The sequence below is a fragment of the Crocodylus siamensis genome, chromosome 4 (genome assembly GCF_052110815.1).
Source record: "Crocodylus siamensis isolate JL-2025a chromosome 4, ASM5211081v1, whole genome shotgun sequence".
NCBI classification, from domain to species: domain Eukaryota; kingdom Metazoa; phylum Chordata; order Crocodylia; family Crocodylidae; genus Crocodylus; species Crocodylus siamensis.
In genome coordinates this window covers 162,397,551-162,541,729 of record NC_143398.1, presented here as the reverse complement: position 1 = coordinate 162,541,729, position 144,179 = coordinate 162,397,551, and the positions used below count along the sequence as shown (strand labels likewise).

Below are 144,179 nucleotides of genomic sequence, written 5' to 3'. Positions count from 1 at the left end.
AGGATGCCGTGGTTTTGATGGAGAAGCAGCAGGACTTCAGGAGAGCCTGGTTATGGTGGTAGAAGGAGGGAGCTTGAAGAGAATGAGGGAGTTCTCAGCAGTGATGGAGAAGGGGAGCTCTATGTATGAAACTGGATGGCAAGGAGGGGGCAAGGCCTGATAAGAGAGTTTATGCTGGACGGTAGATTGTGAAGTCACTAGCACATAAGGGGTAGATAATGATCTGAAAGCATCAGAGGGTGAGAGCTGTGGGTAGACTGAAAGAGACAAGAAATGCAAAGATCTGCAGATATAGTTGGAGATTCAGACCAAGATGAGAGAGGGAGCTTCCAGGAGGACATAGCCTGCTGCTGGAGGGCTGAGCAAAGGTATTTCCAGCGTAAATCATCAAAAGAGACAGACTGAAGCTGACCATAGGATGAACCCTAATTTCATAGATTTCATAGACATTAGGGCTGGAAGGGACCTTGGAAGATCATCGAGTCCAGCCCCCTGCCCAAAGGGCAGGAAGTCAGCTGGTGTCATAAGATCCCAGCAAGATAAGCATCCAATTTACTCTTGAAGGTGTTCAATGTAGATGCTTGAACCACCTCTGATGGCAGGCTGTTCCAGACCTTAGGGGCTCGGACAGTAAAGAAATTCTTCCTTATGTCTAGCCTGAAATGGTCTTGCAATAGTTTATAACTGTTCAACCTTGTCATCCCTTGGGGCGCTCAGGTCAACAAACGTTCCCCCAGAAATTGGTGGTCACCCCTGATAAACTTATAGGTGGCCATCAGTTCACCCCTGAGCCTGAGCTTTTCCAAGCTAAAGAGCCCCATGGCTCTCAGCCTGTCGTTGTAAGGTATGTTTTCCTGACCTCTGATCATGTGCGTGGCTCTCCTCTGCACTCTCAAGCTTCTCCACATCCTTTTTGAATTGTGGAGCCCAAAACTGGACGCAGTACTCCAGCTGCGGTCTCACCAAGGCCGAGTACAAGGGGAGAATGACGTCCCGGGATTTGCTCGAGAAGCATCTATGGATGCAAGCCAGTGTTTCGGTCGCTTTACTAGCTGCAGCATCGCAACTAGCTTCAAGCATCAAGGACAATAAAAAGTCCTTTTTCAGATATGTGGGGAGCTGGAGGAAAAGCAAGGGCAACATTGGACCCCTGCTGAACCAGATGGGACAACTGACACCTGATGCCCAGGAAAAAGCCAACCTATTAAATGGGTACTTTGCATCAGTCTTTCATCAGTCCCGTGGGACGGCCATGCCCACTACGGAACAGGGAGGTCCAAGTGAGGGAGATCCCCTACCCTCCATTAATGCTGACCTCGTGAAAGAACATCTTGAGAGGCTGGATACCTTCAAGTCAGCCGGCTCTGACAATCTACACCTCAGGGTATTCAAGGAGGTGGCGAGCATCATAGCCCAGCCCCTGGCACGGATCTTTGAGAACTCCTGGCACTCTGGTGTAGTGCCTGATGCTCTGATGTGGTGCCCGAAGACTGGAAGAAGGCCAATGTGGTGCCTATCTTCAAAAAAGGGAGGAAAGTGGATCTGACAAACTATAGGCCCATCAGCCTGACTTCTATCCCGGGGAAGATCTTAGAAAAGTTTATTAAATAGGCTATCCTTAATGGACTGGATGACGCCAACATCCTGAGGGATAGCCAGCATGGGTGTGTTACAGGTAGGTCTTGCTTGACCAATCTCATTTCCTTCTATGACCAGGTAACCTATCACCTGGACAAGAGAGAAGAAATTGATGTCATATATCTTGACTTCAAAAAAGCCTTCAATCTGGTATCCCATGATCACCTCTTGGCAAAACTGGCCAATTGTGGCCTTGGGTCCACCATGATCTGCTGGCTGGGAAATTGGCTCTGTGGTGGGACCCAGAGAGTAGTAATTGATGGAAGTCACTCACCATGGTGTCCTGTGACCAGTGGGGTCCCCCAAGGCTCTGTCCTTGGGCCCATATTGTTCAACATCTTCATTAATGATGTAGACATTGGAGTCAGAAACGGACTGGCCAGGTTCGCCGATGACACCAAACTTTGGGGCAAAGCATCCACACCAGAAGACAGGAGGGTGATCCAAGCTGACCTGGACAGGCTCAGCAAATGGACAGATGAGAACCTGATGGTGTTTAACACCAAACAATCCAAGGTTCTCTACCTTGGGAGGAAAAACCTGCAGCATCCTTATAGGCTTGGCAGTGCTACGCTGGCTAGCACTATGGAAGAAAGAGACTTGGGGGTCATCATTGACCACAAGATGAACATGAGCCTGCAATGCGATAATTATCATTGTAGGCAGACTGCCTCAATGTGAAAGTATGATGCAGATGGAGTGAATGGAGAAGAGGAGCAGCAAGTGGTAGCACAGAGGCACTGGGGAAGCAAGAGGAGCCAGACTGAGCATCCTGGAATTTCATTGGGTAATTCACATGGAGTTTCCCTGGGTAATTCAGTCACAGGTTTCTCCCCAGGCCTATAAGTGTAGCCCATAGGTCAGCACAGGGGCTGGATCAAGCCCACAAAGCCAGGACTTTGGTGGTAATTCAACAGCAGGGGATGAGCAATATACTGCATTTTACTTTTGCCTACCACTGCTAAAGGCTTCCCGGCCCCTGATGTAGCTCATCTGGTCTCTGCAACCCTGCTGTCCTTACAGTCTCCTTGTGACCTTCTCTTGTTCTGTTGCCCTTGGTTAAAGCTGGTTGAAAATATTTTGTCAAAGCGTTTTCTGAAAGTAAATTGGGGTCTGGATATGTACCTTTGCAGACAAGCATCTGCTTTCCTTGGTTGTTGTTTTGTTTTTTGGCTTTTTGGTTGGAAAAAGTGAGAATTTGCAGCTGAAAAGAAATTAACTGAAAGGGGGGATATGCTGTTTGCTGAGGACTGGGGAGAAAATCATTGGTTTTCAACAAAAGGTGGAAGCTTCTGCCACAGAGAAAGAACAGCAGTTTGCAACCAGCTTATACCTTGCCATGGCCCTTCCTTTATTGGTGTCTGTGAGCTGGTCTGCACTGGGCACAGGGGTTTTTATGTTGATAACAAAAACTGACAGCAGCCTAGAGTGAGGTGGGCATAATCACTGAGCCCACCGTACGCTTCCTACCTAATGACTTGTTTTCTTTGTGACAAAAGCTAGATTTTTGTTGTAGTGCCGCTGTTGTAGGTAGCTGTGATGGTTCATAATACCTGAGGAAGGGCATTTTGTGCCTGAAAGCTTGCCTAATTAGGACGTTGGTCCATTAAAAAATATAATCTCACCTCACAAATCATGCTGCTTGCATGTTTTTGTTTTTACCTCGGGATAACTGTGTGCCAGGCTGTTGCATTTCTATTAGCTGTGTTCACTGTGTTTGCACCTTGGGAGAGCTGACATGTTACTCTGAGGTTAAAATGCTAGTCCTGAAGGCAAGCCTTGTGTGTAAGGGTTTTAACCTTGCTGGTTTTCAAACATAGCTTCACTTGTTTCAGGCTGAAATACCTGAGCCCTAGCTAGCTTTGCTTCTGGGAAAGTATCTTGGGGCATGCCCTTTGCTGTCCCTGCTTCAGAAGGAAGCTTTGGCAGGAGGCTTTGGGTTGGGATAACCCGACTGCAGGGCAGTGAAGTGGATCTTGTGCAGTGGAAAACAGCTACCAGTGCTCAATAAATACTAGCATCTCTGGGTCACAGGCAGTTGGTTTGCATCTTATAGGGGACAGAATCAGTGCATTATAAAGGTCCCTTCAAAGCTATAGATGGCTTTACTATTTAGGACCTTGCCCTGTGAGTCTGGAGGCTATAGTTGACTGGCCATTTGCTTTCATGCCTGGTCCTAGGCAAATGACTTAACCCCTCTGTGCTCCAACCCTTAGGGATGGGGCTATAACAGTATCACTCTACTTTACAGGGGTTGGCTAAGGATAAATACATTAAGGGATACTAGGAACACAAGTATTATATGAGTGGTAACAGTCAGAGGGGACAACAGCACCCAGGATTAAAAGGGACTTTTTGGGTTTTTTTGTTCTACGGTATAATAGGCCCTACTTGGGGCTCTCATGTGCTACTGCCATAAAAATACTACTGATTGGACTGGGGATGCTATGTCTGTATTCCCACCCTGTTTTCACATCACCTGCATCTGCTCAGGGGTGCTGAGAGATCCACAGTCCTCTGGGACTAGTTCCTGCTCTCCCTTTCCAGCATTGGCTGGTTGGAGAAAACCAGGTGTAGCTACAGCTTTAATTTGTTTTAAATTAATTTGCAGAGAGGGAGCCTGTTTGAGGGTGAAAGGGAGTTTTTTCTGGAACTTTGCCAGCCGAGAAATACCCTTCTCAATTTCATTATGAAAGCTCTTGTGGCTTGCAGGGGGTGGGGGTGGAAAACCCCTGTGTTCTATTCAATTACGGGTAATACAACCATGTTTTCCTGTCTGCTGATTCCTGGCAAAGCGGGGAATTTACATGGGTAATCGGGTTAACCCGCTACTTGATCAGTTAAGCCTTCTCCCCACTCCACCACCAGCCCCTTTGATGCCAGGTTTTATTTTCCTAGGCCAGGACACACAGAAGCAGGGGATTTAGAATGAAAGGCAAGTCCCTGCATTTCACCTTGGCTGTAGCTGTAAATTACACAGGTGAGGCTTTACACTGAAGCTGTCATAGCTGGGAAGAAAATTGGAACCCCCTCACAACTCAGCCAAGCAGCTTGGACGGGATTGTGAGTGATCCAGTTATATATCACTGATCATAAATCTGGACCCTCCTTCCAGTGGGAACCCTTGGCAAAATAAGCTCCAGCACAGGCTCAGGGCATCAGCTTACTCTAGCCTCTGTGCCTGAACACAGGTTAACAGCAGAGAGTCCTTGGATTCTGATTTTGTCTCTGTTTCCAGAGTCTTGTTACCTCCCTGTGCCTCAATTTCTTCCATTTGGAAAATGACCAGGGTGGTGTGAAACAGAACCCTTTTCATTTTGACTTCCATTTCGAAGGGACAGTGTTTTGTTTCACTGTTTCGAAGCACTGTCTGTCTCGTTTAGTCAAAACTGTTTCACTGTTTTGCTGTTTTGCACAGAGGCTATAATGGAGGATCATGAAAATGCCTAACTGTTATTTTTTGCTGGATTCAGATGAAAATTGCAGGGATGGTAGCACCTTCTATGAGCATGAAGCCTGCCACGTTTCAAGGAGATAGGTGCAGAGGTTTCTGGGAAACTGCACCTCAAATGCTTCAAAGCAAAATTCGTATCTCTCGCCAGCAGTGACAGCCTGCTGTCATCCCTCACGCAGATCCGGGGGCCCATGCACCTCAGGAGGGGGCTGTGCCAGACTCCTCCCAGGGCGGGGGGGCTGGATCTGCGCACGGGATGACAGTAGGCTGATGCCGCTGGCTGGGACTGGCGCTCAACACAGCTCGCACTGAGCACAGGGAAGAATGGTGCTGCCACTGGCTCCAGCTGGCAGCAGCGGCGTGCTGCCATCTCACGTGCAGATCCAGGGGCCTGCACCCCCCTAGGAGGAGTCTGGCACAGCTGTGCAGCCCTCCTGGGGGGCACAAGCCCCCGGATCTACATGCAGGATGACAGCAGGCTGCTGCTGCCTGGTGTAGCCTGTACCAAGTGCTGGGCAGACTCGGGTGCTGGCGCTGGCCCCAGCCGACAGTGGCAGCGTGCTATCATCCCATACACAGATCTGGGGGCCCACACCCACTGGAAGGGATCTGACACAGCCCTGCGGCCTTTCTGGGAGGCGTGGGCCCCTGGATCCGTGAGCAGGGTTTCAACAGGCTGCTGCTGCCAGCTGCAGAAATAGCCCAGAGCTGCCACCATTACTAGCTGGGAGTGGCAGTCTGCTGTCATCCTGCATCATCCAGCAGCCCGTGCCCCCCCGGGAAGAGCTGGGGGAAGCAATTGGAGAGCTGAGGTAATGATCGGGGAGCTGGGGAATCCAACTGGGACCTGGGGGAACATTTCCCCAGCCCAGCCCCCTGTTCGATTCCCCCAGCTCTGATCATTTCCTCAGCAATTCCCAGGGGCACAGGCCCCGGGATCTGTGCACCAGTTTTTGGCAGGCTGCCACTGCAGGCTGGGCCAGTGGCAGCACCACAGTGTTCCTGGTGCTTGGCAGGGGTTGTGCCAAGCGGCTGCCGCTGGCCCTAGCCTGCAGTGGCAGCCTGCTGAAACCCCTGCACAGATCGGGGGCCTGCACCCCCTGGGAAGAGCTGGGGAAATGATCAGAGAGCTGGGAGAAGCAATCAGAGAGCTGGGGTATCAAACCAGGAGCTAGCTGTCAGTGTCAGAGCAGTCCTTTCCCCTCCCTCTCCATAGTTTCTGTTTAGCTGCAAGCAAGCCTGGCTTCAGAACTTGAAATGTTTCCAGTGCCCTCGTTTCATTTCAAAGCTGTTTCAAAGCCTTTCATTTCATTTCAATTTCGCTGTTTCAAGCCTGAAACACGTCGAAACAGCTTGGAAATGAAACACCTGTCAAAATATTGCACAGGACTAATGACTATTATCCTACTTTCTCCCCTAATCTGTTAGCTAGTTTGCACATCACCTAGGAAATAGGAAAGTATCTTGTAAATGCTAAGGGTTATTCCATCACAAATCTATGGTTACCTCATACTTTGTAGTTGTCAGTATCCTGCATGTGTAGAACCTGCATCCTCCTGCTCTAAGAAGCACAAGCTTCCTTTCCCACTTGTCCTTAAAGATAAATCTTTGCTAGTTGAGAGCAGTAGAGGGTCTGTGACACAGTGGAGCAGTCATGATCCTGTTCAGTACAGGACAGCAGTGACCCATGATGCCTATAGCCAAATAATTGCAATGCAGACAGAAGGTATGCTGACTCATGTTTAATTTCCCCACAAGCATCGGTAATGCCTTTCTGTTCACCACCTGTGGGAGCTGGCCATGCCCCACCCCAGCCTCTGGGGGCACATTGTGTTCATGCCCACAAGCATGGGACATGGGACAGACTGGGAGGACTAACTGGGCTGTGGTGCATGGACGATGCCAGGCTTTGCTTGTGTGCAGGACCTAGAGAGTCTTTCAGTTGCAGCACAAGTCATTGCATTGGCAAAACATGGCTGTAGATAAGGGCAAAGCAGTGGTGAGTCACTGCAATGTGTTGACTGACTTTTTTTGAGCATTTCAGAGGTGAGCACACCAAGGGTTTTGGAAAGGACTCTCAGGCACCTAGTTCCTTGGAGCACTGGTGTCTTATTAGGATAAGATCATCCTGTGGTTCAAAGGTATATCCAGGAAAGTGTATTCCTCCAGTGCATTCAAAATGGACTATAAGTGCTGAGATTTCTCTGCCCTTATACACGAATCAAATGCTGCTTTGCTTAAAAGCAAAACAAATACGGAAGTGAAAGAAAACATGGAAATTTTGAGGGTGATGGGTAGGAGTAAGTTGTTTTGTTGGTTTTTTTTGCACTTGGAGAAGTAAGAATTAGAAGGGAAGCAGTTTTTCTCATCTTCAAGGGCCTCCCTGGGGAAAAAAATCATTTGGGATGATCTGTTGTTTGACAAGCACGGGAAGCTTGTCAGAAAGTGCGAGCGGGGTGTTGTGTGATGGATGCTGAGAGGCCCATCTGCCAGGGCCAACAGCTTGACTGGCGAAGCGTTGAGGCAGTTGGGAGACCTAGACTCACTTCCTGGCTGCTTTCGTCTCATGGGTAATAAATAAAGGAGTCTCTGTAGGCTCAGATCACAGCTGCTTGATCCCTGGACAGTCACCTCAGGGCTTGGGTTCAGCAACTCCTGTCTGCTTTATCTCAGGGACAGTAGAAACAGAAAGAAGCAGGGGGCAGGGTCAGTTGCTAGGTTCAGCCTAGCCCTGAGGCAGAAAATGAAGGCTCCCCGATTCAGCCATGCAAAGCTCCCCTAGCCCCTCACAATTTGTACTGGGGGGGGTCAGTTCCCTCCTATTTCTCACTGCCATTAGGCTTCACAGACGTCTTGCTGCTGTTATCAGTCAATAGAATAGAGGTTGCCATCTGCTCCATCTCGGCCTTTTGTCTATTCTCAGCCCATGCCTCCATCATGACAGACTTTGCTTTCTCACCTCCCCACCTCTGTCATTGTTTTGCTAGAGTTTATCCCTCTCCAGTCTCTCCATCGTCCTATTGTGGTTAATTAAAACAAGACAGATTTCCAGCCTTCCTCAAACTTTCTCTGCTACTACCATCCTGAGCCTACCTTTATCTATAGTGGAGACTAGGCTGTGTGAATAGGCAGCTATTAAATTCTGCTTCAGATCCAGCCGCTTCAGATGCCAGTGATCCGATCTGGAGCTCCAGATTGGTTTCCCACTTCAATTCGGCCAAAGCGGCTCTGAAGCTTCAGAGCCGCTTCGGTGATCTGGCCATAGGGTATAATGGGGAATCAAAGAAATATCTATAACTTTGTTGGTTTTTGTCTGATTTGGATGAAACTTTCAGAGATAGTAGCCTCTGCTGAGAGCATGAAGCCTGCCACATTTCAAAAGATATGTGTAGGGGTTTGGGGGGAACTGCACCCCAAATTCTTGAAAGCAAAACTCATGTCACGTGTATGTGTTACACAACGTGGGGGGAGGAGGGGAATGAAAACTAAAGGGGTGGTGGCCCCTGCTGAGGCTATGAGCCTGCCAAGTTTCAAGGAGATAAGTGCAGAGGTTTGTAGGGAATTGCACCTCAAGCCGCTGATAGGCAAAACTCATGACATAGATGACCCTGTGTGTGGTAAGGTGCAGTGGACTGAAAACTGCAGGGGTGGTGGTCCCTTCTGGGGCCACGAAGCATGCCAGCAGTCAAGGAGATAGGTGCAGGGAGGAGTCTGGCTTCTGGGGCCCTGCATGTCTGGCTGCTAACAGGCAAAACTCATGATGTGGGTGGGTGACACTGTGTGTGAGTTAAGGTGCACCCTTCCTGGAGCTGGGGCCTCTGCACAACACGACAGTGTGCCCCAGTGAGGTCTCTTCCTCCCCTGCAGCCTCAGGCCCGGTCCACCACTTTACATGACAACAGGTAAAATAACTTAGCTGGCTTAACACCAGTAGCATCAGCAGCAGCAACAAAGGTACCCAAACTGAACTGTCACAGAGCCTTTCCTTTTATAAAGGAATTGACAACAAGAAGTAAAGATGTTGTGTTGTGTTGGACATATGATGTTACTCGTGGTGTGTGATGGCTTATCTTGTGTTTCTATGTCTATATGTTTGTTATGAAAAAAAAGGAGTGCTTAAAAAAATATATCTTAGGAAGCTTTAGGGTTGAAAACCCCTTCGTAAGGCTGAGGAAGCACCTGCAGTTGATCCTGGTTGGAAGGAATAGTAAAGAAGCCAGACGCTGGCCTGGCCCGCAATGCAGGCAAGAAAGCCAGTCAGTGAAAATAGAAATGGAGGCATCAGGGGGTGAGGGACAGGCTGGGGTGGAGGGTAGGGGGGAAATGGGGTTGTAGCAGCGCAGGTGAAAGTGCAGGGGTGCCTGGGGTGTCAGATGTTCGGTAGGTCGCAGTGTGCCAGAACTCCACTGTGTATATTGAGTCCATGAATTTCTGTACCTACTACCTAGGAGGCTGATGAAGTGCAGTTCATAGGTCCAGCTCTGAAAAGTGGTTGTGTGCCCCAAGCCCGACGCAGTCGCACAAGCACCCACCCACATCAGGAGTTTTGCCTGTTAGCAGCCAGAGGTGTAGGGCCCCAGAAGCCAGACTCCCCCTGCACCTAACTTCTTGACAGCTGGCAGGTTTTGTGGCCTCAGCAGGGGCCACCCCAGCAGTTTTCAGCCCACTGCATCTTAACACACACACAGTCATCTATGTCATGATAATAAAACAGATAAAGAAATTAACCAAGAGTTTCCACTTGGTTAGTAACTTATCAGTAGTCCTTCAGTTAAAAGGTGCACATCAAGCTGATTCAGCGAAGCCAGACATTCTGAACGAGGCAGTCTGAAGGAAAATCGGTGGAAGCCCCTCAGTCAGGATCTGGTCTCCGCTCTCAAGGGGAGTAAGAGAGATCCGTGGGGGCATGGGACAGCAATGACCCCTCTGTTTTGTCCTTCCCAAGGGTTATTTTGATGTGCATGTTCTTTTATATCCTATTTATGCTAATTTTTTAGTTATATAGCCATTCATAGCGTTACTTTATAACTGTTATCTTATGGGGTTAAAAAGTGTTAGAAATCATTATAAGAAGTCACTGCCCAAGCTTGGGTTTACCCAATAAGCAAATTACACCACATCATTTTGGGGTCTGAGATTAACATGTCCCCATCTAAGTTCAGCCCACTATGTTAATTATATCTTGTGATTACATTCGTTAGGTTTTTTTACTGTTTCTAAGCAAAATTTATAAATCAGCTATGTCTGAGATTATAATTTTCAGTTTGCTTTTTAAAGTTCATGCTGTCTGGGGATTGATACAAAAAGCTGTATATAAATATTTTTTCAGTCAGACAGGGAACTGCTTCATCAGCCATTTTGCAGGTATCTCAGAAAGCAAAATTTTTCTGGTTAAAGCTGCCCATTTGACCTTTCTGGTTCTGGCCATCACAATACCCTGTTACAGTTTCATGCAGGTGCAGTGTAGAGCATGCATTGCACCAGTGCATCTGTGTCTGTCCTAGGCAAGCACCAGGTATTTTAATTAAACCATGTACAACATAATTAGATAATCATTCTAGCTCCTGAATTGAACTGATAGTGCATCGGGTTATAATTTAAGTGGTCATTAATGTGTTTTAATAACCATTCTCACTGTTGCCCTGCATGGCAGTCACTCCCATCAGTGCCAACTGATGCAAAGCACTATCACTTCAGCTTTTTGCACTTGTACAAAGGACAGGGGGTTTGACTTGGTCAGGGGTTTTCAACCTTTTTTAAGGAGAGTACCCCTTCTGGTGGCAGCAGCCAGACATGGGAGGGGGGGCATGGCAGTGGCTGGACACAGAGCAGGGGTGGCTCTTGCATGTGGCAGCGCAGGGCAGTGGGTGGCGGTAGCAGTCGCATGTTACACAGCTGGTTGTACATGCGGCTCTGTGGGCTGATGATGAGCCTTGTGCCCAGCCAATCATGTGCTGCCCATCAGCAGCCTGTGGAGCTGTATGTGCGACCGGCCATGACAAAGTGGCGTGCAGTGGCAGCCAGGTGGTGTCTGTGTGGCCTGCAGGGGGGAGCTGCTGTCCTTAGCCCCGTTCCTGGGAGGCGGGAGCATGGGGTGGTGGGTGGCGACGCTCTGTTCTTGCCTGCCTGCACATACCCCCTAGCACCTTCTCAAGTACCCTTGGGGATACGCATGCCCCCAATTGACACCCCCTGGACTAGTTGACCTCCAGAGGCTCCTTCCAGCCCTACTTCTCTATGATTCTATGACAGTGCAGAGTGCAGAATAAGGGAGAATTGAACCTTGTATGTCTACTGTTCTCATTGTCAACAATTTGTCTATTGCTTTCACCAGCACCCCTGCTTTGTGAGTTTTTTGCTGTTCCTATCTTCTACAATGCATAGGAGTGCTGCTGTCCAGTGGTTATTGAGTCCATGGGTTCAATTCCTACTCTGCTATTCAGCACACCATCTCCCTCCTCTTTTAAAGAGGGTCACACTTCCCAGGGAGGTCAGCGCTGAATAGTTATGGAGGTTTCAGAAGAGACTGTCAATTAGAAACAACCAAGATCCATTATTATTTCTAGTGATTAATAAACTCAAGATGGGCCTTTCTTTTGTCCCTTCAGCGGCCTTTGTGTGAAAGGCAGAGTGAGAAAATGGAAGAGTGAGATGAAGTGAGGGTATCCCTGGGGGACCCAGACTGCAATACTTCTTTCTGGAGCTGATCTTTAATAATTGGGTTTCTAGATGTACCACTCAGTGCACTTCCTCCTCCAGCCTCCCTGTGCCTAATTTCATGATGTGGCAGCTGATGGTGGGAGCAGAGGACAGAATAATATCATTCCAAGTAACTGAATCCCTTCCCATTTGATCAGCAAGAGAGGCGTATAATAGTCAGCATTAGGAAGGCAGAGATAAAGTTACTTCCACTTGATCTGCAGCTCTGGATGGGAAAATTTTACCTCTTAAAGCAGGAGATTTCTTATGCTTATATATAAAAACTAAATTTGGCCTTTAAATAGTCTCTGGCCCTTAACTGATTCATGGACAGAAGGGATCAGTTAGAGTGAGTGAAAGGGCTTCCTCTCTGTTCAGAAGAATTTGGATGCCATTTTTAAATCCCACATTTAATTTCTGTGTCTGGGTGTGTGGCTGCATAAACTATTTGCTGAGAAACTCAAAACCATGTGAAACTTGCCTAGGTTTGGAGTTTATTATACATGCTAAACTCAGACCAGATTCATACAGAGATTCAGCAAAGTTCATGAGTCTCTTTGAGCAAACCTTGGTCCAAAACTGGACCAGATTTCACAGATTTAGATGCTAGTCCACTCTGCTTTGTTAGTTCACTTGGCAGCTAGTCAATTAACAAACCTGATTTGGGAAAACTCCCCTCTATAAGAATGGATTTTTGCTTGGATTTGTAGGGATTGTATTGCCACTTGGCTTTCATGAAAATATTTGCTAATAGTGAATGCTATGCAGATGTTTATTCATTAGAGAATTCTTGCCAGAGATTGATTGTTTGTCCTTTTCTTGTTTTAAAATAGTGCTAAATAGTTAATGGTTTGTGTATTGTATAGTTTTATTCTGCTGTCCAGTTGAAGAGAGCCAGTTATCACCACAGGTTTATAATAACACTGGATTGTTTTCAGTGATTCAGGAGACGCCTTCTAGTACCATGTTCCTGCAAAGTTCAAAAGGAAATGGGATCTTCCTGTATGATCACTGTTTTAACATGTCAAGTCATGGGATAATCTGACTGATATGAAATATCTAAGTGTTCACTACTGCTACTGATAGCATAAAACAACAAACAGGTCATAAAAGTTATATATCAGTTCACAATTTTTATAAAAGCAAATTTGAACTTTTTTGTGAAATGAATCTTTCAAAGATGAATTCCCCCCTCCCCCCTTTACTTTCCATTTTCATAGAAAACTTTGTAAAAATATTGGTTTGGACCATAACCAAATTGTTAGGTGGTCCAGATTTCACACCAAATTTAGATTTTTAAGTTTTGATCTGATCTGCTCTCAGGCAGGTAGCAAAGGTCAGCTTGTCTCCCTATCCTTGTTAAGGTGGTGCAACAGGGTGAAAGTTGAGAAGATGTTTATCAGTGTTCCTTTGTCTCAGGGTGTATCTACGCTGCAGCACTGAGTACAAATAAGGAATGCAGCTGTTGTGACTGCAATGTGGTCTAGACCCAGCTGTGCTAGCTTTAGGTGTTCCAAAGGGGGTAGCTGTAGGATAATTGAGCTCACCATATGCTAACCACCTGACCATTTACTCTCCTGTTCAGATGGGTTTTGTAGCCTGTGCTGGGCTCCATGCTTCCAAGAGCTATGGTGCTTGCAGTATGCAAAATAGCTAGTTTCTGCTAGCTTGCCTGTCTATACATGCTGCAGTCTGCAGCAACTGGTAGTGCTGATGCCATAATGTTTATTTAACACAGCAGCCAAGAGCACAAGATTGGCACCAAAAGATGGTTTGAAAAATGGAAGGAATAGGTAAATGAGTCTTGGGATTGCAGCAATCAAATGCATACCACAACTATCAGGTAGTCAAATAAAAAAATTATTAGCAGCCCTCTGGTCAGCAAGTGATTCTGTGGATACTCACAAGTAATGAGCACAGTCAGAGAAAATCTAGAGCCTCGTATATCTGGGAAATACTCTTCTCCCCATTTTACATATGAAGAAACTGGAGGAGAGACAGATTCAAGGGCTGACTGAGCTGGCATTTCTTACTGAGTTTCAGTGAGAGTTGGGCACTTGATTCCTCCGAATGACTCAAGCTAAGGGTCTTTCAGCCTGATGCCATGCTGTGTGCAAAGAGATCTTAGTTAGCTCTGAGCCAGCAGGGGCTCTGGAAACAGCATAGCAGTGGTACAATGCCATGGCCAGGCTAAATTATACTGGCTTTTCAGTGGGGCTAATTAGCCCGGATGGAGCACCAGTCTAAAGCAGCTATACTGCTTCGAATAACTAAGCTAGCCTGAACAAGTTAGCTCTGGTATCTCTCCACAACACTGTGATGTACCATGTATATGGACCTTGTGTGACATGCTCAAGGCCACACAGGAGGCTAGTGGCAGAGCACTTGAACTTAGCTGTCCCGAAGGTGCAGACAGTAGTGACAGTTTTTGCCTGATCTGGCCCCTGGAAGTGCTCTACAGTCATGACCAAACAGAAATGCATGGCTGCAGAGCACTTTAAAAGACCCTGATTTTGTGAAAATCTGAACCTTGAGTATATGAGTGTTCAGATGAAGATGCTCCAAAGCAGAGTACCTTCATTACATTCCATGAGTTAGACCAGGGAGCTGCACCTTTGTCTGCACCTTGAGTCTCAACCCAGTGTCCTAAGTACAGGACTGCTCTGCGAATGGTTTGCCAACCAAAAATGGGATTGGAAGCCAGTTGAAGGCCCCACCATTCCAACAGGTCAGATAACATCTGAAATTCCTTGTACTGAATAGTTTCTATGCTGAAAATCTGAGCATTTGTCTGAGCTTTCCAATCAGCAGTTTTGAGAAGAAGGATTACCTAGTGGTTATCTCGCTAATCAAGGATGTGGGAGAGCTGAGCTTAGTTTTGTGCCACAGGCTTCTTATGTGACCTTGGGAAGTTACTTGACCTCTCTTGTTCCTCATTTCATTGTCTGGGCAATTGAGGTTAATCACCCACCCCTGCCGCACAGAAGCTTGCAGATAGGACTGTATTACAGATCCTGAGGTGCTGAGAGAGGACTGTGATGGAGACCAGAAAAGTGCTGTAGAGGGAATTTGTTTGATTTATCAATTCAACTCTGAAACGAGTTGTGGGGGGAGGCAGTTCCACCTTAATGAAAGCTGGAAATAAATAAATAAATGAAGTCCTCTTCACATGCCAAGTTTGATCAGCTCTCTGTGTTCCAAGGGCGTTTTAAAATCTCCTTTGTCTCTCTTTCTCTTAATCTCTCTATTTTAAATCCTCACAGCCAGAGCCAAGCCAGGAGGCAGGGACCAGCTGCATTTCCTCCCTCCCCAACCCCCTTTGGATTTTGATTTGTCTCTTAAGGCTTCCGGTCCCAATAAGAGGGGAAAACAAAGCTATTTTGGGGAGTGCCATGAATGAAAAGCCAGAGGCGAGCGAAACATTCAGTCAGTGGGTGAGGCAGCTGCACGATATGGCCAAACTAAATAGTTCCCCTGCCCACGTGTATTACATGGGCTCTGCTAACCACGTGCACTTCCTCCCCAGTTGCTGTTCAGTGCAGTTGAGGATCCAGTTGCTCTTTCCAGGAGGCCCTCCTTATTTGCAGGGATTTATAGGAATTCCTGAGGAGAGGAAGTGTTTGCTCTGGGATCAGTCTGTCATTAAGTCTATTCTTGGTCTTGTTGGAAGGTGACTCTCAGAATTGAGGGTCACAAGTGCCTTTTTCTATTGACTTCTGCCAACTGTAGATATTACATTTTCTTGACTCTTAAGAAGAAGTAATATGGCCTAGTGAGTAAGGTGCTGGGTTTGTAGTTCAGGGTACCTGAGTTCTAATTCTGTCTTTGCCACTGATCTGCTCAGACTTTGAATAAGTTACTTCCCTTCTCCATATCTGCTTTGTCTATTTAGGCTGCAAAGTATTTGGGGCAGGGACTATATTTGAATTTATGCAATACCTAGTATAGTTTGGGCCTGATCTCAGCTGCAGCCTCCAAGAACTACAATAATGTTTAAAAAAAAAAAAGATTTCCCCACCCCTAACTGTCTGCTTTACAGGCCCTGGCTTCAGGACATAAAGCTTGGGTTCTTTTGCAGGTGTCAACTAACATGCCTGCTGGGGTTTAGTTCAGATGCCAGTGAGGAAGTACTCTGGCATGTGCCTCAAGGTAAAGGTTCTGCAGATGGCCCTTGGTTAGCTGTGATGCTGGCGCTCCATCAGTCAGTGAGGAGATGAACCACACTTTGCTGCATCTGGGACAAAAAGCTCTATAAACTTCCATTTCATCCCTGAAGTCAGTCAATGATTTTCTGAATTCATAGAAGGAAGAGACCTGTTGAGTTGGAAGGAACCATGGCTGCACAGTCATTTTTTTCTGGCTTTAAACTGTACTGCAGCCCTATTATTATTGATGTTGTTGTTTCTGTTCTGCAGTAACACTTGGGAACCCTAGTCATGGGCTGGGCTAGGACCTCACAATGCTAGGTGCTGGACAGAGAAGGTCAAGAATTTTTTGCTATATTTTAAGACTGAAGTCAGTTTAACTTTTCTTTTCTTTGCAAATCTATCAGCCATTGTCACCATAGTCATCATTACCATTATGATAAAAGTCCCAGTCGCACCCAAGACTCTGTTGCTAGCACTGGGTGCATACACATGTATTAACCTGACAGTTAAGCCGACTAACTTTTTAAAGTTGACTTAGCTGTCAGAGTGTACACACATATGTGGAGCAGAGTCGACTCAAATGCAACGCAAGTTAATACACCTCTAAGATGTATTATATTGAGTCACATTATTTAAGTCAACTTAGCTCACAAGATGCCTGTCATCATGTCAAGGAGCTGTGCATGTGTATGCTCCAATGTGGCTTAACTTAAGTTGACTTAGTTAAGTTGCCTTCTTTTAAGTCAACTTAGTACATGTGTATACACCTGTTGTCTCTAGAGTACATGGGAAGAGATCACCCTTGCCTCAGAAAGCTTGTAATCTAATTAGAAAGGATGGAGGAGGGGAAGTGCTGCTATTTCCTATTTGCAGGTTGAGAACTGGGTCCCAAAGAGATGAAGTGACTTGCCAAAGGCCATACACAGAGAGTCTGTGGCAGAGCCTGGAATTCAGTCAGGATCCCCTAGTACATGCCCAGTGCCTGAGAACTGGGGCTTGGAGGAACTGTGAGAGAATTACTGGTTTCCTATTTTCTTTGTTTCAGACAGATACTGCCTCTCCCTCTGCATGAGAAATCTTGTGTTCCCAAGCAAGTCTGGCAGGCACTTGGTATGTAATAATAATCATTAGTAATGCTTAGATGGAAGATGAATCAATGCCTTTTCCAATCTCCTGCTTTGAGCTTAAGTTCATGGTACTGCAGCTGAGAAATAATCACAGAAGAAGCAGTTCAGTGTTCTTCCCACTAGATATTTTTCAAACTGTTAGAGCAAACCAAGTGGTTCTGCTTCACAGAGCATGGTGAAAAAATAAGCGGTAGAGGGGTTCATGCAAGCATCTGTTTAGCCTGGATGTGTCAACTTCTATACATTGCAGCATAATGACCTAAGCTATCTATATAACCTAGGCATTCCCAAAGTTTGAGGGGTTAGACACATTCTTCCCAGACTGTTAAGCACTGAACATTATCCCATGAATCACTCAAGAGTTCATTTTCTTTAGATCAGTAGTAAAGCTTGGATTTGAACCATAGGAACTTGCTACCCTTGCCATCAATTATTTTTTTGGAAGGGATAATTTTAGAACATTTTATCCTGTGGGTGGAAGAGGACAAAGAGGCCAAAGCTAAAAGAGCCTGAGAGGAACTGTTTAGAGTGCAAAATGGGATTAGTGAGTTCTTTCTCAGCACTTGATGAACTAAGCTGCTGTTTATGAGACATTATGCATCTCTGAATGAGTTAGTCTATACAATGCAAATCTCCCCTGCCTCTGCTGACTAATATGGCTAACTACCTCTCTCTGTTTATAACACTGTCATTTACGTTATAGATCCAGCTGAAATCATAGCTCCATTGTGCTATGCGTTGTCCATGTGATATAAGGGCCTGGCTATTTGGCACATTTGCACATTGGATCCAGCATGGACAGACAGTGATCTCTTCTGGGGTAGTTCTGATCCATCCTACAGACCAGCCCCATACCTCTCATCCAGCCCACAGGGTCAGACGTGTTCAACACCCCTGACCTAGACATTAAGTTTACCAGGGCAGGGACTCTCCCACTACATTCCTGTGCTGCGCCTGGCACAACTGGGGATCATATCTATGGAAACCAGTAGGTGCTACTTTAGTAAAAATAATTACATTGCAGAAATTACATCAGCTGAGTGGGGGGCACTCATTTTCAAGGGATTCCCCTAATCCTCCAGAGGATAGTCTTAAATCTAGAGGATAGATTTAAATCTTAAATCAGGTGACCAGGCTGATCACTATAAATTGGGCTATGCATTGTCACAGGCCAAGTAACAAGGTGGGTGGGGAAAAGGTGAAGAGTGAAAGGATGTCCTGATGCATCTTCCCTGCCCAAGGGAAAAAGGATACCTTGATGTGTCTCCCTTGGATTGAGTGGGAATGCAGAGCCCCTGCCACAGGCAACTGGGCCTCCTTCTACAGCACTAGACCAGCATTCTTTACTTTTTTTTTAATGCAAAAAAGAGCTCTCTTGATGATATAACAATAGCAAACCACACATCAAGGGTGATTGGAGGTACTTCAGCGTGGGAACAGGCTGAGCTCTGAGGGTCTGTGGGTTACCACGTGTTATTGGATCAGAGATGAGTTGTTCTTCCCCACAAAAACATCTGGCTGATTGCTGGCAACCCTACTAGACCAAAATGGGTTGGGTGGAGGATATGAAGCACTGATGATGCTTTCTAATTATTGGGTCTACTAAGACCTGCTACTGCTCCCAGCTAAGGGAATTCCCCACTAGTTTGAGAGATAGGGACATCAAGGATATCTCTCAGGATGATCTTTTCTGCCCCTGCAGTGTGAACCCAGGTCTTTCCTCTCCTGGGTTCTTGATCTTCCTCTCAACCAAAGCAGTCCAGTTCCATGGTGTTCCCTTGCCCCATGGATGGTGCCTACTCAATTTTTAAACAAGCTTGGCGGGTTTTACTTCCTGCTGTCAGCCAGCTCTGAGAGTGACATTGCCTTCTTGCTGTGCCTTCTGCGCTTGACATCACTGCCTTCTGCCCATCCTGCTCCAGCAGACACAAAGTCTCTTTTTGTCCTAAAGGGATGGGGGCCAGAAAAGTGTGTAGACCCCTCCTGGCCCTTTCTAGCAATGGGATCCAAGTTCCCTAGGAATTTGCCTTGAAATTGGCTGCTAGAATTCGGTGCGTTTTATCCAATGACTATGTACCCAGTGCCCTGTCTTGGAGCTGAAGTGCTAGGTTGTTAGCCCCAGCCTTAGGCATTTTCTTTAGTAATGGTAGCTGCTGCCTACGGCACATACATGCAGTATGTAGTCTGGATCCTGAGCCACTCTGAGCTCCATGCCCCTGTGCAATTGGAGCTAACCCTGGGCAGAAGGTGGAGTTGTGCTCCCTGGGAGGCAGCTGACTGCCTGTGCAGGAGAGGTAGGTCCCAAGAGCCCTTCTGGCTTCAGGTGTCTGGTCCAGCTTGAATCAAGCTGGTTAATGGAAGAGCTGGGCCCCATCTACCTGCTCCCCCGATCTTATCTCACTGACGCAGTCTGTCCTGGGACGGGAGTATCTCCCTGATTGGCAGCCGCAACCTCTCCCCAGCTTCACATGGAAGAGATCAAAGAGCAGCCCATGTTGACATGTCATCATTATGGAGAACCTGAGCCCCTTGCAGTTAGCTGGGCTCATTGTCCAAGGAGTAACCTTAGCCAGTGAAGGAGACAGCTGGAGAGAAAAGGGACCCAGGAAGGAGATGGCAAGATGGGTTTAATTGTGTAACCCAAGCTCTTTCCCTTTCTCTCCAGACAAAGCTGGAGAGAGCTTCAGTGATTACTGCCGCTTCTTTGTCAAGGTGCAGAAAGGCATCTTATGCCTGTGACCTGTTTCCATCCCCCACCCCAGCCAAATGGATACATTGTAACAGTGTGATTTCCTCTATCCTGCCTGGGTCTGAAATGCATTTGCTCTCACTCATTTGGGCTGTGAGACTAGTAAGATCCAGCTGTCACATCAGTAATGCAGCCCAGAATAAATGGACAGTGAAACAAGGCCCCAAGCCACTCACATTCCAGGCTTCTCTGGACTGGCTCTTCCATTAGGATGATCTCTCCTCCCCACGCAAGGTGAACCTGTCTCTTTCTCTCTTGGGTTCTTGATTTTCCTCTTTAAAAAAAGCAGCCCCGGTCCAAGGGGTTCCCCTACCCCATCTCTAGGATGGATGGTGCCTACCCAGTTTTGAAGCAGATGCTTGTTGGGTTTTACTCACTGCTGTCAGCTGATTCTGCGAGGCCTATTGCCTTGTCACTGTCCCCCTTTTCTGTCAGACAGCAGTGCCCTCTTCTGCCTATCACACTCAGCAGATACAAAACCTCCTCTAGATCCTAGAGGGGTAAGGACCAGAAAAGTACTCAAACCTACCTGGGCCCTTCCTGGCAATGAGGTCCCAGATCTCTAAGAATTCCCTGTGGCATCAGCTATGGCTGACCCTTCTCTGGATTCTGTGTCTTTATCCATTGATTACATATCCCAGTGCCCTATCTTTTTCTACAATTCTAGTCTTGTGCCTTGCATTCCCTCCTGCAAGTACCTAAGCACATTGGTGATTTCTCTTTCAGAGAAGATGAACACTCAAAAGACCAAGCCCTTATTTTCCACCAAGACTCTGGGCAGAGAAAGGGAAGTTGGGAATTGGGCGTTTGTGAGGAATGGTGCTGGGTGGGAGATCTTGGCAAATATCCACCTCCATTTGTCAGTAGGGTTCCTGGAAACTGACCCATTCTGAAACACTAATATACTGCAGCCAGGCTCTGCCATGTGACTTAATTTCTTATACTCCAGATCAGGGCAGAATCAGTAGGAAACCAGGACTTCACTGTGCATGTGTTTGGGTGGGAGAATATTCATTATCTCAGGGGTGGTATATATGTGGGGGAATATATCACTCAGCAGAAAAAGCTCGCGATGGCTTGCAAGCATCTGGATGAGGTCAGAAATGTGATTCTTCCTCATACTTTTCATCCATGGCATGCGTCCCACTGGGACAAGCAGTAGAGAAGAACTGGCACTAGCTCTATCCAGAACAGTTTGCAGACAGCCTGACCTGCATCCTCTTTCCTTGACAGAAGGGAGCTTTGCTGGTTCAGCCGAACCTGAATTGATAGACAGAGCAATTGGAAAGTGCCAGTGTCTGCAGGAGGCACTCCATGTCGGAGACAGAACCCAGCTGGCCCAGCTACCTATGCAGCTCAGGGCAAAACGAGGGAGTTGGGGAGGAGTTGTTCATAGGAAGTGAAGGGAAGTGGAAAACGATGAGGGGTGGAGGGAGGGGAAGGAGCTCTCTGCATGATATGTTTGGGGAGTATTTGCTGGTGGGGATTAAAGGATCAAGCTTGAGCCGGGAGAAGGAAATTAGAATCAAATCGGCTTCTAGCGTCTGCGGGAAATCAATGGGAGGATTTATGGTGGGTGAGGACAGCTGGGATAGAAATGCAGTGCAGTTTGTGGGAGGCAGGGAGTTCTTGTTGGGTCCTGCCTCACACACTTAGCACTCTGCCATGCAGATCTTCTCTCGTGGAGGTGGGTCCCATGATACACTGCTTTCCTTCAATTGCTGACCCCATCCTGGCTTCCTCTTCCTTCCTAGGGATGAGAGAGTCCAGTTCTTCCAGAACACTCTCGGGGTGGCAAGGCAGCTCCATGTGTTTGTTGTTTCAAGAAGAAAGATGATTATGCTGGAGATACTTTTCCCTAAACCTACCCCACTGCCACAGAGAGCATGAGGCAGCCAAGGGGAAGCACATGGGCTGGAGATAAATGCCCTCCAGTCAACTGGAGCCCCACAGGTAGAGGCAAGCAGAGCCTAGCACCCTCATTCTTTGTTTGTCTGCAGCTAAGGGGCAAGAATGTGAGTGGGAAGACTAAAACGATGGGTTACTTTTTCTGCACACTTGCCTGGGCAGAAGAGGGTGAAGGAACCTGCTTTAATAACATTACTGTAATTCCTTCCAGCAGTAGCCAAGCAGCAACATATTTGAGCCCTTCCAAGTCAGCTTCCTAGTGGAGAAGAGATCTGGTTCATTCTATGTGCTTTTTGTTCACACACCTCTGCACCAGTCCTGGCACACACATGGTCAAAACAGCATGCAAGGTAAATCTCTCCCTTCAGGAATGTTAGTCTTACCTACTTCCAGAGAGTGGTTCTGCCTTCAAGAATTGATTCTGACCAGAGCCCAAGCCAGAGTGCAGATTCTTTTGCCAGTTTCCCCCTCCATGGATTGTCCTGTAACTTAAAAAAGACATAATCTTGTTAAGACTCAAAAGTTGTTCAGGCACAAAGAAAAGAATGTGGACGCCTACAAGTGCCTCATGGTGAAGCCTGCCATCACAGTGCCTTGCCTTTTCAGAGCAACTTTTGTTCAGGGCTTGCAAAATATTTCTCAAACACTGGGGGCTTGTCACTCAGTATAGCTCCTTCAACTTAAGGGGATCTATCCCAATTTACAGCAGGCCCTTGGTCACTGCACAGTGTCAGTGGAAACTCTGTGGGCATTATTTATCCCAAGAGTGACCAACCTGTGGCACAGGTAGCCTCTGTGTGTGGCATGCATCAGATTAGGGAGGGGAAACAGCACAGTGATAAATGGGGCAGGAAGCAGAAAACATAGCAGTGGATCAGGTAGGGAATCCAGGACATGAAATAAAAAACACATGAGCAGATTGGGCAGGGTGTACAAGGCGGGAAGAAGAAAGCAGGGCAGCAGATCTGGCAGAGGAAAGGGATCAGAATGTCACTTGGGGAGAGTGCAGAGCTAATTTGTGGCACATCTGCCAAAAGCTTTGGCCCCCACTAATTTATCCCACTTAGAGCTAAGAAGCAGAGCAGTAAAGCAACTCCCCAAGTTTTATGCCAAGTTGCAGTGACCAAGGGTCTGCTGTAAATTGGGATAGATCCCTTTAAGTTGAAGGAGCTATACTGGTTGTCATGGGTGAATTCAATTACCCAGACATCTTGCGGAAGGATCACTCAGCAAAATCTGAGTGGTCACAAAGCTTCCTATCATGCGTGGATGACCTCTACCTGACTCAAGGAGTCTACGGGCCAACGAGAGGTAAAGCACTGCTTGACCTGGTACTGGCTACTGGGGATGACCTAACTGGCACCTAGTGATCAATGGGAATCTGGGTGACCGCGACCATGAGCTGATCACCTTCACCATCCACCATAAAGCTGGCAAGTCAGTCAGCAACACGGAAGTCCTTGACTTCAGGAAAGCCGACTTTGACAAGCTCAGGAGGCTTGTCAGTGAGACCCTAAGGGACCATGACCCCAGAGAGAGGGGAGTTCAGGAAGAGTGGTTGCTCCTCAACGGAGTGATCCTCAATGCACAAGCTAAGTCTATTCCATCTCGAAGGAAAGGCAGCAAGAGGGTACAGCAGCCCCCCTGGCTCCCCAGGGATCTAGCATCCTCCTGAGGCTAAAAAGAAAGGCCTACAAAGGGTGGAAGGTGGGATTCACCTCCAAGGAGGATTATTCTGCACTGGTCTGATCCTGCAGGTAGCAAACCAGGAAAGCCAAGGCTGCAACTGAACTCCAACTAGCTCTGAGCATCAAGGACAATAAAAAATCCTTTTTCAGATATGTGGGGAGCTGGAGGAAAAGCAAGGACAACATTGGACCCCTGCTGAACTAGATGGGGCAACTGACACCTGATGCCCAGGAAAAAGCCAACCTATTAAATGGGTACTTTGCATCGGTCTTTCATCAGTCCCATGGGATGCCCATGCCTGCTACAGGATGGGGAGGTCCAGGTGAGGGAGATCCCCCACCCTCCATTAATGCTGACCTCGTGAAAGAACACCTTGAGAAGCTGGATACCTTCAAGTCAGCCGGCCCTGACAATATACACCCCAGGGTACTCAAGGAGCTGGAAAGCATCATAGCCCAGCCCCTGGCATGGATCTTGGAAAACTCCTGGTGCTCTGATGTAGTGCCCAATGCTCTGATGTAGTGCCCGAAGACTGGAAGAAGGCCGAAGTGGTGCCGATCTTCAAGAAAGGGAGGAGAATGGATCCGGCTAACTATAGGCCCATCAGCCTGACTTCTATCCCAGGGAAGATCTTAGAAAAGTTTATTAAAGCCATCCTTAATGGACTGGCCAATGCCAACATCCTGAGGGATAGCCAGAATGGGTTTGTTGCGGGTAGGTCTTGCTTGACCAATCTCATTTCCTTCTATGACCAGGTAACCTATCACCTGGACAAGAGAGAAGAAATTGATGTCATATATCTTGACTTCAAAAAAGCCTTCAATCTGGTATCCCATGATCACCTCTTGGCGAAACTGGCCAATTGTGGCCTTGGGTCCACCATGATCCGCTAGCTGGGAAATTGGCTCTGTGGTGGGACCCAGAGAGTAGTAATTGATGGAAGTCACTCACCATGGTGTCCTGTGACCAGTGGGGTCCCCCAAGGCTCTGTCCTTGGGTCCATATTGTTCAACATCTTCATTAATGATGTAGACATTGGAGTCAGAAACGGACTGGCCAGGTTCGCCGATGACACCAAACTTTGGGGCAAAGCATCCACACCAGAAGACAGGAGGGTGATCCAGGCTGACCTGGACAAGCTCAGCAAATGGGCAGATGAGAACCTGATGGTGTTTAACACCAAACAATCCAAGGTTCTCCATCTTGGGAGGGAAAACCTGCAGCATCCTTATAGGCTCGGCAGTGCTACGCTGGCTAGCACTGTGCAAGAAAGAGACTTGGGGGGCATGGGGCTCTTTAGCCTGGAAAAGCGCAGGCTCAGGGGTGATCTGATGGCCACCTATAAGTTTATCAGAGGTGAATACCAATTTCTGGGGGAATGTTTGTTCACCAGAGTGCCCCGAGGGATGACAAGGTTGAACGGTCATAAACTACTGCAAGACCGTTTCAGGCTGGACATAGGGAAAAATTTCTTTACTGTCCGAGCCCCCAAGGTCTGGAACTGCCTGCCATCGGAGGTGGTTCAAGCACCCACATCTAACACCTTCAAGAGTAAATTGGGTGTTTGTCCTGCTGGGATTCTATGACCCCAGCTGACTTCCTGCCCGTTGGGCAGGGGGCTGGACTCAATGATCTTCCGAGGTCCCTTCCAGCCCTAATGTCTATGAAATCTATGAAATGACTCAGTGGCAGAGCCAAAAATAGAACCCAGCTTTTAAGTGTTATGTGGGCTGTTTTGTGCAACTCAGAAGGCCTTTTGAACCATCAACATTACCAAGATGCCCTAAATGTACCCTGGCATGAACTCCTAGAATGTAAAAGGACAGATTCTTTACTTCACTCTTCCCTGTCGAGTGTCTGAGACCATAAATAACTCACAAAGGAAGAGTTTTCCCATTGTAGACATTGTGTTAGGCAGCCATAGATGGCTGGCTACATCCTTCTGTTCTGCATAGGAGATGTAACAGGGTTTGGGTCCACAACACATCTTATTCCAGCCATTTTGGTGCATATTATAGCACTTAGGTGGCTGTTCTGGTTTAGCAAAGCCCCTTTGATTGCTCAGGTTGTGATCAGAGACACTGGGTACCTGCAGCAAACCAGAAGAACAGTGATAGACCTTCCCCATGGCACCACTTCTTGAAGGCAGAGCATAGCCCCTACCCCCATGTCTTTGCACCCATGTGGGCTGGGAATAGGGAACTCATGGCTAGTTGGAGTACTTTAATGTGGACTTGGTAGGTCTGAGAGGGACTGAAGAGACCGGGATTGGTCTGGTCAAGGGGGCTAAGGGGAAATGAATGACAGCCTGGAGATTCTTCTGAGGCTGCCTAGAATTCAGTGATGGTGCTAAGGTAGGATGGAGGGCGAGGGGGAGACAGCGAGGAGTGGTGGTGCCAACTTGCACAGAGCTATGCCAACAGCTTCAAGAGCAGCTGAGCTGAGCTTCCCCAGATGCTGTTTGTCTATAACCCACCATGTTCTGTGTTTCCCCACAAGCCACAGCATGAGCAAGAAGTGGGGTCCCTTGGGTGACCACACTCCGCTGAGAAGGGAAATGGCTCCTATGATTAGAGTCATCAGAAGCCTTGGGGCTGTGGTTTCACAGTCACAGGGAGTGTCAGGTTGGGAGTGGGGGGTTCAGCCACTAATGAAACCCAGAGCCAAGTTGCTGGGGGACTCTCTGAAGGGGAGGCAGCAAATCAAGACTAAATGATGGCAATTAAATAAAAGCAAACCACCTGTAACTCCCCCGCCCTTTATTTGCATCTCTCCTCCATTGCATCTCTTCTGCATTTCTCCTTGCCCATCCCTCTCTCCTCCCTCTCTCTCCCTGGCTACTTTTCTATGACGTGTTCTCTTTCTCCTGATTTTTCAGCCTCTTTTTAAAGGCTCAATCTTTTTAAAGGCCCATTAACTTCATTTGGAGGTGGCAGTGGGGTCCAGTGAACACTGTACTGGACAGGGACTCTGGAGACCTGAGTTCTTTTCCTCCCAGCAGGACTTGTTCAGAAGTGAGCTTTCTGGGCACTACTGCAAGACAAATATGGGAGTTTTAGCTTGCCTTTTCTTTTTGTTTTGCCTTTCCTCTGCCTGCTGTCTTTTGTTTTCCTGCTCTCCAACTCCCCTGTCACTGGTTCTTTTCTTGATTTTTATTCTCCTCTACACGTTCCTTTCTGCCTTCACTCTTTCCCTTCCTTTATCTGCTATAGTATTCGCTTTCTCCCATGCCCTTCAGTACTGTAACATGGTCACCCAAGCAGTTTGAACCCATGCACCAGCACCTTGCTAGTGGACAAAGATGAATCATATGGGACCTCCAGGATTATCTAGATAGAGCCTGTGGGATGGATCTGGCTCACAGAACCCCATAATCTGGTCCCTGCTGCTGCCTCTGGGTCCCGAGTTGACTCAGCACGCAGGGCACACACTGGAAACAGCATCATGAACAGGGCCCAGGATGCATGCCACACATGGTGCCTGCTTCAGCCAACCCAGGACCCACACTGCATGTAGTGTCCCCACCCTAGTCCTGTGCACTGGATTAAACATGGGGGTCAGGGGGTAGGTCTGTGAGCACAGTCTGGCCATGGGGCTGGCCAGGCACCATTCATCTGGTCAGTGGGCTGGTCCTGCACTATTCATCCATGCCTGCTCTAGTCCAACCCCCAAGGTTCTTTGAAAAAGAGGCACCTTCTGTCTGGCAGGAGCATCACTGTCAGATCCCACCTCCTCCGGGGTTTCTTTCAAGATAGGCTCACTCCAGGCTGTTAACCTCCTGCACTGCTCTGCTTCTTTCAATCTACAGTGGGGGGCTGGTGAAGAAATAGCAGGAACTGCCTGTAAAATGGAGAAAGTTAATCATGAAGATAATTGAAACCAGAATCCTCTGGCCATTCACAGACAGCGAGCGGCTTTTTCTGAACCAATTAGAGGGAGGGGAATTTTTTTTTAAAGCTGTGAAGCAGATCCATATGGGGGAAAAGCATTTCCCAGGAACTTTAGCCTGGCTCAATCATAAATGTCTCAACCTTTTCACTTCAAGTGTAAAGCAAGGGGGTTGGAAGGGGAAGCATTTGTTTGGCCTTTCCGAAGAGCATGCTTCCCTTTTGTCCAAGAGATGCCCACTGCTGGTGGGCATGGCATGGTGCTCTTCCTTTCCTGACCAGTGCCTATGTAGCGAGTAGAGTGTATGACATTGATAACTGTCTGAATGAGGAGGTCACAGGCCTTTGGTGTTGGGGCAGGACTTCTGGAAATAAGAGTTCACTTTCTGGCTCTGCTGTAGGTGTTCTTTGTCACCTTGGGCAAGTCACTTAGTTTCTTCTGTCTGAAAAGGCAGGACTGTCTTTGACACTCCTCCATCCCCCTTTGTCTTAGTACCAGGGCACCTCTCTATCTCACTGGGCTGAGGCAAGGCAGTGCCATCATCCTCACTATACAAATGAAGACTTATAGCACAGGCCTTGTAGCAAAGCAAGGACTTGAACCCACCTCTACATTCCAGACAGGCCACAGCCCCATGTTGATGCTGCCAGGATACACAGAAAAATAGCTGTGAGTTGCTCAGAGCCTTCAGTGACATGTCGGGTGCCTAGACAGACAGGTGTTTGAGTTCAGGCCAGGCTCCTGCTCCAAGATGTGGTTGCTAAAATGAACATTCCTAATGGCTTTGTGGAGCTAACACATGATGCTGGGCGCCATCCCTCTTGGTCTCTTGCTTGCTCTGTGCCCCATGGAAGCCAGGTGCTTGGCTGATCAAAGGGAGTAGACTTTGTTCAATAGAGTGAGTTCCTGCATTTTGATTATGCTGGCAAGGGTCCATCGCTTTCTTTAAGCCAGCTGGGGGAGGGGTACCTTCCCAGATGCACAGGAGGGAGAGTGAGTTCTCAGCATGCTGCTTTTTGCATGTGCTGGGGTCCCTTCATGGAACAATACCCCATGTGGGCAATTAAGTGCCCATTTCAATTGCTGGGAAAGGGAAAGCTTAGAGAAAGCTCTCCGCTGAACCAGGAGCTGCTTATAGATGCAAACTTGCCTGTAGCAGATGAGTGGGCAAAAGGGAGAATGTGTGCCCTTGTGTAGGTGTGCTCTCTGTGCTCCATACCATGGAGCACAGGTTTAATAGTTTTCATAGATGTTTAGCGTCAGAGGGGACCTTAGTAGATCATTGAGTCTGATGCCCTGCCCTGGTCAGGGAAGAGCGCTGGGGTCAGATGACCCCAGCCAGGTGCTTGTCCAGTCTCCTCTTAAAGACCTCCAAGGTAGGGGAGAGCGCCACCTCCCTTGGAAGCCCATTCCAGATTCCATAAGTTCTTCCTGATGTCTAACCTAAATCTGCTCTCTGTCAGTTTGTGGCCATTGTTTCTAATAACTCCAAGGGATGCCCTGGTAAACAGAGTATCTCCTATTCCTTGCTGTTCCCCCCTGATGAATTTGTAGATGGCCACAAGACCACCTCTCAGCCTTCTCTTGCAGAGGCTGAAGAGATCCATGCCCCTCAATCTCTCCTCATAGGACCTTGCTTCCAGGCCCCTAACCATCTGAGTGGCTCTTCTCTGGGCCCTCTTAAGGTTTTCCACATCCCTCTTGAAGTGCAGCGCCCAAAACTGAATACAGTACTCCAGCTGCAGCCTTACCAATGCTACATAGAGGGGAAGTATCACCTCCCTAGACCTGTTTGTGATGTACCTGCTAATGCATGATAGAGTGCGGTTAACTTTACTGATCACTTCATCACACTGATGACTTAGCTTCATCTTGGAGCCAACTATGACTCTGAGATCCCTTTCTGCAGCTGTGCTGCTTAGGAAGTCATCTCGCAATCTGTAGGTGTGTTGGGGATTCTTTCTTCCTAGGTGCAGTACTTTGCACTTACCTTTTGTTAAACTGCATCCTATTCTGTTCTGCCCACTTTTCCAACCTGTCAAAATTCGCCTGGATCCATTCCCAACCCACTAGTGCATTTACTTTACCCCGTAATTTGGTGTTGTTCGCAAATTTGGACAGTGCTCTCCACACCCTCATCCAGGTCACTGATGAAAATATTAAACAGTACTGGTTCTTTCTCTCCATGGCAGTCTATCAGTAGTAATGCCACATACTCAGCACCCTGTCCCAGCATGGGGGAGATGGTGAGATTTCTCATTTCATGGAAATCTGGAGTGCAGAGAGGGGAGAAGTTTGGTTCTCCAGGGTAGGGATTGTTTTGTTTGCTCCTAGCACCAGTGGACCTTGGTCTTTGGTTGAGGTTCTATATATCATTGTAGGAGAAGCAGAGTGATTTGAGAACTCACTGGGTTCACCAGGTCCAAGGATGAATTTCATCTGTAAAGTTTCCTCATGGCACCACTGCATACCCATCTCCTTTCTGTGCCCCATCCAGGAGATCAGCCCCACTCCATTGCATCCACCAAGTGCGCTTTGACCTTAATTTCTCTTTTAACAGCAGCTGTCATCTGGGAAACACCTCATGTGTGTAGCCTGCAGAGGTGGCCACTAAAGGTAAGTCAACATCTGGAGGGGCTCACTAGTTAATTTTGTTACCGCATAGTCAAGGATTTGATGGAAAGGAGACATTAAGTGATGCATCCTCAGAGCTCAGTCCTTTCCTCATCATAGGGACAAAGTAATTGGACCCTAGTATACCCTACATATACATGGTCACCCCAAATGTACACGGATCAACCTCTAATAGAAATGGGTTTGTACCTGGCAGTGAAATCACTGCTGATGCTTTCAGTGGGGTAATGTGACATGGTTAGAGTAGGCTGTCTCATGGACTGCTTGTGGACTTGTCTGGCACTTAGGTCCTGAGTTGACTCCTGTATCTACCACTGTCCTGTTTTGTAAGCCATTAATAGCCATGCACTTCGACTTCTTGCTGTGTACTGCAGTATCCAGTTTGAAGCTGTGTACTTTGATTTCTAAAGTGATCTTTCCCACGTTCTGACCTAATTGATCTTGTTTTTCCTATTTATTCCTTTTTGTGCAGTTTTGCTACAATGCAAGAGCCTTCTCAGAGGCTGCTGTCATCTTCTGGAATGGCTTTTCAGTGACCTGCCATTTATTCCCCAACACTCCTCTGACACCTCTCTTGCCTCCCTTTTGCCCATACTTTCCCATTTACTGCTCCCTCTGCTTTTGTTTATTCAGCATGCCTAGAACTTCTGTTTATATTAACCGTGACTGTTACTCCATTCTGCTTGATGGTGGCTGCCACCTGTGGGGACATGTAATGTTGTAAGCTCCCTGGGGCAAAGAACTGAGGACTGGAAGGCACAGATTCCAGGCCCTTGCTATCACAGGCAACAATGTCAGGTTATCCATTATCTTTCCACTATATGTATACAACACTGGGGACCATGTTGTCGTGATGGCTGGGCTGCCACTTCAGAACCAATAGTTTGGAAGATGGTCTCTGTCCAGATGGTAGTGGGCTGTTGAGGAACGAGCCCAGGCTGGAGAGGTAAGGGCTCCTGCATTCAGCTCCTGGCTCTGCTGTTGGCTCCTTGTGTGACCTTGGCCAAGTCAGTTCCTCCATCTATAAAATGGAGATAGTAACACATACCCCGGAGAGTTAACAGGGAATAAGCTGGTGTCTATCCAGTGTTTTGCACATGCAAAGTCTACAGAGGTAGTTAGGGGAACTGTACACCGCTTTTGGGACATTTACTGTAAGACCCTAGAGTGTCCTTTTGCTTACTTATTAAAGGTCTTGGATATATTTTATAGGGTGTTAAACATTTAATAGGTTTTACTAATTAGCTAATCCAGTGTTACAGAATCCAAGGAGTTGATAGATTGTTTATAGCCACCTATAACACTTTCTCCTGATGTGTTTCTAACCACCTATTTGTGCCTTCTTCTGATGTCCCCATGTGCATACCCCTTGTGTGTATAGCAGGTTCATAATGTCTGTCTGTCTTTTATTAACCCTTTATAAACCATTTGAAAATGTGCCATGTGTATGAAACCTTTTGTCTTTTTCACTGAGGACTGATTTATTAGGTGCCCAACTTCTCCTGCAGACACCTGTCCAGTCTTGCACGTTTCTTGCCTGGCATGCATCACTCAAGCCTCAGGCAGAGTGGCATCAGACAGGCCCCAAATGGTTTTTCTCCTCCTTTCAAGTCTTTCCCAGCTTCCTCCTCTGATAGCAATTAACAAGCATGATTAAAACAGGGAGTCAGGTGCTTGAGAGGTGTTTCCCATTCACATCACAGGCATGTCAATACAGGGCTGGTCAGGACATACTAGAGTTGAAAAGTGTCAAACACCCAGTTGGGGCAAGTGTGTCTGTGCATAGGAGTCTGGGGAATGAGTTTCACCAGCAAAGCTCAAACTGGCGCCATGAGAATAACTCCTCACTTACAGCTAAGAATCTGGAGCAGCCACTAATTTAATGAGTGTCTTTCTGTCCCTCTCCCTCTCCTGCTCCCTCTCTCATTTCTCTTCTCTGAAGCTTTCCCACAAACCTTCCCTCCCCCCACCACTGGCTGAGAGAACACACACACACACACACACACACACACACACACACAATGTTGTTCCCATTTGGCCAACAGTAACTCACTCAGATGAAAAAAAAAGGCAGCTTGTTAAGAGAGTTCAAATGATGCATTATTCAGGCCCTGATTGTTCCCTGAACATTTGGGAAGTAACCCCAAACTCCACACTTACACACTGGTGACTGTAAGCACCTTTAGGTAAATGTAGACTGGATACCTGGACAGGCATTGGGGTTGCCAAGGTGTGAGTCCAGGTCTCAGCTATAAACACAGTGTGTTATCTTGAGCCAATCTCTTCCTCTTTCTGTGCCTTGCTTCCTCATCCATTAAGTTAGGTTAATGTTTTTCTGTCTTGCAAAGGTGTTGAGACTGCTGTCTGGGTTATACCAGGGATGCAATGGCCAGATGATTTGTCCTTCCTAGTTTTAACATCTTTAGGTATCAAGCTTTGAAAGATGCAGTTGTATAGAATCATAGAAAGATAGGGCTAGAAGGGCTCTCAGGGGGCCATCCATTCCAATCCCAGGCTCAAGACAGGATCATCGCTAGCTAAACCAGCCAAATCAAGCGTCTGTCCAACTTGCACATAAAAGTGCCCTAGCATTGAGATTCCACAACCTCTTCCAATGCTGAATTACACTCATACTGAAAAAATTCTTCATAATATCCAAGGCAGTGTTGATAGAGAATCTAGGCTTAGGCTATACTTTATTCCCTGGTTTATTCCACTCTACCGTGCCCTCAACCTCTGACTGAAAACTCTTAGTATAGGTGGAATTATCTCAGAAAATGATTCCTTTTCCTCATATGGCTTAGTCCAGTCGTGCTTAATCTTTAGCCTGCAGGCCAGATCTGGCCTGTGACACTGTGCCATCCAGCCTGTGGATATCCCCATGAGTCCAAAAACGTGGTGGTAGGGGAATAGTGAATTGCTGCTCCTCTTCTGCCAAATTGCCTGGACCCATGGGGGAATCTTATGAGCCAGATAACACAGCTCCATTTTGCGGCTAGAAACGGTGTGCAAGATTGCGTCAGGTGTGGTGTTGGGCTGATGCATATGGCTTGATCTTGTGCATGATGCCAGAACAGCATGTCAGATAGCACCCATGGACCAAGTCCACATACAGGATCCAGCCCATGGACTTCCCCTACACTACTTATCTGGACCACAGGGCCAAAAGGTTGATTACCTCTGGCTTAATCCATTCAAGTCCTTTCAAGGCAGGCTGAACAGTTTGGTTGGTATAAGATGAATTCTCCACCAGAAAGGTTTGCAATTACAGTTCTCCCTTTTAAATGTACACTTTGGTTTGCACATGTTGAGGATTTATATATGTGCATTGGGATTTGCAGAGGAATGATGGACAGCTAATTCCCTCAGGCCTCTTTGCAAATCCCAACCTGGGTATGTGTGTTTGGTCAGCTTGTGTGTGCATGTTTGTGTTTATCTGCGTGCGAATCTGCAGCTGTTTTAAACTCTGGTTTTTGACCTTGCATTTTTGCTTTGGGTATTTTCCAGGACTGCACTGAAGAGTCTCTCTGGAGCCTGCTGACTATTTCATACTGAAAGGCAGGTTTAAAGCAATTAGAGATGGAACAAAGACCTTCTAGCTAAAAAGCTGTGCAAGAAAAACAAAGCGGGCAAGAAAACACAGTGTGGGAAGCATGCTCATATTTCCATGAACTTAACAATGGCCTGTACCTATTGGGAAAGAGCTTTTGTTTTCCTACCAAGGAGCATGGGTTGGATTTTAGCTACATATTTCACTTCCCAGTCATTTATTTTTTGGACTAAGGGTAAGCTAAAAACAGAGGGAGAAAATCTTGCCTTTAGGTGCAACTAATGTTAGTGACATATCCCATCTATGGCAGCACTGTACATACATGAAGACACATATATGTATGGAGATGGAAGTTTTGTGAATGATATTTATGTCAATCCAGATTGCCCTTGTGAGTGTGTTTAGGTTAGAAGTATGGTGTCCCACGATACATGGCTATAGGATCTATGTAGGTATGGGTTAAGTATCTATTCTGTGCATGGGAGACAGATTTTCAAGGGCTGAATGCCAAGATACAGGGTCAGATTTTTAGCAGAACTCAGCTCCTACTTGAGATTGAAATAAAGGCCAATGTTACAAAGTGCTCAGCACCTATCAGTGCCCATGGTGTGATCCTTATTACTCATTTCTTACAAGAGCTTGACACCCAACCTGCCCCCAGTGCACTTTAGTGCTCAGACTAAAAATCCAACCCTAGCATGTGTTTGTATAGCATATCTGGCTGGGCAGAGCCACGTGGGTTCAGCTGTTGCATAAGGCAAGCTTTGAGGAATGTTTTGAAAGCTGTTTTTTCTCTGGGTATAAAATTGAAGTTCTGCACAGCTCCAGTGAACCAGGTGACATTTCTTCTCTGAACCACACTACCAAAAGACACAGAGACACATGTAATCCTGTCAGTTCCAAATGGACAAATACACCATTGCCTGCTGACTCTCTGCTGTTAATCTGACCCTATCTCTTTGCCTTTAGAGATGGGAGGAGAAATACATTTTGAAAGAAATACTTTTACTCATTGATGCCTTAAATTGTACCATTTTTGCAAGAAAAATTCCTGTTGGCAGTTACTGGGATCTGCCCAAGTGAAGGCTAGAACTGTTCAAATAACTATTTTTTGATTCACTGGCAGTTCCAAACAATCAAAAAAAATTATTTTGGGTTGGAAAACATTTCAATTTGGAGCTTTGTTGAACTTTTCTAAATCTACTATATGGCATGGGGTTTCTAAAGCAAAAGCCAATTCAAATAGGGAAATGGGAAAACCTGTTTAAAAAAATGTCAAAATAAAATTATGTAGAAATTGTATTTGCTCTTTTTATTTTACAAGAAAAATAATTTGACAAATTTACAAAATGTTTCAGAATCACTACATCTGTATTTTATTTTACTTTATTTTATTGATTTGGAAAAATTTTTAAAAAGTATCAGCTGAGAGATTTCTCCCAGCTCAAGTAGAGACTGCAGCAACTCGCTCAAATAATTTGTTTGCTGAAGATGTTGTTTACTGCAATACAAAGGCTCCTGTATGAGACTCTGGTCTTGGCTGTCTTCCTGATAGTCCCACTGCCCGAGTGCTTTTGGTGTTCAGCTGTCCTCTTTGATATTAAATATCTCAGTAATTGCATATTTTCCCCTCTAAGAATTCTTAAGAACATTATAAGCCATGCCTACATCAGACCAATATAGTAGTGAGTAGGGGATACCTGAGGATATGAAAGCATTATGCTACCATTCATTGTTTGAGTCTGTACTTTGAAGACGCTCATAAGTTAAACCTCAAAAAAGCCATAGGAAGAACAGGGTTTATGTCAGTGCTATTTTAGATGAGGAAGCTGAGTCACAGCAATGGACAGCAGGGGCAGATCTGGGGAGGAGGGGGACGGGGACATGCAGTGGTGCAGTTGCACCCCTCTTTGATTGCTGCTCCATCCAAAGTTTAAGATCAATGGCCTGGCAGTTGAAACAGCATTTCTGTTCAGAAAGCAATGAAAGAGTCAATTGATATCATGGCTCATTACAATCTACCTGAATCCCTGCTAATCTCTCTTCGCTCCACAGGTATTAATGACTCTCTCTCCTTTTTAATAGTTTTGATGTTCCACTCACCAAGCTATCCTTTCTTCTGCAATTCAGCTGTCTGTTAGTGGCTCCTGGTAATGTAGCTCCTATTCCATAGACCCACCAACTGTTTTTAATTCTAACTAAAAACATTGTCAGGTATTCAAATAACTTTCAATGAAACACTGGATGCACTGTCAAGATGCTCAAGAAAGCTAGATTTTATTTTATGAATCTGAAAGAGAGATGTACAATAGATTTTGTTAACTACAGGACTAATGATAAAGCACCTTTTGATTATTTTTGCCTAGTTTTTGTGCTTTTATACATAATCTATGATATAGCAAATGCATGCATGTTATAGTTAAGGTATATTTGTTTTTACTGCCATCGTAAACTAAATAATATAGGCTTAGGTCCCTAGCATATTAGTGAAGCTTCCAGTTTCTTTTTAACTGGAGAACAATATGTGTTGTGTTATATGTGATGATACACTATACCATCTGCATGCCCTTTTCAGAATCCTTGATCTGCCCATGATGGATAGTGACCCATTAAGGTAGATTTAGCTCTGTACTCTCTTGGTGAAATTTTGAAAAGTGCCTGCGGGTATCAATAGTTTGACTTCCATCAACTCCCAGTGCAAATGGAGGTCCCCTTAAAACATCTTGCTCTCAGGAACTGCACTTCTTTTTGCTTGCACCTAGGTTGCACCAGGGGCAGTCAGTCCCTGACAGCCTCAGTTTTCAGTGCCCAGCCACCTACAACCTAGGCAGTATTTTCCAAAGACCACAGTTTTCCACTGAGGCACCTAAAAAAAAAAAAGCCAGGGTTGTTGAAGTGGACAGTACTTGGGAGCTATGGCTGTGATACAGAAATCCAACTTTTCAACAGGACTTAACTTGTTGGGTACTGAGCTCTATGGAAGATACAACCACTTATTTTTTGTGTGCCAAAAGGGAATCTGAGCCCTTTTTTTGAAAATCTGGCCCCAATTTCAAGTGCTAGTTTCTTTCAAGGTGGCTGATGGGGACCTATAAATATTTCTTTACAAAGGAGCAATATCCTGGCTGATCAGAGGCTTGTGGTGGGAGCCAAAGACCGGTTGCCTTTTTTTCAATTTCAAAACAATTCTTTAATTTCACTGGGAGTAAAACTCCCCAATCTGTGCCCACTTCGCTTTGAAGGGAGAGAAATAAATTCCTCCTTCAGTTTTTTGTCATTCACCGACTGTCAGTGAGTCTGTCCTTAGCCCTGCCTGGAAAGAAACCAACTCGGCCACTTTCTCCTGGACACCATAAATAATCTCTGCTTTTTCCCAAACCCAAATAAAGGAAATAATTAAAGTTCTGGAAAGAGAGCTGCTGCCAAACCTCCAGCAATATTGCTCCACAAGAAGGTATTTCTCAGGACTTCAGAGGGCTCCAGTAACCTGTAATGGAGTAGGCCAGACTTATGTAGAGCTGACATAATTCCCAGTCTTTCAGGAAGATTTGTGACAGGGCCTGTTCCACCTCCTGCCCCTTCAGTGAAGCCTCACACTCTGAGATGACAGTTTTCCCCGTTATCCTATAGAGCGTTACCCTTGATTAAAGTGCTGCTGAAAGGCTTGAGGACTCCATGGAGGTGACTTAATTTCACTTTCAAAGGCAGCCACTGTGTGTTAATTAGATGCTAAACTTTACCTGGTGTCAGTACAGTTGAAAGTCTGTAGCAGATTCTGGTAGTTTAGGGCTATTTGCTTGTCCTCAAATACTCCAGGGTAGGAACTGTGGTTTTTCCCCCTTGGGGGTGCCTTGATTTGGGGCTGTAGCAGCAGATGGGTGAGGGGCGACACTTCAAGTTTGGGGTTGGATTTTTGGCTTTGCCACCCATTATGTGCACCTAGAATGAATCCTTGTGTCTTTTCCATGCCTCAGTTTTCCCTGCCCCATTCTGCTTGCAGTGTTTATAGACAAGACGGCAGGGAGTGGGAGAGAGACCAAGGCAGGAAGAGACTGGAAGCTGGTGCTGCTGTTCCCTGAGGCTTAATTAGTGTCTACTGATAAAGCATTTTTTGAGATCCTCAGACAGAAAGGCAAAGTGGTAGCACAGGGGGTTATAGCACCACAGAGGAGCCCATTTATCTGACATCCAGAAATACCAATTGCGTGGTGAGCGTGTGCGTGTGGGGTTTTTTTTAAACCTTTCTCATCAGCACAGGGAAGGAGGTACAGAGCTGATGCCAGGAAACTGCTCAGCCACCTCTTCGATCTTGCTCTCTTTCACTGCTACTGACTTATTTTCTGCATTTTATCTAACCCTCTGGGCACTTGGCATGAGAATCTACAAGGAGTTGCTAGGCACTGGCATTTACAGGTCTGCCAGGCAGCTTCTGCTCAGGCGAAAGGCTGAGAGCAGCTCTCAGGAACTTGCAGGCCCAGAGGCAGGGGAGGTAGAGGGAAAGAAAAGTTGCTCAGCTCCTTTTAACTGACTCTCTAGGAGTTAATTTCATTCTGCTGCAGGCTGGATTTCAGGATGGAGCATCAGGGGAAGGTGGGTGGGAGACGTTGCAAGGGCAGTCCCAGTGGAGCACAGGGTAGTAAGGAAGGTAATGAGAATTCATGGGACTCAGGAAGGCAGAGGAGGTGACATGCAATAGTTATGAATGCAGCCAGCTTGTGGCTCAGCAAGGGCAACCGGGGAGGTGACAATAATCTTCCCTTGATCTAGTCAGATGGGAGCAGCCTGAGCAGCTTACAGCCATAATAGACAGTCACGCTGGTGGCTAAGGTAGAAGCAGGGAGAGGTTACCATTCCCAGATGTTAGGGGTAGGAGAAGAACAGCAGGGGAGAGGATGTGATATCTGATATGGAGTATTCTGGCTTTCAGCCAGCAGAGCACACTCCCAGCACCGAGGGGAAGCAATGCGTAGCTCTGTGCCGTGGAATCAGGGCTGCTCAGCTAGGACCAGCCCATTGCGGCTGTGGCACCTGGAAGCAGCAGTGGAGGAGACTGTGTGTGTGTTTTCCTAAATGGACTTAGGCCCAGATCTTCTGATGTTTAGAGTCAGAAAATAGGAAGGAAGAATCTGATAATGAGGAGAGAGCAGAGATATGTCAGTCTCACATGGTACTGGTTACCTGAGCAGGGTGAAGACAGTGCTGATAGCAGGGCCCTGAAAGTGATAGAGATCCAGAACCACACACTTAACTAGGCAGGGGCTTAAATGCTTGGAGAGATCCTCCCATCATACCTTGGGCTTTTAGCACTTTAGAACAGGGGCTGAGGGTTTCTGGTAGTCCCATTTTGTAGCAGGGGACATTGAGACATGAACAAAGTGATTTGCCCAGCATTTCTCTGAGTCGGGGACAGGGTCTGGCTGAGCTAGCTGTTAGTTCATGTCTCTAGTTGCCAGCCATTGTCAGCCCTAGATATTTCAGGTGAGAGCCAAACCCCATGGAAATCAATGGTAAGACTGCCATTAACATCAGCAAAGCCAAGATTTCACTCTTGGTTTCTCTTCTGAGCAGCACTCGTGTCTAGTTCGCATCTATCCCAGCATTCCTTGCCATTGTTGCACACAGCCTCCAGAAAGCTGACTGTAATGCAGAGGCAATTTTGTTATTAATGCTTGTAGAATAGGTAGCAAGACCATTAGGCTGCTTCACAGAATTAATCAAAGGGCAAGGTCCCTGCCACAAAGAGCTCCCAAGCCTAACACTCAAAGTGATGCAGCGTGACAAACTCACAACAGAAGAGTGGCATGACTAACTATCGTGTCCTTGCTTTTTACTTCTTTGTATGACAGTGCCTGAAATGCCTATCAGGGAAAAAGGCTTTGCCAAGGTCAGCACAGCTACCCATACAGCAAACTCTGCCCCAAGGAGTTCAGTCAAATGAGTGGTTCTTAACCTTTTAGGACTTGAGGTCCCTCTCCATAACTTCTGTGAATTGAGTGGCACACAATTTCAAAAACTACTTTATGTATTACATTGCTTACCTCCTTACACAGGGCTAGGCAGTCAGGGTGGGGAATGGTCCAGGCAGGGACAAGTCTATGCCCTGCTTATCTGCTCAGCTTATATTCTTATCTCCTCGCACCTCAGTTATCTCCTCATACCTGACGGGACCCTTCAAAGGATCTGGCGGCACTTTAGGGCACCCCATCTCCCTGCTTGAGAACCACTAGTCTACATTTTGAAGACAGTGTTTCCTAGTGGGTATGTTACAAGCCTGCAACTTAGAAGCACTAGGTCCTACACCAGCTCTGCCCTAGACTTCCTGTGTGACCTTGAGCAAATCACTTCTTGCCTCTGCTTCTCCTCTGCAGACCCCACAAGATCATTGTACATGGTCCATTAGTCACACTGGGTTTCCCCCCTTCGGAAGTTTGATGGTAGGGCCACATCAGAGTCTGCAAGAAATATTGGGAGCTGACTGTTGGTCCAAAAAGACTTTGGGTTCAGTGGGGCAGAGACGTTCTCTAGGTACACGTATTAGGACAGCACAGGAGGTGACAGGGTTCTTCCCTTGTTCTAATCAGATTAGAGCAGGCAGGGGTAGAGCCATACTGGTGGCTGACATTTAGGGCCAACTAGAGGTCATCCTCTACCAGCCCAAGCCATATAAGCCATACTCTCTCTGCCCATATCTTACTTTGCCTGCAGCAATGCCATCCACATTGTGCCTCCAGTTATTCAAGCAAAGGTCTTCTAGGAATTGCTTTGCCCAGTGCTTAGCTGTCTTTCTGCGCTTGGCTCTCATACAGGAGTTGGAGACAGGAATCAGGGTGCAGAAAGGATTGGAGGATTGCTGCTGAAGACCGTCTTGCTTCAGTAAGTTCTGAACATACTGCAGGAACAAGCAGGGGAGGAGTTAGCTTAACCTAACAGGCCCTGATACCCAGCAGAGCTCCTGGGCTTGGGCTTGCTCAGAGATTGAGCTCAGGGATTTTCAGGGTTGATAGTCTCTGAATTTGGGTCTGAAGGCAGCTGTAAGTTTGATCCTACCAGGCAGTGTAGACAGTAGACTCTCATTTTGCATTTATATTGCACTTAACACAGCGGTGTCCAGGTTCCAGTTGAAGTTTCTGCAAAATCCAAAATAACAACTTGCTTTTTTACATGCTCGTACTTGGTGCTTCTGTTTTGTTTTTCTCTTCCTTTATTCCTGATCATCAGCTCAATAGTGACAGTGGGGCCCAGTGAAGTCTTGCCACTATTTTTATGTTATTTCACTTCCATGACATTGTTTAGCTTTAAGCCTTTTTTATTCTGTATCAGCCCTGACTACATCTACACAATATTCTCTCTCTTCCTCTATTTCTCATTCTCTGCATTCTGGTATGTATTACCACATGTGGTACCCTCTCCAGCTACCTTGATGTGTGTCCAAACTAGTGTAGCCATGGAACTTGTGTAAGAGCATTATATCTTTCCCTTGGCATTTTCTTATCTCTTGCTGGGGAGGGATTGTTGTTATTAGTAGTATTATTTTCTGTAACCTAAAGACTGAGTGGGCATGTCTACATGTTCAGGTACACCTTAATTGCTGCACATTTAGTTTAGTAGTTGCTTAAAGTAGTACTAGCTAAATGTGCAGTAACTCTAGTTAGCACTGGCACATGGTTTTTTGCGATGCTTACTGTGCATTAGGCTAATAACATTGTGTTAGTAGGCTATTAGCACAGTTTTTAACCACTACGCTGCTGCACAGTGTTATTGGGCTAATGAGCAGTAAGCATCTCATGTAGATGTGGCCAGTGTTCTCCTCTAGCCAGTTTATTTCTGCAGTCAGTATCTTCTGTTTGCTGACTTTTCTTATTGTGCCAATCCATACAATAAGATCAACAGAGCAATTGTCTTGTAAACTACACTCTGATATTTGTTTTAATTGAGCTATATTTAGCCTGCCAGATCTTGCTGTTTCTATTTGTGTCCATGCATGTGTGTATGTGTGGGCATACAATATATACAAAAAATGTATTGGCAATTGTTATGGGAGTTTAACCCTTTTCTGCCTGCTTCATTGAACCTGGTCCTGCAGATGAGAATGTGTGGGCCAGTGAGAATGAAATCAAGGACAGATTTAACAACTCATAGGAAGAGTTAAGGGTGGGTAAAAAGATCCCCTTATCTCTCCTTATGGCTATTATTTCACCACATCTATTCTCCTGTCCTCAGGACGGTCCCTGCATTTATAAGACACCAAAGCAGCCTTTTGGGATGGAGTCAAACTCTAATTTGGCGTGCTGCCGACATGCTGCCGCTCCTGGTTTTGTGAGGAACCTGCTTTGCATTATTTGGGAATGTGTGTTCTCCTCCACATATGGCAGACAGATTGTGCCTGGGGGTAGGATGGAGGAGCAGTTTGTGCTACTCCAGCGTCTGACCCATGGTGCCCCATTTTCCTCTGGTGTAAACAGGTAATCGCATCAGGGTGGTTGTGGGTAGGGGGAGGGAATAAAAGAGCCATAGCTGAGGCCCTTCTTCCTTTGATCCCAGATCACTTCCTTGGGGTCCTTAACCTGGACGCTAGGACATAAGACATCCCAATGGGTTCCTAAAAAAAATGGGGTACATTTTAGCTGGTACCATTGCTCCCAAGGGTGTCCCACAGATGCTTGATTCCATTGGAGGTAGCTGGATTGGTACATTTGTCAGTGCTGCAGTACTGGAAGGGACTAACATGGATACTGCAGTGAGATCTGTGAGCTGGGGGTCATGACAGCAAGGAAGGAAAAAGTGGGTGAGTTTTTTGTTTTTGCAACCCCCCTCCTATAAGGGGCACTGCCAACTGTCACAGGTTTATTGCAACTCTTCTGGGATATAGGTTTCTTCTTAAAGTCCCAGCACCTGGAGTCCTCTTAGTTTGAAAACATCTCCGCTTTTATTTATAACATAAGGAAGTTTCTATCCCCTGTTCATGGAGAAAAGTTTGTGAACACATTCCACGTGCCCTTGAAAGGTGCAAAAACCAGAAGGCAGATAAAAAGACCTGTTAATGCATTCTTTTCTTAATGTGTTCCCTGCCCCCCCACCCCTACCCCTTTGACTCCTGGGTTTTGAATGCACAGAGGTATCGTAAAGCCCGGACAAGGGGGACTGTTTACTCAATATCCCACCTCATTCACTGTGTCCCCCGCCCCCCAATGTCTAGGTATGTACTTAGATGGCCCTTATCTGTGTACTACACAGTTATTTAATGTGTCATATCTCCCCATGCAGTAGACAAGTGTTACCTCCATTTTTACAGGAGGGAACTGAGTTCCATGGTGGATGAGGTGACTTGTCCAAGGTTACATAATCTAAAGCTGAGTCAGGACCGTGAGTCATATTTTGACTCATATTTTGCTGACCTCTGTACTATCCTCTATCCTGGGGCACATCCAGCTGTTGGCAGCTCCAGGCCCCTGAAGCTGCAGATGTCCCTTGTGAAGCTATGCTAGGGAGGGCTGCAGCGAGTCCTCTCAGAAGAGGGAGATTGAATAAGGCTGCTTTTTGGGGAGTCCTGAGGAAGAGCTTTTCTTATCCCCACAAAAAGCAGCAGGTGGTCCCTGCCTTTGAGGTCCTGCTCCCAGCCAGTGGGGACATCCAGGAGGACCAGGCCAGGACCAGGTGCTGGAAGGGAGGACCTGCCCACCGCCACTGTCCCTTGCTGAGCCTGGCATCCCACACAGCTGCTTGCAGCAGCTGTCAGTGGGAGCGGCTCTAGGGCTTCCCCCACCCTGGGTCAGCTGAGGACAGCTGCAGCGGCAGGTAGAGTCTCCCCTTTCTACAGAGATATGAGCTGAGCATGAGATGAGCTGAGATGAGCAGTTGGGTTTCTGGTTTGGGCTCATCTCTGTCACCAACACCACAAGCCTGAGCTAGCTAGGGTTCAGGATGAGTGGGGTTCTGGGCAAGGGTGCTGGGAGACTAGAGTAGAAGCAGGTATATATTGGGTGGTAACAGGAGTTCAGGCATGGCCATCTAAAGGGAACAGTGCAGGGAGTAGTATTGAGAGCTGTGGCGCAATCCTGACCTGACTGACATTAGCGGCAGTTTTTTGACATTGATTTGAATTGGGCTAAAGTTTCACCTGTGGTGTTTGCCCACTGGGGGGGGGGAAGTGGTTAGTGACAGAAGCAGGGCTTAGGGAAACTAGAGAAGGCCTCTGGGCTGGTAAAGAAGGGAGCAGCATGAATGAGACACAGTTAGAGGTCCACAAAGCAACATGAAAAAGCTAGGGCATAGGAGTGTGGCTGGGTAATGAGGTTGGGCTCACAAAGGCTGTGATTTAAAGCTGTGGACAAGAATGGAGCAAAATTGGGGAATTGCAGATGAAAGTGGGATGTTGGTTGGTGCCTGCGGTGGTAGCAGAGTGTGCTCTCACAGGGAGGATGGGACACAGATGGGGGCTTGATTTGAGGCCCAGTGCTAGGGGTTGCAATCTGTTTAGTAGTTGACATGGTGCTGTAAGCAAGTGGGACATGAATGCAGCTTCGGAGACATGGTTTCATGGTTGGGGGGCACTTTTTGATCCACCGTTGGTGAATTTTCTTCACTTCCCTCTCCTCAAGCGTGAACAAATACAGTCAGTTGCCTGATGGGAGACCCCAGTGGAGCTCATTACACCAGATGAGGGATTAAGCAAGGGGCCAATTCCTCACTCCTTGGGGAACTATAAACAGCAGGAGGGAAGTTTTCAAAGCCCTTTTTCTCCCAGCCCTCTCAGCACAGCAATGTTAATGTCAGGTTTCTTTCCAGACTGGATTGTTAATATTGTTTGCCTCCAGCAATAACCATAAATTGGTTTTGCTTCCCTTGGGACCACATTAGAGAGCTAATCCCACACATGAAGATGACCTTGCAAGCTCTCTTCTTACCCCGCCCCCCCCCTCCCAATAAGGCTTCGGCTCTGAACTAGGGCAAGGGCAGTGGGGCAAGTGGACACTTGGCCAGTTCTTGGAAACTTGCTGCCTTTAAAACCTCTTCAGCATGAGGCTAGGAGCAAAGGCAGTTCAGATCACAGCTCAGTCTTACCTTTTCACACAGCCTCCCTCTCAAAGGCTCCCAGCCCCCTTCCTGTGGGAGGCTGGGGATTAAGGGGAAGCAGGTCAACCTAATGAATTTAATGCAGTTATTTAGTGATGTTTGTTATTTGCAGTGGAAGGAGGAAGGTAGGGACTCAGAGGTGGGATGAAGCCATATATGGTCTTGGTCTTTATTAGAGCTCCCACTCAGGAGAGAAAACCAGGGCAGCCAATAACCAAATCAGCTACATTCAAGAGTCCTGTTGCATCCTTTTATGCAAGAAGGTGCAAAGGAAAACCACCCTAATTTTTAGGAGGTGTTATCCAGTGCCGATCCCAGTGCTGGCATTAAAGTTGGGCGTGGCCAGAGACCTCAGCTTCTATCCAGACATGGACATTCACTGGAGCTCCCTGAGCATTCATAATCTGATCTGTCTATAGATGCCTGCATGTGAGCAATGACCATCACTGAAATGTGGCCTCAGCTGTGGGTTCTCTAAGCCCTTTTGAAAATCTGGCCATGAAGTTTTGGGGAAATCTGGCCATGAAGTTTTGGGGAAATCTAGCCTTAAAATGAGTACGTCATAAGGCGTAAATATAAGTATAAATAATAATCTTTATAGGGCCTAATCCTTTGCTCGCTGAAATCAGTGACAAACACCCATTTGATGTCAGTGGTAAAGAATCAGATGCTTTAAGGTAAATGCATCAAAATAATAATTGGGTTTGTAACCTATGTTTTTTTGCTGATAGATAAATATAACTTGAAAGCAGATGTGGGGGGGTGGAAGGGAAAGTAGTTTGGTTTTGCTTTTAAAAAAAAATTAGGAAGTGAGGTTTTGACTACACAGGAAGATTATATGGTAACTGGAAAAATAATGAAATTGTTCTATCCCAAAGCTGAAAGCTGCAACACTACTGTGGGGGAAGCAGTCTTTGATGAAATCGTTTATGTCTCTGCTTCTGTTATTGCTTCTTTAAATGAGAGTCCAATGGACACTACAGAGACAGGAAGTCTCTGCTAAAATACTTGAACCCTGCTCCTTTCATTGAGATTGAATCTTCACCATCCACATCTGAGACTTCTGATAAATCCTCTCTAAAACCAATTAAGACCAGTCTCCTCACTCCTGTTATTTCTAAGATAAAAAGAAGCAAGGCAAAAAACCCTAAAACCCCTTTCCAGGTTTCATTTCTATTATAAAGAAACAAATGAAAAGCTAATTTAAAGCTATTAAACTATTTTAAAGCTAGCTTTCAAGCTGTATTTAACTAGTTTGTTTCATCATCCTCACTAGGGAAGCTGAGGTATGGATGGGTAAAATGATAGAGCAAGCTAACTGGAAGCTCTGTGATTTAGAATTCACAAGACCAAAACGCCTCTTGGTATAAACATATAATCCAAGCAATGCAAACACACAGCCCAGAAAGCACATAGACACAAACATCAATGAAACACACTACTCTGTACAAAGCACCAATATATTCCCATGTGCATGCAAATCATCACAAGGACAAAATCACATTTCAATGACAGCAAAAGCAATTGCAGACAAAATACATATAAGATGCACTAATGCTGGATGCTGTTTATTCATGACTGAACAATACACAGGGCTAATTACCCACACAGCTGTTGCAAGCTCATTCACAGACCTACAACACAAACCTCTTACATTGACCCTTGTCACCCGTCCATGCAAACACCACCACCCACCACTGGCAGCAATCACAGCAAAAGCCACGGACGAATCAAATGTTTCTATTACATGAATATTTATTTGGTGTAAGAATTTCTAATAAATTGGCATTGGTATTACAGAGGTACCCTGGGGACAGTACAATAACAGGTATTAACAAGAGAAACACACTTTCTTTGTACAATAAAAACATTATAAAAAAGGACACAAAAAAAATCTCAAAGAGCAGTAACTTTGGCTTATTTTTCCCATAGGTTTTTTTGTCTCTAGGCAGGAATTTGGTTATGGGATTTTATACCTATGGCAGTGGGAACCTGAGTCCATGGAAATGTTGTTCTGGAGATCAGGGAACAGATTTTGCTCTCAATTCTAGCTGTGGAAAGCCTACACAGAGTTGAATGTGACTTTCAACTTGATTTGAAGTGAGCAAAACCTACTTTGATCATTGTTAATTCTATTAAAGTCCAGTTTATGCTGGTTTTATTTTGCCAAGGCAAACCAAACCACAGTCAGCCAGTTTGATGCTAATTTAATAATATCCACAAAGACTTTTTGCTTTTTAAGATGATTTTGAATTAAGCCCAGGCAACATGTGCATGTAGAACAGGTCTGAACCTGGAGTCATCTCAAGTAAAGCCAAGTTGCAAATTCAGAATAGCTCCATTAGGCCTAATTGGGATTGTTTTGGATTTACACAAGGCAACTGAGATCAGAATTTAGGCCAAATTCTCTGGCTGGGGGTGGTATGAGAGAGAGGAGGTGTGTGTGTGTGGTCTCAGAAATAGTTTGCGCTTGAGATGCTTCTTTTCCCATTGTCTTGAAAGACAAAATGAGATTTGCATGAACACTGGGTTTTTGGTTCCTAAGAATCTGCAGCTGAGGCTCTGCCCCCTCCTTCTCCTGAAACCTCCATTGTATGCTTCTGGACACAGTCCCTTTCTTAGCATCTACCTGGGATATGGCAAGCAGTGAATTACAGGTTGCTTTGGAAGAGGCCTCTCCTGTTCAGACTAGTAGTTCATGCTGCTCACCCCTGCCAAGGTGCCTGCCTTGCCATACCCATCAAAGCTATCACTTGATACCAAACCAGTGCTTTCCCTTTTACACAGAAGCCATCTTCTCCCTTCCCTTCCATGTCTCCTTGGAGAAGAGGCTTTCTGAAACCACCTAGTTTCCAGTGAGGCATCCTTTTCACCCATAAGACTCCAATTCCTCTCCCAAGTTTTTCTGCATTTAGACTCACCATGCTCACCTTCTCTTGCTTCCTGACAGGCTGCTTAGCTGCCCCCTCCCGTCATGCTCTCATTGCAGCTCATAAGCAGGGATTCTGGTTTTCTCCAATTTAAAAAAACCCTCGACTTTTGGTTAAAAAAAGGTAACCCCAAATCCACATTTTTCCATGGTTTAAATTAAACACCACTAATTTATAGGTATGCATATAGTGGTATTTCATTTGAAACATGGAAAAATGTGGATTGTGAGTGACTTTTTTATACCCAAAATTGGCTGGCTTTCTGAAAAACATCAGAGAAAACCAGGATCCCTGCTCATAAAAGACTGCAAAGAACCCTTCAACTGAGGCGTAAAATGCTCCTCATATGTGTGTCTGAAGAATTTAAAGGGTTAACCATTTAGGATCTGTGTTTAATTAGAAATGGTTTGATCTGTTTTCTGCTTTTAGGAATCCTGGTTCAAATATGCAAATGCTGCTTTGTGGTACAGATTGAAGGCAGAATATATACATAATGCTTCAGAGAGAACAAGGGAGAGTTTGAGGGATGTGACCGGGAGCAAAAGTAGAAGAAGGCAATTCAGTAGTTAAAAGGTCTAACTAGAACTGGGAAGATCTGAATTCAATCAGTCTCCTCTTCCAGGAGCTGCCTCTCTAACCTGGGACAACTCATCCAGGGTCAGATCTTCAAAGTCAGTGCCAGAAATGTACCTGAATGACTCTGATATTCTATGTCTCATCCTTAACCTGAAGAAAACAGCATATTCCTGTCTTAGAGATGATGTAGGCCAGATGCATTAAGGAACCAGGAGCTGATCAAATATTGCAGCAATGGAGACGGACTTTCAGCATGTACTTTGAAAAGCCCAGCCAAAAAAATTAATTCCTGTTTTCATGCAAATGTCCTTGGTGATTAAAAATAAAAGATGGAGACAGTACATTGCTATTTAGAGCTGGTTGAAAACCTGTGAATCAAGTTTTGTTCAAAGATTTGGATCTCCCTGGAAATGTCAAACAAAGCAATAAAGCAAATGTATATTTCTCTCCAATTTTAATTTCAATGTCTGTTTCTAAGTTGTTTTCATTTTGCTTTTTTTTTGGAAATCAAACCTAACATGGCATTCCACAGTGAAACCAATGGACAATTTTGTTCTGAAATTTTCCATTTTAAAAATAGACAAACTCCCAAAATGATATTTCCCTGTGAAAAATGTCATGTGTGATTGAAAAAAACCCTGTTTCCTGGTGGGGGAAAAAAACTGGGGAACACAAAATTTTGATCCGCATTCCAAAAACAGAGTTGGGTCCAAAGTTGGTGGGTTTTTTTGTTTTTTTTGAAGCATTTTCTGTAGGTATCTTGTCTATATTAAAATATACGTAAGTTGAAACTAATACAGCCAGTCTCCAATATAAGGCAACTCAGAAGAAAAGCTGTTAACTTTGTGATGGGAAGGTATTGCACAGTTCAGAGAAGAATACAACCTCCCAGAATCTGCTGCTCTACAAACATAAGTAATAGTGTCAACATTAAAATTAGGAAAAAAAAATTCTTTCCTTGCTTTACAAACAACATTAGAGACTATTAAAGTAAATATTTCCGTTTCAAATATTTTTGGATTCATTGTTTCTGGTGTCTGATTTTTTTTTTTTTTTTGCACTGTCCATAGTTTGAACCTAAACTGGTAAATTTCAGTTTTGGAATCTTACGTCTTGGTGCAGTACTGTTGTCCAGAATATCTTCCTAGTATGGTTTTGGATTTAGGGAGGAGGAAGGAAGCATATTATAGGGGCCAGATTTTCAGAAATGCTGCATACCACCTCTGGAAATCAAGCACTTTAGGGTGCAGACAGAAGTGTAGCGCCACGCTGTGACTGAGAACACTTTGCAGGAAGCATTCTGAGCTACAATGATCCCCCGACCAGACAGAAGTTCGCTGTTGGTCCCAGGGGGACGGGGAATCTAGCTGCTGGCCCCTCCTCTCTCCCAGCCTGTTTCAGAATGGGAGGGGGGGAAGGGAGCTCATTCTAGGGGTTCCCCATCTAGTGCTGGAGGGTAGGGTGGGTGTATTGGAGCCCTCCCCCCACCTCAAGGGGGCTCCAGTATGCCTGCCCCATCTCCAGCAGGGGCTGAACAAACCTCAGACCAAATTCCCTCCACTCCCTTTCCCCCTTCCCATTCTGAAACCAGCTCAAGGCTGGGAGGCAGCGCAGACAGAAGTTACAGAAGGCACTATGTTTTGAAATGTTTTCATCTGACCCCTCACACAATGAGGGTTCAGATTTTTGCCTGATCAGCCATTTTTAAGCGATCTGCAGCTGTGCACTTGTGTTTGGTCATGGTTAAAGGCTTCCAGCTCAAGTGAAAATTGTCACTTCTGTCTGCACCCTAAAGATAGTGCCCAAACTAGTAATCAGCTCAGAAAAACTTTACAGCACTGATGGGAGAATGTTTTAGTCCATTTTTTTTCTGCTTCCACTATATGTTTCTTACTTTTTCTTGGCAGGGCAGGGCTGGGATGTTAAGTCAGTGAGGACATTTCTACTATGTTAATACATTTTCTGAAATTTATGAAACAACTGAACAAGCAAAAGTTTAAAAAAATGGAGACCTCAAAGTTTGGTTCCAAAACCAAAATTTAAGCACCTGGGGAAATCACCTGATTCTCTGAGGGGCTGAGGAACAAGCATTATCAGGCTATTTCACTGTTTGCCTAAATATGGTCTTGGGAGTAGGACTTCTTGAAAGCACTGAAATGACTTGGAATTATAACCCCTACAGCAAACTGATGGGATTGAATAGTGACGCCCAGGGAAGCTGTGGAATCTGGAGGTTTTCAAGAAGAGGCTGGATGGGCATTTGTCTGGGAAGTCATTCTGTAACGCTGCAGGGAATACACTAGATAACCATTGAGGTCCCCTTCAACCCCATGATTCTGTTCCACAGCTTATGCTCCTTACATAGGCCCAGATCCACACATGGAATTTAGGGCCAAATTCCCATAAAAGCCAAAAAGGCTTTAGGTATTTAAATACCTTTGGGGATCTGGGTGTTTGCCCTGGTTCAAAATCCCACACTGGAAGCCCAACTTTCAGCTGGCATTATTTTTTAAACTGCCATGGGTGAAATTTTCAAAAGTTCTTAGGGGAGTTAGGCACTCAACTTCCACTGACTTTTTAAATAAGATCTGGGCTTTTAACATCCTTGCGAACCTTTCCTGATTCCAACCGCTCCCTTGTAAAGACCTGATGATCTCGTCAGGTTCATATGGACTTTCAGCACTGCTGTTGTCGTTTTTTTGTTTTGTTTTGTTTTGTTGGTTTTTTAACAAAAAGTGTACATATATCAGATTTCCCTTTGTCTCTTTTATCCATAACAGCCAGAAACAAAGATGTAACAAACAGACACTCCATAAAATAAAATTCAACCTGCAAGGCAGAGATGTGAACAAACCAAACTTTGACATAACAGTATCTGTCAGAGAGACACCAAGAGGCCCTTCAGTTCATGGGCACCGACTGGTGCCACTTATATTACTATAGAATCTTTGTGGAAGAACGGGCAACAGATAGACCACATGCTAAGGCTGTGTTATGAGCAGAAGCCCTGATAGCAATCCCAAGGCCACCTGCTCTTTAGCACTATAATTCATTTCACACGTAAAAACATTTAGCAGTTAGTAAATCAACACAGTATTATTTACAATTCTTTGTTGTTTCATGTGGGTGGGGAGCATCTTCTTCCTCATTTAATGAGAGGGTTTCTGGCTGAGCTGGGAAGCAAACAGAAGGTCTGTAGGTGCAGGATAATTCAACAGCCTGTCATTCTTCATTTACCATCACTTGTGTAGCCCAAATTACACACCTCACAGGTTCTCAGACTTTCCTCTGGAAATTTATATTGTTTGTAACCTACGGAGGTCACAGGATTGGCACGGGGTAGATTTAATCCATAGAGTTCAATTCCTCTGTGGAATCACGGACTTCACCATGGACCCTACCACTGCAAGACCTGAACTAGCAGTCCTCTGACAGCACTCCCATCCCCTTCAAGATCGACACCATCTGAGGATTCCAAAAATCAGGCCCCTTTATGTGCTAGCAAGTCTACAGATGTTGAGCATGGACTTGTTGGCTTGAAGCCTGGAGGATGATGCCAGATTGGAGAGGAACAAGCACAGGGAATCTTTCCTTTTGTTTTGTTACAATTCTTCACTAGCACCAGAAATAGACGTTTGGATGTAGGGTGATAGGGGTGTTGCAGATTACTCCAATAAATCACATCTGGAGAACAAGGGACACTCAGGGCCAGATTCTTATTTACACTGTATTGCACCTTGGTCTATCAGTCTTCAGTGGGGTTCCTTGAAAGGTGCCACTCAGTGTGGATAAGAGGTGCAGGCAGGGGAATCCAAACACTGCCTTCAGTGAAGATCACAATGGTATGAAGTCATCTTGCAGGTCACCAAAATTTTTGCCAGCTAGTCCTGGTTACTCAGAAGGACCAGACCAACAACAAACGAACACCCAGCCAAGTTTCAGTTTTCTAACCCTTTCAGGCTTGATTTTAAGTTTATGCATTTGGTTAAACACCAGAATAGCTGCAGAATCTTGATCAAGCTTTTAGGTGCAGGTTAGACAAACATTTGTCTGGAATGATTTGGATAGGAATGATCCTGCTTTGAGCAGCAGTTGGACTAAATGACCTTCAAGGTCCGTTCCAGCCCCATCTTCCTGTGATTCTAATTTCCACCCCCTCGACTGGTGAAAGATCCATGTTCTACAGCCGTGCTCACATTCTGCGTCCTCCTCTCTCCAGTCAGTCGGCAACTTATGAATTCTTCCTCATCACAACTTCTTGAGTCATTGTCAGTGTTATTTCCTGAAACTCTAAAGGGTGGTCACAATGATGTACCCTGCAGATGTCTGGAGCGCTGCAGTTCAAAAGCCAGCATGTGCAGATCCCAAGATACGTAGAGTGAGGTATGTTCAGTACCATCCTGTATTTATCAGGACAGCTCACTTGAAGTCACTTCCCCCCTCCTATCTGCCATGCTAGCAACTCAGTGAAGGCAGGAGGTAGATCATCTGCAGAAACAGTATGAATACCATTTGATGCCACCTGCCCTGAGCTGCATTTCAATTTGTTTCTTAGGAACAAGAGCCAGAAACCGGTAGCTTCCTTCAACGGGTGGGAAATAACAGCTGATTCCTAGATGATTTTGTAGTTAGAAATTCCTTTCTTGAAGAAGAAATTACAAACTGAGAGTCTGGCCCAATGGGCTTGGAAAAGTAAGAAAGGTTCCCTCTCAACCCTACCACCAGCTTTTACTCAAGCCTATTCCAAAGTCGGGAAAAAGCTCTATCAATTTTATTCCCTTTTCCCTTCCATTAAAAATGTTGCTGCATCTGCTGCTTCCTGAGGCTGCCCTGGAAGTCCCAAAATAAACAAAGGACTCTGTTCTTGGGATATCTCCAATACCAAGAGCATCAGATAATTCAGAAAAAGCCACCTGAGCATCTGAAAGCTTTTCTGAACCAGGTCTACAACTCATTCTCACCAGCTCTGGTACTGTTGATGGGTGTGGTCTAAGGACCTGCATAGAACCAAACAGAATCCATCACTAACACTGTCATTAAGGACACTAGGAAGAAACCCTGAGTCCAGTAGCACAGGCTGTTATAAACTTGGGTAACACCAAGCTGACTAGTTCATCCCCCAAGGGTTAATCTGAGTTGCTGGTGATCCCCAGTGAGTTACCCAATGCATTTGTAGCCTGGTTCATCCATTCAATAAGGCCACCTGGAGGACCTTCTCCCCTCCGCAGCTCTCCATTTAATGGAGCAAATGTGATTATTTTGCAGCCCACAGTGGCTGGTTCACTAGTATCAGGAAGGACACAGTGCAAGGTGTAACAGCTCTGGGATGGCTTCTGGGTCAGTGGCTGTGCAAGTGCCCTCTTTGTTGGCAGTACAGTGATTACAGGTACACACGTTGAGTGAAGAATGGTGACCATTCTCTGCCCTCTGGTTTGCAATCTCCCCAGTGCAAGCAATTTCCCAGCCATTTCATATGTGGAGCACTTCCCCTCCAACATAGGTACTGTCTGGCTATGGGGGATCACTATCTAAACTAATTGGCTGGCTTTTGAAATCTGGGAACCTGAGCAGGAAACCATGACATTATTCTGTATGGAATGGGATTGTTTCCTAATGTGTCAGGCAGCCTGACTGCCAGCACTCAAGGCAAACTCTTCTCAACTTAAGGAATACACATTTCATGTATGCCCTTGTAGTACTGCTCTCCACAAAATAGCCTCCTGCTTCCCCACTGCCCTCTATACATGCCACAAGGCTCATGATTCACAGTGTAGCTCTGGACTGCTAGAAAAAAAAAAGGCCTACTCTTCTATGCCCCTAACTGGCCCCAGGGGAACAGATGTCTGGTTTTAGAAGTAGATCATTTGCTCCCCATGTCCTTCCCTGGGTAGCTCCTTCTAAGCTGCACCCTTTTGCTCCCCCACTCCTCATCTCACTTCCCACGAACAACCTCTTCAACCAGGTGTTAGTTGCAACACCCACCCAGTCCTCTTGGCCTTCAGCCAGGTCCATCTTCCTTAACTTGGGAGGTGCAATTCTGGGGAAAACAAGTGGGGACACAAGATGATGGGAAATGAGGGGGAGAGATGCAGAGTAGGTGGGAGAACGTTGGGATGGAAAAATGAAGGCAAGGGAAAAAGGGCAAGATGACAGGAATAGAAAGCAAGGAGAGATCTGGGAGATAGCAAACAAGAACAGTTGTGGCCACTCGGTATGTTGTTGGGGCACACAAGAGGGTGCTGTACACGTACAGAACTTTCTGAATCCACTGCCCCCCTGGGGCCAACACAACTGAAACAGGTATCCGTTCCCATTTCCCCTCAGCTGCTTCCCTCCTGCTTCAGCCTCGCACAGTCCATGAGAGGGAAGATGGGGGAGGGGAAGTAGGAAAAAAGGGGAGATCAATACTGAAAATAACAGGTCAGTGCATACAGGATTGTTTGTAAATAGCAGGGTCCCAAAGGAGCCCTGTTTCCTTCACATCTTCTTTCCTGGTGATATCTCTGTAGGGGTCACAGAGGAGCTGATTGGGAGCGCCTCTCCCTCCCTGACCCGGCTTTCACACTGGTGATGTGGCAGTTGACTCACTGTACAAGCTCTCCACAATGTCCCCCCTCTGGATTTTGCGCAGGGCAGAATAAAGGGCATCCACAGTGGCACTGTCCTTGCTGGCCCAGTCGGCAAGTAGGGCCCGGACAGGGCACTCCTCTTGAGTGAAGGAGTCTATGTGATCCTCCTTGTAGCCCAGCTCCCCAGCCAAGTGACGCCAGGTATCCTCTGTGGAGCTGTTCAGGAGCTTCTCCACCTCCTCTTGCTTGTTAGCTGGCAGGCTGGTATACAGGTTCCCATCTCCCTTCAGAGCTGTACATGGAAGTGGAGGAACACAGCCAGGTTATTAGGGGCCCATGAGTAAAACTGAAGTCAGGGCAGTAAGAGGGACCAGAGATCTGGGCTACAGTACAATTTCAGATCTGCACCTGAATGGGGAGATCTCCCAGTGGTGGATGGTCATGGCCTACACCATCCTGTATATTGACTCCCCAGCCTTCACTCTGCAGTCTCAGCTCTGGGTTCCCCACATACACAGCTCTATAAATGCCTCCGTCTTGACCACAGTTCCCCACACCACCCTCCATCCCATTTTAGACCCTTTCTTCTCTGCCAATGCTTCAAGGACCCTTTGTTAGCCCACTTCTGTGCTATTTCATACTCTCACTGATGCCTCTCTATTCTGTCCTGCAAATGAAGCAGCTGAAAACTACTTCTCCCCATTCCCACCTCCCAAACCATGGTATGGTGGATATACCTCACCCTGTCCCTGTGTGGTCTGCGTCTGTGGCTGCTGGTCATGAAGGCTTTGACTATCCACGGAGATCCCACTGTCACTGTGAAGCTTCTCTCCTTCTGGAGAAGGTGTCTGATTCACTGGCCGGTTATTGGCAGCCTGTTTGTTCTGTTTGCAGCTGTTCCACCTGGAGAAGAAAGTGGCAAAGGGGAATAAAATAACGGGTCTAGCCACAGGTCCTGAATCTTCCTGGTCTTCTCATCTGACTGCATATAAACTCAAGTCATGGAGCCTGGGTCTCCCTGCCTTGTCCCTGTTGTGATCTGGTAGCATTTTACACCAATTTACTGCTGGCATGAGTGACGACACCAGCAGCAAAGCAGCAGAGAGTTAGACCCATCATTATTAGAGATCCACATTGATTTGTCTTCTGACTGTCAGATGCATTGCTGTGCTCCATGTTGGATAGTGCCAGGTGCTATGCAGACACACCACAAAGGGGTACTCCCTGCAGCCAGGAGGGTTGCTTACACTGCATCAGCACTGGGTCTTGAGAAGATGGGACTGAGCATACACTGCACTCCAGAGCTGGAAGTTCATCCCTGAGGCTGTTCCAGATTTGTCTCCAGCTCCCTCTCTTAGATCTGTAGGAAAAGGAGGGCCCCCAAGCAGATGCTGGGCATTTAGAGCAGCTTCATGCAAGTGAACTTCCAGCTCTGGAGCACATCAGCACTCTTAGGTGGGTGAGGCATGGACAGGGCATGTTCAGGCTTACCCGCCTGAAGCTCCACCTTAGCACAGTACAGACAAGTACTAAGTCCCGGTGAAGCAGAAATAATAAGTAACATTTCCATTGAGACCAACAGCATTGTAAGGTGTGTGGGACCACAGAGTCAGGCAGCACAAATCCATTGTGGCCAGGATAGAGGCAGTGTCCTTTATTCAAAGACCTGACACTACAGGTAAATTCTAAAAGACTTGCCCCAAATTAATTTTGAAGGAGAAAAAAAAAAATCACTATAGCTTTCCAATGGTGTGCAATTCTACAGTTCTTTGGACATCAACATTAACATATACCAGCAAAGAATTGAGGCCCAGATCCTCAGTGGCACCTATGTGCCTAACTTCCCTCAATTTCAATGGAAATTGGTGCCTAAATGCCTTTTTTGGATCTAGGCCCAAGTTCTTTTCTTTTAAACATGGAAATCTTCCAGAAAAAGGAGTTGGAATACAGTTCCTGTATGCCTGCAAATATTTATCCCCATGAGTGTGTGCACACAGGACTGTGTATGTATTGATTTGTGCTCATAAATGCACACAATACCATGTGCACACATAGATCATTGCACATACACACTGCACACAGTGTACAGCTTTGGGATATGTTGTCTTTGAAAGGCTGTGGCTATGCTCATATGAATCAATGCACAGATGTAGTCATGCATGTACATAAGTGCACATTTGGTCTGCAGGTGTCCATCTATTGAGAGCACGTCTATAGGACAATACAGGGCCCAACTCTTTGCTGGGGAGTCCCTGGAGTCACACCAGCAGGCTTTTTCCCTGGAGTTGCAGTGTATATTCAGGATTATTTCCAGCATACAGATACCTGAGGAAACCACAACCCTCTGCACAAACACTGAACCAGCCACAACCTGCATGTGAGCCAGGTGCAAATCCTAGTTTAAAGGGGGTGAGCTTGTGCAAGATATTGAAAGTGACAGCTTTTCATAATGTGTCACAACTAAAAGCATCTGTGGGGAAAGGAGAATGAGCTGGCGAGAAAGCCAAAGGGATAGATAGGCACCAATGCTCCATTGCCCTGCATCACAGTCCACTGTCACTGATTTTCATTGAAGATCCAGCTCCCACTCCTGCCTTTGCGAGCCTCCTCTAAGGTGCTGTCATTTCTACCAGGGCAAACTGAGTGTAAAAGCTACTCTTTTGATTTTGCTCATCCTTCACTCTGCTGTAAATGATTGCCTGGGATGCAGGAACCTGGTAACTCAGACTCTCAGAGTAGTGTTCCCCAACCCATGCCTCCTAGGCATTACATTGCCACAAGACCTTCTAATACTGCTCTTGGCTACAGCAAATTTTGCTTTCCAAAGATCCACCTTTCTTCAGGTTGGCAGGGAGAGCACATAATGACACTGCTGACAAAACGCTGCTTGCTCATTAGTCCTCTACATGGGCCAGAGACAGTCAGGAACCATTGGCCTAAGGGAATATGTGCTTCCCTGGCTTTTTTGACATCTTCATCCTCCCACCTGCCAGTTTCCCCTTTTGACTTACTCTCCCATTCCTCTTTATGAACTCTACATCTAATCTATTATCAAATGTTTCAGACATTAGGTGCTGGCTGAAAAAGCTTTAAAATGTGGCTATGATTGCTCTGGGTCTCAACATAAGGATGACAACCTTCCCTAGACCTGGGTATAATCGTCCAGCCCTTGAAGCCTCAAGGCACTGTTCATACCTACCTTTTGAAAGCAATGTAGGCCACCAGACCCACCACCACAGCCGCCAGGATGGAGCAGTAGACAGGGATGAGGTTATCAGCAGTGCCACGGCTCACAACTGGCTGGGAGCTGCCCATGATGGTGGTGACGGTACCTGCTAGTGTGCTGACGATGCCTTCTGTATCATATGGGTCCTTGGTGAAAGACATAGGGCTCTCAGACCCCATCAGGGTAGGGGTCCGAGGTGACCAACGTGGATGAAGATCTGCCAAGGGGGTAAAAAATAAATAACAGGAGTCATCAATTTACCCCTCCTTTTCTCCTCTAGGACTCAGCAACAGCTGATATTGGAGCAGACAGGTACAGGGAAGAAGGGCATCTTCCCAGTAGTAATGTCCGTGCAGGGAAATATGCCTCCAGAGGTGCTGGGCAGTTGGACTTGCTGAGCTCTAGGAAGAGCATTTAAGTTCTGCTGGTACATAAGAAGGAAAAGCCAAACTACAGTCTAGATGCATCCTTCCAGGATCAATAGCTGCGATAGCCATCCCTCCCTGTTGTGCTGTGATGTTGGCTGTAGTACAGAAAAAGATGAACCACACAACCCCTTCTCTTGATTATCCCTGATGGAGATCAGGCTAGGAGAACCCTTTTACTCCCAGGTGCAACTCAAACTGCCAGAAGACTGAAGTGGTATCACTGGCAGAAGTAATTTCAAATACAAATCCCATGTTTTAAAATGCCCTACATTTTGGAGATCTAAATGCTGCAGCTTGGTTGCGCTTTTAGTTACTGGTGGCCAATTGGAAACATGTTTTACATATCAGAACCACAAGGCACCTCTGAAAGCATCTCCCACTATGCTTCATGTAACTAACAGCTATGCAGATCTACCAAGCCTCCTGTTCCTCTCTCTCATTAGCTATGCCTCAAGCCCTCCTAGTTTTAGCAGGTTCAAGTTGAATATCCCTTCTGCAGGTAGCAGCCTTTGTACATAAACATGAAATACTGTTCCAGAACAATACAAATCTTTCCTAAACCTATTCTCCACCCTGGAAGTGCAGAGGCTGCCCAGAGTGAGAAGATAGCTGCACTTTTGAGACCCCTGATTTGAAGTTGTTGTTTTTTTCCCCTCAGTGTCTGTTTGTTCAAGTCTTAAAATAAGGACTATGGGGGCTGGAGTGTTGTTCTCTCAAGAGCATGAAATCTGGATTGGAAGACAGTTCAACCAAATCCAAAAGGGCAAAAGTTTCTGCAATGTAGGGGCTACTGCCAAATACCAAGTCTGAGGTGGAAACAGGGAGTGACCAATGTCTGGAGACTAATCTGGAGCAATAGAGAAGGGTTTCTGGTTGGAAGTATGAAGGAGCAACACATTTGTTGTACTGTTATTGTCCATAAATGTTCCAGACCTCACTGCCAAATGCTGACATGGCCTGGCCCTGCTTTCCTCATAGAACTGGACTAGATCCAAGCCTGTTCCCCCTCCTCCCACCCCTGCATCACAGGGGATATTTGGACATCAGCTCTACCCACTCAAAAGGAAGCCCAGGGCTGCTGTGGTGCTGCACTGCACCTAGAGAGCATTTCATCCTGGAGAGGAAGGATAGTAGCAGGAAACCCACATTTCCAAAGTCTTGAAGTTCAACTCCTACCCATTCCTCAGTGTCTCCTATGTGAATGCCTGGGCAAGTCTTCTCGTGCCACCATTCTCCATCTATGCAGCAGGGATTACAATGCTGCTTCTCCCTGCTGTCCATCTGCCTTGTCTATTTAGACTGTAAGCTTACTACAGGTTTGTGCAACACCAAGCATGAAGGGACCCCCAACATTAGTTAGGGCTCACCATACTACTAGGAATGTGCACATTACCCAACCTATGGATACCTGTGTCTGCTGCTCTAGGTTATTATAAAACTCCCAGTCACCAGCCTGTGGTATCTAACACCAATATGCAAGTATCACACCATCTGACACACATACCTGTCTCTCATCAACCGCACATCTGCAGTGAGATCTATATAAAGAAATACCATCTGTCTCCATCACTTGCATGGAATCAGCATTGGTGCTAGGACTATCAGTTGCCAACATTTAGCTGCTTGCAAGACCCTGGATTCACCACCTTCAGGCCAAGAGCAATTGTTATTCAACCAATAACTTATATGCTCAGTAAGAGTCTGGTCTCTGCAGTCCCCTCTTGCCCTACCAGCCTTTTGGGGCAGCTCTGAATGGAAGACAAACATTTTTCTACCAGCTGTTCCCCAGTGTTCAGCCAGGAGCTGCACCTAGACATGCCCCATGAAGGAAATGTACCTCATCTTGCATTTGTGAAGTGCTGGAAGGGGGGCTTAACCCTTGGTTTCCAGGACGAAGAAAGAAAGCAGTGTCCATGGAGGTAAGGAAGGAGAAGGCAAGGCCTGTGCTTTTATAGCACCTGGCTCGAAACAATCCCTGCCGCTAACAACTTTCCATCTCAAAAGAGGGCAAGCCCAGACACTTCTATTGATGTATTAACTTTCCCTGGTGCCAATTTCCCCACAGCCAGATGACCCGAGGCCTTTCAATGCTGCCCTTACCATTTGCTATGCAAGCGTGAAGCACTCCACCTTTCAGCCTTAGCACCCATGTTTGGGAGTGTCCCATCACACTAACATGGGTATGAGGAATGCTTCACACTGAAGCCTGTGTAGCTGTAGCCCAGACAGCTGCAATGTTCCAAGCTGGGCTGCTGGGCTGTAGCACCAGTATGTAGCACATCAGACTGATGTATCAGATATACACTGTAGACACCTTTGCCTGCTCATATGCCTGCTCATATCCTGGAATAGAGCTGGCAAGCGCACCCCCTCTGTCAGCCCCTCCAGTTCATCAGGTGCACAGCTACTAATATGAACCCTGTTGAGGCTGTGACCATCACTGATTTGGAGCACTACAGAGTCCCAGTGCCTGGTTCCAGAGCAACAGAGAAAACCTAGCCCCAGTGGTGGTTTCTCAGGGGGCAGTTTTTGGTGGTGGCTGCTCACTGCAAAAAGAAAACTGCCCCTGAGCAGCTAACAGCTCTCCCCGCCATGCTGACATGCTTGGGCCAGGCTCAGACAGTCTTTCTGTCAAGTCCTACGCTGCCTGTTCAGAGCAAAGCTCTGCAAGCCCTTCGTGGCTATTTCCTGCCAAGCTGCAATCCCACCCCTCATGCCCCAGAGCATAAAATCCTGCTAACAAAGCCTGTCCTGTGTGCCTTGACCTATGGCTCCATTTATTCAACCCTTTAAAGGGATCAGCCAGAAAGAGCTGTCCGCTGCTCCCCCGCCCTGCAGCACTGAATCACAGATGCCCATGGCACAATGGCCTCTACTCAAGAGCTGTGCTCAGGGCAAGGATTGTAACTGGGTCTGAGCAAGTGAAGAAACTTTATGTCCTTGCTCCCTCCCCCCACCCCAACTCCTGCCACCAGTGGATTGTGCTGCACATCTGAAATAAAAGACTACCCCTCTTGGGAAATCCCATAGAGTTTGGGCCTCCGGGTGCAGTGTCATCAGACAGGCTGGGAATAGGACACTGATGGACTGGACAGCCGGGGCGAGGGGGTCAGCCCTATGGAACAGAGCTGCTCATACAGTTCTCTGCAGATGCAATGGCTGAATTCGATCCCCTAACAAAGGAAGCCTGGTTTCATACATTGTGCTTCATTCAATCTAGTACATCTCCCCCAGAGGCCACCCCAAATGCCATCACACAGACCTCCTGGAACACTAGAGGAAATGGGGATCTGGAAAGGAGGCCTCTAGATGTTTGTCACATGCAGTGCACTTGTGCAGTACAACACCAAGGTCAGGGCTTGTGGTCACATGGCAAAAACAGTCCACTCTCAAACATTGCTGGGTGGTGAGGTCATGTTAGGATTTTCTATCCCTTCATCATGACAGATACTAACAGCACAGCAATGTACAACAGCTCTGAAGGAGAGCCTCACCACACCATCAGTGTTGGCGTGATGCTGCAGCAGCTTAATGTTATGATGTTGAATCTCTAGAAGATTGCACTGTGCCTAATAATACCTTCAGGTCCTGCTTGTGCCCTGCAAATTAGGCATCAAGAAGTGGAGTGATCCCAGAGAAGCCAGCATGGGGGATGGTCCTACCACCCAAAGCAGTAGTTCCTCATCTTGTCCATACCACAGCTCAGGTAAGCAAAGGGGTCTCTGACCCACAAAGGAAGGGAAACATGAGGATGATTTCCTTTAATCTATTTGCAACCTGCAGACTGGGACTTAGGGGACTCTCAAGGGCACAAAACAAATCCTGAATAAGAAGTACATCAGCCAGCAGCACATTTCAAGTCCAAAGCACCCTAAAGAGGAACCCCCATCCTGTTCCACTGTTATCAGACACCCCTTCTTCAAAAAACAATTGAATTTTGGTCAGCCATTTCTTTATGGATGTTCATGGGGATGTTTTCAGCAGGACTGTAAGCACTTTGGAGCAGAGCCACTCTTTTTGTTATTTTGTCTGTATAGCTCTATGGGGGCCCTGGTGCATGACTGGGACTTTGAAGCACTACTCCTATGCATACAAATAGGTGCTGATAACAAACAATTCACCACCAGAACAGCAACACAGTTAAAATTGGATGTGTTCACTTTCTGAAAGAGCTGCCCTGCCCATCTTGTTATCCACCTGAGTGGCAAATGAACAGGGCAGTCAGGAAAGTACTGCTGTTGGTTTCACCAAGATCTTTATTGTCTCAAACCTTGTGAGTCAGCTGCACATCAGTGTGAAAGATGCTGTCTACATGCTGCTGCTAATTATTAGTAGGCCTTATTGCATAGAAAAGGTCGTGTGGCATTGCCAGCTGAGAGCTTTGCATTGGCGAGAGCTGCAATGGGCAAGAGGCAAACAGGCTGCATGTTGGGTGAGGAATTCAAAGGCTTCCTTGTGCCCTCTTTGAAGGCTGGGGACATGTGGAATACACAGCAGATGCCCCCCCCACCCTCAAACCCAGGCATGCTCTTGACTGGCAATCTTGCAAAGGGCCTTTACTCAGGCAGGTCTACTCTGGGGGGAAAGGGTGCCTTTATGTGCCAGGGTAACAGAATCATGGCAGGGACCACCCCCCAATTCATAGGCCTCATTCCTACCCAAGTTAAAAGGCCCAGTGGGCACTAATCTGCACTCCACTGCACCTCCCTGAAACAGAGTACAGAGCACTCAGAGAAGGAAAAGCAAGGTTCCCCCCATCACTGGCAGCCACAGGGAGCACAAAGACCCAGCAGGCTCTTCTTTGGCCTCTCCTGGAGGAGGAAAAATAACCCTGCTGCTACACGGAAGAGAAAGCAAGAGAGGCCTGTTTGACTGTGGGTGGGCCTGGGAAAAAGGTTCATTGGGGTGGAGCTCTCCTACCAGACTGGGACAAATCCCAGCTAGCCTGCAGGTAAATGGTGGGGATGCAAAGGGTGGCCAGGGGGTGGAGCAGATACAGAAGATATGCTGGAATGAAGATGCAGAAGGGGTGAAAGCACCTTACCTATGTCACAGGGCACGGGGAAGAAAGCCTCAGTCAAGTCTTCCCCTGCTTCCCACTCCCCATCCTACCCAGCTGGCATATTGCACCCAGCTCCATTAGATGTTAGCTACTTAATGAGTTAATCTGCATAGCATTTGGGTGGGCTGGCATGCTGGGGACTGGCCTGCCAGAACTAAAAAGCACAAGCTGTTGTAGCTTTCTCTGTAAGAGACTCATATCCTTTGTGCCTCCAATTCCTGGAACATGCACACATGCCAGTCAGTTGCATACTCCTCAGTGCCAGGCCTACCCCATCCCTAACCAGCAGACCTAGACATAAAGGCACAGACTGCCTCCCTCATGCACTCCAGCCAAACCCTGAGCAGCCTTGAGCCCTCATTCCCGACTCCTAAATGATGGATCACAATGACAGCAGCTGGGCATAAACAGGGGCAGTGGAGGAGGCCATTAAGAAGCTATTTGGATGAGCTGCAGGGCCTGAGGCCAGTTGGCGAGAGCTGAGTATTTCCTATGGGGTGGGAAGGGGGAACTTGTTTGGTCTTTCAGACCAAACTGGACCATTTCCAGTCCAGGAGATTATTTTATGGCCGTGGTTTTGGCCCAACTTCATTTACAACATCCCAGGGGACAGCCAGGCAGCTGCCCAGCCCTCCTCCCACTCTTTTGAGTTCCCTCATAAATTAATGCAGTTACTCAAGGAAACGCACCCCAACTTGGCACCAGGACATCCTTCAGGGAGGCAGAGCAGAACGTCTGGGAGCAAGAGACCCCTCATGAAGCAGGTTTATTGGTTCCACATGTCCCAGCTCATGAGGCTGAGTGCTCATGACCCTGCTTAGAGTCCACAGGCTGCCAGAGATGCACCATGGCAGGAAGAGATGCTGACAGTTTTTAGGGAGAGGCTGTGCCTGGGCCTTGGGCAGCACAGGGTGGGTGACAGGATGCAGGAGTCTCCCCCTCTTCTCTCATGCAGTTCCAGTCCCTGCATGTGTAAAACCCCTGTGAGCGAAATTCTCCTTTATGCATGAGGCTGTGGTCCAGCCATGAGGCTTAGGCACAGAGCCAGCTCTTTGTACAGGCAGGAGTTCCAACTTCTGGGCAGTTCCTCACTCCCCAAACAAGCAGGGCTACAGGCTATGTGACCCCACCCTATCCAGTTCAGACAGCATCAGCATCCCCCACTTCCCACCAGCAACGGACAAGGATTCTCCATGGGGCAGCACAGCCCCACCCTGCCCCACCCCTGCATAGCAGTGACTAAGCACGGCAGCTTAGCATTTACTGCCTTTTCAGGCAGCAGCAATTAATTCCCATTAGAGACACACCGGCTGCCAAATTCCATTTTGCAAAAGGCAAGGACTGCTGGACTCCAGCCCCAGGAAACAAAGCATCTCAAACTACCGAATGCCTTGCATTTGCTCTGTGTTCCTGTAACAAGGAAACTACCAGGCAGATTACCTTTAAATGCTTCAACAGTGGCCTCCAGGGACAGCCTCTGATGAACAATGCTTTACCATGGAGTTGAGACGCTACTTTTGCTGGGAAGTCACAGACCATCACCAGCCCCCTTGGAAATACACCAAACTAGCCAACAGTGCAGGCAGACCAGTGGGAACAGTCTCTGCAAATGGCAGTAGGGCTGGAGACAAGTCAAAGCCCTGAAATTCCTAAGGTTGCATCCTCATGCAATGACCCACTTCTCTTTCCCTGAGGCCACTGCTGTGTTCTCTATTGTCCTGCTCTACATGGAGTCATTACCCAGAAGCAGGACTGCAGATCTGACTCCTTATAGCCGCAGTCTAGAGTCAGCACTGCTTTCCCAGCTGTGTCCAGAAGATTTAACCATCAGTTTTAGCACTGAATTCAGTTGGCACAATGATCAGCTCCTGTGGCACAGGAAGTGCTGTGCAAAACACTTTCACAGGAGGTGGGAGGGTCCAATTTAATGCAAGAGGATAATCAAGGTACGGATAAATGGAAGGAGCTGCCTAACTCACACAGTAAGCCAGGAAAGGTATGCCTACACTGCATCCCTGCCACAGCCTAGGGCAATGGGGGCCAACCCACATCCTCCCCAAGTACCACTCTGATCCCCATCTGATGTGCTGCTCTGCTTTCTGCTCCCAGCCTAATCCATTGCTCTGCTGCTTCCTGTGCTCCTTTCCCAGTCTGCTGCTGTCCTCCCTGCTCTGCCCCAATCTGCCGTGCGCCACATACAGAGGACCTCCCATGCCACTTTTGGTATCGGTGCTGCAGGTTGGAAACCCCTGGCCTGGGGCATTCCCTCTTGAGCACACTGTCTGCCTACACATGCCACCAGTGCGGCCCCTCCATGGGGTCACCCCCATGGCCAGAGACGAGGTTTCAAGAGGCAGGTTCATTAGAGGCAGGTCCTGTCAGACCAACCTGGTGGCCTTCTAAGACCAGGTCACCAAATCCTTAGATGCAGGGGTAGAAGTGGACGTAGTCTTTCTCGACTTTCCGAAGGCCTTCGACACGGTCTCTCACCCTGTTCTCATTAAAAAACTGGGGGACTGTGGTGTCGACATCTACACAGACAAATGGGTTGCTAACTGGCTGGAGGGCTGCACCCAGAGAGTGGTAGCGGATGGGTGATTTTCACCCTGGAGGGATGTGGGCAGTGGGGTTCCCCAGGGCTCAGTCCTTGGGCCCACACTGTTCAACAACTTCATCAGTGACTTGGATGAGGGAGTAAAAAGCACCCTGTTCAAATTTGCTGATGACACCAAAATGTGGGGGGATGTGCACACGCTAGAAGGAAGGAATAGGCTGCAAATCGGACCTAGACAGGTTACAGGGGTGGGCAGATGAGAATAGGATGGGATTCAACACTGACAAGTGCAAGGTGATGCACCTGGGGAAGAAGAACCAGCACCGTACCTACAGGCTGGGGAGCTCCCTTCTCGTCAGTGCAGAGGCAGAAAAGGATCTTGGAGTCATCATTGATACCAAGATGAACATGGGCCGGCAGTGTGGGGATGCGGTCAGGAAGGCCAACCGCACCTTGTCATGCATCCACAGATGCATCACGAGCAGGTCCAAGCAGGTGATCCTCCCCCTCTATGCGGCACTGGTCAGGCCGCAGCTGGAGTACTGCATCCAGTTCTGGGCGCCTCACTTCAAGAGGGATGTCGACAGCATGGAGAGGGTCCAGAGGAGGGCCACTCGTATGATCAGGGGGCAGCAGGGCAGGCCCTACGAGGACAGGCTACGGGACCTGAACCTGTTCAGCCTCCAAAAGAGAAGGCTGAGGGGGGATCTAGTGGCCTGTTACAAACTAGTCAGAGGGGACCTGCAGGCATTGTGGGAGACCCTGTTCCCCCGAGCGCTACCAGGAGTGACCAGGAATAATGGTCACAAGCTGGCAGAGGGTAGATTCAGGCTAGATATCAGGAGGCGCTACTTCACGGTCAGGGTGGCTAGGGTCTGGAACCAACTTCCAAGAGAAGTGGTGCTGGCTTCTACCCTGGGGGTCTTTAAGAGGAGGCTGGATGAACACCTTGCCGGGGTCGTTTGACCCCAGTACTCTTTCCTGCCCTGGCAGGGAGTCGGACTTGATGATCTGCTCAGGTCCCTTCCGACTCTACTAACTATGAAACTACAAAGAGCAGCCATGAGGAATTCCACCAAAACAGTTATACCTAGAGTCCGGATTCCCACTTTCCTGATCTGATAGACCAACTCTGGTGCCTCACAGGTATAAACAATTACAAGTAAATAATTTCCAAGTGAAAAATCCTTTGTGAGGCCAGCGTTCTCCCACCCCCCCACAGAGATCTGCTCAGCCCTGGAGCCCTGGGGCATTAGTGGGGGAGAGCTCTCCCTCTCTCTGACTTGGAGGGATAACTGCAGAGGCCATCCCATGCTGCCTGGAGCCAGAAAACAATTTTGCCCATTTGCTTCTCTCATCTGGGAGCTATTTCTACATTCTCACAGTAACATTTGGCGAGGGGGGGGTAGGGGGACAGGACGACAAGGTATGTTTTGAATTAGGGGTGGAGCCAGAGGGAACAGTCAGGCCCTGCATGTTCTCCTTTACAACAGCATCCCTGAAAGGTGTGGAGGAGAGGGGGGAAGAGAGCAAGAGTTTCTTTGAATGTTCCCAGAGTTCTGGGAAGCCACATGTCCTGGGGGTGGGGTACGAGGCTGGGAGCCAGGACACCTGGGTTCTTTTCCAAGACCTAGGAGCCCATATGATCAAAGCAGGGGACTAGGAACCAGGATCCTTGGATTCTTTCCCAAACCCTGGGAGTTTGTATGGTGTAGTAGACAAAGCAGGGGACTGGGACCCAGGACACCTGGCTTCTCTTCCCAATTCTGACGCTGGCTTGCAGTTTGGTCCTAACAGACAGCATCATGCTCCCAACACTTCAGTTTCTTCTGCTGTGAGCCAAAGATAGTGATGCTGCCTTACCCTTGGTAAAGCACCAGGAGAAGTTGGAATGGGTCACTGCTATAATGATGTCACTTAAGGACCAAATCCTGTTCCTTTGAAGTTAAGAGCCAAACCCCGATTGCCTCCAATGGAGGCTCGGATGCGACTCTTGATGCCATGTACTCATGTTATTCTGAATGAGCGTGGCCCATGCTCCTCAGCACAGGGACATGGGGATGCCTCACCTCTGCATTCAGCGTCAAACACTGGCGTACACTCCTTGACCAGGACCTCATTCTCCTCGCAGATGGTGCAGGGCAGGCAGGGGTCCACATGATTGGCTTCATCTGAAAAAGTCCCCTCGGGGCACTCCTCACAGATGGTGTCCTGTGTGTCCCCACAGGGGAACATCAAGCCAAAGCCCACCTCACAGATCTTGCACTCCTTGCACTTGCCACTCTCCTCATCCTGGTAGTAGCCATAGGCACAGCGGCACACAGCATCATCCGACTCCACGCAAGGGGCCGACATGCTCTGGAGGCCCACACACTGTGTGCATGGCTTACAGGCTTCTGTGGCACTGACGACATCTGAATACGTCACACCTAGAACGTAATGGAGAGAAGGCAGTGAGAACCCATCATGGATCCCCCCTTTACATCCAAGCCCTGCTGAGGCCAGAGACATCCCAGCTGGGGGCCATCAACTCAGCTCCCGTTTGCTGGCTCTGGAGATCACTAGCATGTTGGTGGCGATTGCATGTGTGCTCCCCAACAGGAGGCTCTGTTGCTGAATAGCTATCGCAGGCTCCCCCCAACATCCCCCAAACCCAGGACACCAGTGCAAGCAGCCAACAGCTGCCCTGCAAACTGGCCAAAGGTCAAAGCAGGACAGCACTCTGTCATGTCCCAATTCATTACTTTAAATGGCTGTTACCCAACCAGAGCAAAGAGTGATCTTGCAGCTGCAGCACAAGCTTATAAAAGCCCAGGAAATTAAGGGCTTTATTATTATGGAGTGTGTTTAGTGCTGGTGAAAGGTGCCAGACTGACAACACTACAGAACTAGTCCCCTTTCCCCAAAGCGTGGCCCCCTCTGCCCCTCGCGGGGAGCTCAGTCCCCATGCTTCCTCCTCCCCCAGGCCTCATCCTGCCAGCAGTAAGGCTGGGGGTAAGCAGTGAGCACATAAGTCACATAAGTACTTGCTTCGGGCAGCGAGACCACAGCTTCTTTCCAGTCAATCCCTGCTGGCTGGACTTGAATCTGATGTAGAGGCGGAAGTCTCTGAACCCATTTACCACCCACCCACTCAGACTCTCTCCTTTCCAAGAAACAAAGCAAGAGAGAGAAGGAAATGCTTAAACTGCAGTAGACTTGACCCTCCACGCATTTCCTTCACTCTAGCAACATGGGAGCAAAAGCCGCCCTTCACCCTCTAACCAGAGTGCAGCAATTCGCCACGCAAACCCAGGGCAGGGCTCAGGCCACGGCCTACTAATTGAGGTGCTCTGATTTCCTGCTGCTGTCGCAGCCTCGCCATTGACAAGCCAGTCTCAGGTGCAACTGTGGCAGACTCTCTGAGCCATGTGATCAGCCTGCTTCTGAGGTGGAGGTGGTTGCCCTACACAGTCACAACGTGGCACTGTCAGGATGGGCCTGAGGGATAGTAGTGCTAGGGTGGCAGAAGAGTCAGAGATGTTCTTTCCTAAGAGCTAGATGATCCCACATTTTCTGCATGAGAAGGTTCATGACCCTTTCTCTGTAGCATCTGGCACTAGCTCCTGTCAGAGACACAGGTCAGGATGCACCCAGGGCCTCGTTCTATCTTTCCACTTTGAGCCCTTCTCCCTCCCTAGCTGCTAAGTCTTCCCCAGTGGCCCACCCTTCCCCACTAAGGCCTCACACAAGTAATCTTCTCTTCTCCCAATGCTGGCATCTCCATGCATCACCCAAATGCCCCTTGCCTCCAAATGCCTTCTGTTCATGGTGCTCCTAAGCACCTTGTACTGTATCCACCATGCACTCTCATCGTCAGGCCAGGATTACCAGAGCCTGCCTGTGGGCCTGTGCCCTGCCAGAGTCAAGCATGAAGGACAGTGCCTCATGAACAGCAGGGACTCTGCATGGTTACAATTGGACTACAACCGGACCTAGACAGGTTACAGGGGTAGGCAGATGAAAATAGGATGGGATTTAACACTGGCAAGTGCAAGGTGATGCACCTGGGGAGGAAGAACCAGCACCGTACCTACAGGTTGGGGAACTCCCTTCTCATCAGTGCAGAGGCAGAAAAGAATCTTGGAGTCATCGTTGACTCCAGGATGAACATGGGCCGGCAGTGTGGGGACGCAGACAGGAAGGCCAACCGTACCTTGTCATGCATCCACAGATGCATCTCAAGCAGGTCCAAGGAGGTGATACTCCCCCTCTATGCAGCACTGGTCAGGCTGCAGCTGGAGGACTGCATCCAGTTCTGGGCGCCACACTTCAGGAGGGATGTGGACAGCATGGAGAGGGTCCAGAGGAGGGCCACTCATATGATCAGGGGACAGCAGGGCAGGCCCTACGAGGACAGGCTACGGGACCTGAACCTATTCAGCCTCCACAAGAGAAAGCTGAGGGGAGATCTAGTGGCCTGTTACAAACTAGTCAGAGGGGACCTGCAGGCATTGTGGGAGACCCTGTTCCCCCGAGCGCTACCAGGAGTGACCAGGAATAATGGTCACAAGCTGGCAGAGGGTAGATTCAGGCTAGATATCAGGAGGCGCTACTTCACAGTCAGGGTGGCTAGGATCTGGAACCAACTTCCAAGCAAAGTGGTGCTGGCTCCTACCCTGGGGGTCTTTAAGAGGAGGCTGGATGAACACCTTGACGGGGTTATTTGACCCCAGTACTCTTTACTGCCGTGGCAGGGGGTTGGACTCGATCTGCTCAGGTCCCTTCCGACCCTACTAACTATGAAACTATGGTTGGCACCAGTGTATTAGTACAGGAGATAACTGCTCTGGCATGGCACTGAGAGCCAAATACTATGTCCTTGTTAAGCCTCATGTTAAGTTCCCTTCTTCTCTCAACCCAGCCTGGTAAAGGAAACCTAAAGGAAGAAAAAGTGCAACATGTTCTGCTTATTCCCATTACAGCAGTGCCTAAAAAGTCCTCATCTGAGTTCAAAGACCTATTCTGCTGGGTGCTGTAAAACCCACCAAGAGAATCAGCACTTGACATGAAAAATTTACAGGCTAATTAGACCAGAAATAGTGTCATCATCTTTATTTTAGAGAGCTAGAAAACTAAGGTAAAGAGACAGAAACCCAGATCCTCAAATTGGTGGGAGTTAGGCCCTCGAGTACCTTGGAAGTTCTGGGTCCCAATGACTACTAAAAAGTTAGGAGGGAGTTCATACCTAGCAGAGCCCCAATAATGACTGTGCCTGCTCTTTTATGCACTGCTGTAACAGTGAGGAAGCCCCATCTTGGACTACATCCCTAGCTGTGCTGGGTGCTGTACCAACACAGGAGAAAAGATGGAAACTCTTTGGGGACAGGATCCAATCTAACAATCTCTACAGCAGTAAATCGCAGTAAAATATGTGAGGTCCCACGACTTCATCATGCAGCCCTCCACCCACGCCTATGATTTTCTGCCTGGGCTGCTCTTTAGGGGCATTAGCTCCCTTCGTCACACCACAGAAGGGTCCTTTCCCTCCAAGCAAGGCCATATGCCCCATTTTGTTTGGCCACATCTGTTTTCCATCAATACCTGATGGGGAATGGGAAAGCAGCAAGATGCAGGAATCCAATATAAACACGAGGTTAGGATGCTAATTGCTGACTCTACCCTGACCCTGGGTTTCTTGTTCTCTGGTTTCAGCGGCACCCTGCAGGATTGATTCCTCTATGTAAATCAATCCCCCTCCCAACGCCTATCAAACCGTCTCTCCCCTCTCCCCCAGCATTGTCTCAAAGGCATTTGAAGTTATTTTTAGCCTAGAAAGAAGAGTTCAGTTTAAGTCCTGTAGAGTACAATCACTGTCTTTTTAAATTGGACTCTTCCAAATTCATTTCCTCTCATCCAGACTGCCAGGGCCCCACCTTGCACCTTCAAGATGCTTAAGGTCTTCGCCATGGCCAAAGAGGCTCAGAAATTTCCCCCTGCTTAAGCAGGGAAGGTGTCAGAGAGATTAAGCTTAATCCCGCTCTGATCCTCCTCCTTGTTTTCAAAGTGATCCATCTCTGTATTAATCTTTAATTATCTGCACAATCTCCCGAGGACATTCATGGGAGACAGCAATTATCTGCTGAATGACAGGACACAAAGGGCTTCACTAGGATTGAATGCTGCCATCAGAACAACCCTAGCTCCTGCTGCTCCCACAGCTTTGCTTAAGCCTGCCCTTTGCCATCCAGCGGTCTGTCTAGGGGACTTTCCTGGTCCTTATTACCATGGTTAGCTAAGCATTTTTAACATAGCATCTTAAGTGATAAGGCTGGCCCAAGCTCTCTTACGTTACAGATGGAGAATTGAGGCACAGAGAGACAAGAGCCCAAATCCTCAGGGGGTATGTGGGTAGTAGCTCCTACTGATGTTAAGGTCACATGACTATTTGAGGGGTACAACCCAGATCTCCTATATTAAAGCCCTAACCACCAAGTCATCCTTCCTCTTTAGAAACAAGCAGCACATCAGCTCATACTCCTAGCACCCATGAGTCCTTTAAGAATACACTAGCTACTTAAGAAGACCTGTATGTTCCCCCAGAGCAAGTCAAATATCCTAGCAACAATATGAACCCAAACTTGGCCCCTCCTAGACATATTCCTAAAGGATCCCTTGTCACTCTTAGCAGCGCTATCCAACACCCATCTTCTTGCCAGCCAGGAAAAGAGATGGGCTTGAAGACTGACAAACCCAGGTTGCTGTAGACCTAGAAAGAAGTAAGTTCCCACAGTCCAGAGCCCCAGTGTAGAATGTCTTGCCACCTAAACTACTTAACTACTGAGCTGCAAACACATTACCACTTCCCATCACAGCTGCATCACACACAGCTGACAAATCTAACAAGATCAGCACTTTCTCCATCCCCATGAGATCATCCACCAGAACTGTGCCATACCCAAGTGGGTAACAAGATTGGAAAGGGAGAAGATCTGTGGCCACTAGATAAAGAGTGCCCCTTTTTAAAGACTATAGAATACTGGCTATAGGACAGCAATTGTCAATACTACCAACATGAAGCAATGATCCTTTGATGGTTAGGGAGCTCCATGGTGAGGATACATAGCCATGAAGAGACGGTGGAGAGATCAAGGTCTAGGTGGCACAAGGCCTTTGTTCCAAAAAAAGAAAGAACGACGATAGCTACTTTTTCCATGGCGTGATGTGTGCTACATGGAGGGGGAAGAATATGGCAACCAGGAATGCCAAGTTTTCCTAGGTATGTGCATAACCCTCAGGTGTTATGTCTTAATCATGCTGCTGGACAGAATTTAAACAGCATGTCTGGGCCCTATGTTCAGGGTCTTGTCTGTCAACACAATAGCCAACAGCTGTATTCAGAAGCTGTTACATACCACAGCGCAAACTCATTCTGGGTATTTAGTACTGAGCTCCGAGAAGTCTAAACCATCTGCCCACGTCCCCAGAATGGACAGGCAGGACCCAGATGCTCCATCTCCCTGCAGCTGGAGACCTTTCCTTTCAGTGGGAAAGCAAGTGGCTTTGGATGTGTAGAAAGTGCACTATTTTAGCATGCATCATAAACAGTTCAACAGAACAAGGTCTTTGGTGTTGAGGGATCACAGAGAGGGTGTTAATAATGATGAAAGGCAGAAGGTCCCCTGTATCTGTATGTGGTAAGCAGCAGCAGTTCTGAGATGAACTAGCATCAGACAAAGTGGGTTACTCTTACCTTCAACCTCAGCCTCCCCTTCTGCTGTGCTGGGGAAGTTGGGCAAAAATCAGAGCACCCAGAAAGGTGGAGGGTACCCTCTCATGGCACTGGGGAGATGCTGCTATTCTCCCCACATGGTATAACACTATAACAGAGACCACCTGCTGGTGGCACTAGGGTGGTGCTTCCGATCTATTGTCCTGTGCCTCCTCTGCTCTTCAGGTGAGCCCCCTACACGGAGGACATCAAAGTCAGTCACCTTCTACACTCCTGCACTGACAAAACCTCTTGCTGTTGGTACCAGTTCACTTCAATCCCAGCCTAGCATCTGCATTTGGGAGACTTTCAACCCCTCAAGGTGTGAGCATAAGTTGAGTGTGTGTATGTGCCTTCTTCCTCCCTGGATCTGAGCTTTCCTGCCTCAGCCCAACTGAGGTAGCCTAGATAATAAGGGCATTTCAATCCTAGTAACAGCTTTCTCTTCTCTGAATGTGCATGCATTTCTCTTCCCCCTCCCCATCCCCATCACCTTTTCTTTCTCCTACTAGTGACACTGATTTCACGCTTGTAACTGAACACGGAGAGAAGATCAGACCTCCCAAATCCATTTGATTCCAGCCCTTACCCCTGTGACACAGCCCTCACCCCATCCCCCTCACTTTCTCAACCAAAGCTCTGCACCATTGCTTAACCTACCCCACCATGTCTTTCTGAACAAGAGGAGGCATCGCAGCACCAGGTTGGACTCCAGCGTGCACAACTCCCATTAACCTGGGTTAATTCCTTACATTATTCTGAATTATTGATGGACGCCATTAGAACAGGGCGGTGGACAGGAAAAGCATATGGCTGAGTGGGCACATTTTCAGTGGCAGCACAGTATCTGAGCTGAGTAATTACAGCTGAGAATCAAACGGGCCCCCCTGTAATGATGGAGACTGAGGAGTTGGATAAATAAATCATGAGCCAGCAATCGGGAGAGGTTGTTCAGGGGAGGGGTCTGGGGAAGGATGCAGCTGTTCGGACTAACACAGGAATGACAAGTTGAACTTCAATATGAAAATAGTCCGAGTCCCACCACTGCCTCCTCCATCCTCACCCCCACCACCTCTTGTTGGTGTCACCACATGGTTTGAGATATGACAAGGCTAGTCTTCTGTCATGCCAAATTAACTGCCATTAAATTAGGCTGCTCAAGGTGACACAACATGGATGATGGCAGGACAAATATTTCAGTTGGAGGATTTCATTTGAAAAGACAGCCCCCTTGTTTAGTGACCTGAAGCAACTGCTCGAGCATTACAAGGGCTGTGATACAAGGTGACCAGAGACCTTTATCCATGCAGTGCCTGGCAGGTGGTCCCAGCCCATGCCTAGGGTTTCTAAGCACTGTGGCAATACAAATAAGAGGGATGGAAGATGCTTCCCCATAGAAGCCCAGGTATGTCTCGCTTGTCCCCAGGCCTTGTCGCATTTTAATCACTGGCTGAGTCACTCTCATCCAGCTCTCTCAATTCTACCCCCCTCCAAACTGCTAAGGGATTAGCCACTGCCATGGGCAGAATAGTGAACTTGACACGCCAAGGGTCCAACCTCATGTGAGAAGAGATAGGGAGCCAGTGTCAGAGGCCAGTGCTATGATCCACTACAGCAAATCCTATGGATCTGGTGCTGCGACACCCTGGAACTCCCAGTGAAGTCAAGAGGAGTTTCACAGGCAGAACCAGAAGAACTTAGAACCAGAAGGGACCTCTCATGTCTTTAAGTCTAGTTTTCTCCTTCATTGGTGACCACATCCTCTAAAACTCTTGTATAAAAGAAACAAAGCTCCATCCTAAAACCAGTGAGGTGTTTTGCCTCCATCATGACTATCAGAGGCTGTTCCAGATCCTCAGTGGCCTCGTGGTCAGAAACTTTCCCCTGATTTCCAGCCTAAATGTACCTCTTCTTGGACCAATAGTATTATCCAGTTTGAATAACTTCTCTCCCTGGTGTTTATACCCTGCTGTATTTATAGGGAGCAATCAGATGCACTCAGCCTGCCTTCTGCCAGGCAAAAACAAGCTAAGCTCTTCTAGCTTCCTCTTGTATGATAAATTCTCTGTTCTCCTGATCACCCTACTAGCCTCTCTATATTTGTTCCAACTGTAGTTCATCTTTCTTGAATGTGGACAACCATACTTGTACAGTGTTCCAGATAAGGCCTCACCTGTGCATTACATGACACTAAGGCTTCCCTACCTCTATGCGAAATACCATAACTCATGCAATTCTAGGACTGCATTTGTTTCACACTGGTTACTACAAGTCATTCTTGATTCTGTAATTGCATAGTATGCCCAAGCTCTTCTCCATCTTGAAGTTCCCAGCCAAAGAGTTCCCAGCTTACAGAAGTTTTCATTAGTCCCCAAATGCATCATCTTGCACTTTGTACTACTAAGTTTCATCCCATTGTTAATGCTCCCTTATTTTAGAATAACAGAACCAGACTGCATATTTCCAAGCCTCAACACTGCTGATATTTCCTAAGGAAGAGGGGGAAAGAGCAGAAGAGGGGTGGGTGGCTGGGAAGAAATAAAATAGGCAGAATGCAGACAAAAGCATCCTTCTTGAAGCTTCAACCCAGGCCTGGCACAGCTGAGGGGACCTGAGCCTGCAGAGGGAACCTTCCACCAGGTTTGCACTACACACATTTTCCTTACAGCAGCATCAAGCATGAAAGCTACTTACAAGCAGAGATGAGGAAGGACAATTAGTAGCAGCAGAGCCAATCTGTCGCTCAGGGTTAACAATACAGGCTTGTCTCATTCTTTGGCTGTTTTCAAGCATTTTCTTCAGTCTAGCTGTAAAATGCCCTGAGGCAGTTATCCCATGGCTTGGCAGAGCTCATCATCGGGTGGCTTTTCCCCAGTCACTTTCTTTCACTCTTAGGCCTAGCCAGGAAGGAAAAATCTTTCCTTCCCTCCTTGCTATTCTATTCACCCATTGCATCCTTTTACTTCTCACCCTCCCAGTTGTTGCTTAGTCAAGCTCTCCCCTCCCTTCTCATTTTTTCAAGGATTATTTTTATTACGGTAGCCCTTCCAGGCCCCATATGTGCACATAGTAAGAGATGATCCCTACACTAAGGGCTTTACATCCTAAATAGACAAGACAAACAACAGGGGGAAAGGGAAACTGAGGCACAGAAAGGGAAAACGAGTTGCCCCAGACAACACAGCTGTCACTGCCAGAGACAGAACCCAGTGACTGCTGCAATGGAATCTCTCTGCCTCTCAGTCAGCTCAGTATTCTGCACCACGCAGGCTAAAGGAAAGGGGACATCCCTAGATCTGTCAATGACGGCTTTCTTTCCCTTCATCTTGCCTTCCCTGATGTGGCAAAGCATAGGCCAAACCCAAACTTTAATCCCGAATCCCAGCTGCACTGAAATACAGAACACGGCCTGAGGCTAAAGACACACAAAGATGTGTTGAGGGCAGCAGTACACGCAGGGATATCAAATGGAAACATGTGTATTTATACATACAGCCACCCACACAAATTAACAGATGGATGCTGCCACACCACAGTCTCACCAGTGCCTCACCCACATAGCAATCCAACCCTCTTAATAATCTCTCATCTGCCCCATGTCCCCACCGGGATTCACACATTGGAAACTGAAATGGTTCCATCCTGCAAGTCCCTGGAGTTCAGGGGAAGGGATCTGGGGAGAATGTGCCCTGACAGAAGGCTGCAGAAAATAGTCTGCACTGAGCAGCTCTGGGACTGAGGGAATAGAACTGACTTGAAGCTGAGTGGGACCCAGGTGAAGGAGCATGAGTCTTTGATGATTATAAGTGACATGTGAAAGAATCCATGACCTTGGTATGCAGTGTACCACATGCACATAGCCACTGCTGCACGCAAAAGCCAGCAGGATGCATGACATCAATATAGCTATGGTATATGAAGGCAGCATGCAAACTTTGCATACGTTTATTCCCCAGGAGTTATAGCACCACAGCACTGACTTCTGCTGGTGGTAGTATAGAGCAACTCTCTCAGGTTACAACTACTGTTGGGTCCTATCTGGACCATTTGGTACAGGGAGGCCCAATACAGAAGCATGTGTGCCTGCATATGCACAGCTGTGATACAAGATTTATGCATTCACTGCCCTGTCTGCAACCTCCTCCTGCCAACAGCTCCTATATTCACATAACCCTCTTATTCCTGGGATAGAAATTATTTGCTCTTCCTCTAAATTCTAGGTCTGCATTTCTGGGATCAGACTGACCTGTATTTGCCCTGTGACAACCTAAGCATACGGACTCGTTGCAACAGAGTCCCTATTACTAATAACAACAAGTGATGTTTCCTCAAGTCCATCTACTGGGGATAGCAGGGAACCTTCTTGAAAAGCAGCAGCCAGTCTCAGCGTCCTTAGAATAAAGTCTCTATTTGCAAGGAAATCAAATATGGATCCAGTTAACACCCTCTTGACCTGAATGAGCCAAAGGGACCAGACAGCTTCTACTGAAGAAAGGGGTGGACAAGCTGACAGAACTCATTTAATATGGGTGCACACACCTCCCAGTCACCAGGGAGAGATCTCCAGGAGCAGTCCAATACTGACAAACCACTTGCACTTCCAGTATCATGACACCCAGGAAAAAACAACCAGTTTGACCCATCCTCCTCCAATACCATTATTTATTTTTGTTATTTCCAAGAAGGGTTTGCCCTGGCTTTCCAAGTGTTGATTGTTCCAGCATTGGTGTATTTATCTAATCTCACTGATCCTCTCTGCCTGGGTTGGGCTTATTGCCCGTATCTCAGAACTGTTGTGGACTTTGGTGCCGTCACACGGTCTTAGCTCCCTTTTTGCAAGATCTTCTAGATCTCCGCAAGGTGAGCCTCCCATCCCCTCCATCATTAATAGCCCAGAGTTCCTAGATCAGTTGGAAAAGCAGGGGTACCGGCCAGTAAGGAATCTCTCTGGAAGGTCAGCACCATCTGTAGTTCTGGCTGGGCTCTCATAACTGTACCATAAATCATTGCCAGTAAAGGGATGTCCTTGAGACTGGCACAAGACTAGAAGAACCTAGTGTATCAGGTCTGAGACAGCCATATCATGCTCCCACTTGGGGTGGCATATTAGCAAGTGCAAATCCAGTGGTGTAATCAAGGCAAGGTAACTGAGGCAGCCACCCCAGGCATTGACTTGTGGGGGAGGAACCAGCTGTCACCACAGCTGTACAATTGCACCAACAATGTGGTGGCAGCCAAAAGTGGCCACTGTTCCAGGGCTGGATCCAGGATTTCCTAAAGGAGGGTGTAGGAACAGCAACTGCAGGGGTGGCTGCACCGTCCTTCTTCCACCCCGCAACCCACTCACACTGTTCCTGGCAGGAACACCTCTAGGAACTTCTTTAAGTCCCCAAATCCGGTGAAAACCCCTCCTTCCTTCTCCTTCATGCTCAAAGGCACATACCCTCCCCCACCTGCTGCTGCTTTCTCCACTGTCCTGGGGAAAATGGGGAGCTCCAGAACCACTTCTGCTCACTCCAGCCAGGCTGCAGGGGATGTGCGGGGGGGATGTACTCAGCTGAGGACAGAATTGAACAGTAGCAGCAGGAATGGGCAGGGGGAAACGCCACCCCCATGCCTGCTCCCAGAGGACCAGACAGGAAAGGGAAAAACTACTTTTTCACCATATATTGCCATTGCCCCTCCCACTCTTCAGCCTGGCTGGGGCAGGCAGAAACACCTCTGGAGCTTCCCCCACCCCCGGGACAACAGGGAAAGTAGGAGTGGCAGGTGGGTGGCGGGGAGGCTTTCATCTGCTTTGGGGACTTAAAGTCCCTGGAAGCTCCTGTAGTGCACTCCAATCCAAAGCACGGGGAATAGCTACGCTTCCTCTGGATCCACCCTTCCCCTGCATTGCACCCATGTGTGGCAGCTCCCTGGGCACCCAACCAAATCATTACACCTCTGTGCAAACCCCAGCTACAGCAGTCAGGATGTTATATTATCTCCCTGCTCTTGGGATTTGAGTGGCACACTTCATGCATTCCGATGGGCCTTAGAGATGATGGTGAGTTACACAGCCCTTCAGCTAGCCCTTATGAGCCTCAGCATCCAATGGCATAAATCCAGAAGACCCTGCCTGCACCCCATTGGTATATGTCCTCAGCTCCCAGCAGAATGAAGTAGATGCCACTTCACTAGGAAGGGGGCCCTGGGGACTCATGAGTGGTCTGTGCAGACCCAGGAAATCACATGCAAGAGGCTGTGTGCATCTAGTCAGCATGAATTTGAGACCCTGTGAGCCACTGGGGAAGAATGCCACAGATCAGTCTATATCAGGGGTGCTTGACCTCTAGTCCACAGGCCAAACGTGGCTCGCAGTACCATGTCATCTGGCCTGTCAGGCTCCCCAAGGGTCAGGAAATTTGGCAGTAGGGGAGCAGTGACATTTTATATTGCCATCATCCCCCACTGTGAAGTTCCCAAGCCCCCAGCAGCAGCTTAGAGTTAGGCTATGTCCCCTTCCCTGCAACACACATCTAGATTGGGGCCAGGTTACACACCTTCCCCATGCAAGGGGCAGGCCAAACTGAGCCATGCCCCCTTCCCCCCGCCCACTGGGCCAGGCTGGAGCCAGGCCAAGCCCTCTTCCCCTTGAGTGACTGGATTTGAACTGGGCTCCCGCATGGCCAGATGGGGCCCCATTGTACCCAATCTGGGCACTGGACTGGGGCCACCAGCCAGACGTAGCCTGCAGATGGACCAGGCACTGCCCATCTGGCTTACCAAGCAAACAGGTTTAGCATGTTCTACATGGCTTTGAAGTGGCAATTTTGGAGCATATGGTTGCCTGCAAAAAGCCAGCAACTGGACCTGAAGATTTAGGAGGCTCCATCCAGTCATATGTTTCGTACCCTCAGGATAGGGCCTTGCTGGCTTCGCTGACTTGTAGTGGCTACTCTGTACAGGGCTAGCACACATCTCCAAGGTCAGACAGTCGGCCTGGTATTCAATATCCAGAGTCCTTGCTGCCATTCACTCAGAGGTTAAGTAGCATTCATTGATTTTGCAGGAAGGTGGATATTTATAGCCAATGCTGTGTAGCACTACACTGGCATGGAGTTCTTCCCCCTGACAAGACAAGTCATCTGCTGCACCTTCTCCTTTGCCAATACTCCCTCTTTCGAACAGGGTGTTAAACAAAAAACAAAACAAACAAACAAAAAAAAGACAGCCTTACTTCTCATTGCATGCCCTTTCCTCCCTCAGGAAGTCTCCTTCCCACTACCTATGGGCTCTCTCTTCTCCCCACTGCATTTTCTATTGCACTCAGGGCCCAAAAACAAAACAAGTACAACAAATCCTCATATAAAGTACAACGGCCTTTCACCACAAGTGTTCTGCGTGCAAAGTTTACTGTAAGCAGTTGAAAACAGCAGCTTTTTGGCACCTTTAAATGGTCTGCTCTAACAAATATTTGGACAGCAAACTCCCCAGAACCAGCTACAGAACTACACAAATAACGATACTCTAACCCACTTGTTACTAAATTTTTTTATCAGGGTCACTAGCGTGTATACTCTCTGGGTGTTTTTGAAGCATTCAATAGAAAAAAAAACTTGTCTTAGATCATCCATCATAAAACAATATATGTTCCCTTGGTCTTGTTGAAGCTACATTACCCCAATCCCCATATTAAACTTTTGGTCTTACTCCATTTGAACAGATCAGAGTCCAACCCATACAACTGCACAGAAGAGGGAATATTTCCCAGTTCTTGAGACCAAATATTTGGCAATTGCCATTAAGTTCATAGGGGAAAGTTTAGAGTGTTTGCAGGGAGGATTGTGGGCCTTGAGAAAGTGAGATGTGAAAGCACAGCCAAGAAAAAATTCAAAGGATCAGAATTTCAAATGGGTAGGGGGGCAGGGCTGCATCCAAATAGAAATACTGCATTTGGATTCATAAATTAGTTGCATGTGCAGTTAGTTGCACATGCTGGAAGACCAGCCCCCTTGGCCTGCACAAGTAGCAGGTAAGTATCTTTAACCACTGTGCATCTACAAGGTTTGAGAAGTATTCAGTGATTTGGGGAAGAGGGGATCTTAGTGGAGTCTAAATGATATACAAGGCAAGCAGATACAACTGAACACATCAGAAGTCACAGCAGACAGCAATGGTCTGTATCAGGAGGAAGAGTGTAAGTCAGTGCTGGATTATGACATGCTGAGGCCCTAAACTATGTCCATCTTAAGAGGCCCCATACAAAATAAATAATCCACAAAATCCACAAAAATGAATTTTCATGAAATGTTAAGATGCATTATTGTCATTTCTACAGAAGTTTATGAACTTAATATGAATAATAACCATGGAGCCATATATATGTATATTCTTGTCATATTAGAACAAAAGTGTCCAGGGTTTTTTTTCTTATTTAGAGGCCTCTCATATGGTCAGGCCCTAAACTGCAGCTTAAGTCTAAATCCAGCACTGGTGTAAGCAACTCGGAACTTGGACCATTCATAATAAATCCCAGGTTTGGACAGTGCAAAAGGGACCCTCATGTTTTTCCTTCTGGATGCTTCTATTCGTCCAAAGACCTGTTATATCTCAATACTTTAATCCCCCTCCTTATCTTGAAAGAAGCAGCAGCGGATTTCTTCCCAGCCCCAGAGCTCTCAGCCCCAAGTACTTACTGTCCAGGCACGGCTCGCAGACAGTCTGGTTCACTCCACAGGGCTGCACGACCCCTTCTCCCAGGTTGCAGGCCTTGCAGCATTCCCCACTGAGGGTGTACATCTCAGTGGAACACTTTTCCTTCGCACCCCATGCTGGACCCTGCCATGCAAGAGGAAACAAAATGAGAAGACTAGTCCCTTCACTGGACCCCAACTCCAATCCTCTCCTGCCTTTCTGTGGGGAAATAAATAAATAAATCCAGTCCCAATGGCAGGTGAGGTGCCCAGTGTGATCAAGTACCCCAGCCTAATGCACACTATTGGAAACACCTGGGCTTATGATGAGCTCACCTACCAAATATTGCTAACATCAAAGCCTTTAGAGAAAAAGGAAACTGCAGGGAGTCTCCCCTTGCCCCCCACCTCCAACCCCATTCTTCATTAAAGTCCCCCCCTCCAAAGAATCAGTGGTAGAAGGAGGCCCCCTACTATAGACAGCAGGGGCCTGGATCCAAGCTTCAGCCAGCTCAGCGGGGGTGGGGGAATGGGTGCTGCTAAGTGATTGCAGCACTACTTATACTGCAATAGAGCCTTTCATCAAAGGATCTCAAAGCACATTGCAGTCATCCTAAATCTTCTAGCAGCCCAGTGAAGTCTGATGGTTATTGCCTTTTCCCGATAAACGGAGGCTGGAAGACTTGCCAAAGGTCAGGCAGCGAGAGCTGGAAACCCAGGAGTCTTGAATCCCAGGCTCCTGCTTTAAACACTGATCTGCAGAATATATTGCATAGTGGTTTATTATGCTCCAGGACCTTAACTCAGAGAATCAATGGTAGAAGTGCTGCACTGAAGCTCTTGGTAATTAGGTCACTAAAAGAATCAAATGTATCCTTGCCTAATGGAACCAACTATTTTTGCTTATAAATAAATCCTATCATTTCATATGGAAGCAATAACCCGCCGCTATTCTTGTGGTTAGAACAGAGCTGCACAGGCATCATGTGGGTTTGTGTAAACCCTGCAGAAGCGCAAGGCCAGCCCTCCTAAAAAAAAGGAGAAAAGGGGGTGCTTTAACTTAATTGGCTTTCATAAAACCCTTCTTGGCAAAAAAGCACCCTGTCCTGTTCTAACAATACTGCTAGGAGAGACAGCTGGAGGCAGACTCTGGAAGGGTGAAGGCAGAGACTGAGTTTTACAAAAACTATTATTTTCCCCCCAACTATGCTTGCAGGCAGGAAAATGCAATAGGTTACAGCAGTAACTCTGGGAAACTCCAGGAAAAGAGGGAAACAGATGCCTCAGAGCATAAGTTTAGCCTCTTTTTACTCTCTTCTCTCTGTATAAGTGATAGGAAGAACAAATTGCTAACAGAACACCAAACAGGCATTGTGAAGTAAGAAAATGAGCGTGGTCCCCTCACTCCTTTTAGAGGAGTTCACATAAAAAAGTAACTACTGCTGGAACTGACACCAGTTAGCTAATTAGTACTTCATGCACAGACTCAGAAAGGCAGAAGATTAAATGGGACCCATGAACTGTCTATGCTGTTATCCTGGGAAGAGCAGCTGTAGGACTGGATGAAGTGAGAAAGGCTTGAAAAGTCCAGTCGGTTAGTGCTGAGAGTAGTATTTCCCGGGCAGTACAAGTCTTCCATTTCTACCCACTTCAAAATGTTGTTGCTTTCAGTAGTATAGTTCCCAGGTCTTAAGAGTTTTGGGGAAGCCTCCCAAAGACACCGCCCCACCCCCCCGCAATCTTCCTGAGCCAGCAGACTTACAGCTTCAGAGACAACAGTGGTCAGTCTCAGAACTGCTTTTCAGAACTCTGAATGACAAGACTTGAGCTTATTTCATCCTACTGTTCTGGGGAATCTGCTCTGGGCAGCATTAGAGGAAGGTTTTGTAGTTCTTCATGGAGCTCAGAAAGCCTGAGTAGCAGGAGCCCCACCAGTCCAGCAACAGCAGGTATGGAGGGGAGGAATAGAAGAGGACAGGGTGAAGGAAAAGAAATAAAAGTTTTCTCCCTTCTTGGAATCCTAGGGTGTTCACATCTAGCGGTCAGCCATATCCAGAAGTGTACAGGGACAACATTCCTGGAAGGAAAACCAAAATCATCCCCCTTCCCAAGAACAAAGAGAGGGCAGGCTGGTCTCTTATCCCCTTTGGACTTTCACAGGGAGCCCCCAGCACCTTCTGTATCAGCATCTGATTAGGAAGTTCAGGGTTGTGCTGTACATTTGTAGATGTGTCCAAGCTAGCTGTGATCTCCCTTGACGACCAACAAAAGTGAAGACGCAGTGACACTTGCTTCAGAGCAAGCTGCCCAAGCTTGCCTAGGACCCTGAATGCATGTTCAGGAAGGTAGATTCCCCAAAGTCTATGCCACCATGACTTTACTGCAATTGGTATTCATGCTAGCTAGAGAGAGGTGGCTAGTTGTGTTAGTCTGGGATCAAGCAGAAGGCACCTTAGAGAGATGAACTGGTTCAGAGACGTGTGTTCTCACAGGTAACAGCCTACTTCACCAGATGGTAGCTAGATGACAGCTACCTCCAGTACAACCACACAATTGCATTCATGCCCTGGACTGCAGTGTATGCACTTAACTTTCTGGCTACTAGGTGTCCAGTACAATTTTCCTGTTATGAGGTAGTACCTCTGTCCTGCATCTTTCACGAATAACATTCATGCCAGAAATGCAAGGAGAACATTTAACAGACCCTCAGATTAAAAGAAATTTAAAAAAAAAAAAAAGAGAGAGAGAAAGAAAGGTTTTCTAGATATTTTTTCATTGCCCCAGTACACCTGCAGGGAGATAAGTCCAGTAATCAGCCCTATGGTTTGCAAGTATATCAGCTCCCTGCGCAGCTGGAAACTTCATCAGCCAATTAGCTGCCTCCTTTCACAATGTCTGCTTTATCCACTCTATCCTCTGTATATTATACATACTGGCATTAGACAATGAAGCGCCAATTACAGGCATTTGAATGACAAAGTGCTCCAATTACTCTGCGCTTGAAAGCATGTGCTCTCATCACTGGCACTGAATTGCAGCCGTAGCATCCTGCCGGATTCAGTGCTTCAGCTGCACAATAGCTAGTGGGTCCCTCTGGAAACTACGCATCACACTGGTGAGCATAAAAAGCAGTTTCATACTCCAACATGCTAAAATGGGTCTCTGGGTCTTCAAGCAGAAGCTGTAAACTCCTAATGGCTCCTGTATTAAGGTGATGGGGCATCCCCTGCTCCCAAAGGATGGGCCTGGAGTAGTTGGGAGCTCTGCCAAGCTGGTCCTCCCATATCACTCCTTATAGTGCCTTCTGCTGGAATAAAGCATTGGTTCTCAACCTCTTTAGACTAAAGGCAGCCCTCAGAAAATGCCAGCTCTTAGCTTCTGCTCCTTTTTCAACTTCCTGCCCAAGTGCAGATGGGCTGGACTTGATGATCTTGTAAAGTCCCTTCCAGCCCCTAACATCTATGAATCTATGAATAGAGAAAATTTTCTGATACAAAGAATCACCACCCTTACAAGGATCTTGCAGAACCCTGGTTGAGAAGTACTGATCTAGAGCGACTCCTGTTGCTAGAAGCTGGGAACACAGCAGCTGCCAGCTGCCCATGGCCAGCATGATGCATTTCTTACTATTAATAATTCCGGGAAAAAGAGAGGACCCAAGCAGCTGTGTTCTCTCTCTCAGCCAGCTCTCCCACACTATCCTTGCAGCAGCTTCTTCTCAGGGAGGCTGGGACTGAAGGACCTGTGAACTACTCACAAGCAATATGCCTCAGAGAGCCTGGGATGGAAGGGAGCAAGTTACCAAGATCCAGCGCTCTTCCTCCATCCTATTCTGCTGTTCCTAGCACCAGAGCATGGAATTGGAATCGCTATGAGCTGTGGACAACCAGGGGTCCCTACAGGGCTCTCTGTTGGAAGAGGAACAGTTGTGAGAGACGACCAGTCTTAAGGTAGCTACAATTCCTACCAAGAACACTTTTAGCTCTGACTTTTTGTACAGCTAGCAGCAGTCCCCTTCCCCTGTTGTAATTCTTGCTCAGAAAGGTAAGGAGAAGTGATCGGAGGCCTCTGACCCCTGACAATCCCTCCCCTCCATGCTACTAAATGGTGTGGAAAATGTAACTTCCATTCCCAGGTGCTAGAACCACCCTCCCTTTCTGCCTGCTTTTCCCTACCCATGCTGGGGTCTTGAGCTGAAACGCCCATAAAGATTAACACACTTATAAGCAGGCACATGGTCTGCATTAGTCCAGTAAAATGTGCATGTTATTAACACAACTCCTGTTGACAAAGCCACAGGTATTAACCCCATAAAGCATTTTGACAGCTGGAACAAAGGGGGAAGAGAGACACCATTGCAAGCTTTTAATTGCTTTTTACATTGCAGTGATTGATTTTATTTTATTTCTTTTTTTTTTAGGCAGATGAAGATTTAGAATGCAGGGTCAAAACTTCACATTTTGGGGAAAGATTTATACATGAAACCTGACAGCAAATCTCTTTAAGTCTCCAGCATGAAAAATATTTCATCCTGAACTCAGTACTGGATGTAGTTATAGCTGGAGATGGGCCCATCTTAAAGTTCACTGCCCCCCAAGCCTGATAAACTGGATCTGGCTGTCTTGGCTGTCTGTGATGGGAAAAACCAAAATGCTGGCTCAGAACAACCCCCAGACTTTGGGGCGCTTGAAACTGATGTCTGAAGAATTCTGCAGCCTAGAGGGAATCACAAGTCAAAGCAGCAAAAAGGAAGTCATTCTAGCTCTTCTGGGGTCTGTCTATACTGCGATCAAAGGTGTGACTGTAGCAGAGGAAGAAATCCACATTTGCAGCACTCTGGCTAGCACTGGTAACAATAGCAGGGAAAGAATGTGGCAGCACAAACCTAAATATGGGCTAGCAACCGGGGTCCCCGGGGAAGCTTGTATGCCTGGGCTAAACTCTGCTGGTTACATCTTCCCTGCTATTGATTAAAGCTGGAGTGGTTACACCTACCCTAGCTTCAATCCCACCCCAGTTGTACTGCAAGACAAATATTCTTGTGATCCCGTCAGTGGGACATGGAGCTGGACAAGCCAAAGAGCAAAGGAACTCTGCACTACTTGGGTATTTGTCAGTTAGGGAGTTGGTGGTAATAAAACGCTGAGCCTCTCAGGGCACAGATGCAGCTTGGTTATTGCCATATGCTTAGTGGTCTTTGTGAATTGAGTTAGAAGGGCCCAGTCCACCTTCCAGGTGAGACAGGTATCCTAAGCACAGCACGCACCACCATGATACCTTTGCCATTTCCTATCTGGCTGGCTCAGCCAGAAGATACAAAGGAACTCTCCTCTGAACCCTAGAGGTGGTGCCTCTGAATCGGGGTTCAGCAGAGAAGGGATGTTGGGGCTGCATCTGATGTGTGGACCAGGCCATGGGGGTGGCTGGATTTTTGCCAGGGCTGCATTGCTTTAAACAAATGATATGACAAGAGATAGGGCACTCTGGTTCCTGCCCCTTGCCCTAAAGCGAATGCTGGACTGTATGGCACATAGGAACAGAGAGCCTGGATCAGACCCATGGTCCGGCCAGTTGGGTATCCCATCTTGGACAGTGGCTGGCACCAAATACTTCAGAGAGAAATGTGGGAGATGCAGAGTAGTAGGCAGGGGTGGACATGCCCCTCACATCCATCTTGTCCTGGTGCCTAGTAGAGCTTGCCCTCGGCCCTGAAGCACTACGGTTAATCTTGCTGCCACCCCTCCTTGTCCCTCGTTCTGAGAGCACAGGATATTCCCCGTTGCCGTGTAGATAGCTGAGCCTATGTGAACCTGATGATCCCTGGCAAGTCCTGCAGCCCCGTGCCTACACAACGCACCGCCGTCCTGCAGCCTTTCCCTCCACTCTTGCCGCACTCTCCAGCTCTTTAATATTTCATTGGCCTCTGTACAGTGCCCGATGCGCTGACTTTTGTCTCTCCCTGGGCTTTAACTGCCTGTGCCCCAAGAACCACCAGGAGCAGAGGGAGGTGCTTTAGTACCCAAGGGCTATTTCTCTGGGCTACTAGATGTCCTGACGCACGCAGCACTGTCCCTGGGAACAGGGTGGGGTGGAGACCGAGGGGGACGCGCACATGGGAACAGTGGCATGCGGGGGTCCCGGAGAAAGGGCGAGGCAGCTCCCCTTAGCCGTGCGGCTGGCCCACGCTCAGCCCCTGCTCCTGGTGGCGGCGGGAGCCCAGCTCCTGTGGGTGAAGGTCACCGGGGGGCTGGGCTCTGCCCGTGGCTCAAGGGTGCGGGTTAGCTGTACCCGGCAGTCTTCGGAGAGGGGCCTTCAGGCTCCGGGATGGGGCGGCCTTTCCTGAGAGGGGACACTAGAGGCTGCAGCCCCACACCCGCGGAGTCCCTGGGAATGGGGGTGGAGGATGGGACTGGGGTGGGGGAGCTGCCCTCAGTGCCCAGCCCCGTCCTGCCCGCCCGGCTGCCCCTGCCCAGCCATCGCCCCCCAGGCACGGGCTCCCGGGGGCTGGGAGCTGCCCCGAGCCGGGGCCACTCACCCCTGCCCCCAGCAGCAGCAGCAGCAGCAGCAGCGCTGGCGGCGGCGGCGCCTTGTCCATGGTGCGGGCGGCAGCGCGGGCTCCTCCTGCCCCGACGGCGGCAGCGGCAGAGCAGCACCTGCGCGCGGCTCGGCCGTCTTATGGCAGCGCTGCCTCGTCCCCCCGCCCCGCCCGCGCGCCCGCCCCGCCCGCCGGGAGTCGGGGACCAGCTCCGGCCGCCTGCCTCCCGCCGTCCCGCGCCCGCGCCCGCGCCGCCTGGCCCCGCGCGCCCTCCTGTCTCGGGCTGGGTGCCCCGCACCCCTCTCTCCTCCTCCACCCCCTCTCTCTGTGTGGCCCTCTGTCTACAGCCTCATACACCCCTTCTGTTTATCGACCCCCACACCCCCCTCTGCTCTCATACATCCCTTCTATCTGTCCAGCTGTCTGTTGCCATACACCCCCTCTATCCTCTTTCTTTCTTTCCTCGAGGCCCAGATCCTCGGACTAACCTGTACATGATTTCTACTGGCCCACATTTGTCACCCTCCCTGGAATAAACGTCTCTTAAAAGTCAAAGTCTTTCTTTCTTTCTTTCTTTCTTTCTTTCACCATAACCCCCTCTCTATCCTCATCCACCCCTTCTGTCTACCACCATAGACCCCCCCACCTCATCCACCCCTTCTACCATCATACATCTCCTCTCTTTCCTTATCCACCCTTTCTGTCTGTCTGTCTGCCTATCACCATAACCCCCTCTCTATCCTCATACACCCCCTGTATCTACCATCATAGACCCCCTCGCTCTATCACCATACATCCCTTCTAGCTATCTACCCCATACACCCTCTCTTTTTATGCTCATTTACCACCATACACCCCCTTTCTGTACCCTCATACACCCCTTCTATCTCTCTTTGTCTGTCTACCACCATACACACACCTCTCTCTATTCCTCATACACCCCTTTCATCTATTGCCATCTTTCTGTCTGCCTAGTCTCTTATTGATTTTTTTACTTGCAGTACAGAACCACCAAGAAGCCTCCCTCAAGTGGAGAAACTTGCATGTGGTTGCGTAACTAAGCTCAAGACTGTGTAACAGATGCAGAGGAAATTCCCCTTCCAGCTCCCCGTCTCCAGCCACATCTTTTCCAAAGCACGGTTTGCTGCTGAGGCTCAGATGTCCAGACAGCAATGAGCATTGCAGACTGCCCTTGTACGAGAAGTGCTACAGCATGCTGCGCTAATGACCTCCAAACACTCCAGAGTCTCTTTGTTAAAAGATCCCATGGTATCCTACCAGAATGGCCTCAGATATGCTAGGGGAACTATCCCCCAGCTGCAGATGAGAAATGCACAGCACAGTCAGAAGTGAGGAGGTGTCTTTTGAAAACTCCACATTTTTGGTCCAGGATGCTGTGTGTGGGTCTGGTTTCTCAGAGCATCTTGAAGACTGTGGATGGTCCCAAGCCAGTGCTGGTCAGAGCATAAGGATACCTCTGTCACACTCCCTTTCCCTCAAACCACACCCCTTGTATTAGCAGCCAAAAGGGGGTTCGGGGAATATCTGTCTGCCAGACTGGGTCCTTGGAACATGGGATCAGTGCCCATTCAAAGAATAGACTGCCAGAGCTGGCAGTACAGGCAACAGAGCTTATCTTGTGATAATGCAGAGGAAATTGAAGTGAAGGGATCTGCCTGGAGACATGTTGCAAAGTTGGCTCTAACAGGGAGGTCAAGAAGACAGTGAATTGGCTAAATGATGGGTGGCAGGTCTGTTTACCACCATCACCAGAGAACTGCCTAGGAACACACAGGTCAGGTGGGGATGGGAGAGGGCAGTCCAGTGGGCCCTGCAGGCACTGGACTAGGGTGGACCGCAACAGGGAGTCTGAGACCCACACACCCCACTGAAGCAACAGCACACTCAAAGTGTGCCAACGGGGGGACTGGTGGGACACCAGATCCCATACGATAACCACATGGGATGCCACAGGACAGTGGCAACATCTGACCTGGTTGCCAAATGGGGAAGAACCCCAGGAGATAGCCAGCTCTCTGGGAAGGTGATTCTGCCACAAGAGGGGAGTGCAGTGAGCACCTACCCCCTCACACTCAGGAGTGACCTGCTCAGTGTGGGGGCAATGTTGCCCTGTCCACCACCCAAGCTGGGTTCTTTTTGTTTAAGATTCTGCTTTTGTGTTGTTATTTTCACAAGTCAAATGACTAGCAGTGAGTACCCTGTGACATCTCTTTCAATGGCTGAAGAAGGAAACAGTGGCTGTGCCAGAGCACTGCCAGAAACCACTGGAATACCTGAGTGGAGAGGGGTGGGGTGTAGGGGAGGAGAAGCCCCTGGACATCAAAGGAAGCACTGAGCCCCACCTCCAGAGGTACATTAGGAACAAGAAGTCATGGCAGGTGATTAAATCCAGGTGTGAGGCAAGGTGGCAGAGCATCCCCCCATTCAGTGGGCATGGGCCTGCCACAGGGGCTTTGAGTCTAATGAGGGGTGCCTTGAGTCTAAAAATGTTGAGAACCATCAATTTATTCTGATTGTAAACTCTCTGGAATAGAGACTGTCTGTCCCTACAGTTTTGTATAGCACCTTGAACAAAGGGGGACTCACCTAAAGTGGGACCATTGCACATAAACAGGAAAGAAACTATATTTGCTAGCTTCATTTTGTAGCCAGTTCCCATTTCTTTGCCCAGACCTGGGCTCTGATATCCCTTGCTGAGTGGACACTGTTCCCTTCTGCCTCAGTGGGCTTATTGACTCAAAAGAAAACTCTGTCTTGCCTCCTTCCCTGTCCTTGACCCTGAGACCCCGATGAGCTAAATTGTGCACTTATGAGAGGAGAGAGTTGAAAATGTCACTCCTTTTTCTTCATCCCAGCAACACTCTTTGGCCTCTGAGTGAGTGTGTGGCAGGGGGGACATGGGTCTAGAGCTACTCGGAGCATGACATGATCTGAATGCTCTCTGTGGTGCTCATCAAACAATTAATGGGCTTTATTCTGGCTTTAATAATGGATGGCAGCTTAAAAATTACCCAGCAAACAGTATGTGTTCCTGTCCTCTCCTGAAATGGTCTCTAACCCCGAGGGGGAAAGGGAAAGAAGGAGCTCTCTAAGTGAGTTGGCTGCAGAACAGAGGGGCAGGCAAAGTATGCAGGGAAGGGGGAGTGCTCCCTGCTGCTCTGGAAGGCATCAGAATAAAAACAGTCTTTGCAATTCCAAGCTAAAGTGAAACTGAAAGGGGAGAGAGAAGGAAGAGGGTCCTGTATCTTCACTTCTTCACCCTCCAGTCCTGGAAAGAGACAGTGAGTTTGGGGTCTGAGAAAGCTGAGTTGAAGATCTGGCCCTGTCTAGGAGTTCATTGTAAATGTCTGAATAAGAAAAAGGAACTTTAAGGAAGAGAGTGACCCTTATTAAAATATCGCGTTGACTTCCGGCAGTGATGCATGATCTTGGATGTGTCCACATGGGTCAAATCTACCTGCCTATACCAGAATCCATGGGCTTTTACCTAATTAAAGGCAGGACAGAGCCCATAGGGATAAGAAAAGGCAGAGATCTGCTGGGTTAGCGAAGTCCATCCCGCATACCAGAGGAATATTCCCTCTGCTCTCCAGTGCATGGCCTGGTATAGTACTAAATGTCTCCAGGGTGAGGCTTCTTACAACATCTTTGGGAAGCTGTTTCACTGCCCCCTGGAATGCGTATTAGGCAAAGGCTTTTCCTAAATAATATCCATCCCTCCTAGCTATTTTCTTCCACTGATTTTTCTATCAGTTGCCTTGGATTTTCCTTTTCTTGGTTGCAACCTATTGCTCCCACTTATACCCTCCCTACACAGTTCCTCACCCTTCCAATATTTGCAGATGGGTGTCAGGTTGCTTCTGTAGCAGCTGCTCAGCCAAGATACTTAGTTCTTTTAATCTTTCCTTGCAAATCAATCCTTCCATCTCCATGATTGTTTTTGATGCTCTTCTCTGAACTGCCTCCATCTTCCTAGTAATGAGGTGCCCAGAACTGATCACAGTAGTGTGACTGCTGGTGTGTTTTTCACATGATGACTGTAAAATGCCGTAGCACTGTTTTATGGCCCTCATTACCACACTTTGCCTCACTGGAAAGTGCAGCATTACTGGCTACATCCTGATAAGAGCTGGGGAGTAGAGACTGGGCATTCACCCACATGTTAAACGCCTCTCCTTAACTGGTGTGTAATGAAGAGGTGGGTTGTCCCCATAGACAGCTCTGGGCTGCCTTCCTGCTGTGTCTAGGCTTCACGCTGCTTCTGGAATAAAGACTTTGTCATATTGATTGGTTCAGGCTGGATTTCCTCTCAGAAACGCGAGCTATCAACCTGCCAAGGCTGACAGGGTCAACAGCGTGATTGGGGCAGCTGTCATCTTCTGAGCAACCCAGTTTGCTCTGATGAACAGCTACAAAGAACTTGGACGAGAGACCCTCTTTCAGAGCCTTTCACTCAAATACAATGAAATTAAACCAACGACGTTGTTTGTTCTTCCTTACCCGGAGTTAGCAAAACATGTGCATCCCACATGGGCAGAATCTGAATGTTGGCTTGCTGGCTAGAATCAGTCGGCTGTCCCAGGTGAAAGATGGGAAGCAGAGTTCTCAGTAGAGTATCTGTCTGCCAGACTGGGTCCTTGGAACATGGGATCAGTGCCCATTCAAAGAATAGACTGCCAGAGCAGGCAGTACAGGCAATAAACGGAGCTTATCTTGTGATAACGCAGAGGAGATTGAAATGAAGGGATCTGCCTGGAGACATGTTGCAAAGTTAGCTCTAACAGGGAGGTCAGGAAGACAGTGAATTGGCTAAATATGTGCTTCCTGCCATACATATTTCCACACTTCCTCTAGTAAATGCGTAATCCCCTTGCTGATCCCTGCAAATACCTTCCACACACCAGGAAATATAGGGATAAAACCCCAGTGTCTTGGATCCTGAAATGAATCCCCAGCTTTGGAAGATCTAGCTCGGGAGTGATATTTTAGGCAAGTGCAAAGGGGGCCTAAAATGATGCATCTTACATGCTCAGGGCCTGGGAATGAGTAGCCAAGCAGGAAAAGCCACTCACAGAAAGGGGTTAGTGAGGTTAGCTTTTCTCCTTCCCACCTGTAAGTTACAGTGACTTACTCTGCCATGAGTAACATGCACATCCCTGCAGAATCTGACCTTCAATCCCGAACCTTTATCTGACAGAGGGAGCCCAACCTTGTTACTATCGAAGGCACTAATCCAGGGAAATGAACCTCATTGCCATGGAGATAATAAATTAAACCCTCTGTTTCAGAGATTCTCAGATCAAACAGCTTGGGTATGATTCTGCTCTTTTTGGCATCTCTGCAAATCACCAGCTGGAATAGCTACCTGGATGTAAGCAAGCCAAAAGCGGAGCCCCTTTCTTTGATTCCCCATTGGTAACCATTCCCCATAGCTCTGGGGAAGCACGACTGATCCTTAGGATATGACAGAATGTAAGAGCCCCTTTCATTTAGACTGACACGTTCACCTCTCACTAGCAATACTTAGGCCATGCTCTCCAAGTGACAAGGCTCTCCTCAGAGACCCATGCACAGGTCTCTCCTGTTTTGAGCAAAGGCAGCGTGTTATGACCTGCCATTGATGTGGCTGTTGCCCCAGGAAGAAAAGAATCATGGCAATGTAAAACAGACAGCAGAGACACCCAGTTAGATGGGCTGCATCTGCAGTTGGGCTGGCAGCCAGATAAGGTAAGTGAAAACTTCTGCTCCCATTGTAACCTTATTCAGCTCTTTTCATGAATGTACTATCCACTGCTGTTGAATACACCTCCTACACTCTTTATCTCAGTGAGGTTGCAGCTTTTCCTGGCTCTGTGCAATGACACAGGTGCTCTTGCAGTCCCAGTGTCACCGCTCTGAAGTCAAATTGATCCCCAAGAGGCTCCAAGGTTTTGCTCTCGAAGAGACCAATTTCCAAGGGGCTAACACCCAGATGTTCCCTGACTCCTGTGTTCTTTGAGGGAGCCATGAGGGAATTCAGGCAAGGGGCAGGTTTATGGACCAGCATATCTGGTTTCCAAGGAGGTCAGTGCAGGGTTTCTGACCTCTCAGGAAGACAGAGGGTTTCAGTTGTTTTGCCAGGAATGAGTCCTGACCTAACACACCTTCCTGCCATCAAAATTCCCCTTATCCACTGAACTGCACCTACTCTCTGACCCAGTCTTCAAGTCTGTTCCTGACCCTTTCTCAGGCTGGGGCAGTCAAGAAGAGGGCAAGGAAGAGCCAGTGTGGGCACCACAGCATCGAGAGTGAGAGAGTAGGCCTGGGTAGCTGAGGAGTGGAGTATCCTTGGGAGAGGAGAGGGGATGTAACAGGGCGGTGAGGAGTTACACAGGGGTCTCTTTCTCTGCAGGGGAGGCAATTGAAAGTGAAAAGTGAGGGAGAAAGGGAGGGAGAGAACTTGTTGAGGGGCGAGGGAGTGAGGAAATGCTTTGAGGGAGATGGTCTTGGGAACGGGTGCTCAGATCCCTATCTCTGGGGGATGTATTTGTTGGAGGCTGGGACTCCTTCCTCAATGCTAAGATGCATTGTCAGAAGCCGTCACTGAAACACTCCAGATACTCGTTCTCCTCAAATCCTCTCTCTGCCTGAGTGTCACAAACCCATCCATAGGGTACCCCCGGAGCCCCAAGTTTCTCCCCACTGTCTCTCTGCCTGTCCCAAGGAACAGACTTAGGTTTGCCCTGGGACAACTCCTTATCACCGCAAGCCTCAGCTCCGCTGTCCTTATACATGGCTGGAGCAGAGGACTCTCTAGCAACCCTATGTGGCCTCTCCTTTGGATTGTGGATTAAATTTTAGGCCCCTCATTCTGCAGAGCGGGTAAGCCTGGAATATCACTTGCCCAGAGATCATTCTCTGCCATAGACAATCAGGAGAGACAAAACCACCAAAATGATTTATTATATAGGAGAAAAGAATTATACAAGCAAAACTGGCCATAGGTTTGGAGACACAAATTAAAAGTCAATACAATTTTCTTACCTTCTCATCTGGCTACATCCTAGCACTCCTGAGACACCTGCCAGTATTTCCAGAGTTCAGCCTTCCTACTGATTCTGTCAGCCCTGACTCCTGGGGACCTTGAACCTCCAAAACTTGGGATCCAAAGATCAAGTCTATCACACAGATAACCTCCTAAATAACTCCAAGTCCATCTCCTGCATCAATATTTTCATGATTCTCATGAGTCACAGGATCCTCCAGAAATGTCTCTCTTGGGGACACCTGGCATTCCTTTGACTGGTGGGCCACTTCTCTCAGCTGCCTCTTAGCTCCCAGATCACTCCACCCCTCATAAGGGGCTATTGAGGAAGGAACCTGGGAGTTGAAAGCTGCTGCATGTGATGCCAGTCGTATCATTCCCTTCCACGCTACTGAAACTGGTGTGCCTTGACCACACTTGACCAGTGGGCCATCTATGTTTGAGTGAGCTCTTGCCTGTTTGGGGGAAGGTGGAGGGGAATATTCTTAAGTGGAATTGGGGTAAAAAACTCTTGTGTGTTGTTTTGATTTCTTGTTTAGCTAAGCTAATTTGCTGCTGAAGATCATAGAGAATCATACAATAGGGATGGCAGGGACCTCAAGGAATGCAGGAATGTGTGTTTCCTAAAACTTTGGTGTCCAATGTGTATCCAGGCTCTGATTATTTTCATACTGCAGGGTGGTCTGCAGCTCTAATTCATGTGGAGCCCCTCAGAATTACTCATGTGGGCATTTCCACCCAATTCTTTGTCTTGAGGTTATGGCAGGATTACATTCTAGATAAGGGGTCCCTGAGTCCTCACTCCCTGTGGTATGGGATGTTGTCGCTGCTCACATGTAAAATGTACAGGGCCCCAAGATGCAAAATTCAGACTCTGATTTAATGTGACCCTGTTCACAGTGGGAATGGCACATTCCTATACCGCATAGAAATACGATACTTCCCAGTGACAGATGCCGGTGATCTTAGCAGCTCAGCTATATGGCTAGCTGTATGTTCGTGAATGCCGCTCTAATAGGATGGAAGTTTTCCTTCATTGGGAATGAACTGTGTCATTTGTGCCCAGTTTTCCTGTGGGAAAAACATGCTGAGTCTTTTATCTGCTTTGGGAAGGAACATCAGGCTCTGAGCTGCAGTAAGCAGGGGCAGTTCAGCTGCAGGGCATCAAAGTGCAACAGCAGAGACTGGTGTATGGGCTTATGACATTTTGTGATCGTCAGCTACTGAGTCAGCACTTGCCCATCGGGGGGGGGTTGGGAGATGGAGAGAGTGGACAAGGGTCAGAGATAGAGAGAGATGATGAAATAGGAACAAGAGGGAGGAGAAAGAAGGCATTCAGAGAGAATAGTGGATGATTAGAGAGACATATCAGGAAATCATGCCTCACTCGATGCATATAAAAAGCCAGATGCTGGCAGTTCTGGTGTAAATTTGGAATGAGCCCATTGATATCAGTGGGATTACAGCCATTTACTTCAGAGCAGAATTTGGCCTAACACCAGCATCTCAGTATCATTGTACAGAGTCCTGGGGGAAGAAATGAAAGGGCAAAATCCAAAGTCTGAGCTTGTTAAAGATGGCTACTCCTGTGTGACTATTGAATTACAAACTGGTTGGCAGCACCATTGAATGTGATTTTCACAAGCAAATATGGAGTAGAGGAGTGTGTGTGTGTCTTTAGTCTTTCATCCCAGGGGTAAAATCTGATACACACACTCTACAGACCCCCGGGCTTGGACCTCACAGGTCTTTTTCTGGAGGAAGGTAGCAACCATCCTCCTCTCTCAACGAAACTGTTTAAGTGGATTTCTACAAAGGAACAAAGGAAGCTTCAAAAAGAGGTGTTCACCCCGAGCTACTTCCTACCATAGGCGACTGGTAGGAGTTGCACAGGGGTACATGGCTAACTCTGATGTGGTTGGTAGGGCTGGTGCCCCCCCGACAGGGTTGCTGGCAGCGGCAGCTTGTGCAGGTGCCCCCCACTCAGATTCAGGAGGTACCAGTCATTCATGCTTCCGACTCTTCTGCATGAGGGGAGATATCACCTAACATGGCATTTGTGCCACCATAAAAATGTTTATGGTAGCACAACTGACAAGGGCATGGTCCAATAGCACTGTAGCTCTCTGGAGAAAGAGGTAGAAGGCTGGAACATGTGCAAACTCCAGTTCTGATCCTGCTCATCTCTGTGTCTATACAATGGAGTTAGCAATACTCTTAGGCCCTCCCTTTTCACAGAGTCTGGGAAAGTTTGATCCACTGAGTCCTCTTGAAGATTTTGACCACATTCAGCATCAGTATTCTATTGAACACCTCTCAGAAAATGAGCAGGATGGGCTAGCACAACTCTCCATAGGAGCAGTGTGTCTCTGAATTTATTTTTATGACCCATCCAACTTTTTCCCTTGACATGAGCAAAAGGCAGAGGCTTCACATCCATCCCTGGCAGGTTTTCATCCCTCCACACATGAGTGTCATGTGAAACTCATAAGTGGCCCCCAGAAATAGGCTGGGTTAAACACTGCATGCTAGTTCCTGCCTTCAAACTTTTTATCTATTTTACTAAAAAGCAATAGGTAATTACATTCCTGACAAGGACGGTAACATATTAATGGGAGTTATAAATAACAATGAATAAATAATTTATACGCAAGAAAGAAATAACACCGCTACCCAGAGCAGGCACATAAACAGACAATCCAAAGCAAAAAAAACCCTGGCATAGAAGGTAAACACCTTGCGATGTTATGAAATGGGGCAGCACGGCATCTGGCTCCACTCTCATTTCCACTGAGATTGTATGAAAAGTGAAGTGGAGTTATTTGCTGGGCATATTGCTGGGCCTGATACTCACATGTATTCAGTTTCCATTTGGAGTTGCTGGGAAGGATATTTGAAAACATCTATGAGGATGTCTCCCTGGCTAGTGCAGTGCCCTGTAGAGAAATGAAAGGTAGACCTGGGATTAGAAGTGTTATAGCCACATCAGTACAACACTCTGCCCAGGTGAATTCTAATGAGGCTATACTTGTTCTGAGACCTGAGCTAGTACTTCTGCATGGCAGTGCACTGTGTTATGTGTAGACTTAGGATGAAGTTAACCCATCCAGGTTTAACCCTTGCCTGAAGTGGCATAACTTTGAAATGCTCAAAGGGCACTTAGCACAAGTTAATGAGCTTGTATGTATGGATGTTTCTGTTTTAAGTGCCCTTAGGATGGTCTAAGTCTAACATGTAACTTCACCCTTAACAGCTCAGTCAGGGCTAGCATGGGTATCCCTATGCAGCAATCTACTGTACTCAGGGATGTCCAACCTAACTGGCCCCCTTGGCTAAATGCAGACCATGGGGTTCCTCAGGGTTGGATCTGGACCTGATGATGGCAATGGGGTGAGTGGCAGCAGCAGAATAAGAGGTGACATGGGGGTGAATGCAAAGGGGCTCTGCCCCTGAATTCCTGCCCCCTCTGCGAGCACCATCAGTTGGGTGAGATGGATCCATGGGAAGTATCTTTAACTCTCTTAAAGAACAGAGTTAAGGGATTTGTGACCCAAAATTATTTAATTGCTTTGGAGAAATCCCATCACAAATAAGGCCAAATTTTCAAAATTGCTCAGTATGGTGGATGCAAATTAGTAGGGCTGTGTGAAACAGCACCGTTTCGTTTGAATTCCACTTTGCTGTTTTGATGGGACAGTGTTTTATTTTGAATTTCATTTAGTTTTGAAGCACTCTTCCATTTTGTTTAATCAAAACTGTTTTGCTGTTTTGATACTGTTTCAATGTTTCGCCCATGGGCTATAATGGGGAAGCATAAAACTGCCTAGAACTTTGTCATTTTGGGGCAGATTTGGATGAAAGCAGCAGGAATGGTAGCCCCTTCTGAGGGCATGAAGCTTGCCAAGATTCAAGACCCCTGCTTGAGGTGCAGGGGTTTCTGAGAAACCGCACCTCAAGCTGCTGACAAGCAAAACTCATGTCATATATGTGTGTTAAGGCACAGCAGGGTGAAAACTGCAGGCATGGTAGCCCCTGTTGAGGCCACGAAGCCTGCTAGGTTTCAAGGAGATAAGTGCAGGGGTTTCTGGAAAACTGCACCTCAAGCTGCTGACAAGCAAAACTTGTGGCGTGTGACTTTGTGTGTGTGTTAAGGCACACCTTCAAAGGGGCTGGGGCCTCTACACAACACAGTAGTGTGCCCCAATGAGGTCTCCTCCTCCCCTACAGCCTCAGCTTGGTCCACCACTTTAAATAACAACAGGTAAAATAATAACTTAGTGAGCAGCAGCACAGTAGCACCAACAGCATCTCAGGCAGCCAAACTGTCACAGAGCTTTTCTTTCCTTTCCTGCAGGAGCTTCTTCTCCAGCAGCTGCCAGAGAACTCTCAATGCCAGCCGCAGCCCTGGGGCTTAGATGTGCCCACTGCCCAGGACCCTGCATCCTTCCAGTCAGGTGCTAGGGGTGTTGGTCTAAGGACATGGCAAAGGCAGACAAGGTCCTCTGGGTCAAACTAATCTGGCATCTTTTAGCAGACCAACTCAGTAGTTACAGAAATATATTTTAGCAAGGTTTTGGGTTGAAAAACCCTTTGTCAGTCTGAGAAAGCACCTGCAGTTTGTGTGTGTGTGCACTGTTCCTGGATGGAAGGAATAGTAAAGAAGCTAGAGGCTGGCATGCAATGCAGGCAAGAAAGCCAATCAGTGAAAGTGGAAATGGAGGCATCAGGGGGTGAGTGACAGGCTGGGGTTGGCAGGAAGGGGGATGCAGCAGTGCAGGTAAAAGTGGAGAGGGACCCGGGGAGTCAGATGTCCGGCAGTTGTAGTGTGTCGGAATTACAATGTCTTTATTGACTCCATGAGTTTCTGTACCTAGGAGGTTGATGAACTGGAGTTCATAGGCTTGTTTGTGAAAAGTGGTTTGTAAATTTAAACAAGCACTGAACCTCACTAACCTTATCACCAGAAGCCAACTTCCTAAAGCCCAAAACACACTGAATGAACACCAAGTGCCCTGATGGAAAATATGTGGAAACACCAAGCAACAACTGTGCACCAGAATGAGTGCACACCGAAAATCTATCAAAGACAAGAACAGAGCACCACCTGCCTCCAATCTCTCAGACCTGATCATCAAAGGGAATTTACAAACCACTTTTGGACAAGCCTATGAACTGCAGTTCATCAACCTCCTAGGTGCAGAAACTCATGGACTCAATATAGACATTGGAATTCCAACACACTACAACTGCCGGACATCTGACTCCCCGGGTCCCTCTCCACTTTTACCTGTGCTGCTACATCCCTCCTGCCCCCAGGCTGTCCCTCACCCCGTGACACCTTCACTTCCATTTTCACTGACTGGCTTTCTTGCCTGCATTGCATACCAGCCTCTGACTTCTTTACTATTCCTTCCATCCAGGAACAGCACACACACACCCCAACTACAGTTGCTTACTCAGCCTGACAAAGGGTTTTTAAACCCAAAAGCTGGCATCCCAGCCAGCTAAGCTGAGCTCATCTGGAGCCTCACAACTCCACTGCAACCAGCAAGCCTCAGGCCTGTCAAAGAGCTGATGGGTCTGGGTTTTCCCCATCTAGGACTGTGTGTGTGCGTGTGGTAGCTGGAGGTTATGGTGCCTCCTACCCACCTTTCACCAGACAGGTCCTCGGTTCTGTCATTTCCTGGGGCTGCTGCGCTGCCAACAGTCTCACCAGGCCTCCCAGCCCTACCAGAGTGCAGTTTTAGTGGTCATGCCCAGGATCTGGTCCCTCCTCCTTCCCCATAGACCCAACCCATACCTCCAAGTTTGTCCTGGCATGGGAACTCAGCAAGGACATGTTCTTCCCCTGCTGGCTCGTGGTGCAGCAAGTGCTGCCTCCAGCTCAGAGAGCAGGGCACTAACTAGTTTAAAAAAATAAAACGGAAATAGGTGCAGCGGACTGAGTGAGGAGGGTGGCACTCATTCCAGCTGCACCTGGAGCTTGGGGAACCCCAGCAGCAGGAGATTCACTTTGAGGAGCACCAACTGCTCCACCAAACCAAGATCCAAGCAGGTGCGTTGGGTTGTCACAATACGCCCAGCAATGGTGAACACCCCTCGCTCAGAACACTGGTCAGTGGACAGGACAGCTGTTTCCAGGCAACCGTGGCCAGATCCAGCCATAAGTGGCTGCGGCTTGTCCAGTAGGCCAAGGGGTTGCACAGCAACCACGTCCTTGGCAAGACAGGCATCCACCAAGGCCTGAGCACTGCCTGCCTGATGGTGGGTTCTGCTGCCTCTGGACTCCACCATGGAAACCCTGTCCACGGCCCACATTGGTAATAGGCCTGTGCAAAGCAGCTAGTATTTGCTTCGGATTCAGATTCAGCCGATTCAGGGGACAGTGATTTGATATGGCAATTCGAATCACTGTCCTGATTCGAATCCACTGAATCAGCCAGGCCCATCCCCTGCCCCTCTTCCAGCCCAGCAATGGCTGCCCCGCCTGCCCCGGTTCCCAGCACTTGGGGGCAAAAAAGCCCTGGCTCAGCAGGTGCTGCGGGGAGGGAGGAGATCCCTGCTGCCCCACACCACATGGGGGGCTCTGCAGGAGCCCCCAAAGCCAGAGGCTGCACCAGGAGTGGTGAGTCCCGGGGCTTTTCTCTGCTTTTTTTTTTCTTAAAGAGCTGGAGCTCCAGCAGGTGGGGCAACCGTGGGGGGTCCAGGGGAGCACCCCATGCAGTGTTTGCCAGTGGGGGGCAGTGGGGATGGCCCCCCACCTGGCAGGACCCAATGAGCACAAGGGCTTTTTTTTAAAGCACCGGGAGCTGGGGCAGGCAGGGCAGCCATGGGGAGACTGGGGGAGCAGGCAGAGGTCGGGGAGGCTGGGGAAGTGGGGAGGAGTGGGGGGGCTGGCAGGGGTCCCCCCAGGTCCCCTCCCCACTCCCCCCAGTCCCCGCCCCTTGTACTTACCAGCTTCAAGTGGCTGCAGCTTCCTGCTGCAGCCACCAGGGACTGCCCAAATCATCAAAGCTCTCTGAATTCTTGCCAAAGATTTGGAGAGCTTTGAATTGATTCAGACCTTTAAATTGGTCCCCTGATTCAATTCAGATTCGGAGATTCAGCCACCGAATTGGGCCAAAGCTCCTCTGAATCGAATCAGCACCTGAAGCTTCGCACAGCCCTAATTGGCAATGCCTGTGGTGGAGGAGGAGACTGGCTTGTGGACAGAGTGCTAGCATGGGACAGTGGTTCCCCCTCTTCTACATCCCCCCCGCCTCTGCCATTCTGTTTCCTTGACTCTCTTCATCAGCATCTCTGTCCACTGATTCGGGCCTTTGCTGCTGCATATGCTGCTCTTCACCCTTGGGTCACACATGGCAGCCAGCATGTGAACCATACTGCATTGCAAGGGATCAAGCCATTTCCTGATCCCCTTCTTCACCCACCTCACCAGTGCCTGCCCATCTGGTGACAGCAGCTTGCCCCACACAGGAACATTGATCCCCTGGAAGCTCTCCATTTGGCTCTAAAGTTCCCTCACTACAGGGATCATTTGGCTAAGGCAGGCATTGCCAGTGCTGAGGGTCTTGGTGGCCTCAAGGAAGGATTTGAGGACCCCCAAGATCTGGGAGATGGTATCCCACTCAGCTCTTTTAAGGGAGCTGCTGATCCCAATCTCCCTGAGCAAGGCCATCTCATGGATGACCTTCTGTTGTTCCACCAGCCTCTCGAGCATCAGGTATGTGGAGTTCCACCGAGTCTCCAAATCCTGCATGATTTTGTGCTGCGGGATGTTCAGCTCTGCTTGTTTGTCCCACAGCATCTTGCCCCCTTGATGCTCCGGTGGAAGTAGCCTGCCACCTTCCTGCATTTTGAAATGAGCTTGCTGGTGGTGCAAGTGCCATCACTGGCAGCCCGGTACCCCTCCAATGTGTCCTTCACTACGAGGTGGAACTTGTGTGCAGCGGTGACACATGAGGGGTGAACGTGCACCCCCCGAGAGCTCCAGTGCACCCCCTGACTGGCCACACGCACCGCTTAGGTGACGGGCGGGGGGGCAGGTGGGAGTGCCAGTGCCTCTGCTGCAAGCACCGGCCAGTCGCTGCAGCCACTCCCAGAAGCAGCTGTAGCCAGTCCCAGAAGCGGTTGTAATGATCGGCTGCAGCAATCAGCCGCCGTGGGACTAGCCACGGGACTCGCCTTGGTCCGTGGGATTGGATGTGGGGGACTCCCTCCGCAGCTGGCAGAACTGGTCACAGGGGGTGCATGTGTGGCACCAGTCACCCAGGCTTGCGTGCCACATAGCAGATGCCAACTAAGTTGGTATCATGGACTGCCTTGACGATATTGGCCCCATTGTCAGTGACCATGAACCCACAGATGAGCTCACTCTGCCCAATGAGCCACCCCTGCAGTAAGCACTTCATGGCCCCCATGTTCTCTAGTACTGTGTGGGACTCATCCATCACCTCAGCTTGAAGGAGAGCCCACTGACAGCCTGACTGGTCGCATCAGTGCCCTGTGAGGGAGAAGTAGGCAGGATCTCCACCCCAGCTGCTCCAGATGTCTGAGGTGAAGTGTAAGGCCACCTGCAGACCTGCCTTGAGCAGCTCCTCCCTCAAGTACTCCCTGCATGCCTCATACAGGGAGGATGCCACCGTCCTGCTGAAGGTGGTGCATACAGGCACTTGGTATGATGGGGCCGCGAGTACCATGAGCCACCTGAACCCTGGCCACTCAACTAAGGAGAAGGGCTGGTTACCCACAGCAAACATCTCCCCTATGCTCTGGGTGATCTCGCTTGCCCTTGCAACAACCCCCCCCGCACACACACCTTTTCTGTCTGCCTTTCCCCTGCTGTTCCAGGGTGGCCTGCCTCTGCTTTGCGGGGACGGAGGCTTTAAAGCAAAAGGGGGACTTCTCTTTGGGCACACTCCTGCTGGTACCAGGCTGAGGAGGAGCAAGGGCAAGGGGGTGGTGCCTGCAGAGATGCATCAGCATCCCCATGGTGCTCATATGTTTTGTTCCCTTGCCTTGGCTGGTTTTGGCTTGGCAGTGCAGGCAGATAGCATACGTAGGATTATCTGCCAGCTCAAAATGATCCCAGACCATACCACCTACTCACTTCTGGGGTGTGGGTGTATGTGTGGATGCTGCAATTTCCCCTTCCTCAGCAGGTAGAGGCACAGCAACAAGAGGAGCAGACTCAGCTGAGCCGCTTGCCTCTGCAACCTCTACCTCAGCCTCCTCTGAAGTGCCTTCTGGGGCAGGAAATCTGGCTCTACAGGAACCTTGAGGGGTGTGGGGCACAAACTTAGATGATTCCCCCTCCTTCCCCAGAATTTCCCTTGCTAGGGCACTCAGATCCAGATCCAGCTCTTCTTTTGGTACTGGAAGGCTCATCATGGGAAGTGAAATGGGAGTGGAAGAGACTGTCATGCTGGTGCTGCTGCTTGTTGCCATGGTGGTGGTGGTGGGGATTATGGCTGGTGCTCTTGAGGGGGATGCAGACTCAGGCATAGGCAGTGGCACTGCTCCCCTCTCCTTGCTGCCTGTACTAGTGGAAGCCTCATGCCTGCTTGTTGTAGCAAAAAGGCCACATCTCAGTTTGGGGGGCGGGGAACTTAGACCTCTCCCTCTACCCCCTCTTCTGCCCCTCCCTGAAAGCTTGCCAGCTGCCTTTCCAGCATGCTTCATGGTGTGTTTCATAGTGTCTTGCCTTTATAAAAATATATACATGTATAGGTGCCTTCCTATATAAATTATATAGTATAATATGCAATATAATTATGAAATTGAAAAGAATACATCAGTTAATATAATAATAAAATAAAAGGGTTTAGAAACAAAGCAAAAGGTATTGCAGAATCCTACTTGCTAGGCTAGCAAGTAGGAAATCAAATCAATGGTAGTAGTAGCCTTTGTTGTCTAATGCTCCTGAGCTTCTGGAAGATAGCTCAGTAACTAATAGCTCAATAACTGACCCAAAGGCAGAAGGCAGGTAAGTTCAGACAATGCTGCCTTTTATGCTGTTTTTCCATTCATACCCCCCGAGCACTGGGATTGGAAGGGACCTCAGGGAAGGATCATAGTCACTGGCCAGCTACACAGTCAATGTCAGAGCAGCCCTTCCTCCCTTTTCCCCCTCCCTCTCCTTACTTTCTGTTTCCCTGCAGGCAAGCCCAGCTTCATCTTCGAAACTCGAAACGTTTTGAAACTTTCAAAGCATGTCGACAGCTCTCATTTTGTTTTGAGGCTGTTTTGAAGCCCTTCATTTTATTTTGAGTTCCATGTTTCGAACTCAAAATGAGTTGAAACAGCTGCGAAACAAAACAGCCGGCAAAACTTCACACAGGCCTACAAATTAGGTGCTTGGAAATCTGCTGTGAGCTCACTTGAAAATGTAGCATTTAATTAACTCGTCTATAATTATTAGAAATACTGCCTATGGGGCCCTGTGGTGCCAGACATTGTAGAAACACATACAGCTACTCCTCGTGTAACGTTGTAGTTATGTTCTTGAAAAATGCGACTTTAAGCGAAACAATATTAAGCAAATCCAATGAGCAAAACCAACTCACAGTAGTTACTTACTAGCCGGCAGCAGCCAAACAATGTTATAACTGAACATTGCATGACTTTAAACAAGTATGTTCTCTAATAGGTCAGCGACATATTAACTAAACAACATTAACTGGGACAACGTTACGTGAGGAGTACCTGTATTCAGAAAACAGTCGCAAGGAGTTATTTTGAACATTGGTAGGAAAGGTGGTGGGAAGTCACCAACAGGAGCCATTTCTGGTGAAAAGGTTGTTCTTTTTTGAATAAAATCTTTCATGTGAAAAATTCCCACCAGCCCTATTAAGAAATTTGCAGCTTAAAACAATTTGCAAGAGCAGAGGTCGCCTGAAAGGGAAGTGTAACAGCTGAAAGCAAAGGCCTATGGCCCAAATCCTCCAAGGTATTTTAGTGTCTAACTCCTTTTTCACATCAAAGAGCTCAATTCAAGCCCATACAAGCTCCTGTGAACCACGGTTGCCTCCCACACTTGTTTACTCCTGTACTCCATCCAACCTCTCTGCCAGTTCCATTTTTCAAAAACCACCCATTTATTTGTAGTAAATGGTCTGACAAGGCTGAATAGAGAGAACAGCCCTATCTTGAAACAAAATTTTGATTAATTTTTAACATCATTCCCATCCAAATTGTAGCAAACAGAAGGAACCTGGCTCTAGGTTCATGAATTTATAGTAATGTGTTACAGTTTAGGGACATATTCTACTACCTCACTGTAACAGGAGAATAGTTATAATATGCACGTACCTACCTCACAAAGATGATGGGAGGACTAATTAGTTCAGGGCTGTCCAACTTTCATGCAGCTGGGGGCCACATGTCACGTGGGCCACACCAACACAGGTCATGAGCCCCCTGGGCAGTACACCACCCAAGTTTGCTCTCCAACTGTGGTGTAGGTCCCCTGGACCATGAATGCAAGTTCATTTCTCTTCCATTCCCCTTGCTGTGTTTGTCTGTACCATGCTCCTTCTCCCCCTTCCCCTCTGCTATGCTCCACCAAGCTGCATGCGTGGACACATCCTTTCCCCCCGTGATGTGCTGCAATGCTTCAAGCCACCTGTAGGAACCCCACCCTTGCACAGCTTCATGTGTATATCCCCAGCCCCCTCCCCAAATTTCTGAGCTGTAGGCTGCCCAGGGAACAAGAAAGGATACAAAAGCTGGAGAGGGGAAGAGAAGCCTGGAGCCCTGGCTGCTGCTGCAGCCAGAGTGATGGTGGGAGTCATGGCCAGGTGGGAACCTGGGTCCCACAAATTTACTTCTCATGGGCTACCCATAGGATCCCCCTGAATTACTTAATGTCTATATAGTACTTTAAATATATAAGGCATTTTATAAATATTAAGTCTGCTATAGCAGTCAGGCCCAAGCTGTCTCAAGCCAGATACTCAGTAAATGAGGGTCCTTCAAACTCACCAATACCTGTTGACTTATTCATTTGTTGACTTGTTCTATAGTTTAAAAGCCCTGTGTTCAAATAGTGCCATGGGGTCATTACCATAACAGAAGAAATCAAGAAATAATAGTAAGACAGTAAAAGCATATTCTTTTAGTTTGTGGTAGGCAGAATGTCAACCTAGATGAATATACAGCTCCTCAGGGACTCCACAATCTCTGAATCTGTGAAATTATGCTCTCAGATGCAGTAGGATGATGTAAATCAAAGATAAATCCATTACAGGTTTTCAATTTTAAATACTGTTATAAAATATTATTCACCATTCCTTTTTCAACTAAATTTGCTATCTGGGAAAATGTGCATTAAGAAACTGTTCTCATTTTTTTATATTTGATAGAAAGCCAGTTTTTATTATGATTTATATTATTAAAAAGGCACATTTAATCCCTGATGCTGATGAGCTCTCATGCATTTTCAGTAACTCATACTGAATTATGACGGGCTGCTACTTCATTGTGATGCCTGTCTAGAGCACATTCATTTGGCTAACTATTAATGGTAGGTAAGAAAAAAATCGGGAGCAGGATTAAAAACTTAAATTTTTCTAAGGACATTTTCTAGGAAGAAATTTGGTTCAAAATGTGATTTCCCCACTGGAAGATTCAAACTGCTACAAACCACAATTTGTCACCTCAAACTGACACTTCAGTTTAAAACATGATTTCATTTTGACCTATTCAAACAGAGGAAAAATGACATGATAGGAATATAGGACACTGGAATAGACTGTCTCTACTGAGTCCAATCTCCAGATTTTGCAGGCAACTATAAACACATCAAATGCTGTCTTACCATTAGCTAAATTGTTGCCCCCACTATTCCAACTGAAAGACCATTTCAGAATATCAGTCTTCTGCTTATTAGAAACCTCCTTCTCAGTTAATTTTGACATGATCAGATGGGAAGATTTTCTAAAATTTTGCATGGGAAACTGACATTCTGTTCCAGGAATGTGCATCCCTCTCCCCCAAAACCTCCCCCCCATAAAAATGCCGTCAGCTTTGACAAGCCCATATTTTTCAACATGAAATCTTTATACATAAAAGTTCAAGAGGGGTGTCAAACATATGGACCTATGGGCTGGATCTGGTCCTCAAGACCAGATCATGCAGTCAGCGGACTTTAGCCTTGACTCTGGCTGGGATGGGGAAACTTTCCTCCAGGTCCAGCGAAAAGCTAGGGCAAGGACAGAGCTTCAGTCCTGGAGCTCCAGCTACACCATGTGAAAAAGCCCAGTGCTGTGGCTTGTTCCCATAACAGAAACCAACACCCATGATGCCAGTCTTCTTCCCATGGTGCTGTTGGGACACCAGCACTGGTGCTCTTATTGGCTTGGGTGTCAGGCACCCAGGCAAGAGCAGTGGGCTGGAGGCCCAGGAGCACTGCAGGAAGAAGCCCAGCACCATGGCTTGTTCATGCAGCAGCAAAGCCCCCAGGATGCTGAATCTCTTCCAGCCAGGTCCCAGACTGGCCAGAGCAGGCACTATGTACACTGGATCTGGCATGAGGACGGTCTGTGGGCCTGATCCAGTCTGCAGGACTGGCCCTGTGCCATTTATCCAGCCCATAGACCAGCCCTACAGCACTTATCTGGCCCACTGGGCCAGACAAGTTTGACACCCCTGAACTAGGTGATATAGGGGAAAACATCTGAGGTTTTAAAGACAGTGGTACCAAAAAATCAGGCAATAGCATTAGAGCCATTCATGAAAATGTGTTTTATTATCTAACTTGTAGGAAAAATCAATGATCTCTTTTCACAGAGAAAAATTAAATCTGCTTATTATTTCTTTTGTTGGAAACCAAACACTAAAATTGTTAGCATTCTGACTTATGCACCAAAAATCATTATATTCTGCAGTAAAGGAGTTTCTCCTGTCTCATGCTCTGGATGGACTTATATTGTTCATATGTACATGGATGTTAAACACTCTGGCCACACCGAGACAAGCGCAGCCGTGTGGTATGAGGTACAGTGCAACATACTGCATGTTCAGCTGTTCTCCATGCTGCAAGGGAGCAGTGCAGGGTTGCTGGGGGGTTTTTGACCCCTGGATATTCAGGTAAGGCTGCTGGGGCCATCCAAGTGCTGGCCCTAGTCTCCCCTACCCCACCTGGGGTAACCTGCCGTGCTCCAGAGGTCACATGACACAGGTGTTCCCATGAGGACAACTAGCGCACAAGGTGTGCCACCACTAGTTGTCTCTGGGGCACCAAACATCCACACTCATGTGGACACAGCCTCTGAGTTGATAGTGTAAGCTCCCATAGACAGTAAGGCAGGCTGAATTGCCAGCAGACTTTGTACTGACATACAGGAGGTGGCAAATTAAGTACCTGGCTCAGAGTTTTGCTGAACTGAGTCCTGTAGTTGTGAAGTCACCTCTGACAGGTAGTGGCTGGAGGTCATTCTGTTCTGAGGCCTGTTTGCTGGCTTGTGTGAAATGACCCTGTTGGAACTCAGGACCTGGAAGCGGACAGATTGCAGAGAAACCAAGGACTAAATGGACCACAGAAACAGAGACCTCAGTTCTGAGCTGTCCTTTGTGACCCCCAGTTCTGGCTTAGCTGGGGACTCTGACTAATGGTGTAAAGAACTGGTCTAACTTACATTGGTTCCAATGTTTCCCAGTGGAGCTGTCCAGCAGCACATTATTTCCAACATGTATAATCTGGGTGTGCCCTTTTACAGCTCCTACACATCTCCTCCCACCATGGCCCTGCTTTTTTCATACCCTTATGCCACTGCTGAAGAGGGCAGTGCGCAGACATTATGAAACCTCACTGCTACCAGAACACCTGGATACAGGCCTATTCATGCTAATAAACGAGCTACTACATGGCTTGCAGACCTACTTACTGACAGAGGTGGTTGAACTGATCCTGGTTGTGACATGGTGGTGGGAGCATTGCGGGGTCTTGGTGACTTGGCAGCCTGCTCTTTTAATAAATGTAGGTCAGCAGTCTCTAGGGGTCTCAGTCTGGTACTTATCAAGAGATGAATATAAAAGCAAGATCAATTCACATCCCACGCCCATCACTTTGAGGTAAATGGGGTATAACATTCCCACAACTAACAAAAGCCTGATTTCCATTAATATCAAAGTGTCCAGCTCTGGTTCTCATTATACTCCCTGATTTTCAACCCCATAATTTCTCCTAATGCCTCCCTCTAATCTCCCACCCCTTTTCACTTTTCAATCCCTTTGCTTTAGGGCTTCCCATCTTCCCTTCACTTTTTATAAACTGTCCCTTTACTAAGATCCATCATGCTAAAGCACATGCAGGGGAAAGGCATCGGAGGTCATGGAATGAATCTTTGATTCTTTATAAGGAGCAAGCTAATGGAAGCTCTTGGGACTTCAGACCCACTGTCCATGAAACCTGATCCTTTAAAGGAATAGAACGATGGCAAAATAGAGAGACACAAAAATAGAACAGGATATTTTTTTTCCCTGAGAAACAGGAGTTTAAAAAATTAAAAATAGCATGCTACATTTAGGGAAGGGGAGGGGGGGCATTCTTCATATTAAGGGATATAAATATGTCTGCAGCAGCAGTTTGTGGACTGCATTATCAATATTTTTCTGCCTAAGGTATTGATTGATTCCACATGCCAGAGGCATGGCAAGCTTTTTTCACACTGGTCTAGCTTTTTGGGAACTGATTGATTCAGTTACTGTGTTGATAGATGAGGAATTTTGCTGTTTGAAGGAAAAGAACATCAAATCCGTTGTTGGCTCAATAAGGAGGAAAGAGGCAGGCTGTACAGGGAAAGGAGAAGGAGCCAGGAGTCCTGGGTTCTCTTTCAGGCCCTGTCACTGACTTTGAAAAAGCGACAGCTATGTTTTCAAAAGCGGCCTCTGATTTTGGTTGCCTAATGAGTGGTGTCTCAAGGTCTGATTTGCAGATGTGCTAAGCACTGTTATTTTAACAGAGCCAGCAGTACCCTGGAAAAACACATAGAGCAAGCCTGGCACCTCCCATCAGTGGCCACTTTTGAAAATTTGACTGTTAATTCCTCTTCAGTTCAGTTTGCCCATCTGTGGGCATGTCTACATGTGCATTAATGCACTGTGGTTACTGCACATTAAGTTTAGTATCTGTAATAACAGGTGCTAACTAAATGCACAGTAACTGGCACTACTGCACAGTAGTGCTGATGCATGCCTTTTATGTGATGCTAATATGCAGTAGACTAATTTTACTGCACATCAGTGCAATAGCATGGCTTTGTGCATTAGAATTAGTCTACTGTGCTTTTTGTGTCTTGTATAGATGCGCCCTGTAAAGTGGGGACATAATATCAACTTACCCTACAAGTATTTTTAGGAGGCTTAACTGATGTTTGCAAAGTTCTTAGAGAACCTGGGGTGAAGCATTATTAAGGCCCATGCAGTTACTTTGCTGTACAGCATGAATGTCAGGCCTCCAATCAGTCATGACAAAGTTGCTTGCTCTCCTATTTACAGTGTTGTTTTCTTTTATCTTCTCTGTGGTATCTGCAGGCAGGAAGGGGAAGAAATGTCTTCTCAGCACAAAGACTTGCCCTGGTCCCTTCATGGGGAATATTAGGGCTTTGTCTTAGCAGGGAATATCAGTACAAATATGGATACAGGAGACCTTCTTAGTATAAAAATGCTGCTCTGGTGTAAAATACAGTTTGCCCCATTATGATTCACTCCAGTTTCAAACCACATCAGCTTTAAACTGCCATTACCCAGGTTAGTGGTCAGAGGCCCCAGGAGGGTAAATGGTTTGCTCCAGGCCATCTTCAAGACCCTGGTTGCTTTGGTAGCTAAGCACCCAAGATGGTGAAGTGTTCAGGACATGGCTACACCATGCTGGACAGGACAGTGGTAAGAAGCAACCCCATGATGTTGAGAAAAATGTTCTGTAGCCACTTTGCTTTGGCACACGTGGAGCAGATGGGAGTGTGGGGAGGCATGTTTCTATAGAGGCATGTCCTACCATGGATGTGATGCAGACATGCTATCAGAGCTCTCTTGGCATCTGGTATTTAGCTCTAACCACTAGACACATTGCCTTCTAAATACCTCACTGATAGCTTGCTCCAGGCAGACAGAAAATGTGTATGACTGTCTTTTCAGCATCTCATTTCTATGCTAGATTCTATATTTGGACGCACTTTCACGGAAAAGTTAACCAGAGTTATAACTCCAGGGTTACTCATCACTTGGGTCCTGTCAACACACAAAGCCTCTCATCTTGACTTATCTGAGCAAGTACAAGTTGTCAGCTTCTAATACATAGGTCAGATGGCCTTAGGGGCCACTTGTCCTCAAATGCCTTTTCACAGTTCTTCCCATGTGCCCAGAAAAAACAGACAAGTTCTCTCACAACTCACTAGGAAAGAAATCACAGACAGGTCTTGCTTCCTGCAGTGAGAGGGACTATGGGATATGCCTACAGGAGTCCTAGCATCATGTGTGTGCATGCAGCACCTGTGTGGACACAGCAACTCAAGCACAATCTTTCAGGATGGCTCTGCTCACTCAAGCTGGGCTGACTTGAGAGCTATAACTTGGGTGCAGGTAACTTGAGTTTATTCTGCAGTGATAACAAGCCCTTCTATCCACCTGCCCTCTTCCTCTTTAAACTGCATCCCACATGCATGCTCGGAGTGTACTTGGCGTATTCTCTTGTGGGTTCCCTGCACCAGTCCTTATGGACCCACTGCACTTAACACTTCTCAAGAGACCTTTCCTTTTTCTTTTTGCATCTGACGCAGCAGCTCTTCAGTCAATCCCAAATTTAGCTTGGGCTGGGTCAAATCCTGACAGATGCTGAGTCCCGTCTGCCCCCTCTCATTCTCTGCAGCAGCTCTGGGTAAACAAGCTGCTTTTAATACTCTCCTGGGCCTCACCTTCAAGTTCCTTTTATGGGATTTGCACTCTTTTATCAGCCAGATTGTTTTTTTTGCTGTGAACATCCCGCACAGATCCTACAGACTCCCTGCACTGACTGGTTTCCTCCTTGCAAAGACCAGATGCAACTGGCACCTGAGGAAATCTCTTTATATGGGATCCTTGAGCTTTGTTACATCTTAACAGCCCTTTGGTACAGAGTAGGGGGTCCAGGTCTTCTTCTTGGTCTTTCCCCTGCAGCTGGTTTCACTTGAGGGTCATTTCCCAACATCTGCTCTGAAGACAGTTCCTTCTAGCACCCTCCCACATCCTTACCTCCCTCTAGACTGACGTTTCACTGGGCTGGGGACTGACTTGCCATCTGCTATCAAGAGGGATGGAAGGAAAATAGTTAGTAGCAGTCAATCCCTGCTCTTGCACTTTCCTTCTCAGTGGTTGTCAGGAAATGGCTTAGATTCCAGTTTGGAATGAGATTCCCACTCTTCCTCTCTGAAAAGCATTAAAACTGGCCACCATTCTATGCTGGACAGCTGCATATTCATGGCACTTGTTTCCTGCTGCTTGGGCATACGCAGAAATGTTGCATCCCAGCAACCTTCTGACAGCAAGATTCATGAATATGACTGACTCCCCACACATTAGTCATTCCTCCTGCTGGGTCACTGGCCTCACAGACTCTGTGTCTTTAAATCAGGTTTATTTCCCTCTCCAGTCGTCTTCATTGCTTCATCAAAGCATTTCCAACACGGACACCGTGACATTCAAGGCAACCAAGGAGGGAACGTGCTTCAGAGAAGGAACCAGGTCAGGGCACCACATGTATGAAAGAGAGGAAGGGGCTATGGGATGGACACAAGTCCGAAGCCACATCCCAGGCTTTGGGGATTTTTTTTTGGTCCAGCTTATAGAATAGCTGCTTCCCCCTGAGCAGCCTCGTGCTTTTAACCTGCCAGTGTTTTGCAGAAGAGCTGAAAAACTACACCCTCCTCTGTTTTCCTTTCTCTCTGGTGTCCCCTGGATTTTGCTTGCACTGAAGATAGCCGCCAGCTCTCTGCTGGCAGAAATCCTAGCATCACATACACTCTAAGTCAGGGCCCACATGGTGAAATACCCTTTGACAGACTCCGTGGGGGGGTACCTTTCTTTCTTCTTCTGGGGTGGAGTTTTCACAAATGGGTTAGGTCTGCTTCCACTGAAATCCTGGTGTTGATGAGTACAGAATTAAACCAGTGCTGACTATTCCTTTCACTAACCATAATCTCTTTGCAGCAGGTACTATCTTTGTGCTCTGTGTTTGTACAGCACCAAGAACAAAGGGCTCCTTCTCCATGACTGGGATCTCTAGGGGCAACCACATTACAAATAATAAATCATTTTGGAAATCCTTCCCTTAAGGTTCTTCTCTTTTCTTTTTTGCAACCATAGCAAACATATGATGTGTATTACATCCATATTAGTATTCAGGGGATTGTACTAACCTGGGTTCCAGTGCTGGCTCTGACTGATTGTACAACATTGGGTGTCTTCCCATTTCCGTTTCTCTTTGGACTACAAGCAACTTGGGGCAGGGCTATTTCTTTTTGTGTGTATACTGTGCCTGGCCCAATGAGGCAATCATCCCATTTGTTTTTTCTACGTACTACTGTAATACAACCACAGAAGCAAGGTCTTGAAGAATCAGGCCTTTAGAATGCAAATTTCACTGAAACCAAATCTCAGAGAATTTGGATCTGGAATTTTGGCTTTGTCCATTATTAGAGAGAATGGGATCTAGATTGCAATCTTTCAGCCATGGCCCATGGGGCTGAGGGGCTCTTTTAGATGCAACTTTTAGACTTCAAACATGCCTGATGATCACAAGCATCTGGATCCAGAATTTTAGCTTGGGCCCAACTATAAACATCAACACAAATTTTCTAATGAGATGTTAAAATGACATCCTGGACATAATAGAGATTTTTGGCTGGCTCACACCTTATCTTACCTCTCCCCCTCCCATCTCCTCTGGCCATGGGTCAGGAAGTTTGAAAAGTATCCTGCACTATAGTATATGTAGCACTGTGATCTTTCTCCAAGCAATTATGTTTTGTAATAAAGTTTATCATATTACCTCCTTATAATAAGTTTATAATATTTCTGAAGACAGAACAGAGTCAAAACTGAGGGATTTAATAGCCCATCTCATGGCTGAGTGCTTTTCATCAGAAGGCAGTCATTTTCATATTAGCTCATACTCTAAGTATTTAATTATCTCACTAAGTTTGAATTAAAAAAATGGTGCCTTGGAATTTTAGGACTGAATTTCTACCCCCAGGAAACAACTGTTTCTCATCAATCAGAGAAGAGATGGTCATTTGGAAATGCACTTGTGCGTTCAGCAGGCGAACTCTTTCTCTTGCTGTGTCATTGGCCTTGTCTGGTTGCTGTGCAGCCTTTTGGAGGTCATATAGTTAGTGCAAATGACCCCAAAATGGGAGAAACACTCACATAGACTCCCCTGGAAACTGGGAATAGCTGAGGAAGTTTCCTTCTTTGTAGTCAATTCTGCTATAGTATTATAGGCAACAAGAGACTTCCTACAGAAGTTGGAAACTGTCATGGAGAAAGGCAGGTAATTTCTCAGCCTTTCCCATTCCATGCTGCCCCCCACCTCTCATGTTACCACCAAAAAGGTTTTCCTTCCCATTCAGCTACAAAGAATTTGGGGGTTCATGAACCCCACATTGTGAACTCTTGGATTATGAGGATCCCATGGCCAAGCCAACTCCTCCGTAAGGGAAGTCCCAAGGAGCATAAAGCTCCCTGTACATGTCCATGTACATGAACTGCTCCGTACATCCTAGTGAAAAGGAGGTGGTTCCAGGTGGGTTTTGCATGTCAGGTTCCCCCCTCTATAATGATCATTGGGTTCAATGAAGACAGCCATGAATGAAAAGAACTAAACAAGATTTTTTGTGGAGCAGTAGGCAAGCTTCTGCAGCTCTTTTAGCCTCTCTAGCTAAGTAACTTGATTCCCAATTTCCTCAACTTCCTGAGTTAGGAAGTATTTCAAATAATAACTTCCAGCATTGCTCCCTTTAATGCAGGGGTTAGCAACCTAAGGCTCATGGGCCAGATCCAACCAGCAGAGCCATTGGATCTGGTCTGCAGATGTGAGGTTTTGGTGGCATTCAGCAAAGGGAGGCTTTGACTGTTGGCCTTCTCCCAGTGCTGCTGTGGGGACAAATGCTGACTGTGGGCACTCTACCTATGCCACTGCAGAGACAAGCAGTAGCAGTAGTGGCCAGGTCCTAGCATACATCTGTCTCTGATTTGGGGTGGATCGCTCCAGCCTCCAGCCAGGAAAGGTTGTCTACCTCTGCTGCTCTAATACACAGCCCAGTCACCCATTATTGGCAAATGGGTCACAGAGTCTGGAGTAAGGGTGGGAAAAGGGACCTTTCTTTATCCCAGTGGACAGAAAGGAGAATAACTCTGTAGAAGAAGGTAATCTCTGTGCTGCCTTCTGCATGTTTTCCTTCCCACTCCCTCCTATTCCCCAGAGCCCTGTAAAAAAGCAGCCAATCAAACCTATTAAAAAGAATGTCTGAGATGCCATCCTGGCCCTAATCATTGTGAGCTTTATAATCCAAATTGCAGCTATTAATAAGGTTTCATGCCCACTCAAGCCTTGTGATTAGGGGTAGACACAGGCTGTGGAAAGGATAGATGACTCTAATGCCTGATACACACAAAGGTTTTCTAACACCTTATCTATGCTGCTTATGGGCATGGTGTTATACTAATATAGTCACACCAGTACAACCCTTAGCACAGGTGCCATTATAACAGAATAAAGATGTCTTATACCAGTACAACCTATTATTTTTCCTTTACAGAAATAATCTATGCCCATATGAGAGTTTTTGCTAGTGATATAAACAGATCCAGCTTACTGGATCACTGGTTGTATCACAGAGTTGTATCACTGATACAGTACACTACTGAACAGACAAGTCTTAAATATAATCACATGTTCTCCCTTTACACAGAAAAAATCTGTGGGGGAAAGAGGGTGAGTAGCAAGTTGTGAGGGGGTCTTGTAATCTTAACATCACATTGAGCTTTTTATCTCCTGTGGTTTTGATTAACAAACAAAACATTTTGGAGCAGTCAAAAAATACTTGGTCTTTTTTTTAAAAAAAATTGGCTCATTTATGATGTCAGCAAAGCAGGGGAGCATTTCATGTGACCCTTGACGGCTCCGTTTCTCAGATCGTCATGTGGTTTCTTCAGGCCTGTCCTCTCCTGATGGATGATCCCTTCCTGCTGCCTTGGGCACGGGCTAAAGGTGTTGCCTGGACCTCATCAGCCTGCTCCACCCATGTGCAGGCTGTAGGAAGCATGTCCCCCAAGACTCTGGCTGCCCCTGGCTCTGATAAGCCACTATTATTGCTTTTAATATAGTAGTGTAGCAAGACAGTAACATGTGGAGACCACCACAGAGTGTGGAGCCTCATTATTCCAGGAGCTATACAGATGCAGAGTGAAAAACAGTCCCTGCCCCAAAGAGCTTGCAGTCTGAATAGACCAGAAAGATGCAGGCAAACAGAAGAGAAGTGCAGTTATGCAAATTTGAGGCATAAAAGAGGAGCTGGTCCAAAACTAAGTGAAATCAATGCTAGTTCCATATATGCTCTGTAAACTCCTATTATCTATCCCAGAGATTGAACTATAGGGAGAGGATTGGCTAATTTGTCCACACATATGTGTTTGGGATTGTGTGCACTGCTGAAGACTGAGGGCATGCTTGTGGTCTTATCCCCATGCCTCTGTGTGCAGGCACATTTGTGACTGTATATGTGCACACTCATTCCTTGGTTTGTGTTGATCTGTTCTCATTCAGGGCCAGGCACTTTGTATGATATACATGTGACTATTGTAACAAGTGGGCATCCCGGCGACAGTCTAGTTGTTGGCCTGCCCACCATCTACCTTACCTGCTATGCCTTTGCTGAAACAATTGGAACTTGTTAACTAAGCAGGAGGTTGCCCATCTAATTGCCATGATGCTGCAGACATGTACATGGCTCCGAACCTCCCCTTATACCGTGTCCCATGCCTTGCAGCTAGCATCCATAACTTTACTTCAGTGCCCCCACACTGGGACCCACACCCCCATTCACTTACACTGGGACCCTCGCTAACGTGCCTCACATTGAGACTCTCACTCCCGTGCCCTCACAATGGGGCTTGAAATCCCTGTGCCCCCATGTTGGGACAGGGGAGACTGGTGCCAGCTTAGTCAGGGGGAAGGGGGCACATGTCCCCCCAGCAACTAGTCAGCAAAGAGGGGGTTCCCCCATAGCCAATCTCACTGATGGGGGTGGGGGGTCCCCCTGGGGCCGATTGTGAAGCGGTCCCGGTGCTCCAATGGCATTCCCACTTCCTGGCTGGTGCTTGTAAGTGGGACTGTCTCCTGAGCGGCAAGCACAGCCAGTCGGTGGGGCACTGATGTTCTCAGGGGATGCACATGCACCCCTGCACACCCCCTATGTCACCACTGTGTCGGGACTCTCAATCCCACTCTCAAACTCATGCCCACACACTGGGGCTGTCTATCCCATGTGCTCCAACACTGGGGCTTCTCAATCCCAAACAATCATCTCCCACACCCCCACACTGGGGCTTCTCAATCCCAAACAATCATCCCACCCCACTTCTGAGCTTCAGGCCTCACTGTGGACCTGGACCCTGTCTCAGGCCCCCTTCTCCCACCTCAGGCCTTCTTCCAAGAGCCTGGATTCTATTCTTTTACTTCAGGGTGTGCTCCCCTAGCCTTTCCCCTGCATGGGGTAACTTTCAAGGCAGCAGGGGCTGAGGCTTTCTGGTACCCCATATTTGCCCTTCACAGGGAGGCACAAGTGTGACATTTTCTGAGGATGGCCCTGCCACCGGCAGCCCCACCACACCATCCAGCCCCAGCAGGGTGCAGTTTTAGGTCATGCCCCAGGACCAGGAACCTGCTCCATCCCCATAGGTATTACCCTGAACCTCCAAGATAATATGCAAGCAGCAGCTGCAGCCTGGTGATATTTCCCCTCTGGCTGGTATCAGCAAACTGCTGGCTCCACTGTTCAGGACCTGCTCTTATCTCCAACAGGTGGGCCCCCTTCCCAATCAGGCAATCTGCTGCTGGTCATGTTCCCTGACTGGGAGTGCAGCCACTTGCAGGCTACTCTGCTGCCTGCCCACACACTTCTGAGTGACAGGCACAAACTGTGCCTTGTCACACTATCCATGTTCTTATGCCTATATGTATGTGCATATATGCCTATCAGGTGTACCTCATGGCTATCTACTATTTATATGTAAGGCTGCATATGTAAGTGCATAAGCTGCCATATATCTGTGATCTTCTATGTGTTCATCTGTCCACCTGTGTTCTCATACCTCTGTGTGTGCATATGTGTATGAGAGAGAGAGCGAGTGCACACCTACAGTATGTGATAGCGGCTGAAATTAGACCTTGGATTTTCCTTTTCACAGGAAATACTACAATTTTGAATTTTTTCCCATGGCAAAGAGGAGCAGCACCAAAAAATGCCAAAATTTCCTGGAAAAAGTGAAATTTACAAATAAAAGTTTGGGGTCATTCCAAACATATTGTTCCATTGTAATTGAAACTTTCCAGTCAAATTTGAACTTTTTAAAGCTTTGAGGAAAATGTATGTAAAAGAATTATTTTTATCTCAAAAAGTCACTTCAAAATGGAACAATCCATTCTGAAGTGTTAAAAAGGATGGTTCCACCTTACTGAATATTTCAATTTCAGATGACATTTCCTCAAAATGAACACATTCTTTAAAGCAATGCAATTTTGATAAAAACAATGTTTCTAATTGTTTCAGTGAAACATTTTCAGTCATAGCTGGAATTTGCAAATGAAACTAAGGGAATTAGGTGCTCAATTTCCCATAAATTCCTTTAACCTTTTGGAAAATCTTAATCAACATACCTAGATTGGCAAGTACGTTGTTCTCTGTAACATCTGCTGCTAGGCTGAAAGGTTAGCACACCTGAATTGCATTTCTGTGGAAAGGGAATGTTAGGACTAAAGGGATGAAGTCAGCTCTTAGGCCCAGTGCCATAAATCTAGGATGACATTGTCAAAATCAATAGAGTTAGAGCAGATTCACCAAGGGCTGCAGCTGGATCTCCAGGCCTTCACTCAGACAAAACTTCCAGTTAGGTCAGAGAGAGTAAATACTGAATAAAATGTTCAGGATCTGGCCCTGAGAACAGAACTGAGCCCAAACCCTCCCTCAGCCCATCAGAAGTTCATGTGAAAAAAGGCCACAGACTGGTCTCAGAGTCCTGGAAGGAGAGACAGCCCTGTGGGGTACCTCCTCCTAGGGTGGCCGTCATAGAGGACATTCCAGTTTTCTGCTGCTCTGTCCTCTATTGATACAAAGCTGGATGCCTTTATGTCCTCTATTTTTCTATTTTTCTCTTCAAGAGAAAAATAGAGGACAGAAAGATGTCTGGCTTCGTATCAATAGAGGACAGAGGACAACCGAGCTGTCCTCCATGATGGCCACCCTACCTCCTCCCCACCTCCAACTTTGCTTAAGTAGTCTAGAGCAAAAAAAAGGTTACTGGCATTTCTCCTTTCCCTCTCAGTGCTCAGTGGTGTTAAAAGGTAGCTGGAACCTTGCCCTGGCCTTTCTTTTCCCACTCATGAGGCCTTCCCTTCAGGCTGAGCATTTGGCTGGACCACACAGGCTTTTGTGCCACCGCTACACAGGAAAGGGGATGAAAAGAAGAGGATGCTGTAGACAGGGCACCATAGAAAGTGGTTGCCATGGGGACAGTATCGCTGAGTGGCAGCTTGGTCTTGTTTGCTCCTACACTTTGCATCCCTTTTTATTCATCCCACTCAGCCTCTTTTAGGGAAACAAATCCATCAGTGTTGCCAGGGTGAAGGCCCAACACTGCTGCAGCCAGCTCTTACCCAATACCTGTGGTAGGGCTTTCCTGGCTGGTGTTATGCTGATATAATGTGAAGAAGGCAAAGGGCCTCAGTGTCCCAATAGAAAAATCATTGCCATGATTAAAGCTCAGCGCCTGCCAAGCTGAGGCAGGGAGGAGTGGATTTGACAAGTGGGGAGAGTGTAAACAAGAGAAGCAAGTGAAGGGGAGGGAAGGGAAATGCAGGCAGACAGCTTGAAAAAGCAAAGTACCTCTGATGAAAGAAAGGGAAGGGCCAGAAGGGAGGGGAAGGAGAAAAGGAAATGCAGACAGACAGCAAGAATGAGCTGATTAAAGGGGAGAACTTGGCACCAACCCTGCATCTGACTAAGAATTGATGTGGGTGATGAATAAACCACTTCTGAGGAAAGGGACAAAGATAATATTCTTACACTACCTCCTATATGTGGGGATTCACGAACACGGTCAAACAAACTCTTCACATGGCTCCAGGTATACTCAGAACCAGTTGGGAGTATATGGTTGACCCCATGTGCACAAAACCACACAACAACATGCATGCAGTCAAACCTGCCAACCTAGATGTATTCCCAAGCTGATGATTAACTGTCCACCCATGTGTGTTTGAACTTTCATGTTGCTGCCATGCAAACAGGACTAGTACCGCCAGACCTGGCTTTCTTCATTCTCTTTAATCTTTGGATTGCTCTTTAAGAATGAGACTCATTTGGGGATCCACCGCATTTTTCCAGACCTTAAATAGTAAGCCTTGGCTCTCAAAATGTTTCATACTGTAATCGGCCATGGATTGTGCCGCCTGATCTACAACCTGTATCTTGAGAACCACGAGCTGATAAAATTCCTAGTGTATCCTGCAGGTGTAACTATTATATTGTCATTTCCTCTGTACACTGGAAAGTAATTTGGTGGTCACATGTGGAGCAATGCTGAGAAGACTGCAGACCTGTCTTCAAATACAAGAGATATTCTGGGGATACTGTTAAAAACGGCATCTCTTTCTCCCTCCATGCTAAATTCATGATGCAAAATCCCTCTGGGTTTATTCAGAGCACTAGCAGCCTAAAATTATCTTGATCACAACAGTGCTTTCTCAGAGTTATCAGGATATTATTCCTGCATTAGTTTTCCAGAAAACCCACAAGATCCTCATTCCACTCATTAAAAGAGCTGGAGGCTGGAGCGTCAGAGACATGATCGGTCCTGCTTGGAGCCTGGTTAGATGCATTAACTTGCATCAGTGTGGTTCTGGTAAATGCATTTCCATCCATCTCCCTGCAGCAGAGAAGACACTCTGATTAACACTCAGGAATGAAGTGTTCATCAAGGTCAAGAAAACAAGAGCTTTAATGGGGAGACAGGTTCCTGTGCTCCTTTTAGTTTCATTAATATTCTTGTGGAGAGAAATACATTTTCAGGGAGAAACAGTCGTTCTTTTAAGGAAGGCCATGAAACTTCAGCTGGTGGCATCATTAGGTTATGTGCATACAAGCAAATGCATCTGTTCTTCAATGTGCATCTTTTTCCCAGATACGACCAACATGTATGAGAATGATGCCACGCAGAATCTTAAATGATCTTGGACCAGAATCTTTGTCCTGGGTCCATTTAAAGAAAGTTCTTAAGCATGTTCTTTATTTTCAGTGTGTGGCGTCCTATGAAGGAGCAGTCACATAGATCATGGCAGCCTTGAAAACTACAGAGCTGCATGGTTGTAAATCAGAGTTAACTACCACAAAGTATCTTGTGTGAGAAAATTAGTTTGAAAGGAAAGGCACGCTTGTTCATTGCACAGAATCTTTTCTACTTTCCCTGCTTGCTCAGAAAGCTCTTCCAAGCATCGACTTTCCAACACCAGTTCTCAGGGTCTGAAGGCATGAAGGCATATGCATAACCCACTGGCAAGTGAGAACGTGTTAAAAATCCTCCTCTGTGTCCCATCCACACAGGATAGGTGTTATTGTGGCCACAACCACAGAGGTTCAGCTCTTGAGTGCCTGCTAAATGTAGCAGTTCGTGCTCTTAGCTTAGGTTAGAGTTCTCAATGCCATGTGTTGGCCAGCAGGTGATTGCCACAACAGCACTGGGGGAAAGAAATGGAGGTCAGATAATTCCCAGACTTCTCGCTGCTTTGTGTTTAGCAGATGCTTCCTATCAGCAGGCTTCTGGCATCTCTTGAGTCTTTTCCCAGCAATTGCAACTGCATCATAACAGAACTAATTTCCCAGTCTGCCAAGATGATGTAAACTAATTGCTGCCTTCATTCCTTATGCAAATCAGTCATTCACTGCCCCTCAGAACAAAAGCAAAAGCACCTGTATGAAAAGAGCTAATGACAAGGCTTGTCATCCGGAAAGACATGAAACGTGAGCACCAGACACTGGGAGGTGGGGGGAGGAGGCAGGATACGGGGGACTGCCCATAGGTCACTACTTCATTGGAAGTGGAAGCCACTGTGGCTTACAGAGTACCCTGTGGTGACCTGACTCAGAGTGCTTATTTTTTGTAGATGACTTTACCTTACAGTATAAGCTCTTTGGGGCAGGGGCCTCTTTTGTAACCTGTTTTTTGTCTGGCACCTGGCACAATAGCCCTTAGGCTTTTAAGTGATGCTATAATTAATATCACAGAAAACAGCATTCATTATTCCGTGCTTTACATACTGGAAAACTAAGGCACAGAGCAGAAGTGTGACCAACCCAAGATCCAACAGCACATTGGTGACAGAGCAAGGATAGAACTCACTTCTCCTACCCCCGTGTTGCAGTGCCACGCTACCACCCTTTGTAACAAATGACTCAGCTGGGGTTTGAGAAACTAGAGACCTCTCAGCAGCTGTTAATCACAATGGAGTTTACTTCAGAGCTAGGGAAAGAGGTCTGAACAGCTCTGGAGATCAAAGAGATGGAAGGGACCTCAAGGGCTACATCGTCCAACACACAACAAATACAGGATCACTATTCCTGTGTCAGTGCATACAAATGCCTATCCAGCTTCTTCCTGACAACCTGTATAGCCACAGGATAGGTAAAGCAAGGACATATTTCTCTACCCCACGCTGTCCCTCTATTATTGCACCTGCACATGAGTCTCTTTGGCTCATTGTTTCTGGTTCCTCTGTCATCTAGCAGTCCAGTAGCAGCAATCATGGCAGAGACTCTGGATGCTGGCCTACCAAAAACTGGACTGTGAGCCAAAATTGAAAATATCCATGGTGTTAAACACAAGGTTTTCTTCCAAGCCCAGGTCAGCAATTGAAACTCTCCCACAGCCCCATCCCTCCTCCCTTAAACTGAGTTGTGAGATCTCTTTAATAAACTTTCTATAAGTGTGTTATGTAAACTTGGTAGCTCTGCAGCACTTCCCTATTAGCTGCATATTCAATTTGGGATTAATGTATCAATGGAAAAGAGAAGAGCAAAGTGGAGAGGGAATGAAGCCTAGGAAATTATATACCAATAAGCTGTTTTTCAGCTCTGGTAAATTGGTTGAGAGCTTCATAAAGGTCAGATTAATGAAGAGCAATTAGATAAAAAGAATCTGATTGGGATGAACCAGCAATGTTTCTGCAGGGTAAATCATGCCTTTTAAACCTGCTGGAATTCTCTAAGTAGGCAAACAAGCTAGAGGACAAAGAAGAAATTGGTGAATGGGATTTATCCAGGCCTTCAGAAAGTTTTTAGCAAGGTTGATCATGTGACACAGAAATATAGCTACCATGGTGAGTAGTATTTCAAGTCAACACTATAGAATCAGGGTTCCTAAACACTTTCCTGTTCCTATTCCTGTTCCTAAACCATTGTCTTAGGATCAAGTAAAAAGTTATAAGAGAAATAAGTTCCTATCATGTTGCCACAGTCATCATTTTATGATGCTCTTCTTACACCATGGCTGTCAGTTAACAAGGCGGTACTATGGTGGTGAAAACACTGAAAGAACCTGGAACAATACAATCTCTCCATGCATGTAGGACTATGCTTCAGCTTGGGATGTTAGTAGTCACACAGCTCAAGGGCAGAGTGCAAATGGTTTGCTCCTATCTGCACCTTGTCTGTATTGTAGCTAGGTGCACACATTCAATGAGCAGTGATTCTCAATCAGGGTGCCCTAGCACCCTGGGTGCTTTGAGATCCTTTCAGAGGTTCCACATAGAACCAGACAGTGTTCCACACTGTTATCACTGTTAAGTGTGCAAACATCCTTCACAGATTAAAAACAGAGATTTCAAACAGGAATCCATAGTGTTAAAACATTCTGCCCTGTTGTGGTCGTTCTGAGGTCTTTGCAAGAAAAGAATTGCTTTATTATTTTTCTGTAGTCAAAAAACAAGTGAAAACTAAAAGCTGATATTTTCTGAGAGGTGCTCAAATGTATTGAGGGCTGCCTTGAGTCTAAAAAGGTTGAGAACCACTGTTATAGAAAAATGCAGGGCAACAAGGGACTTTCTGAAGCATCAATTCTAGTCTCCTGTTGTCACAGACACCATGTTATATGGTCCTTTCATAAACTGACTGAGCTCTATCTTATAAAATTAACTGAGTTTGGCTCCTACTATTTCTGTTGGGCAGTTATTCCACAACCACATTGCACTGAGGTTCTTTAAATTGCCACTCTAAGTGTAGTCCTGGCCAGTTCATACCCATTTGTTCTTGTGCTAGCTTTGTCCTTTAGCCTAAGTAGCTCTTTTATCTCTCTGGCATTTATCTCCCCATGTATTTATGGACAACACCCTCACCCTTCATTTCACTAAACTGAACAATCACATCTCTTTTGGCCTCCTCTTATAGGATAAACTATCCTTTCATGGTTTATGATGGGATCAGAATACAGAGGAGGAAAAAGTGACAAGAGGGGAATGCCTCAGATATCAGTACTGGGGTTTGCCCTCTTGTCCTTTCTGTGAGAAAGGAAGGGATATGTTTCTGAAGAACACCAAACTGCCACTGGGCATGATTCAGGCAGTGTGGGTGCATAGCTAAACAAGTTAGAGGGAATGTAACTGCTAAGTATTTCAGTGGGGAGGACTCATTCATGTTTCCTGTGCAGGCTGCAGAGTTAAAAGAAAATGCATCTCTGGGGGAGTATCTGGGTGACACTTAGAAGTTCATTTGTTGAGTTGATGTGCAGTGGCTGAGAGGCAAATAAGGACAGGATACAGTCAAATAGGATATAGCATGGAAAATATTATAATGGCCTGGATGGATTCAGCTCCAGAAACCTGTGTTATATTCTGCTCACCTCAAAATGGTTCCACTATTCCATTCTTAAAAGACTTACTTCACATTGCTCTGGAAACCTTAAAATAGCTGCTGTATTCTATCCTGACCACTCATTAGAGGGAATTTTTGAACTTGAAAAAATCCAGGAAGAGACAACTAGAAGGATAGGCTGGCTCGAGAGGCCAGATGAGAAAGAGAGTCTTAATGATTAGCAGTGCTCAGAGCATCTGAGAGCTCAATAAAAATTCTTCATTAGCCATGCATTGAATTTTGGGATACCTCAGGGGTCCTCACTGAGCAGTGTGATATGTGTTGTGATGCCTTTATGGAGGGCTCCCTCTTCCCTTTATGTTGGTGCTGAAGGCTTTAGAGTCTTTTATGAAGCGCAAGCATGCCAGCATGCCAGCATGAGCGGCTTCAAGGCCTCAATAAGGAGTTACCCAGTCGCACTCTCCTTCCTAGAGGGAGTTTAAAGCAGCAGAAGCAAGAAAGACAGGATATGAGGCTGCATCTTCAAACTCCACTGGGACCCACAAGATGCACTGAAAGCAAACAAACCATTATCCAAAGTGACTGTCGCCAAAAACCTCCCCCAGTGCTCATTCATGCATGCATAAACATTAGGGTGCAAATGAGCACCAGTGTGCATTCAGTTGCACACACAAGGCACACACATGCAATGTGTGCCCAGGTAAATATAGAGCTTACCCAGTTCAGCCACACACAAACTGCTACACCAGGGGCCATATTTGTTTGTCCAGGAAACACATGGACATAGTAGCCTCCCAATGGAAATATACAACATAGTAATGAATATTCCACTGTACATACAGTATACAGGAACAGACAAACATGTATGGTTTGGAGCTGTGCCAGATTTATAAAACAAAGGCAAATGTAATGTGCTTGGTTTAGGGTTTCAGGGACTCATGGCTGAAATTGGCTAAGGTCTGGGGATATCACAAAAGGAGTTCAAACAGAGGATCCCTACCCCAAAACCAGCAATTTTGATTTTGAGGGTTTCATTACAAAGATGAAAAAAGAGCACAATGTTTGCAAAGAATCTGATTAAACACAGCAAGATTCAAAGACAGATCAGACGCTTATATGGATAAGACTATCCATAATTAATGCAGATAGAAAGAGGATTGGAAGGAAGGTGAAACCTCATGTTTCAGAGGCTAAGCCCATCTTTAACTATAAGGGGCTAGGATGATACTTTCTGTAAAAAGGGACAGTTACCTTATATTTTCCTTCTTGCATCTTTCTCAAAATCCTCTGCTGCTGTCTACTTTTAGAGAGAGGATACTAGACTGATGGGACCAGTTTGACAATGCCCACATTGCTATATTCCTAATTTGTCTTTTCATACTTCATTTTGTGGGAATTTTAGTTCCATATGACTCCAGTTCATGACAAAATTGAGCTAGTAAAGAAATACAAAAACCAGTGCCAAACTTAGTCTTGCCAAAATTTGCCTAAACTTTGGTGGGCCAGATCTGATGTTTATACTTATAATGCATATAATACTTATAATCTGATGTTGCTACACAACAAAAATGGATCAAAATCTGATATTTATACTTATAATGCAAAATGCCCAGCAACTTCATAAAGGCTGAATAGGAATTTCAATGCACACACACTAGACAGCACAAATATGGCAAATGTACACTAAAGGTGGCAAACATGCCCAGTGGGTTTGGTTTTGGGAGTTAAGGAGTCATGCACACACATGTACCAGTGAGTCTGCACAGGCACCATCTATAGACATACAAATCAAAGGCAAGAATGAAATAGTCTGCCCTTGGAGCCAAAGTTTTGCTTTGACACCATTTCCTCCTAATCCATTAAGAAGATCTGTTAGGATCAATTAAGTCTGGATCTATTAGGTTAGGATCTGTTAAGCACACGTGCCAGGAGAAGATTGTGGAACATCTCACTTCTACTGGGTAAATGCCCCTTGATACTAAAAGACACAATAAACATCAGGATTTTTCTTGGGATGCAAATACTTCAGCACTAGTCTGTTTATTTAATGAGAAAAGTTTCATATAGTTCTGGATGCAAATTGCACTCTTTCCTGCCTAGGCAGGGGGTCGGACTGAATGATCTGTTGAGATCCCTTCCAACCCTAGCATCTGTGAATCTCTAAGTCTGGATCTATTGAGTTAGCTGAGCATCTTCAGCTCCCATTGCCCCCACAGGGGAGTGAGGGTGTACATCACCTTACAGCAGTAGGCCACTGGGGCCTGCTACACTTCATAAGCTAAGTTCTAAACATCACTTACAGTGGGCCATAATTCAGCAATGCAATTTGGAACACACCTAAGTTAAACTGACCAATTTGATGTGACAAAAAATTCATGGGACTGGGCTCATCACGGAAAACTATAAGCCTCCCTTAAGAAGGGAGGCCACTGAGGACACATCAACTAAATATGTGGGACAACAGGGGCGACCCATAGCAAGTGCACGCAGGTGCACATGCACTCCCTGCGTGTGGTGGTGTACCCCCTGCAAAAAGGCGCTGCCGACACTGTCAGTAGCACCTGCAGGTGGTTGCTGCTCATCGCTCCACTGTTGGCAGTGCCAGGAGCATCTACGGGCAATCGCCCCTGGCTACTGCCAGCAGTGCCTCTAGGTGGTTGCTGACCCATGGTCAGCACTCACCACGTCCCCCCTCCTCCCATTGCCAACTGTGCCAACGGTGTCTGCGGGAACTCCCCTCTCACTGCTGCCAGGGTCTCACTGCCGTGCTCCTGCCACCGCCGGGGGCACATGCCATTCATGTGGACAGCAAAAAAGAAAACAGGAACAGGAGTGAGGTCATAAGTTAATAACAAGGGTTTCAGATGTGGACACCAAACAGAGCACACTGGCCAGCACCCACTGCCCCCTGAAGGAGTCCAGGGAGCCTGTGGATACCAACCAGTGAAACTGTCGAGAGATGTGAGCAAAGGAGTGCCTGGAAAGCAGCCCCACACTCACCAGAGCCAGGAGCAGGCTGACCGGGACTCGGTGGGCCCTGGGCAGGAAGTGCATAACAAAAAAGTTGCAGGGAGAAGCGCAGCCACAACCTCAGCAGGAGTTTCTGGACAATGTGGAAGAGGGGCTGCAACCTGGCACATCTGAGGTAGGCATGTGCCCGGTTCTACCTCTATGGGCAAAAGGGGCAGGTGTCAGAGGTGTCCATGAACTGGAAGTGAAATATCTCCCTACCCCAGGAAAGACAGGAAGTAGAATATAGTCACTGAAACTGATGGTCTGAAGGGAAACACTGATAGTAAAGTGAGAAAATACATTTTTTAAACCCCTAAAACAAATATTTTTGACCCAAACAAAAGTACTGTTTTGGTTGAAAGCTAAACATAAAAGAATGCATTAATGAAACCACTGCAGCCCCTTTAATGATTTCATTATTCTCCAGAATATAGTGATTGTGTTCTAAACATTTTTTACCCAATGACTACATACAAAGGACAAGGCCTCCTTCATTTCCATTTTAGACTACTTAACCAGGGCCTGAGTTTCCAAACTGCTCAGCATCCACATCCAACCTAGGACATCCAAGACAAAGCACTGAGCACTTCAGAAAATCTGGCCCCAGTGGAAACTGCTGGGTGCTGTGGACTTTTGTAAACCGGGTTCACATCTAAGTGCCTGGAGGGGAGCAAAGTTTTGAAAATCTAGCTCCAATCATGGGAGCCAAGCCCTTCGAAATCTATCCCTGAGTAGCTAGGACAATCCAGCCCTATGGCTTCCAGCTGCTTTCACCACTCTGGAGTTACCCTTTGCTAACACCTTCATTCTTCACTTCCAGTTTCCAATAGAGCCACAATGAGCAGCAGCTGGGAAACTTGTTTTTCCAATGCCCGCTCCCCAACCAAGCTGAAACTCGAGCTGTGGCTACTGTCAGTGACTGATTGATTCCGGGTCGAATGTTCCTTTTGAAAGTCTTCTGGTTTTAAAAGCATTAAGGCTCTCTGGCTAATAAACCCAGGGATTTACTGAAGCGGCTTGAGGTCCCATTTTCTCTGGAACCCATTTCCATGGTATGAATCACCAAGTGGAATGAACTCAATTAGTTCAGACAGACGGCAGGAGATAAATCAGGGTCCCATTAGGAAACCCTGAGGTTAATTTATGGCCTTGAGCATCGTTGGCTGTCTCCCTTCTCTCCCACACGTGGAATTCACTTCAGAAACAGGGCAGGAATCAGGGCGGTGTCTCCATTATCTTTCTTTCCTAAGACAAGACGCATCATAAGTCTGTCTGCCAGATCACACAGCCCTTGCCTATAACAAGTGGATTGGATCTGCCAGCAGGGAGGAGCAGGATTTTGCACAGACAGATAAGGGAGTAATAAGCATGGAAAAACATAAGAGAAGACTGGATTTACTTTGTATTTACAGATTAGCAATAGATGCTAAAAACTACCAGTATTCCAAGAAAGCCAGACCCCCGCCTCCCCTCTTGTACAGGACATTTCCCTCACAGCACCTAAATCCAGAATTCACTGACATAACTGCTCTTCAAAGCCAAGCAAACAAGAACATCTGCCACAGGGCCCAAAGACACTCTTGTCACAGATGCTCCATTTTTATAGTAGTAATACTAAGCCATAACACCCTTGGCATACCTCAGTCTGTTGATAGTGTCCTACTGGTAGCAAAGAAGCACTATCAGTACTTGCATACTGCTCTCTGGACTCCTTAGCCTTCAGTTTGAAAAGAAAGAAGACAAGCCTATCAGGGATGGATCCTGTAAATCTTGTATGCCTGAAACTCCCACTGCACCCACAAGAGCTTGGGGTATGTGGTGTTAAGTCACCATACAAAAAACCAACAGGATAAGCATTACTTAAATCCTAAAACCAGAATTGTCCACAGTTGGGCCTAGGTGCCTAGAACAGTGATTCTCAACCAGGTTGCCTTGAGATCTTTTCAGGGGGCATACACAGTATTCGCAGAATCATAGATGTAGGGTCAGAAGAAACCTAAGTAGATCATCAAGTCTGATCCCCTGCCTTGGGCAGGAAAGAATACTGGGCTCATATGACATATGACAATTACTCTAATACTAGGTAATTTTCAAGCCTCCTCTTAAAGACCCCCACGGAAGGAGCCAGCACCACTTCCCTTGGAAGTTGGTTCCAGATCCTAGCCGCCCTGACTGTGAAATAGTGTATTTTAATGTCTAGCCTGAACCTACTTTCAAACAACTTATGGCCGTTATTCCTAGTTACTCCTGGTAGTGCTCGGGGAACAGGGTCTCTCCCATTCCCCACTGGTCCCCCCTGGTAAGTTTGTAAATGGCCACCAGGTTCCCTCTCAGCCTTCTCCTGTGAAGGCTGAACAGGTTCAGGTCCCGTAGCCTCTCCTCATAGGGTCTGCTCTGCTGTCCCTGTCTCACGCGAGTGGCCCTCCTCTGGACCCTCTCGATGCTATCCACATCCCTCCTGAAGTGCGGTGCCCAGAACTGGATGCAGTACTCCAACTGCAGCCTGACCAAAGTCATATAGAGGGGGAGGATCACCTCCTTGACCCTGCTTGTGATGCATCTGTGGATGCATGACAAGTTGTGGTTGGCCTTACTGACCATGTCCTCACATTGGTGGCCCATGTTCATTTTGGAATCGATAATGACCAGGAGATAATTGTGGGGATAACCGTACAGGAACCCGAGGCCTGCCTGGATGCACCAGCTCCGTAGCCACCGGTTAACCTCGCCGATGCAGGCCTTGTGTCGCCGTCCACATCTACTTACCAGGAGAATAGAGGAGAATACCACCTGTGCCCCTGTCTCCTTGAGCTTGGCCCTCAAGGACTCAAAGCCCTTCATGATGCAGTCTGGGTTGCCTCTGGCTGTGTCATTTGTTCTCACATGGATAAGGACCATGGGGTACTGGTCCAAGGGTCGAATGTAGGCTGGGATCCTCTCTGTGATATCTTGAATCTGAGCCCCGGCCATGTAGCAGACCTTGCGTGCCATGGGGACCCTCCATTCCCCTTAGGATGGAATCTCCGATGACAAGGCCTTGGCGTTTCTTCCTCCTAGTGCTCCCTCTCTGCACCATCTGGGTCATGCGTGGAGTGGCACCGTCCCCGCTGGAGGCATCCCCTTCATCCTTCTCCTCCAGGGCTGCCAGGGCCTTGTATCTCTTCCTGAGTTGTACCTGGGGAGCCTCCACCACGCTAGCCCAAGCAGCCCTGGTTCTGGTGGGTACTGTCCGCCACACCTCTGTTGTGTACCTCTCCTGGGGGGTCTGTACACTGGCCGTCTGGTCCTGCAGTGAATGGAAATAGGTGTCAATCTCGTCTTCTGCAGCCCTGATCCCCCGCAGCCTGCTCACCTCAGCCTGGAGCTCCCTCACCTGTTCCTCCAGGGCCCTAAGCTGGGCAGAGGAGGGACAGGCAAGGGAACCACCAGACCCCTCCCCTACCACCAGCTGCTGGGTCCCCTCCAGCCCACCACCACAGACAGGGGGGCAAGGGGACACTGACTCCGCCATGGCCTCCGTCTGGGTGGAGGCCGCAGAGGAGCCCAGGGCAGGTGGCACCACCTAGCAGCTGCGCTCCACGTCTGTACCATGTCTACGGAGCTGAGTATTAGCATGGTTAGATGTGCAAACACCTACACATGACTTATAAGATAAAACCAGAGATTTCAAATAAGAATCCATAGTGTGACAAAGATTCTGATCTATTGTGGGCTTTTGGGATTCTTTGCAAAAGAAGAATTGCTCTACTACGGGGCAGACAGAGGCGGAGGGCTGCTTACTGAGTTTTGGCAAGCCATTGAGGGCTACATGACAGGTAGCCAGGGGCAGATAAATATTATTTTTTAAAATTTTTTAGGGGCTGAGTGAGCCAGATAGAATGGCCTGGCAGGCCACATCTGGCCCACAAGCTGCATTTTGCCCATCCCTGCCCTACTAGTTTTCCATAGTCAAAAAGCAAGTGAAAGCTAAGAACAGCATTTTTGAGGGGTGCCTGGAATTTGAAAAGTTTGAGAACCACTAGCCCAGGAAAATTCAGCCTTTATTTAGGTGCCTAAATGGGACCTAAGCTCTTTTAAAATTCCAAGCACATCTGTGGGTGCTGTCCAATTGCAAATTTGCCCCTAAGCCCTCCTGAAAATTTAGCCTAACAAAAAAGAGCTTGCTAGAAAACAGAATTTCCATCTGCAAAGGAAATCATTGTTGACCTTTGTTTTCACCATGAATCACAAAATCATGGAAAGGTAGAGCCAGAAGGGACTTCCAGAGGTCATCTAGTCCAACACCCTACTTCAACCATCCCATACAAGTCCTTTTCTAACCTATTCCTAAAACTACCCAGTCAACCCTGTCAGACAACTACAAGGCATATTGCCCAAAGACACCTGATAAAAAATTGAAATACTGGCTTGTTTTTTACCAATGAAAGGTTTAAAAAGTTTCTATTGGGAAATGTTGAAATGAAGGAGTTTGAAATTTTTAATTAAAACAAAGCAGATATTTATTTTTACTAAAATAAAATGTATTTAAGGCAAAAGGTTTAATTTTGAATTCATGTTTCAACATATAATACAGTACAAATGACATTTGATATTAAAATATTAAGTTGAAACCCAGAAGTTTTGGTCTTCAGGAAACCGAGAAGTTTTATCCAAACTGATGTTTTCCTTCAGAAGAAAACCACAATTTTTTTGTCAGAAAATTTTCGAGCCATTTGCACAAGGCTTAACTCTGACATTTGTGGTCTATATTTAATAGATCTTCAATGACTTGGTGGTATTGTCAGCAATTACTCAATGTGTGCTGCAGCCCCCCTTTTGTGGCTGTTCCTCAAATGATATGTGTTATACCTACAGCTAGACAGCCAAGATGTTTTAACTCAAGTTGTAGGAGTTCCAGTTCTGGAGGGCTATGATTCAGTGCTTGCTTCACTGGCCAAGATGGAAACTCCCTTTCTGCACAGGAGTGAATTATAACCTAAGAGAAGAAACCCCAAAATGTTAATAGACTTTCTTCAGAGAAGCCACCTCATAGCAATAAACAACTTCGTATCTGTTTGGTTTGTTTGCCATTTGTAAAATATATAAATAAATGGTGCTTTTAAAGCAGTAGCACTTCAAAGAATCCAATTACAGGGACATTAGTTGGTTCCCCTCCTTGGTACTGACTCAGGAATAACCTCATATTGCAAGTTTGAAACTTGTCAGGAAACTGACCCTAAGGCAATCTGGGGGATGAAGTCCCTTATGTGAAGCAAAGAACGAAATGTTCTTCATGCTGAAGCTGTCAAGACAGTTTCTGAGCTGCAATTCTCTTGAGATAAACCCATATCATCAGAACTTCAGCATTTCCTTTGCTATCTATAATCAAGTAATTGATACAACTGTTTCTCAGTACCATACCCTTATATCTCAGTGGACTACACTGCCTGCAAAGGTGGGTGGCCAGTTTGTGTCTGGCTCAATGCAGAACATTAAAGATCAGACAAACACCCGATTCACCTTTTAAGACATGTTCTGTTTTGTTCCTTTGCCCTTTTGCACCTGCCGAGCGGATCTTGCAAGGAAAGGAATGCAGATGAGTGCACAGGAGCACAGGTGTGTGTGGGTGATCATTGTAACAGGTGCGTTGGTGCATGGATGTGAGATTTTTAGTGTAGCAGGGCACCAAGGTGCCTGCTACTTGGAGAGCCAGGATAACCACCCAGGGCAACCAAAGAGCACTAAGGACTCACACCTGCCTGGTCAGGTGTTGACCACCTCCTCTCATACAGGTTTTCTGCTCACTCAGTACCATTTTAATGCAGTCTGCTACCTCAATTTCTGTGTGCCTGTACATCAGGAGGTTCCTGGACTTCCAGAGGGCGCTCCTGATGCAAGACATAAAATGATCAAAACAGGCTGTCAGTGTCCTCTGGTGTCTAGTCCGGTGCCCACACAGCACCGCCTCTCTCATCATCAGCCTGACCCCTGGTACCTCTTGTGGAGGCAGTTTACTTTTTTCCACACTCCCTTGTGCATGAGGAGAGCCATAGGAGGTGGTTGATGGTCTCTGTTGTGCCTTGGCATATTTCCCTGGGGCAGCTGAGTTGACCTCTCTGCCCCGTCTGTGTCTCCGGGCCCTCACTGAGCGTATGCGATGGGCTATTAGCCAGTTCAGGGAGACAAAGGTCAGAAAACGTAGGGGAGGGGAGAAAAGGTGGGGGGAAAGAAGAATATAAGAGGTCAGGTCAGGCAGTGAATCAGATGTTAGGCAGGTTGTAATGTGTCATAAAACCATTGTCTATATTGAGTCCATGATTCTTTGTATCCAGTAGATTTATGAAGTGAAGTTTATAGACTTGTCTACAGAAGGGGTTTTGTAAGTTCCCTTTGAGGCTAAGAACTGAGAGATGGGAGGAGGCGTGATTGTCCTGTGAGGACTGTGCCCCCACAGCTAGTTAGGTATTTTTGTCTTTGATAGATTTTTGGTGTGCATTCATTCTGGTGCACAGTTATTGTTCGGTTTCCAGGGCATTTTGGTGCGCTGGATGAGATGTATAACATTTCTGGAGGTGCAGCTGTACGATCCAGGAAGGGTAATGGTTCTGTTGTGTGGGGCGTAGTTATAGTGGGGGTGGTGGAGATGTGTTGGAAGGTTTTGCATTTCTTGTCCTGGCATGGTCTGGATCCATTCAGTGTGGTTTGGTTCAAAGGGAGTTTGCTTCTGGTGATGAGGTTAGCAAGGTTTGGTGCTTGTTTAAAGGCTAGGATGGGTGGTTCTGGAAAGATGTCTCTAAGAGAGGGGTCTTCTAGTATGGGTTGTAATTGTTTGAGGATTTTCTGTGTAGGTTCCAGGGAAGATGATATGTCATAAGGGTCATTTGAATTCCAACATGCACAGATCGGGAAATGAAAGACTTCCTGCTTCTTTTCCAGCTGGGAAAGATCTTTCCCCATATTTCTTCACTTTTCTCTCAGGTCATGACTGGAAGGTACAAGTTAATGACAAATAAAGCATAAAATTGAACTCTCGCTGAACCTCATAGGTTCAGATGAGGTCTGGATGAAAGTCTGATCTGAGGATTGGAACAATTTCTACATTGACTCAGCCCATCCCTTCTTCACCATGTGCTCTCCTGCTTCTTGTCTTGAACACCCAGGTTAATTCTTCTGTCTGGAAAACCCAACCTTAACTATGTGACTATTACATGTCCACATTTTCTAAAACCCTCTCAACTTCCCTACCTTTGCCAGATTTCATTCAACCAGTCAGCCCTTGTGGGGTTCTAACAATAATCTCCTTGGGGGCATCTCCAGTCAGTGCTTCCCATCAGACACATTACAGTGGAAGAGTCAAAAGTAGCTGCCACAGTCTATACAGATCCTACAGCTCAAAGTCCTCAGTGGAGACCTTATAAGGAGAGGCAAAATAGTAATAATGTGTGGAAGGGAGAACTAAAGGAAGTGTAATTGCCCCAAGGACTAAGGATCTAACTCCATAGAATAAACGGAAAGGGGGAGGAAAGAAACAAAAGGATTCAGATGGAAAGAGAAGGAAGGCAAACCTCCTTCTCTGCTGACACCTTCCTTATTACTGTATTGCTGTAGCACCTAGGAACACCTATCATGGAGCTGGATGTTGTAGTGCTGGGCACTGCACACACTGAAATAAAAAGTATTGTCTGCCTTAAAGAGTTTACCTCTTTCCTTCCTGCTCTCCCCCCTTACTCACTTCCTTCTCTTCCTCCATCCCTTCCTACAAGGATCTCTTCCCTCAGGTCTTTAAATGTTCCAGTGATTTTTAGAGTTCTCAGGCTGCTTAGCTTCTAAGTTACACTTTTGGTGGAGCAAGTTAACCCCATGCCCCCAGCCTCAGGGTACCAAGTGATGACTGAGTGTCATGTTCAGAAGTCTTCAAGGAGACAGTTTTATAGGAGTGTGAGCTTCCTAGCATAGCTAAAGAAAGACCCATTTAGGCTTAGGCTTCTCAGATGAGGCAATCAATATGAAGGCCAACTTGATGCCAAATGTGGTGACATTTTTGGGACAGGGACACTTGGCTGGCCTGAGATCCATCAGCTTCCCAAATGCTGCATAGGAGCTCATGGCAGAAGATCTGAGTCACTGGGACTCTGTCACATAGTGGGAGGGCGATATCCTTGACTCAAGAGATTTGGATCTGGAGCTGAGTTTCTATATTGGGTGTTTGCCCAGTGCCCTTCACCACAGCATCTGGGCACCTCACACCCATAATGAATTTATCTTTCCTGCACTCCCATGAGGAGGACCAGTGTCATTATCTCCCCTTTACACATAGGAACTGAGGCGCAGAGGCAGTGTGCCTCAGATCCCAAAAAAGGACTTAGGCACTTAAAATGTGGGTGAGGAGGAATTTGGATGCTTGTGTCCAAAACAGCAATTCTAAAACCACCCCCCTCAGCTGCCTCCTAACCCTGGAGGCACCCAGCACCCTAAACACCTCAGCTTTTAACCTTACATGTCCCCAAGTGCCTGAAGTTCTACTCTGGCACCCAGTAGTGTATTTGAGGAGGGGCAACTGGGGCAGCGATCCCGGGTACAGCCTTTATGGTGGTGGCTGCTTTTGCACCTCTCCACGGTGACAGCTGATGCCAGTGCTGCCACATGCATCAGCAGCTTCCCCAGGAGCAGACTTGCCCCTCCTGTATCTCTACTGCCACATGCCCAGGAACCCTTCAGTGCTGGCAGAGCTCAGCACCAGAAACAAGGTGTTTCTCTGCTTATCTCCCCTCGGGGGCACACTCTATAAGGAGTCCTCAGGGCAGACCTACAGGATTCAGGGAATGCAGTGGTGGCCTTTTCTCCTTAAGTATCACCAGAGAGAAAGGTGTCCACCCCTTATACAACAGTCTAGTGCAGTGGTTCTCAACTGGGGGTCTGTAGCCCCCTGGGAGGCTATGAGCAAGTTTCAGGGGGTCTGCCTGGCCTGGCACAGAGAGGAGCCACTTCAGCCCCCTGTGGCTGAAGCGAGTCCAGAGGAAGGGGCAGTGGTGGGCCCATCCCACATGGTCCCACAGCCTCTGTCTTGTGGGCAGCACTGTGGATGCGTGGGTGAGGCTCTGCGCTGCCGCTGCTCAGGTAAGTGGTACCCCAGGGCTCCCCACTGCCAAGCCACACTCACTGCACCTGGGGCCGTGCAGGCAGGCTGGGGAGCCAGGGCAAGCTGTGGCATTTTTATAGCATGCTGGGGCGGGCCTCAGGAAGAAAAATGTTGAGAACCCTTGGGCTAGAGGACAGAAGTTGCACAAGGATGAAAGACATCCAAGAAAGTAGAGACCAACTCAGCATCTCTTCTTCAGGCAACATCATGGTTGAAGAGGCAGAACAGCATGTACAGGAGAGATGGGTCACTGCCGATAAGTCATATCAGTAGATGAAATTCATTACCGCACTGGGTGATCCTATAAAACTGGCAGGAATAACAGCCAGAGCTATGATATAGAACAGATGATTCCATTTCAGAAGTGTAACAGAGTGTACCTTTGGGCAGGTCAACACAGAGATTAAGTTAATTGTGAAAAGACCTTTGGAAGCTAAATGCTTCAGACAGCACGAGGCAAAGAGGCAACCATTAATCTCCCCATGCTTCTGCTTCCACAAATCAATCTGGCTCATGCTAGGGGCAGGGCCAGATTAACCCTTTAGGGGCCTCTAGGCAAACAAACTCCTGGGCCTCTACTTCTTTTCACTCATAATTATATTATGTAAAATAAGCACAACTGGGCCTCTTCTTCACTTAAGGCACTAGGCATGATTGCTTAGTTTGCCTATGCATTAATCCAGGCCTGGTTAGGGGAGTGCAAAAGACTGTTCACTGGCAATGGGGTGGATTTCCATTCACTTTGCACTGCTGGGATTAAGTATACAAGGTCCTGGGAAGCTGAGAAGCAGCCCCTTGGGATGAATGCATAGAAGATGGGAGAGGACCTAATGCTCAACAGGACATTTCCAGCACTGACAGAAGTAACATTTGTCATATGATCAGCCTCCTAAAAGTGCTCTGCAGCCATGCCCTGACACAAGTGCATGGCTGCAGAGCACTTTAAAAGTATCTGAGTTTGCAACAAATTAACCCTCATCTAATGAGTGTTCCGATGAAGGTGCTTCAAAGTGGAGTGCCTTCATGAGAGAGCTCCAGGCTGGGGTTTGCCCAGCCAACATGGGGGGGATGGGTTGGAGCCCCCTGTCTTGCTTTCCCCCCCAGCCCCCTTCACCTTCAGCTCAGGCTGGGCAAACCCCAGCCCAGAGCTCCCTCCCCTCCCTTCTCCCCCCTCCCATCCTGCAGACAACACTGAAGGTGGTGGGGGGGAGGGCAGGGCTAGGAGAGAGAGGCAGCAGGCAGGCAGGCCTCTGCTGATTGGCTCCGAAGTAGAGCTTGATCCCAACCCCCATGCTGATCCAACAGTGAACATCTGTTCAGTGATGGGGAGAGGGGTTGCTGTAACTCATGGTGCTTTCATAGATTTCATAGACATTAGGGCTGGAAGGGACCTTGGAAGATCATCGAGTCCAGCCCCCTGCCCAAAGGGCAGGAAGTCAGCTGGGGTCATAGGATCCCAGCAAGATAAGCATCCAATTTACTCTTGAAGGTGTTCAATGTAGGTGCTTGAACCACCTCCAATGGCAGGCTATTCCAGCCCTTGGGGGCTCTGACAGTAAAGAAATTCTTCCTTATGTCCAGCGTGAAATAGTCTTGCAGTAGTTTATGACCGTTCGGCCTCGTCACCCCTTGGGGCGCTCTGGTGAACAAACATTCCCCCAGATCCTGGTGGTCACCCCTGATAAACTTATAGGTGGCCATCAGATCACCCCTGAGCCTGCGCTTTTCCAGGCTAAAGAGCCCCATGGCTCTCAGCCCATGGTCGTAAGGTCTGTTTTCCTGACTTCTGATGATGCGCGTGGCTCTTCTCTGGACTCTCTCAAGCTTCTCCACATCCTTTTTGAATTGTGGGACCCAAAACTGGATGCAGTACTCCAGCTGCGGTCTCACCAAGGCAGAGTACAAGGGGAGAGTGATGTCCTGGGATTTGCTTGAGAAGCATCTATAGATGCTTCTGTGAAGTGCCATGAGTTACAGTGGGGAGCTGCATGTCTATCAATGCATGTGCACAAATCTTTCTGTGTCTGTTAAAAGGCTTGCATCCAATGCTATATGCACAGGGTAGTCTCTCTACCTCTCACTGGATGCATCTACATGTGCATTTACTGCACAGTAACTTACTATACAGTAAGCAGTTTTTAGGCCAGGATCTACAAGTGCAGACATTAAAGCACAGTAATGTTAAATTTAGTCCCAAATCAGTCCACACACACAGTGTTACTGATCAGTAAGGTGTCTACAACATGTTCATTACCATGCATTACTGTGCAGGTATCAGATTTATGCCCTGGTCAGCTTAAGTTGCCATATTTATTGCTCAGTAAAGATGTGCACATGCAGACATGTGCCCTTATTGTGCAGTAATTTTCAGTTACTGTGCAGTAACCTAAATTACTGTGCAGTGAATGTGCACGTGTAGATGCACCCACTATAGAGAAAGATGCATATCACACACATCTCACCCATTCCAGTCCATTTATAGAGTCAAAGACAGTCCTTTCCAAAAAGGAAGCTATGTAACATTATCCTCATCAAGGAAACCAAGGCATAGAGAAATGAGGCAATTTGATCAAGGTCACACAGCCAAGGTGATGGCAGAGCTGGGACAACACTTTGAGCATCCCAATTGTTCCTTGTTCTGTGCACTAGGCCCTACTACCTAGGGGTAGCAAGTGAACAAGCACAACAGAAGCAAGGAAGTGAGGGAGAAATGAATCTGGTGAGAGAGGGGAAAGGGTTATCTAGCTGGATGTGCAGGAAATGCAGCCTTGTCATGCTGAATCTGCCTCCACAGAGGGATGCATGTTTTTTGGAGGGGAGATTCAGGGTAACTCAGAGTAAACCACAGGGAGAGAGTCAGGTAATTGTTATTACTATAACTATTGACAGTAGAGTCTAGTGCTTAGAGAAAGGTATGAGGCAGGGGAGTGTATATGTAAGCACAGAAAATTAGGATATTGAAGTTTGTTTCCCTTAGAAAGAGAAATTGATGGCAGAGTCCAGTGCCTGATGCAGTCCCATTTAGTTGCACAGAATATACAAAATCCTGTTTCCCTAGATGCATCAGGACTCAATTAACAGGAGTCTCATCCTTTGCTCACAGCTCTAAATCCTCAGCCCTAAAGCACTTCCTTACAGATTTTCTCTTTCTCCCTGTCCCTGCCATCTTTCTTCAGGGTCATGCATTTATGTCACAGGGTCTCAGCCTGGGGGCCATGTCACCTAGGGGACTTACTACAAATAACATTCAGGGAGTGAAGACTCCTATTGCTAAATGGAGAGGAGTTCTGGCATGGAAAAAGCTGAGAAACCATTTTACCACCCAAGTTGTTTTTACTAGGTAATCAGGAAAAGCACCATTATTAATTAGGAATATCCCTGAACAGTCCCACTGTGCGCAGTACCAACACTCAGTACAGGAAAGCCCGTTCCCTAGATTGTTTACAGTCCAAGACAAGACAGGGGAAAGGAAAGGAAGGGAAAATCAGAGGCAAAGTAACTCTTCTCCATGTCTCACCAGTGGCAGAGCTGAGGGCAGAAAGGAGTGTTGAAGTGTCCTGCTGGTTACAATACTCCACCGTTACCAAAGCAGAACAGTCTGCTGTGCACTGTATGCCTGAAGGCATCACATCCAAGCCACTACTTGTAGTTTCAGTGCTCTAAATCAGGAATCCTGCTTCTGCCATCCACCAGTGCAAATGGGAGAGGAAAGGACACAATGCAGCTAGCCAGTTTTGCCAGGTTCTGCCTCGGACTTCTTTCAATAAGCTTGAACTTGATAGGACACTGTGAGAAAGAAGGACAAGGTCTTTGGGACTGTGACCAGGCTGGGTTACTACAAGGCAGCATGTTTGTTCTGCTGAGCTGGAGGGGGCATCTTCCCTGCTGCTCCCTTGCAAAAATGTTCCCAGTGGGGGAGGAGGCCTAGTAGTCATGTCCGTGCCATGAGGGGAGGGGAGGCTATGGTAATGTTTGAGGAGCCCTGCTGAGAGATATTCCCCCACCCCGAGTGGCCCTGTCACTCTTCTACATCTTCTTCCACCTGGCTTTTGGCAGCTGCAGTCAGGAGATGATTTACTACTCTGGGGGGTGACCTTTGTTCTGCCTGCTCACAGCTAAGGTGTAGAGCACATTCCCAAGCTGCTTTCCCCACTATCCCCAACACTGGATATACCAGTGCTTTCCTCCCAAGGTCTCCCCTGGGAGCAGTGACCGTGATAACTTTTGGGCAGGTTTTCTTCCTCTACAAACACCTTTCCTGCTGTGAGAGAGTATCAGGGCTGGTTGCTTCACTGGGGAGCAGAGCTCATCTTTCCTCACCTCCATCTCCAGCTGTTTATGGATGTGGGCTTTATTTTAAATACGCAGTAAAAGCAGAGAAGCTGCTGCACATGGTTTTCTTTCCTTTTGTGTTTCCTAGCTGCACCAGCTTAAGCCAACACAAAGGGCTGGATCTGCTGAGATATGCAGGGGGACAGCGTTCCTTTCCTTTCATAAACCCTCAGCACTAAACAGACCCCTGGTCCATTCAAATCCAACAGAAGACAAATAGGGAACACTCACAGGAAACAACCCTTTACATCCTCCAAGCAATGCTGAACTGTATCCATACAGTACAAACCAACAGGAACACATGTTCCTGAACAGCTGGGACTAGAGTCATAGCTAGTCAGCTCCAAAAAATACAGATCTCTGCCACTTGAGCTAAAAGGGGAGCTCCCTCTACATGCATTAGTAGTAGGTCTTTTATCTTTCTCATGCAATATGATGACTTGTCCTCTCTCCCTATGCCTGTGTTAAAATGAGTGATTCTCAACCAGGATGCCATGGCACCCTTGGGTGCCTTGAGATTTTTGCAAGGGTGCATGGCTCACACCATTAGGTGTACAAATATGGTTCACAAGATAAACCCCAAGTCTGACCTGTTGTGGTCTTTCCAAGTTATTTGCAATAGAACAATTGCTCTGTTATTTTTCTGTGGTCAAAAAAACAGATGAAAACTAAGAGTTGGCATTTTCTAAGGGCTGCAC

The 144,179-nt window shown here is 47.2% G+C and overlaps 1 protein-coding gene across 1 annotated transcript; it reads right to left on the bottom strand.

Moving 5' to 3' along the window:
• Positions 1 to 45,948: 45,948 nt before the first annotated feature.
• NGFR (nerve growth factor receptor) lies at positions 45,949 to 88,989 on the bottom strand. Its single transcript, XM_090044697.1, has 6 exons — positions 88,863 to 88,989; positions 82,331 to 82,472; positions 67,972 to 68,331; positions 57,832 to 58,075; positions 55,375 to 55,535; positions 45,949 to 54,924 (listed from the first exon to the last, which is right to left on the bottom strand). The coding sequence occupies exons 1-6, from the start codon at positions 88,920 to 88,922 to the stop codon at positions 54,623 to 54,625; spliced, it is 1,269 nt and encodes a 422-aa protein (XP_089900823.1). The 5' UTR covers positions 88,923 to 88,989; the 3' UTR covers positions 45,949 to 54,622.
• Between the last annotated feature and the right edge of the window lie 55,190 nt (positions 88,990 to 144,179).

Coding starts and splice junctions, on each gene's coding strand:
- NGFR (XM_090044697.1), bottom strand. CDS start 88,922: ATGGACAAGGCGCCGCCGCCGCCAGCGCTGCTGCTGCTGCTGCTGCTG. Junction 82,473..88,862: donor TGCTGCTGCTGGGGGCAGGG/GTGAGTGGCCCC, acceptor CTTGCATGGCAG/GGTCCAGCATGGGGTGCGAA. Junction 68,332..82,330: donor CTGCGAGCCGTGCCTGGACA/GTAAGTACTTGG, acceptor ATTACGTTCTAG/GTGTGACGTATTCAGATGTC.